At 51.1% G+C, this 141,454-nt stretch overlaps 1 protein-coding gene, 1 long non-coding RNA gene and 1 pseudogene across 3 annotated transcripts; 2 read left to right on the plus strand and 1 right to left on the minus strand.

Moving 5' to 3' along the window:
* Nucleotides 1–15,124: 15,124 nt before the first annotated feature.
* LOC128778234 (uncharacterized) lies at nt 15,125–22,232 on the minus strand. The gene is made up of 2 exons (XR_008423652.1): nt 20,611–22,232; nt 15,125–17,513 (listed from the first exon to the last, which is right to left on the minus strand). It is a non-coding gene; the product is annotated as an uncharacterized LOC128778234 (long non-coding RNA).
* A 141-nt stretch (nt 22,233–22,373) lies between these two features.
* On the plus strand, nt 22,374–69,075 carry TENT4A (terminal nucleotidyltransferase 4A). 2 transcript variants are annotated; one of them, XM_053906868.1, is made up of 13 exons: nt 22,374–23,131; nt 49,635–49,758; nt 50,313–50,359; nt 51,291–51,411; nt 53,687–53,794; nt 55,008–55,136; nt 57,556–57,769; nt 59,923–60,049; nt 61,043–61,143; nt 61,764–61,936; nt 62,363–62,521; nt 64,793–64,957; nt 66,794–69,075. In XM_053906868.1, exons 1-13 carry the CDS (start codon nt 22,413–22,415, stop codon nt 66,986–66,988), a joined length of 2,382 nt encoding a protein of 793 aa, XP_053762843.1. In that variant the 5' UTR covers nt 22,374–22,412; the 3' UTR covers nt 66,989–69,075. The 2 variants fall into 2 exon arrangements, with proteins under 2 accessions (XP_053762843.1, XP_053762844.1); XM_053906869.1 differs by having other exon boundaries at nt 66,797–69,075.
* Nucleotides 69,076–72,675: 3,600 nt separating this feature from the next.
* LOC128778508 (U4 spliceosomal RNA) lies at nt 72,676–72,860 on the plus strand (annotated as a pseudogene).
* The last annotated feature ends 68,594 nt before the right edge of the window (nt 72,861–141,454 follow it).

Genomic DNA, 141,454 nt, shown 5'->3' on the forward strand with positions numbered 1-141,454 from the left:
TGACCTGAGCCGAAGTCGGACACTTAACCAACTGAGCCACCAAGGCGCTCCTCACACCTAAGTCTTAACTGGAAGCCGTGCTAGTCACTTAGGTGGCTGTCTCCTGCCCAACACAGGCAGCTTTTTACAAGGACAGAAATAAAGAGAAGGCATCATGTTTCTGGGTCTCACTACCATTCTGGCCAGGGTACTAACTTCTGGTCAAAAGGGAGGCTTCTGTGCCTCCCTGTAGAGTAGCCACGGGCTACAGGATTGCAGCCCGAGCAATCGATTTGAAAGTGTTCCAGTAAGACCACACTCTCTGAAAAGGCCCTGGTATGAAAGTAAAAAGAGAAAGTACTCACCGGGTTTGCACTAAGACTCTGAGTCCCGATGAGAAGACAGACCCCATGTTGGGCACCAAAATATGATGTATTGTCAGTGAGCGGACAGTCAAGAAAGAATTCTTGAGATGTTTTTGGTGCAAAAAGGTGCTTTCGTTATAGCACAGGGACAGGACCCTGGGCAGGAAGAGCTGCCCGGGGATTGTGGGACTGACCGATTCTATACTTTTTAGTTAGTGGGGGTTAGGGATAGCATAAGTCTCTAAGGAATTTGTGTCTGCTGAAAGTGAGGTTTACAGGATCTTAGAGGGCTGGCTATTGTCAAGATAAGATTACCCTTTGTTATCTAGTAAAACATTAATCATAAGACCCTTTAGGGATGCCATGATCTGTCTGTCTCAGACGTGCATCAGTGAGCCACATGTAAGACGATTCTTTTTTTGTTACTTGTGTTCTCCTCCTCATTTATGTTCTACCAGTTCTGGAGACTGGAAGTCCAAGAACAAGGCGTTTCTCCTGAGGCTTCTCTCCTCGGTGTGCGGATGGCTGCCTTTGCACTGTGGCCACATGTGGTCTTTCCTTTGTGATGATATCCATGGTGTCTCTCTGTGCATCCAGGACACCAGTTCTGGGGGGCCTGGGTGGCTCAGTCAGTTACGCATCCGACTTTCACTCAGGTCATGATCTCCTCATTCATGCATTCGAGCCCCGCGTCGGGCTCTGTGCTGACAGCTCAGAGCCTGGAGCCTGCTTCCGATTCTGTGTCTCCCTCTCTCTGCCCCTCTCCCACTCATGCTCTTTCTCTCTCAAATAAAATGTTTAAAAATTAAAAAAATATAAGGACACCAGTTCTGTTTGGTTAGAGCCCACTACAATGGCCTCATTTTAACTGAATCCCCTCTTTAAAGGTCCTACTTCCAAAGACAGTCACATTCTGAGGTCCTGGGGTTAGGGTTCACATAGGAATTTGGAGGGACACCATTCAGCCCATAGCACTTCTTTAGATGTTGGGGAAATGAGGAGGGGCGTCTGTGACCGCCTCTCCAAGAAGGTGACACTAAGGTGAAGGTGGGACAGGTGAGGAGTCAGACACGGCAGGGGGTGGAGGGCCTTCCAGATGAAGGAAGTGGCCAGGGGCTCCGGGCATTGCCAGGAGGCCAAAGCGGCTGCAGTTGGGTACAGTGGGGTCCGAGGGACTAGATGGGCTGGGGGGAGACCTGGGTCAGATCTGTAGGACCCAGGAAGGGGTTGGGCTTGATAGAAATATAGGGACTATCTGGTATAGTTTTAACCCCAGAAGTTGCCTTTGCCTTCCTGGTAGCTGGCTGCTATTATATCTGACAGTGCTAGAGACCTGGAATGTTTTCTCGGTCGGGTAGTTTTTATAGAAATTCCTTTCTGTCCTCAAGACCAGCCTCTTATGCCCTCCCCCCATTACCCCCAAGGCCAGATCAGCCTGACAAGCGCTTCCAACTCCTTGGCCCAATTATTCCCACCAAATTAAATTTCTCGTGCGCAAAGGCCTCACTCTGTCTTTCTGGCCGTTCTGTCTCTTGCTGTCAGCCAGCGGGGTGTCAGGCCCGTGCCTTGATGGAGGGAGGAAGGCTGGTATGAGGGCTCGGGTGTTCCTGACGGTGGTTAGGGGTCAGAATCCCAGCGGACAGGAAGATGTTGGTATAAAGGTCCAGGGCCACACCCAAACCTCCTTTCTGGGCTGTCCTGTCCCCAGCTGCCCCGCCCAAGCCCTGGCGTGTATAAAGAGAAGAGCCAAGGTCAACCAACATTGCATTCCAATAGATGCCAGATCTCTTGTAGGATACCGGACATTTGTTTTTCTCAGGGAGTCCCAAATTTAAGCCGGACGCTGTTCCCTGCTGCTCTCACAAGGCCGTTCTGAAAAGCAGAAGTGTCTCAGGCATCCCGTGAGGTATTCCGGCGCAAGGTCAGTGAGGCTGAGTCCGTGAGCGGCAAAGCCCGCCCCGTAGAGCCGCCATCCAGCCTCCACAAAGCATTCGGCGAGACAGGATCAGAAAAACCAAGTTCGAGAGAATTGCCATCCCCTGTGGCCACACTTGAGAGGAGAGCGCACAGTCTGATGACTGGAGGCAAGAGATGAACAGTGTGGCCTTGACCTTTAAGTACCGTCCCCTGCGGCATCCCGCGGCACAGGTGAGCAGCGCAGGGCGAGTGAGGGCCACGCCTGGGGCAGGGGGGCGGATGGCTCACGGGGGCAGGGAAATACACCAGCAACACGGAGGCCACGCTGCCGTGGGCAAGAAGCGGGCCCTGGGCCCGGACAGCCCGAGGCTGGACTCCTGGGAAGAGTGGCCCACGAACCTCGCTTGCTTTCTTACCTGGGAACGGGGACGCTCTCATCGTGGAGTTGGAGGCCCTCGGGGATGCCGTTTTCCTTGCGGAAAACCGTTAGGACCACCTGCCTCACCCGATCACTTCCCTCTACTGTTGCCGTTTCCGCTTTATAAAAATCAGATGTTCCTGAGACGGAGCCGTTTCCCACCTCCCACACACAACCGCGCCCCAACACACACCCACACACCACACACTCCCTCGCACGCACACCGCACACTCGCTCACATGTATGCATTCCCACGCACACTCACTCGCACTACGCACACTCACACACATTCGCCCACATACACACACTCTTGCGCGGGAACCCACACCACAACAGGCTCGGAAAAGTGTCAGTCATTTCGCTAATGCACCAGCCTCTCAGGGACCCAACACGGGGCTGCCTGCATCGATGTTTATGAAATTTGACAACTGTCTGCTTCCGAGCCACGTTACCTTTTTTTCTTTTCTAGGAGAAGCCAGTGCCTGACCTTCTCCTCAAGTGTTTGAGACACCACATCTTTTCATCCACTAGATCTTACATCCACTGGGGTCTGTTTGGGTGTTCCCTGTTTTGCTTATTAGTGCCCCAAACACAAGAGTCGCAGAATACCCTATTGTTGGAGCGTATTCAACTACCCAATACACCCAATGGGTTGGAATCTGATCCTTTTACACTATTGTTTGATACCCGGAAGGACACGTTTCCTCTCATTAGTTTTCTTTCAAAATGTTTCTCGTTTAAAACATTTTTTAATGCTTTCAGACATTTTCCATTATTGCACGTCAGTTTTACTTTATCCCACTTGCAATTTTAGCCAGTGGAAGGGGGCTAAATGACCCATAGTACGCTTTGCTGAGGGATTTGTTCAAGTTTTCCTGGCTCGAAGCACCCGAGTGAGTTAGATGAGGATGTGCGCCTCTCGGCTGAGACGTAAAGCAAAAGCTGGAGCCTGGAAAGAAAGTTAGACGCAGGGCTGGCAGTGAGTGTAGGACTCTCGGAATGTAAATAATGCATTTGTTCTTAAAAGAGAGGATTGAGAATGCAAAAACCAGTGAAATTAAATGAGTGGATACAAGATGCCAGATCATATTTAAAATGTGCAAAAGTGGGTAGAAGATAGCGTTAAAATCAGCGTAGGGGGCATGTGTGCACTTGTGTGTACTTGGGGGGTTGGGTGAGATCCAGAAATGGATGATAAATCATAAAGTAACATGTAAACCTTCACTCTGAATTCGGGAAGGCTAGCTCATAAGCGTATATTAAAAGTAATCGATATAGTCATTGCCAGAATCAAAAGCCAGGATATAAAACTTTTAAAGACCAGAGCTTCTAAAGCACCTCCTCCAAACCAGCAAAAAAATAAATGAAACAAATAAAAACTAACAAATAAATAAACAAATAAGGGATATCAAGGAAGTGGAAGACAAATCCAAAGACCAAGAGAAATAAGTAATAGAATAAAAAAAATATAAATGGGGTAATACCCTAGAGTAAGAAAGAAAACTTCCAGAAAGTTCCTTAAGACAAAATACAAGCATGTGCTCTTTATGAGTCATGCCTACAAAAAAAGCCGATGTTCATAGGTTAGAAGTTGAAGGAAGTGTCTAACAGCAGAAGGAAGCCAACTCTGTTCTAATTTAAGATTCTCTTGGCTATTTTAGCATTTTGCATTTCCATATACATTATGGAATCAGCTTGCCAAGCTTCACGATGCTGGAATTTTGCTTAGGATTGGGTTCAACCCACAGATCAATCCAAGAGAGTTGGCATCCTTACAACGCTGGCTTTCCAATCTATGGAGATGGAATGTCCTCCGCTCACAGAATCCTCCTTTCTTTCTCCCAAGAATGCCTCGTACCTTTCAGTGTAAAGATCCTACACGTATTTAAAAAAAAGATTTTTTTTTTTACATTTATTTATTTTTGAGAGACAGAGAGAGACAGAGCGTGAGTAGGGAAGGGCAGAGGGAGAGGGAGACACAGAATCTGAAGCAGGCTCCAGGCTCTGAGCTGTCAGCACAGAGCCCGATATGGGGCTCGAACCCACGAACTGTGACATCATGACCTGAGCCAAAGTCGGACGCTCAACCGACTGAGCCACCCAGGCGCCCCAATCCTGCACGTATTTTGATAAATCTTTATTTGTAGGTATTTTATTTTTATACTATTGTAAACGACGCAGTTTTGAAATTTCATGTTCTCCTTGTTTACTGCTGATATTTAGAAATACAACTGATTTTTTTTTTTTTGGTGTATTGGCCTTGTGTTCAGTAACCTGAATTTCCAAATAGAAATTGTTTCTTTTTCCTTTTTCTTCATCAATTTTATTGAGGATAAGAATATGCTTTTTGCTTTTCCTCTATTGTAAATTTGCTTTCTATTTCATGAATCTCTGCCCTTGTTTTTATTCATTCCTTCTTATACATTGTAGATTTGCTATTCTTTTTCCAGTTTCTTGAGATGAAAGCTTAGATGGCTGACTTTTAGCCTGTCTTCTCTGTAATATATGAATTTCAGGCTGTGAAATTTGCTTTCAGCTTTAGCTTTCTAGTACAGTTTTAATATGTCATATCCTCATCATCACCTACTTCCAAATATTCTCTAATGTCTTTTCTGATTTTTCCTTTTACCTGTGGATTATTTAAAACTGTATAGTTTAATTTTCAAACAGTTGGAGATTTTCTAGTTTTTTTCTCCCGCTATGATACTTCCATTGTGGGAAGAATATTCTCTTTATTATTTTAATTTTTGAAAAGTTTTTGGAGGCTTGTTTTATTGCCCAGCCATGATCAATTCTGGCAAATGCTTCACATGCGATTTAAAAGAATGTGCATGTCGTGGGTTTAGAATGCAGGATTCTACATATATCAATTAAGCCAAATTTGCTATTTGTGTTATTCAAGTTTTGTTTTTTTTTCTTTTTATAACACATTTGAAAGTGTTAAAATCTACCATTATGATTGTGAATTCCTCTATCCTCTATATCTTGTCAATTTTGCTTTACATATATTTTGAAGCTCTGTTATTAGTTGCATAGATTAAGATTTGTGATATCTTCTTTGTAGACTGACCCCTTTATCATGTTCAGATGTTTATCTCTAGCAACTCTTGCCTTAGAGTTGACCCTGTCTGATGTCACTATACGTATATCAACTTTGTTTGCTTTACCTGCCATATCATTTTCCATCCTAGTACATTCAGCCTTTCTGTGTCTTGATATTTAGTCTGATTTTGTAAACAGCATACAGTTGGGTTTTAAAAGCTTTGAGTTGCAGACTTCATCTTTTCCACGGAATAGCTAGACTGTTTCTGTTTAATGTAGTTAGTGACGAGAGTTGTGTTAAACTTGCCTTTTATTCCATTCCCCTGCTTTAGGTTCTTTTTTTCTCTTTCACACCTTCTTTTGTGCTAATTAGATATTTGCATCATTTTATTTTCCCCACATTAATATTGGTTACACATTGGGGTGCCTCAGTGGCTCAGTCGATTAAGTGTCTGACTCTTGATTTTGGCTCAGGTCATGATCTCATGGTTCGTGGAATCAAGCCTTGTGTCGGGCTCTGTGCCGCTCTCTTTCTGCCCCTCCCCCATGCACATGCTCTCTTGTGCTCTCTTGCTCTCCCTCAAAAATAAATAAACATTTAAAATAATATACCAGTTACGCATTCTTGCAATACTCTTAAACTGGTTAGAGAACTTTGTATTTTAAAATCAGAGAAAAAAAAAATCTAGTTAAACAAGTATCAAAGCGTCCTCCAGAGCATGTTGGGAAAATATATCAAAACGAAAATACCAATGACAAACTATAACTCAGTGTATGTTGGTTTGTATTATATAAACTGAGTGCAGGCCTGATGAAACTACATTTCCCAGAACCCCCTTTTCTCTATGGTTCTGTTTAGAGTTGAAAGGAGAAATGCGCAAAATTTGGAAGGTGGGATTCCTAAGCCTTAGAGGCAGAAGTCATTAGACCTAACAGGTTGTCGTGGTTGGCTACAATGACAGGCAAACGCAGAGACGAGTGGCAGACCCCAGCTCTCTTCACTCCCCCCTGCTCTGGGTCCAAGGCATCCTCCTAACTGCTGGCCCTGCTAACCAACCCTGTCTGCAGGCCACCACCAGGCACCTGGTGTGGACCTGCACAGGTGGCGGTTACTCAGAGGCAGGCTCTCCCTTGAGGCAGAAGTTTCCGTAGGTTTCACCACAGACGCCACCCTCTGTGATCCCACTCTGGAGGCTAGACTTGCAAACTCCCTTATGTCCACCAGCTCTGGCACCTGAGGGGAGCTGGTGCGTAGCTTCTCTGATCCTCCCCTTCCCTTTCTAGACCTCTACTCAACTGAGCTCCGCCCGCGCCTGTAAGCCTTAATTCCTAGGAGAAGTTCCTTATTCTCTTGGTGCTAACAGTGGCTCTGTTCTTCTGATAGAACGCTGACTTACATACAAGACAAAAAGGATTGAATGGAGCACAGGAAGTCATTTTACACTGTTAGATTATACAGTTCAGAATGGATATATGACTTTAACGAATCTTCGATTACCAAACAACGGTGCCTAAAAACAAAAGGCGAAACTGTTCGGAAATGCAAACAAGAAATGGATAGAAATGCCGCTTCTTGCTCTCTCACGTTGAAAACACTGATGTTTTGCTAGAAAGACGCAAATAACTCAAGAGGATTTGATAAGAAATAGGAAACCAGGAAAGAGCTCTTGCAATTTTAGAAGTTATCAAAAATCTGTCTTCAATAATATTGTTGTAGCCACATAATTTTACAAATCATTATCATGAAATCTTTAGGGAACAAATGCCACTCTTTAAACTATATAAGCATCTCACAGATGCAAAAACTTTAATACAACACTAATGTATATCATCTAGTAGTCTATTCCAGTAATAACCCACCCAAAGTATGTCTTATTGCTGGAATATAAAAATAATTTTAACGTAAATGAAGCCATTCTATAATTCTTTTTTTTAAGGAGATGTTTATTCATTTTTGAGAGACAGAGAGCAAGTGTGAATGGAGGAGGGGGAAAGGGGAGGAGGACAGAGGAACCAAAGCAGGCTCTGCGTTGATAGCAATGAGCCTGATGTGGGGCTTGAACCCACGGACTGTGAGATCATAACCTGAGTTGAAGTCGGATGCTCAACCAACAGAGCCACCCAGGTGCTCCAGACATTCTATAATTCTTGAATGAATAAATAGGTCAAAGGGAAAAGGCTCTATGCTCTTTTGATAAATATAAGAAAGGTATTTGATAATATTCATTGCTAAAATTTAAAAAAAGCTTCTAGAACTAGGAATATAATGCTATTTTCTTAGTAATCTAATAACCTACAGGAAACTATCAATTAAAGTATATTTAGCAATTAAAAAATATGAGCACTCCCATTAAAATCAAGACTAAGGAAAACGCCTGCATCACTGGTGTGGTTCATCATTGATCTGAAATTTTAGAAAATGAAATAAGATGAGAAAAACATGAAGCCGCATATACTGCAAAGTAGTAAACGGTGTTGTCTGTCTTTACAGACAGATTGTCTACCTGAAGAGCCCAAGGGATTCAACCTATTAAAACTACTTTAATTAATCACAAACTCAAATGGAAGGGCCAGTTAGCAATCCAATGTACAGAAATCAATATCCTTCTGACATGCAACAATAAAGTCATCTATATATTTTTAATAAAAAGAATAAAGATAGTAGCAATAAACTTAAAAAGAATGCGCAGTCTCTGTGAAGTCGCTAATCGTATTCTACTAAGAGACATTAAATTCCCGAATAAGGGAAGAGAGAAAATTCTTCTGGGTTGGAAGACTTATATTTATTTTTATATATACCTAATATGATTTAATAGAACTAATTTATAGAATCTAAAAACATAATAGTTAATGTGTTTACATTTATAGAATTCTATTAGTTTTTTTTAACCTTGAAAAATTATTCCAAGATTTACCTAGAACAATAATACATTTACTGAAATTAACATGATAATTTGTTTCTTATAAAATAACATTCAATTTTGGAGGACGGGAGCTCCCCCTTCCTTACCAGACATTAAACATCTCAATTTACAATCTAATAATTAAAATGGCATTTTTCTGGTCAAGGAACAGACAAACTAATAATGATCAGAGCAGAGAGAAACTTCAGAAACACGCTCAAGCGTTTGTAAGAATTTAGTATGTCATTATCTCAATAATCATAGAAATAGTATATTGGATGGAATGACTAATTATTTGAAAAAAGTAAATTAGATTTCCTATCTCACATCATATAGGAAAATCAATTCAAAATGCACTGAAGATTTAAATGTAAAATACAAAGGCAGATGGTGGAAATATATGTATTTCACTGGGGGAGGAAATGCTAAGCATGACTCACAGAAAAAGTATCCCATAAATAGCTCTTCTCTTTGCTTTGGTTGATCATTAGCCTTCAAGTTTAGGCTTTGTTTTATTTTTTTTATTCTTTAAATTTTTTTAACGGAATCTCTACACCCAACGTGGGGCTCAAACCCGATGACCCCGATATCGAGAGCTGCATGTTCTACCAACTAAGCCAGGGAGGCACCCTGGACCACCATTCTTAAAATATTATGCTAACCCATCAAACTGTTGTTTTATGTTTCATGACCTACTAGTTGAAAACAGTGGACAGGCTTTTCTCTCAAATTATTCAATCATACAAGGAAAAAAAAAAAACCTCACAAATGTAGAACGTATTTTCCAGTGCTGGGCTTACATTTACTATAAATATTTTTTTTCTTCCCATGATATTATGCATCACATTTTAAACATCAGGAGACTGGGTCCTCAGCTGTCCCAGGTTGAATTTCAACTTTTCTACCTTTTAAAAACCAACCGTAGAGAATGTGCCTGTGTTGGCAATAATTGTTCACAGCTATTTTCGAATCTCGAATTCTGGAAATGCCTTTGCCTGGCTGGCATGTTTTGTTTGCTTTGGGCATTCTGCAAATAAGATGCTTTTGGAACAGCACTTTCTGTCTTCCCCCAAGATAATTTGAAAAACACTCCCATGGTTTGTCATCTCGTTGTTTGGACATGAGGTGGATTCATCTGTCCATCACCAATCAAGCCTTTATTAACTACTAATATAATCACAGCATTTATGCGTATATTTCCCAAGACACTTCAAGTTTCACTGACTTGTTCTTAGAAATCAGTGGTAAAGAACAAGGGCAAGGTTCCCCCATCTCCCTCCAGCAGCTGTGTGCCCTGTGGAAAGCATGTACTATGTTCTGTGTCTCTAAAATAGGCTGAGAGCATTGTCCTAAAAAGAGCCAGCTTCTTTGGAGGAGAAAAAAAAAAAAAAACTTCGCCAACTCAAACTGTATGATAAAATGTAGTGTTCCAATGAGAAAGCACGAATTCCATCACAAAAGGAACGGAAGTGAATTTTGGAAATATTGCTTGAGCCAAAGGTGAAGACTAAATAAATTGAATATTTCCCTTTACTGTAACTGACATTTTCTCTGAAAGTTTTAGCACCCAGATAATCCAACGGATTAGCGATTCTGTTGAGTTCATAAATATTACTTGACTAATTAAGCAACCCACTCCAGTCGTTTAGTTTTTACTTAATAAGTACTTCTTTTTCCAAACCAGTGTGAAAACCTCTCTCTTATCAAGGACTTGTAGACGGTGGCTGGTTCAGAGGCCGACAGGCACCCTGGGCCTGGAGGGGATACTCCTGAAATGTTCACAGATTCAGATACATTTTTGTCCTCAGACTCCTTTGTTCTGTCTTCCGTCCGGAGTGTTTGGAGGTGAACAGTATCCATCACCTGCTAGTTTGGGATTTTTTAAAGTTTTTTTTTTTTTTTTTTTTTAATTTTTAGTTAACATACAGTGCAGTATTGGTCTCAGGAATAGAATTGAGTGATTCATCACTTACAGACAACACCCAGTACTCATCCCAGCAAGTGCCCTCCTCAGTGCTCACCCCCCATCTAGCCCACCTCCCTCCGTCAACCCTCAGTTTGTTCTCCATCATTAAGAGTCTCTTGTGGTTTGTTTCCCTCTCTCTTCTTCCTCCTCCCCCTTCATATGTTTGCTTCTCAAGAGCTTCCAAAAGACCTACACCCAATCGCTGCTTGCCTGTGCGATGCAGGGGTCTCAGGACACCCCTGTCCCTCCGTGAATCATAGGGGAGGGTGCCAGAGGCTCTAAGTCGCCCATGCGTACCGGGCGCCTCCCGCCGGCAGGTGTGGGGCTGGGGCTGAAGGGCTCCGTCCGATTCCCAAGGAGGTCAGGTTGAAACTGAACACTCCTCCAATTCAAGGATGTACTTGAATGGACAACGGCAGAGAACGGCGTCCTGGCCTCTATCGTTTTCTTAAACGTTGGTATGTGCCCTTTCTCTGCTGGTGGGGAAACTCCTGCCTTTTTCACAAGTACTGATCTGTTAAGGAAGCACTGTAGCATCCCCGACTGACTCACAGCCTCGGAAATGCATTCCCCCGATCGCACACCGCGTTTTCTGGGGTGTTGCCCTGTGTTTCTTACAGACGGGGTCCATCTTCTGCCTCTCCCACCTGCCACGTGGCCCCCCTTTGCCAGGGCGGGGATCTGGCCAACGTCCTGCTGTGCCTCACATTCAGAAGGAAGGAGACATTACGATGAGCACTTTTTCTCAACCAACAGCCGATTGGTGGGCTGGAGACAGCCCAGTCATCGCCTCCATCTGTTTTTCTGGTGGCACGGAATTCACTGGAAAGCTCTCTGCCAGCACGTCTCTGTGTCCAGCCTCCAACTGTGCCTCTAAGGGGGCCCTGCGCCACCCCCCCCCCCCACTTCCTGGCTGGGCCCCGGAGGCCTCGCTGTCATGAGAAAAGAATCCACAGGTCCGCAAACTCGCTATTTTTAGGTCTTGGTGGACCTGAGCCAGTTTCCCGAGTGTAGTAATTATCCAAATATTTTATTGAATAGGGCCTTGAAAAATAACAACACACATCTTGAAGCTGCTCGGAAATTTAAACAGGTTTAAAATGCCATGCAGCTAATTCACAAAGACAAACGGCAGGCACCTTGGCCCTGCGCTCTGGGGCCGGCCGCACCCCGCTCCTGGGTTCACGCCACACCCCACCCCTCACAGGCCAGCAGTGCCCGGTTCGTGCCCAGGCACGCCTTTGCAGACCAGCTTCTCTTCTAAATGCAGCACTTGTGTGCCCCGCTGCCTCCGGGACCTGTCCTCAAACCTGACCTTTCCAAAAGGGAACGCCTCCTGCTCCCCGAAAGGCGCTGCATCTGGGGAGAAGACGACTTCTTCAACTGCTCAGGCCACCAAACTGGGTCCGATGCTTTGCCCTTCCCTCTGCCTCACTCCCCAGTTGAGCCTGATGACTCTCCCCTCAGACTCTCCCCTCAGACGCTCCGCTGAATCTGCCTCCTCTGACCAGTGCCCTTGCCTTTTCCCAAGGAACTTGTTCCCTGCCTCCAGACTGGCGCCCCTCCCCCCCCCCCCCCCCCCCACGCCAGCCCAGGTACCTTTTCACAGACACACAGATTGATCTGTTAGAGAACGTAAACCCCATTTCGACTGCCTGGCACAGACTCCCAGGTGGCTCCCACCTCTTGTCCTGGCCTGTGACGGAGGGGTGGCGTTATCTGTGGGTTTTGAGGCCCCTCTTATCTCTGGTTGTTAAATGTCAGCTACAGAAGCTCCTGAGTCAAACGGTGGTTTAGCAACGAGAGGTGCCTTCAGCCTACCCCCCTCCTCACCCCCAAGTCCCAGTTTGCACAACAGAACAAAACACTCACCCCAAGGGTTTGGCTGGGAACGGAGAACAGTTAGAGAAATAGAAAAATTAATGAGTTCATTAGGGTGGGGAGCAGTGAGCTGTTCCCTTCCATCAACGGGCAGTTGGGGCCTGCCCAAGAGCCGTGTGCCCTCGGCCCCATCTCCCCCTCATTAGAGGACAGACCGGCAGGAGACTAAATTGCAAGGGAAATTCCAGCTTCTCTAAGAATCTCGGAGGCATAACATCCTGAGCACAGGTCTGGCAGGTGCCGTGTACGGGTGACTCTGGCAAGCACCTGAGGTGCACTGATCCTTTTAACCTTCACACAATCCAAAGCTTAACTTACAACTATTGTCCCATTCTGCAGATGAGGAAACTGAGGCCACCGAGGTTCATGAGCTTGCCCGAGACCTCGCAGTCAGGAAACGGTACGGCCATTGCAAAGAGAACTCGTTCCACAGTCCCTGCTCCTAACCAAAGAGACAGATCTGAGTTTGGCAATGGGCTGTACGCCCTGACTCAAGTCCAAAAACAGAGGAATTTCGGCAAACTCCCTAAGCTGGACCATCGGGTTCACTTACCCACAACGGCGTCCCCGCACAGAGTCACAGCTCACGGCGCTTTGGGTTATGAAGACAAGGTTTGGACAAGGCTGCTGATGAGCTCAGTGCGAGAGGGACATGGCAGCCTGGGGGCGACTCAGCTGCAGGTGTCGGGATGGAGGAGGGCAGGGGATCTGGGGCATCACACGCTCCACGTACGTATAACAGTAAGTGCTTCTTGGAAAGAGTAAAGGCAGGGAGCAAGGAGCACAATGAAGTGAAGGGGCCTTCGGCACGGAAGAATGAAACGGTGAAAAACAAACATTCCTGCTCCACATTCAGGTTGTTTTTTTACTTCCCAGATTCATCTTCGTCTCTATCTATGTGTCTATATACGCATACTGGGAGACACTGGTGTAAGTGGAACATAGGTCACACAGTAAAACACGTGCCACATGTCAAGTGTCCTGTGGTGCTTTCAGAATGGACCCATTGCGTCACCCGCTGAGGCAGGGGCTCCTGCGTGCACCCCCAAGGCATCCACCCCAAGCCCCTTGGTGGGAACCCGGAGGCTCTCCGCTCCGCCACGTGGAATCAATTACGCGGCCCGATGATGATTTTACCCCTGAAACATTCTGTGGCAGTCAGGGCTGTCTGTTGGCCAGACCCGTTTCCTTTCTGCTCTGGGCTCCCCGCTCCACTCCATTTTCGAGACTCCCTCACAGGATATGGGGCCACGGCCCCGGTTCTGACAGCCGGGATGCGGGCAGGAGTTAAGGGTGGGCTCCCCAGGCCTGGGCCCTCAGCCTTCCGCAGGATCTCTCATGCTATTTCGTCCCTCTCCCGCTGGCACTGTGTCGAGGACCGCAAGGCCCCGGGAACGGCAGAACTTCTGGATGGAGGAGGCTGGGTCCCCGAGTGACTGCGTGGCGTGGGCCCCCCCCTGCCACAGCCGGGCCCCATCACAGACTCACACTGGGCTCGCATGCGAGTGAGAAGGAACTCGGCCGGCCTCGGGCAGGCCCTGAGATGTGAGCTTGTTTCCTCTGCCAACCGCGGCTGCTTGACCAATCTCTTCCCCTTGGCAATCCCTCCGAAGTTAATGCTGTGCCCGTCACTGCCTCTCTGCTTCTCTCCGAGTCTAGGAGACACCTCTCCTCCACCTCCAACCTCTGCCTCACAATGCCAGCCGCTAAGGCAGACTCAGCCTCTTAGGCCACAAGTCAGTCCATCGGCTCCTCAGTGTAAATCTTTCAATGGCACCTCCAGACACAGCCTTCCAGGGGCTCTGATGCGGCGAATGGACTTCCTGTGACTGTCGGGTCTACAGCACCGCCCACGGGGGCCCGGCCGCGGGACCGCTGGGCATTTCTGCCCTGGGGGCTGTTTCTGTCACCAGCCTCATCCTGGAACATCCTTCCATCTCTCTGCCTTCTACTTCCCTCGGCCAGCTTAACCCCTCCGCATCTTGTAGGATCAGTCTGGCAACGTCCACCGGGTGGTTTCCCACCCTCCACCCCCCCCCACCCCGCCCTGGCCAAGAACCTGCACACTGCGCACGTCACCATGTCTTCTGCACCAAGAACACTTAGGACAGAAACTCTGCCTTGGTTGTCTGCATGCCTGACACACAGAAGGGCCTCAACAGCTACTTCTCAGTCGTGACAATGAAAAATGTGTCCTGTTGGGACATCTGGGTGGCTCAGTTGGTTAAGCATCTAAATTTAAAAAAAAAAAAAATTTTTTTTTATTTTTGAGAAAGAGAAAGACAGGGTGTGAGTGGGGGAGGGGCAGGGAGAGAGGGAGACAGAGAATCAGAAGCAGGCTCCAGGCTCCGAGCTGTCAGCACAGAGCCTGAAGTAGGGCTTGAACTCACAGACTGTGAGATCATGACCTGAGCTGAAGTAGGACACCCAACCCCACTGAGCCACCCAGGCGCCCCAAGCATCCAGCTTCTGCTCAGGTCGTGATCTCATGGTTTGTGAGTTCAAGCCCCAGGTCGGGCTCTGTGCTGATAGTGCAGAGCCTGCTTGGGATTCTCCCTCTCTCTCTCTCTCTCTCTCTCTCTGTCCTTCCCCCATCATGCTTTCTCTCTCTCTCTCTCAAAATAAATAAACTTTAAAAAATGGGCTCCAAGTATTTACCACTAATTTAGTCTTTATTTTTTATCATTGAGATGTTTAAAATAGACACCATACATAATACATCATTTATCTTACACTCTGAGGGAACAGGACTTTCCACACCAACTGATACTACAGAGGACGTTCTGTGTTGACAAACTTCTAATATTCTCTACTCTATACCTACTTAATATTAATCCTGAAGCATTTTGAAATATGCATTTTCTACTTTCTCAAACCAATCTTTTAAAAATATGCTTTAATTTATGAGAATTAAAAACAATTCAATCTCCTTCATATTAGTTTAATAGATTGTGTGTATTTAAGGTACACAACATGGTGATCTGATACACACAGTAACACGATTACTACAGTGAAGCTAATTAACGTATCCACCTTCTCACATAGTTACTCCCCGCCTTTTCTTTCAGTGGGGCCCTTTGACACCTTCCCCCTCCTACAGAGCCCACCTTCTGTTGTGCCCACCACTGTCAGGGAGTGTCTTCTTGGTCCAAGAGAGTCAAGGCATAATTTGGGGCTCCCTGTTTCTAGATTCCCTAACAGACTATTTCCCCAATCCTTGCACATTCGATTATGTCATACTCCGCGTGACATGACAAAGTTAATTTTTATGGGGTCTAATTAGTACAACTTGCTCTGCCGAGCCCCCAACTCTAATCGTCCCTATTGGGCCTTTTTTGCAGGCAAGCCTCAGACTCCTCATCTGGAAAGACAGGAGACTGACCTGACCATTTTGCAGGGCATTGGTTTCTCAAATCCCGGGAGAGTGGCAGTCCTGGGATCCCATGCTGTTGAAAGGGGATGGTTCCTACTGCAGAGACAGAGGAGCAGGGCTTGGGGCAGTGCTCAGCAAAGGGGCTCATGCTCACATCACCAAAGACAGCACCAGATGCCGTAGGCCTCCAGGTGAGACACAGCATCACTTCTGCAGTTGTCTTGCCGATAAAAGACAGAACCCGAATTCGATCAAGACCTTAGATTCAACGGCCAGTTTACAAAAATACAGATGACAGGAAACGTGTTAAATGATACCACAGGGAGATATAATTGGCAAAATCCAGACTGTGGGAACAAACGAACCATTTGTTCTTCAACAACAGATTGTCCCCCTGCCCCCCCAAAAGATAGGAGAAACCATAGATTAAAAGCATTAGAAGACACAAATCAATGAATTGCAATTTATAGACCTCTTTTTTGAGATATCAATAACACATTTTATGATAACCAAAAATACTTATTATAGATCAGATGTTTGGTGATATTAAGTAAAACATCATTCATGCTTTGATATGATAATATCGTACTTATGTTTCAAAACGCGTATGGCTATAAGTTAGTGATGCATACTGAATTATTATTTTTTAATGTTTTTATTTCCGAGAGCGAGAGAACGAGAGCAAGCATGGGGGAGGGGCAGAGAGAGAGGGAGACAGGATCCAAGGTGGGCTGTGTGCTGACAGCAGTGAGCCCGATGTGGGGCTCGAACTCACAAGCCACGGGAACATGACCTGAGTCGAACCTGGACGCTCAACTGACTGAGCCACAAAGGCACCCCCCCCCCGCATACTGAATTATTTATGGGTGAGATGAAATATTATCTGGGATTGGCTTCAAAATAATTGGAGAAGGAGAAAGCAGGTGAGGACACTGGTGAACAAGTATGACCTTGACTTGGAGTTACTGAAGCTGGGTAAGGAGCACACGGGAGTTCAATACGTATGGGCTCTCCACTTGTTGTCGAAGTTTGCAACTTTCCTTAATTAAGGATAAGAGGATGATCATTTTGCCAAAAAATTCATTCCCAAGATTTCCTTTCACGAGCGACACTGGTGCTTGAAACTCAAAAATCTCAGCAGCCACCTGGGCAGGAACGTCGCTCTCCGAAGGAAGCCTGTCTCCGTGAACGCGCACGGCACTGCCCGGCCACCCCATCGTATCACGTGCTTTCTGGGGATCGGAGATTACTCACCAGCCAGACACAACTCGCCTCCTACTGTCCGCTTTCCATGCTGCGTTGGCACTTTCTGAACTGGCTGCTGCTTTAAGGTGCTGTCCGTAGCAAGTGGCAGTGAGATGTGTCCAGAAAATGGTACAAGTCACCAGAGAGCCTAGCGCTTCCGATGCCAGGGATCTGCAGGGGGCCCATGGTGGAGCTCGTTCTGCTGCCTGGTGGCACGGTCCAGGCTGTCTTTCCCTCGTTCGGCCTGGTTCCTGGGGTGGTGGTCACATCTCTCCTCTGGCCTCAAGGTGGCTGCAGCTGTCCCAGGCGTCCTCTGCGGGTGCAACCCTGTCCAGGGGTGAAGCAGGGAGTGTCCCCTGCTATGTCTCTTTTTATTCATCCAGAAGGCTTTCCCACGAGTGTAGTGTCCTGGCAGCCTTTTCCTCTAGAACGGAGGCGGGTATTGTGCTTACATTGGTGCTGGCAGAGAGGATGAGACCACCAGCAGTGACAGAGACCCTTCCCCCATGCCTGGCCATGAAAATACCTGAGCAGAATCAGGGCTCTGCCGGCTGGAGCAGAAAGGGGCAGTGGGGACAAGGGACTTGTGTGGGCAACCAGCAGCATCCACCTAGAGGTTGACATTTCAAGACAGGAGAATTCAGGCTCGCGGTGCCACAGCTGGTTTCTCAGGAGAATGGCCGTCTGGCACCTTGGGTGGCTCCCGCCTTCCCGCCAGCTGCAGAGGAGTGGCTTTACACCCCTTTACTCCAGGCAGGTGCTCTCTAGGACCCTACCGTCCCTACTGCTCCTGGCTCTCGTCATACCGGGGCCCTGATTATTCCCCTCCCAGCGTCCCATGCCCCTCACAATGTGACTGCAGCTTCTGCAGCTTCTTCCATCGAGAGGTGGAGGCTACACCCCCCCCTCCTTGAATCTTGTCAAGGCCTCGTCACTTGCTCGAGCTCACAGAATGATGAGGAAGGAAGTGAAGGCATGCCAGTTCGTAATTCGTGCATGTCTGCTTGCTTTCCTGAAACCCTGTTCAGCCACCCTGAGAACAAGCCGGGGCTAGCCTGCTGGATAATGAGAGATACATGCACCAGTTGACCCTGGTGTCCCAGCTGCCCGCCAGACAGCCAGACAGCCAACGGCCGGCCGTGTGAGTGTGGCCACTCTAGACCAGCCGGCTTCAGCTCACCTGGCCACGGACCGCAGCCTGGAAGCGATCTGTAAGCCAAGCTGAGCCGTGTCTGAAGCAGATCAGTAGAACCACACAGGTGATCTGCAGACTTCTGAGCCACACTACACCTTCATTTTAGGCCACTGTGTTTGGGAGTGGTCTATCTCCCAGCAGTAGCTGACTAATACACGCACACCCAGATTTTTTTTCAGCTATTTTTTATAACCTATTCAGTTCCTGTGAGCAATTGGGCTCGGGGACCCTGAATTAGGCAGAGTTTTCCCAACTTCACTGTGCTTGCGAATTGGCCAGGGAATTTACTTATACAGATTCCTGGACTTCACTCTTAGAAACTTTCCATAGATTGGGTGAGCTCCAGATATCTGCATTTTAACCAGCATATCTGATTCTGGCACAGGAAGTCCATGGTAATGTCTGCTTCGGAAACCATTTGTTCATGAGAATGAATCACTAAACCACAGTATAATCTCTAACATTACCTGTCCTTTAACATCAGGAGAGAGACAGAGAAAAGTTGAATTTGGCCACAGAAAAAAAAGCATGGCTTATCTGTGAAAACTGATAAGCAATGACCAAGACCTCCCCTACCCAGAGTCACAGGGGATGCAGCTGACTTAGTACCATTTCTTGTTTTACAGAAAGAAATCTATTGCTTCTCATTTATATAAAAACTCATGATCAGATACGTAAATAATGAAACCCTGGATTTAATGATAGGAAGTTAACTATGGCTGATGAACCAAAGTTAGAGGGATCAGCTGGAGACAAAATACAAGCATAGAGCAGACAGCCACGGGGAAAACAAACTGAGAACGTTGAAAAGGAGTAAACAACAATCTGTGGAAGAGATCCTGGAAGCCAGGAAAGGCTTTCATTCCTGTTGAGTTGGTCAACCGACCGTTGGCCATTTCACCAGCGTTCATCCAGGACCTACCATGTGCCAATCACAGTCCTCAAGTTTGCACACAGCAGGAAAAAGCACAGATAAACAGCCCTCTCCTTGTGGAGCCTTAGATTCTAATGGGGGGAAGGGACATAGATAATAAACAAGGTAAGTAAAATTCACGAGATGGCATAGTGGATTGAACTGTGCCCCTCACCCCGCCAAGATGAACTTCAAGTCCTAACCCTCCAGTAGAATGTTAGCCTTATTTGAAATAAGGTCTCCGCAGATGTAATCAAGGTAACATGAGGTCATTAGGGTGAGCCCTAATCCAGTACGAACGGCATCTAACAAGAGGAGACATAGACACAGAAAATGCCACGCAATGACGGAGGCAGAGCCCGGAGTGGGGCACCTATAAGCCAGAGAATGCCGAAGAAAAGAGCAGAAGCTAAGAGAAAGCCATGGAGCAGGTCCTCCCCTAGAGACCTCAGCGGCAGCCTGGCCTTGCTGCCTACATTGCGGGCATTTAGCCTCCAGAACCGTAGGGGAATAAATTTGTTGTTATAGGTCACCCAGTGTGTGGTATTTTGTCATGTTCGTGGCCCTGGGAAACCAATGGAGATGAATGCTAAGAGAAAAATAAAACAGGGAATGGACGGGGGGAGTGCTGAGGATCAGGTTTGTGACAGTGGGGAAGGAGAGAGCCAGGTGCGGACGTGGGGGAGGAGAATCCAGGTGGATGCAGCAAGTGCAAAAGTCCTGAGGCTCAAGTCTGTCTGCTAATGCTCGTGGCTTGGAGCAGGCTGGGTTAGGAGAAGAGCTGAAAGACTAAATGAGAGAAAAAGGGATGAGAACAAGACAAGGTAGGGACTTATAGGTCACAGTAAGCCTCAGTTCGAGAAAGAAAGCCACTGGAGGGTTTTGAGCAAGAGAGCGTCATAATCTTTTTTTTTTTTTCTTTTTAAACGATCACTCACAAGCTGCTCTGTGGAGAAAAATGCCAAAGAGGGCAAGAATGGAATGTGGAAAACTAGCAAGGAGGCACTGGCCTAAAATATGCTAGAAATAGCCGTGGCTTGAAGGGGCTACAGGTGAGAGCAGGGAGGGAGGAAGGGGTAGCTGTTGGATTTGGATATTTCTTGCAGGTAAACCGCGAAGAATTTGTTGGTTATGGAGAGAGGAAGCTGGGATGACTCCAAGAATTTTGGCCCTAGGCCCTGGAAGCAAGGGGTTCCAGAATAACGACTTGTTTCTCCAGTTTGTTTAACGCACACGTTCTAATCCTTGGTCGTGATTTCCACGTGTACAATATACACTGTCTGAAAAATGTCTGAACCAAAATAGTCATTTTTATTATTTATACCATTTGCCAAAACGCCTCCATAGGCAACCCACGGATTTTTCACCGTGTTAGGATGTTTGAAGTGTCAGCGCTTAGTAACGTGTACTCACCTATGGCAGAGGCCAGGCAGGAGAGCATGTTGAAAAGGCCTTGTTTCAATATGTTTCAAAGGAATGCAGCCCAAGCGCTGCACTTCCTCGAAGTTGCCCGGCCAGGGCTTGCATCCTCTGGGCGGGGACCAGATCTGGCGCAGGGGGTGTGGGGGGCTCTGGAAGGGCCATGGTGTCCGCGCTGGCTGGCCTCCAGTGGCTACACGCAGACTTACATAATGACACTCTGGCGTTTGCCTTGGACTTCACAAAACGTGTGGTTAGCGTCACATTCCAAACAATACCATTGTCACACCGGGCTTAGAGCATCCTCGGGCACCCGGGACTCGCACAGCGGACAGGACCTCTACGGAATCCTGCCAACCCAGGGCCGGCCTAGAGGCCAGACACCCAAGCACGCAGGCAGCACTGCCAAGTCGGCCTCGGGGAATCGCACCAGCGAGCTAGCTTGCAAGTTTTAACTTCATTTTCTTCATAGAAAATCATTTTTAAAAGGAAACAGAAAAGCCTTAAAAAAAAAAAAAAAACCCGCCAAGGAGAGTCCTGCTCCGGGGCGGCGACTTAGCAGGCAGTGCTGCCCAGGCCGCCGGCGAACACGTGGGCGGGCACGAGTGACCGCAGCGTGACCGGCTGCACACGGGCGCCTGAGGATGCACGGGACGGGACTCGGGGCATTTTTGTCCTTTCTCTAAAAGAGCGGCCTATCCGTGGTCCTTGCTGGCCTGGCCCACACGCACGGCCAGCGGGCAGCCCCAGGGCATGGCACGGGGCGGGATCCCCGACCCCGCCCGGCGGCGCGGAAACTTCCACCCAGCCGCGGCGGCGGAGGCGGCGGCGGCGGCGGCGGCGTCTCGTCCTTGCGCACGCGCAACGTGACCGGGCGGCTGCCGGGGACCCCGGCCACAGCGCGCATGTCTCCACGCCTCGGCCTTCTCGCGGCGGCGGGAGGTGGGGCCGGCAGACGTAGCCCTGCCAAAGGCGACGCAGCGACCTCCTCGTTTCTCCCTCGCTCACCGCAGCCAAGTCTAGTCTAGGGAGACCCACGCCACCGCCGCCACCGCCCCTTCAGCCCCTCCCAGTCGCGTCTCCTTCCGACGCGTTGCTCTCCCCACCCTCACGGAGGAGCGCCCTCGTGCGCAGGCGCGGTAACCAAGGCGGCGGTGTCTAGTGAGGATTTGAAATCAGCCGCGCGTGCGCACTGACGTCTCGGCCCCGACGAGGGAGGCCGCGCTTCCTCCCCGCCCCGCTCCCTCCCCGCCCCTCATTGGAGCGGAGGCGGCGGCGCCCCCTCCTTCCCCCGCGCCCTGTCGCCGCCGAGAGTGTCTTTTCGCCGCCGCCGCCACCGCTGCAGGAGCACGGAGCGAGCGGCGCGAGCGTGACCGAGGGCCCGGCGCACGGCGGCGGCCCTCCCGCGGGTCCCGGGCCGCGCGGCGCCTGGGCCCGCCCCCTCGGCCCGGCCGCCCGCCCCTCTCCGATGGCCTCTCCCCCCGGCCCGAGTGGAACGCCGCCGCCGCCGCGGCCCCCGCGCCCGCCCCGCGCCGCGTGAAGGGAGCCCGACAGGCCCGAGCCGCCCGCCGCGGCCTGCCCGGGCCCGCCCCGCGCCGCGCCGGGACCCCGACGGGAGACGCCGCCGCCGCCGCCGCGAGCCGGCCGGAACCGGGGCACAGGCCCGCGCGCCCGTCTTCCCGTCCGCCCGCGGCCCGTCCGTCCGTCCGTGCGCGGCGCGGCCGGGGCTCGGGGCGCGGCGGGGGCGGGGCCGCGGCGGGGCGGGCGGGCGCGCGGGCCCGCGGGGCGGCGCGTGGATGGATCCGCGCGTGGCCTGGATCCAGCCCGAGCAGAAGGGGCCGGCCAATGCCCTGTGGATGCAGATCTGGGAGACCTCGCAGGGCGTGGGCCGCGGCGGCTCGGGCTTCGCGTCCTACTTCTGCCTCAACTCGCCCGCGCTGGACACGGCGGCCGCGGCGGGGGCGGCGGGGCTGGGCGGCGGCGGCGGCCTGGCCGGGCCCGCGCTGCCCGCCGCGTCGCCCCCGTCGCCCGTGCCCGGCCCCACCGCACTGCCCCCCGCGTTGCTGACGGCGCTGGGGCCCGCGGCCGAGGGCGCCCGGCGCCTGCACAAGTCGCCGTCGCTGTCGTCGTCGTCGTCGTCCTCGTCCAACGCCGAGTCGGGCACCGAGAGCCCCGGCTGCTCGTCGTCGTCCTCGAGCAGCGCCTCGCTCGGCCGGGCGGGCGGCGGCCGCGGCGGCGGCGCCTTCTTCCACTTCGCCGACGGCCCGCCGAGCGCCCCGGGCGCGGCCAACGGGCACCCGGGGCCGCGCGGTCCCGCGCCCGCCGGCTCGCCGCCGCAGCACCAGTTCCACCCGGGCCGCCGGAAACGCGAGAACAAGGCCAGCACCTACGGCCTCAACTACCTGCTGTCGGGCAGCCGCGCGGCCGCGCTGAGCGGAGGGGGCGGCCCCGGGCCCCAGGCGCCGCGGCCCGGCACGCCGTGGAAGAGCCGCGCGTACAGCCCGGGCATCCAGGGGTGAGTGCGGAGCCGGCGGGGACCGGGGCTGGGGGGGAGGGGAGAGGAGGGCAGGGGGGCCCGCTTTGTCCGGAGGGTGGCTGTGGGAGGCCCGGGTTCCACTCTGTGCCCCGAGGTGTTTAGTTCTATTAACAATTAAATTCCTCTTGTAAACGAGGGCTCTGCTCGGGCCCTAAAACTGACAAGCGCGAGGAAGGGGCCCCCGAACCCGACTTGTGCAGAGGTTTTCCTTTTCAGCCTCTTGAGTGCCCCTGGAAGGGGGTACGGATACGTCTTTCGTCCTCTCCCCAACCCATGTTAGGTACCCTTGGTCAAAGCGGGGTGCGTGCAGATAGCTGTGGAGTTTTACGTCAGTTGCAGACGGTGTCAGCATTGCCAGGAACTTGAATCAAGTTGAAGGCAAATACTGGTTAAATACTAACTCCCCCCCCCCCCCCCCCCGAGAAAATCCTTTTGAGGGATGATTGGTTTCTTTGGTAGTGATACAATTTAACCAACAGTGAGTTTAGAAGTGACTTTTTTGGATAAGGACTTGCCTGTTGTGATTTAATTTTGCGCAGAAAATAACATAAAAGTTCTTTTGTAGTTTTTAAAAGCCAGTTAATAGCATTTGAGGGGAATAAAAACATTTGTAGCACATATTCTTTGGAAGATGCCATCTTTACTTGAAATATTTTCTTCTCAGCCTGGAGAGGAGGAGAAGTTCTAAGTTTAGTGCAATTACAGATGGCAAGGTCTGGTTAAAAACAAACAAACCAGCAAAAAACAAAAAACAGCGTGGGCCGGGGTGGGAGTGTGGGTTGAAGCAGTCCCAGGTGAGGCTGCTCAGGTGGGAACACCACTTACCCTGCTCCTTTGCCTTCCTGTGCTCTTCTGAGCACCTAGAAATGGAGTATTTGTACCTAAGTTTTATGTCAGTATTTCGAGACTTAACTCATCAACTTTCCTTGCACATCGCATCCTGATTTAAAAAGGCGCTCAGTCAAGGATCTTCTAGGCTGTTAGGGTATTCACAAATATTAGAGTTCTATAAATCTTGCAATTGCTAGATACTGAGGCTCCTTCTTAAGAAATTCTCTCTTTTCTTGCTTCTTTTTTAACATATCTGTTCATTCAAGTTGGAAGACACTTAAGCTGGTGCTCCTTTAAGGTCTGTGAGGTGCCCACGGTAAAAGCTCCATGCCCAGCAGCCTGTTTCACCTGGTTGGGGTTAGAAGTGTTACTTTCGTAAATTGGCCGAAGCCAGAGCATGCGCCTCAGCCCCGAGTAGGAGCCGTTGGGGAGCTGTCCAAGAAGAGGTGTCGCGCAGTGGGTTCTTGACGTTGGCCTTTGACCTGAGTTGGTGGGGTGGGGTTGGGGACAGGAGCCACAGGCTTCCAACCTGTGCTGTCGCTGGAACCGACCCCGTGCCTTAGCCCCAGGCAAGTAGGAAGACGCGTGTTTTTCACCGGGAGAGCATTTGGGGGCCCGGACAGTCCCAAGTCCCGCGTCTTCCTTCCGTGAGCTTCTAGCGCTGGTGGCACCAGGCCCTCCTGCAAATTTCTCAGGCCCCAGAACCCCTTTCCTCACCTCTCGGTTTCCAGTGAGCTGCAGTACGTACGTTGGTGTTGCTTTTCTTTACAAACGAGCCCACTGTGTACCGGGTTCTTTGCTAGGATCTGGGGGCAGGGTCGGCCTGGGAGACCCCCGTCTCTAGATCCTGACTCTGAAACCAGGCCCTCCGTGAGTGCCGCTGGCCAGCACACAGCAGTACGGTCTGTCCAGGCGTGCGGGTCCTCCTCCTCGTCTGTGTCCCCAGTGTTGTCTTCCAGTAGACCCTCTGCGCCTTCTTCTCTGTACCCTTTGCAGAGCGGCCCCTGGTCATCTGACAGGCACTTGCTGGCCTCTGGGCCTCTCCCAGGACTGCCAGTGGGATAATGGCCTCTGTCAGCAGCTTTGGTCGGCTCCCATCCGCGTAGAATCGGGTGATGGCACCTCCCGCGTCCTCAGCCTGAGCCCTCAGCATGCCTCCCAGGCCCTGCTGTCTGGGGGCCTGCTGACGGTCCTGCCCCTTCACCCCTGCTGGCCCTGTTGGACCTGTGCAGAGGCCACGTGTAGGGTTGAAGAGTAGGCCCTGGAGCCCCCGGGAACTCTGCATTCTGACTTACCTAAACGGGAGCCACTGCAGCAACGCATGTGGTCATGCTCCTGTTTTCTGTTTTGCTGGCCCCCCTTCCTTGCCTGCCTCTGTGGGTCGCGTGCCCCACTCTGGGTCTCCCCGCTTCCTGCCATCTGTGCCTGGAGCACGACCCTGTGGGATTGCCTGCCAGGCGCCTGGGAGGGCCAGTGCCCCTGCTTGCTCTGCTACTCTGCACGCTTCCAGCAGACCCCGTTTCAGGAGGGACAGAGGAGAGGAATGGCAAACCTCGGGAGCACTTGAGCTGTGCCTGCAGCGAGGTTTCTGCCGAGGCCCGCTGGGCCTACGCGACAGAACTTTTTGGCATCGAGAGGTAGCACTGGTCGAGAACTTGGCTCTGGGCACCGGCTTCCTCCAGGCAACGAGGAGGGTCACCACGACGTGGTTCTTCTGTAGCTTAGAAAGAGAGCCCTCAGCCCGGTCAGTAGCAAGGAGCCTTGGTGATGAGAAGCTGCTCAGGCTTCCTGTGAGTTCCCAGGACAGGCATTGCTGGAAAGATCGTGTCTGTGGCCCCGAGAACGGGTGAGCAGGAGCCCGGTGCTGAGAGAGCCAGAGTAGCATCAGCCAAGGCCATTCAGGCCTTTGTGTGGTAGCCCGTGTGGCAGGCAGCCTGCACTGCTCGTTCCTTTCTGGGGAGGGGGCTCTGCCCTTAGGAACCTGACCTGGTGGCCCAGCCCTGGGGGGGTTGCCAGTCTGCTTTCCTCCTGGAGTGAGGTGAGGAAAGAGAGTGGAGGAGGGCACGGGGATCAGTACAGGAACTTCCGAAGCGGGGAAGGCAAAACGCTGGTTCCGGAGCGCTCCGGATGGCTCTAGTTCGTGTTCTGCGTTTTGGCTGAACCGTCCAGCTTTTTGTTTTGGGAGCGGTGTGAGTTGTGCTCTCTACCCAGGCTTCTGACTCGGAGATGCAGGTGGGTGTGGACAGGCTCACGGGCCCTGCGCATCCCAGCCTCTGCCCCTGCCCCTTCCATTTCCCCATGCCCTCCCCTCCTCACCCCCGGCCCAGCAGTGCGTTGTTACTTTGCCCGGCTTGGTCCTGAATCCTTCAGAAACCTCCTTGAAGGCGAAGAGAAGGCCCGGGTGAGAGGGCGGGAGTGTGGACCGCAGAACTTGGCCGTGTCCTGACAGGTGCCCTGGGAAGTCCCGGGAAGAGCGCAGGGGAACGAGGCAAAGCCTCCGGCTCCTGGCAGGCACCGCCCAGGCTTCCCAAAGGCTTTGGCCCTCGGCAGGTCTTCTCTGGCGTGCCTCGCTCGGGCCACATCCTCTCTGCGGGGTCCTCGGCAATGTTTAATTTTTTGACATCTGTTCACTCAGAGAAAAACAGCTCTCGATCTGAAGTTGGTGAGGGACGGACACATGTCGCTCAGAGGACGTGGTCGCCACGCTGGCCTTGTTACTCCACGTGCTCTCTTCGCTCTGTTCTGAGAGCCAGCCTGGAGGCGCGCCCGGCATCCCTCGTCCCCCTCTGTGCTTGCAGCCTGACTTGGCATGCCGAAGGTAGTGCCCGGCACTCCCTCCCGCAGCATGGCCCTGCGGGGACCCGGTGGGAGGGCACAGGTGAGACCCGCGGGGCCGCCGCAGACCCTAGCGTGCCTTGCCCGCACACCCCGAGCGACGCATGGCAGAGCTTAGTGCAAGACCTTCCTCAGAAGGTGATGGGTGCGTGGGGGGCCTCAGTGGCTCAGTTGCTTAAGCATTTGATTTTGATTTGATTTTCTTGATTTTGGCTCAGGTCATGATCTCAGGGTTCCTGGGTTCGAGCCCCATGTCAGGCTGTGCGCTGACAGCGTGGAGCCTGCTTGGGATTGTCTCTTGCGCCCTCTGCCCCGCCCCCCCCCATAAATAAAGTTAACAAAAATTTTTAGAAAGTGATGGGGGTGCACATGGGCCTCCCTTCCTCATGCTTGTCCCCTGTGACCCCAAAAGTGTAGGGCCATAGATGGAAATAGGAGCGACCACATGGTGCACACGTTCCTGCTGCACCGGCCACATGAGATGAGCCCCCACCCCGGGATTCCTCCCCGCTTGGTAATAGCATCGCCTGGTCCAGCCCATCCTGCCGGCGGCTGTCACTGCACAGTGATGTCGGGAAGCTCGTGCAGGGTGCCGCTCTGGTGAGGTTGGACACACTTCCACCTGCTCCCTGATAAATGCCCACGGGCAGGGTGAGGACTGCGGACACGGGAGAGGGGCACCCAGGAGGAGGCGGAGGGCAGGACGGGCGCCCCAGAGAAGGATGGGGCAGTCCCGTGGGAAGATCGAGCTCACAAATGCTTCTGCAAAAACTGGCCTTGGTAACGCTCCTGCTGAGGACGTCTGAGTGGGGGAATGGGGACCCCGTGTTGCTGCTGTGAGCTTGTGACCAGAAAGCAATGACACAGTGCCGTTCGTGCCTTAGAAATAATGCGGCCTGGACTGAATGCCTTCGACGATGGTTTGTAAGTCAGTGTTTTAAAGTATCGGGTTCTCATAATTTTAAGATTTGTACTTCAAGGTTAGGCCTGAAACCTCCTTTTGGTTGCTATTTGATAGGAAATTTGGGTTCCTGTTTTAAAGAGAGTCCCACACCTCCGATGGAAGGAGGGATGATCGTTATCCTTGGGAAATGGGATTTTCCATACCTTGGTATACTCTGGTATTGTTTAGGATCTAGGTTTTGAGTTATGCAATAAAAGCGGGTTGTGAAAAATACAACAAACCGAAACACCCTGTGATGCAGAGGTTGGGAAACCGGATTTCGACGCTGCCGCCACAACACAGGCTAACAGGTGAGGGGTAACTGCCTCGTGCTAACTACGTCCATAGGACATTGTGTAGCCGCAGTGCCACCTGGAAGCTGCTGCTGGCTGTGGCTCTGGAGAGGCCCCTCCAGAAGGCTCTGGGCGGCCCGTCAGGGGGTTCTCTTTTCGTAAGGCTGCTGAGGGAGCGGGGCGGCCGAATAAAGGCAGACAGGTGATCTTGGCAACGGGGACAGTTGCCCCCCGTGCAGGTATACGTCTCAAGTGGGGTGGTCAGGGGCGCATCTTCCCTACGGTGTGGGATTTGCCCTGCAAAGTAAGTGTCTTATTTTAAGAATCCTGTGCGCAGTGTTGTTTTTTTTCCTGTGTAACAAATGACCACAGACTTAGCGGCTTACGCCAGTACTCGTTTGCTGTGCCTCAGACTCTGCGTGTCAGAGGTTGGGATGCCTGGGCCAGGTTCTTGCTCAGGCTCTCCCCAGGCTGAAGGCAGGCTGCTGTATTCTCAGCTGGAGCACAGGGACCTCTTGCAGACTTATTCCTGATACGGGCAGAATTCAGTTCCTTGCTGTTGTAGGACTGAGGTCCCCGATTCCTCACTAGCTGCCAGCTGGGGACCTATCTCAGCTCCTTGAAGCCATCTGCCTTCCTTGACGTGAGGTCCCTCCGTCTTCCAACTGGCAACAGTGCCTTGAACCTCTCTGGCCAGGTCTCTGCCCGCTGGAGGAAGCCCTATGCTTCAAGGGCTCGTGTGCTCAGATCAGGCCCACCTAGGCGATTGTCTCTTTTCAGGGCGTGTAATAATACAGTGGGACCACGGGAGTGATGGTGGTGTCGTCTTAGCCACAGGTTCTGGGGGTTGGGGCCCGGAATCTTCTGGAGGCCGACTGCCACGTGTGGAGGCGTGCTCCTGTAGGTAGACTTCCCTGCCTTAGGTGACAAGGAGGTTGTGGTTTTCTTTGCCAGCTCTTCTCTCCCTTGACTGGACTCCAGCCCATCATGATGACTCTGGTAGATTTCTGGTCCCTGTCCTCGGGCTTGGTTGTCACAACTGAACTCGGACAACCAGAGTGACTGGCTCTGAGTGCCTTTCCGTGCCTCTCTCACGTGAACTTCTCTTAAAATCTGTCATCAGAGAAAAGTGTGCATGGAAGCCGTGTGACTGAACGCACAAGAGCTGTAGTGACTGACGGACCATTCAGGAGGCATCCTGCGTGGGCCCGCTTAGAAAAGCTGTCCTTCCTGCGGTGGGGTTGGGGGGGGGGGGGTCAGGGGTGCTAGGTCATCCATCAAGCTGTCTCTGGAACTTCTAAATACATAGCGGTCCGTCTTTGCTTTGAGAAGACGCCACACCACTTAGACGGCGGCCCAAGTTCGTGGGGGTGACCCTGGCTTCAGAGCCCTGTGCCGCCTCCAGGCGGAGCATGAAAACCCCACACGGTGCTTCCCTGGTCCCTTCCTGCGATTCCCTCTGCTCTGACACTGCTGACCTCTGTCCTCCTGCAGCCCCGGGTCTCAGCCTGCCTTCCCAGTGCCAGTACCCGCTGGCAGCCACCGCCCAGTGAGCGCCTGGTGACTGAGGGAGGGAATGAATGGCAGGATCTGCCCGCTTAGGTGAACGGATGAGGAGGGGCAGGGCTGTATAGTTGAAGTCAAATGCTGAAGGTAACTCGTATGGTTTGTCTTAGAACTTTTGAAGATTTGATGGGCACCCTGAAGTTGTATTAATGCAGAACATTAAAATAAAATTGATTGCAGTTTATCTGCTCGTCATCCCAAAGAGCGTGGTTAAACCAGTTTAATACCTTGCAACGTAGAATACAAAGCAGAAAGCTTTAAAAAAAAATCCTGTATTTGAAAGGCATCCATTTAGATTTAGCCAGTTTCTCTTTGTTATTGTAAAATTAATACCTAACCCTGAAAAGTTAGGAAACACTAAGAGTATAAAGACAGCTTGCCCATCCTTCGGCCACCTGGCACGTGCCCGGTGATCAACGTAGGGGTCCTGAGCTCCTGAGGCCTGCTTCCCGTGTGTCGGTGGCCGGTGGCGAGGCAGGGCTGGGTCTCCAGGCTCAGCAGGCCTCTGCACAGGTTAGCCACTGACAGGGCAGCCTCGATGGCAGTGTCTCGGAGGTGCCCAGGTTCCCGTGCAAGGAATGTCTTTCACTGTTGGCGACGTGCCTTTTTATGGTGGGTCTGTGCTCGTTTTTAATTCCTAAACCAGCCGCTCCGTGGAACCGTTTAGGCTCCCCTGTGGTTTAAGACTGGAGTTCATTTCCCAAGTGATAACGTGTGGATGTAGGTAGTTTTTATCTTTCCACGTGTGATCCTCCTGTTTCTGCGATCCCGTGGATCCAAAGGAGTGGCTGGGATGCAGGAGTCCAAGGGAAACGCAGAATCACATCGTTTCCTTCTTGCTTTGAACCCTTTGGCGGGAGTCTGTCTCCCACCACCGAGGCGGGCCTGTGGCCTGGAGCTCAGTTAGCCTGCGTCCCGCACCCCAGGGCCTCGTTCCCAGGTCGGGTTTTGACCGCTGAGCCTCAGTTTCCCCATTTCTGAAGTGCAGTCTGCCACATCGCCCTGGCAGGACGGACCGAATAAAAGGGCCTTGGAAGAGCCATGTGAGCTGTCACGTGGAAGACGGGGACGGCCGCTCCTTCCCTCCCGTTTTCTTCTCTCTGAGGAAACGGAAACCAAAAATTAGGTGGTGCTTGTTGCCAACTGGACAGAAAACGCCTTTCGCTCCGGGTTTGAAAATACAAGTTCCCCGCTCCGGCCAAAGCTTTTCTCGGAGAAATTGCTGAAGCCTGAAGTTCCAAGTCCTCCGGGGCCCCTGCCGTGCTGTGAAGACGCTTCTCCCTTTGAAGGAATTCTTCTCCGAGTTTAAAAATTTAAACTGCGCCTAAGTAATGCGTTCTGCAGTTTTTAAATAAGCGTCTTTCCGGAGCTTTAAGGGCACCCCTGCTCTCTTAGGTCTGTCTCCGCATGTCACCTGTTTGAAGTCCTTGAGGGTTTTTTGTCCTGTGTGCGTGGCAGGAGTGGCTGTTGTGTTATTTCTGTGAGCTCCTTGCAGCTTCTAACTTCCGTTCTGGTGTGGTGGTGCACACAGCAGGAAGGGGCAGGGAACTTGCGACTCAGAGCAGACTGTCCGGCGGGATGTTCTGGGAAGATGGAGGAGTTCTGTGTCTGTGTGGTCCAGTACGGTAGCCACCAGCCACGCGTGACCCTCGAGCACTTGCGGTGTGGCTGATGCAACTGTGGGACTGAGTTTTAGTTGCATTTAATTTTAATGAAAACTTAGATAGCCTTGTGTTTGGACGGCACCGAACTAGGGTAACTTTAGATTCTTTATTCGAAACACGAAGTTCGATTCAGTAGCCGCTGCCTAAACGAGCCCAAACCTGAACAACAGCAAAAGCTGTGGTGCTCGGCCGGTCCCCACTGGGAAAGCTCTAGAAATCGCGTTTCGGAATTCCTAGCGTATATCCTCTTCAAAGGGCTGCTGTTTCGGTGGCACACGAAGCCTGGGCTCCGTCCGTGGCAGGGTACCACACGGAACGACTGCGTGTGGCTCAGAGCGTCCAGTCTGGCCCGTGGGCGGTGGTGTCAAACCCCGTCTGCCGGGCGCGTGCCGGAACCCGGACGGTCCCGTCTTCCCTGTCACGCAGCGGCCACGGAGGCTCCGTGGGGCTCGGCTCTCTGCGTGAGCCTCCTCCCTGTGTTCTGAGAGCAGGCCCAGGAAATGGGAAATACCACCCCTGCCTTGCAGACAGAAAACTAACGCCTAGACAGGCGAACACGATCGTTCCAGTGTCGACGTCAGGAGCTGCAAGCAACGCTGAATGACGGAGACGTCTTCGTCTTCGCGGGCGACGGTTCGCAGCTCACCCTGCAGATCTGGCTCCAACGCGTTTGCTTTCCTGAAGAGCAAGATGGCACGGGGGAGAGGGAGGGCGAGGTCCTCCCGTGAGGGCTGTGAGACACGGCAGATGATGACAAAGATGCTGTGGGGGAGGCTCAGGGACGGGGAGCCAGTCCCGCGGCCCTGGGAGCTGCGGTTCCTGCCTTCTGCAGACATTCCAGAACCGACCTGGAGGGAGCAGGACTCCTCCCATCTGGAGCTTCCTTACGAGCTGCCATCTAGGAAAAGTGGAGCCTGTGATGAGTTGCTGTTTTAGCTGAACACAACTGAAGGCCAAGAGCAGGACCCGTGAGCGTTTTTGGACTGCCTCCTCCTGGTTCTTCTTGATAAGAGCTCATTTTATTATTTATTTATTTATTTTTAACGTTTATTTATTTTTGAGACAGAGAGAGACAGAGCATGAACAGGGGAGGGGCAGAGAGAGAGGGAGACACAGAATCTGAAACGGGCTGCAGGCTCTGAGCGGTCAGCACAGAGCCCGACGTGGGGCTCGAACTCACGGACCGCGAGATCATGACCTGAGCCGAAGTCGGATGCTTAACCGACCAAGCCACCCAGGCGCCCCATGACAAGAGCTCATTTTAAAGAGAGAATAAGCTTTAGTAGATGAGGCACCTTGTCCAGGGTGCACCTAGAAAACCAGAAGAGCTGCAGCCCCATGGCGGGCCTGCTTGACCACAGAGCCCCCGGAACCTCCCCACTGCCCCTCCGGGAGCGGAACTGGTGTGCTCGGGTTAGGAGCAAGATGAGAGGACTTGGTGAATTGGCAGAGAAGGGAGCCATAGGGCAACGCAGTAAATTATCTTGGTTATAGACATCGTCTCTAAGTTTAAGCAGAGATTTCTAAAACTTGAAGGACAACTCTGAGTGATCCAAAATACAGAAGAGGATACCTTACATGGTTTGTGAAATGCAGACATCCCGAGGTCTTGCTATAAGTGAGCTCCTGGGGAAAAGCTGATGATGAGTCTGTCTAGAGAGTTTGTGGCTCTATCAGAGACCGACTCACAAGAGATGCAAGGTCTGCACACAAGCACAACATAAACAAGAGCATGGAACGGAGACCAGTTCCAGGTGAGAATTTGTCACAGGTTAAAGTTTGGAATGAACTGAAGCTTGCAAAATTGGTAAGAGTGAAAATGGCCTTTTAGGATTGTGTTTGGGTAAAGACGGGCAGAAGTGAGAAGCTTGTGGTTGGGGAAGATGGCTCACTGTTCTCCAGTCTTCCTTCACAGGCGAGCACTTCAGTCTTCCCTTTGCTCCCGTCTAGCCAGTGGCCTACAGCACCTGTCACTGTAATGATCATCACTGGCCCTGTTGCCTCTCAGCCCTTTGTGTAGCGGCTCCTGTGGCCCTCGGCCAGGAGAGGAGGGTGTGGCTCCGGGCAGGGCGGCCCCTGGCTCACACAGCTGGCAGGTGCCATGCTGGTTTTGGGTCCCAGACAGTCTGAGTCCACAGTGCATCGTGTCAACCACTAGACGTGCAGAGCAAAGAGGGAATCGTTCGAAGAGGTCCAGCAGTAGGAAGAAAATGATTACGTCAAATTCCGGTCTCTTGGCTTGCAGGTGGCAGCATGAAGTTCTGCCCAGGCTCTGAACGATGCAGCGACCCCGAAGGTGGGCCTCTGTGCCTTGATCGCCCCAGAAGGAGCCCGAAGTAGTTTCGGACAAACCAAGTGTGGGGTCCTGGTGCCGTCACCCGGCATTTCGAAGTGACTCCTGTAAGCGGCCAGTGATGCCACTGCCACATGTGATGCTGTGCCTCTTACAGTCTGTGTGCTGATTGCTTTTTTTTCTTTTTGATATTTTTTTATCGTGTATTTTTGAGAGAGACAGAGCACGAGTTGGGTAGGGGCAGAGAGAGAGAGAGAGAGAGAGACACACACAGAATCCGAAGCAGGCTCCAGGCTCTGAACTGTCAGCACAGAGCCCGGCACAGGGCTTGAACTCAGGGACCATGAGATCATGAGCTGAGCCGAAGTTGGATGCCCAACCGACTGAGCCACCCAGGTGCCCCTGTGCCCTAATCGCTTTAGAGAGCGTTTCCAAGAGTGCTTTCTGCTGATTTTTAAATAAGTGTATTATTTTATTTAATGGATTTGTGTGTGTGTGTGTGTGTGTTTTCTTAAAAAAAAGAAAGCTTAAAAATCATGACTTTCACCACCTGGAGAAAAGCAAAGTGCAGTTAGGTGACTGCCTTTGGGGACCTGTCTCTCTGAGCCCACGCACGGGTGGACACGTGGATTGACCAACAGAAATAGTTGCATTGCCATTCACGTCTCTTTAAATACTCTCACTACATTATCAATTCTGCCTGAAAGTGAAAGTAATGTTGAGCACCAGATAGGAATACTCGCTTCTGAGAGGCATTGTGAAGACTGAATCACGTCCCCCTTGAATTCCCACGTTGTCGAAGCTCCAAACCCCAGTGTGGTGGTATTTGGGGAAGGGGCCCTTGAGGGGGTGATGAGGTTGAGATGAGGTCACGAGGGTGGGGGTCTCACCCTGGGATTGGCGCCTGGGAGACAAGAGGCCAGAGAGCTCCGAGGCCCTGTCCGTGAGAAGGCAGCCGTGTGCGCCCCGGGAAAAGGGCTCTCGCCGGAACCTGCCCACGCCGGCGCCCTGATCTTGGACTTGCAGCCTCCAGGACTGTGAGAAATACATTTCTCTTGTTGAAATTGCCTGGTGTGTGGTGTCCTGTTACGGCAGCCTGAGCAGACTAAAAGAGCCCTTTTATACATCTTTACCTCCTGATTTGCATTACGTTATTTGTCATCATGAGTTAAGCGTTTGTATTTTGTTCTGTAATTATAATCGCTACCATTTACTGAGCCTTTACTGAGTGCCAGATCCTATTCTAAGTACTTCGTCTGGATTCATTAAATCTTCGTGACAGTGACGTGGGGGGGGTGGGGGGGGTGGGCACCGTGCGCATCCTCGTGTCTCACGTGGAACAGCGCAGGGCCCCGCGAGGTCTCCCAGCTGGAAAGCAGCAGGGCCTCTGACCCCAGGCCTTCTGGGTGCCTGGTGACTCTGCAGTGCTGCCTGGACACCGGAAACCACAGTTTACAATCGATTAGTCTTGGTTTTGTGTTTATGTCAACTCGGTGCTCACCACCAGGACTCTTACGGGGTTCCTGAAGATCTCCGAGTTCTCGGCGGGGTCGCTGTTTCCAGTGGGCCTCACCGAGGGTGCGGCTTCGCTGGCAGAGCCCTCAGGAGCCGTGCCTTCTCGCCTTCAGGTGCTGTCGTCGGCGTCGCAGGAGCAGACCCTGCTCCTCTGGCCGTGACCCTGGCCTCGCTCTGCTCCGGCCGGGGCACCCCTGGTCCTCGCACCGAGCTCCGCTGAGCACCGGGGGCCCCCGGCAGCCCTGGCGCGTACTCAGCAGCTCTGCACGCAGAAGCCTCTGGTGTCTCTCTGGTATGTGCCTGCGCTCAGGTCTCTACAGGGGAGCTCGCTGGGGCCACGTTCCCGGAGGCCCGCTGCGGGCCCCGGTGCCAGTCTCCCTGCCTCAACCTGGGCGTGTGTCTGGCTGTGGGTGCTGTCCGAGATCGGAGGCAGGCCGGACTCCCCCGTGGGTGAGGGTGGTTCGCGTCGGTCAGTTTGTCAGTCGCCTGTCCCAAGCCTTCCCCTCGCCTAGGCACGGTCCTCTGTGCAGCGGCTGTCCCAGCGTCGGTCGCACCCGCACAGCGGGCTCTGCCCTCACTTTAGGGAGACCGGCTGTGCCGCGAACGCCTCGTCCTCCTGTTAACGGGGTGTCTTTTCCCCCCGGAACCTTTTCCCCTCGGATGACTGCAGTCATTTCCTTCTACCCCGCGCTCGTCTTGTGGAACGAGGCTCCTGTTGCTTCGGCTCCCAGTCTGTGTGCTTAGCACTGACCACTCCCTCCCCTCACTCTGCTGTTTGTCAGCAGAAGTCGGGTAACCCCGACTTCCCGGGCACGTTCTTACCGAGGTTTCTTCTCTGTGGAACCAGGCACCAGAGCACACTTGTCCCGATCTCTGCTTGTGCCTGCTTCCCGACTGACTTCCTTGCTTCCGTGGCGTACTGGGTTCCTCTCTTTCCTTTGTGTTGTGTTTCATTTCGTTTCTTTTAGCTTTTCTTTTCGCTGTGTTCTGTTTCTTTTCTCTTTTCTCTTCCTCCCCCTCCTCCCCCCCCCCCCCCACAGGCCACCTTTGTGACCACGTGGCACAAGTGTGTTCCTGCTGTACCCTTCCCATCTCACTGAGCAGCTTCAGCTCAGGCTTGAAAGGCCGTGTCCGAGGCCGGCCTCTCCGGGACCTAGCAGCCCTGCGGGTCTAGAGGAGAGGCTTGGGGGACTGGGCGGGCACCCTTGTGGGGGCTGGAGTCTTCCTGAATGAGTCCGGCTTCTGCAGGCCTCTTGGGCCCTCTTCCTTCTGGCCACGGGGTGTCTTCACATGCCCGCAGTCTTGTTTGCTCGGGAGTCAGCCCAGGGGAGCTGCCCGTGTGTCCCGGGCTTGGGCTTCCTCCACTTCCCCAGGCCTCCCGAGTTCACCCTTGCCGTGGGGACCCTGCCGCACGTCCTTCTCCCGGAACGCTGTCCCCTGAGCTGCGGGGTCTGGCTGCTGCTGGCCCTGCGAGCCCAGCACCGGCCCCGGCCCCTCGGCACCCAGCCTCCGGCAGCACGGGCATGGCCGGGCTGTGCGTGTGGTTATTGCCTCCCCTCTCCGCGTCGCCCTCTCCGCTCTCCCAGACTTTGAGCAAGGGCCTTACTTACTTCGTCGTGCTGCCTACTCAGAGCCAGCAGCAGGGTAGTGCCTGCTGTCTCGCAGGTCTGCGGGAGGAACCTGGAGAGGGAGGACTTGCGTCTGCTTTCTGCCCTTCGTGTTGCCTTAAACCTTTGGATCCGTTAAGCCCTCCCCCTCCTCCTCTCCCCTCCCCAGCAATTTTCCAGTCCTGTTGTGCTTTTTCTTTTTTTTCTTTTTTTAATTTTTTTTAGTGTTTATTTTTGAGACAGACAGAGACAGAGCACGAGCGGGGGAGGGTCAGAGAGAGAGGGAGACACAGAATCTGAAACAGGCTCCAGACTCTGAGCTGTGAGCACAGAGCCCGACGCGGGGCTCGAACTCACGGACCGTGAGATCATGACCTGAGCCGAAGTAGGACGCTCAACCGACTGAGCCCCCCAGGCGCCCCTTGTTGTGCTTTTTCTTAAAAACGTTTTCAGTCCTCTTGGTGGGACCTTGGGAGGTTGCTGAGTGCTGAACCCTCTCCCGAGCCTTAAAGAGGCTGTGGTGTCCCGCGTGGGCCCCTGACAGTCGGTCCTGTAAACTGGGCGGGGGCAGTCGTGGCTGTCTGGACAGTATGCATACGGTAAGTGAGAGTCTCGGGAGCTTTTCTCCTTTGGGGAGCGGACGTTGAACTGTGACACACGTGGTACCGGACATGGGCAGGTCCCCGGGAGGCGAACGCGCCAGCGTGTGGGGTGGACGGGGCTCGCAGCCCTGGCGCGCTGGGCAGGTGATGAGCGCCTGCCGTGTGCCTGTCTGGGGGGCCGCTTGGAACCGGATGTAGGCCTTACCCAGTGCCTTTCCGGTCTTGGTGACAGGGAAGGTGACCTCACGTCCTCCGTCAGGGGCGTCGGGACGACTTGTCTCCTTAGAACAGCACCGGCAGCGAGACTGTGCGTGCCTCTGGTCCTGCTGAGTGGTCAAGGCCAGGCAAGCAGCCGGTGGAGGTGGAGGTGGAGGGTGGGGGTCCCAGATTCTGCAGGAAGCACACGGGAGGGCGGCTGAGTGGGAGGCTCCAGGGAGCGCTTTGCACAGCGGGAGCAGAGGCCGCCGGGTGCTGACCGGCCTCAGCTCTTTGTGCAGGAGCGCAGCCCCGGTGCGGTGTTGAACTGCCGAGCCTCCCGTCGGACGGGGTGATGCTGGTGGTTACCCGGGTCGCGCTCAGGAAACGTGTCCCGCGGTGCCTGCACAGAGCAAGCCGGTGGCACATGTCAGCTGATGATACGCGCGTGGCCGGGGAGTTGTGGGGTTTTTCTCGCGAGTCCACGTGTAGCCTTCGGACCTCCCTCCACGCGCAGCCCTGGGGCAGCAGTGCCTTTGATGAGCTGGCCCAGCAGAGCGGGCCTGTCAGCCGTGCCCGGTGTGGGGTGGCCAGAGAGCCTCGCACACGTCTCCTCTGGGTTCATCCTTCGGCACCTATGGAGGATTTTCTGGGATCGTGAGGGTAGTGTTTCCAGGAGCCCCGTCCTCGGGTGGGCGTTGCGGGGCGGGGGGTGAACGCTGCGGTCCGCGGTAGCTTCCCGAACCAGTGGCTTGGCTGGCTCCAGAACCAGAACGTTAGCGATGAAGGGGCCTCGGAGCTGAGCAGGCTAGCAGTCTCCTCGAGAGTCGCGGCGCTGGGCACGGCTCTCCCGTGGGCTGACAGGGCCGGAGGACGCGCCCTTGCTGGTGTGCCCGAGACGTAGGGGCAGGAGACCAGGGTCTTAGAGAAGACTTACCACAGGCACAGGGATGTCTGCCCTGGAACTTTCGGAGGTAGAGTGGTGTCAGTTCACGAAGCTGATGCAATGGTTTTTGGTGGGTTATGGTTATGAGAGCAGTGATGTACTTGTTGAAGAGACCTGGACAATAGGGAAGAGAAGTCACCCATGATTTTCCTGCTGACACTCAAGCGTGTTTCTCTGCTGTTTTTAGTACTACTTTAAATACATTGCACAGGTGTCATTTTGTATTCGTTCAAATCTAATTCGCGATCAGTGCTTCCTCGGTCATTGGAAAGCTCTTTTAAACAATTTAAAAACGTTATGTGGATGTATGTTATTCCCCGAGTAGAGTTATAGTCATGACTTTGCATTCTTTATAAAGGGACCCATGTTGCAGAAGTTTCTGCGCAGGTTTCTGTATGTCGGGTCACCTCCTGAGTGTGGCTTCCCAGCTTTGTGGCTAAATACTGAAGTTCAAACTACACAGCTCTGGGTCTGAGTCTCGGTTGCATGATCTTGGGCTGGTTACCACCTGCCTAACGAATAGTTTTCTCATTTGTAAAGAGAAGACAGTGTTTGCTTTCAGGACTGGGAGGCTCATGAAAATGCTGGTAACGTAGACAGTACTGTGTAGCATTCCGGAATATTAACGTTTTCAGACTCTTACTAATCTTCCTCAAACGATGATTGTCTTCATGGAGGGTCGGGATCTCTGGAAAGAGGACAGAACGTGTAGCTGTGTTCATTTCAAAAATGGTGCAGCAACTCGAGCTGGCAAACGGCTCGGGATCTGGGCTTTTAGATGCAGCCATACGGTTCCCCCTGAGCACCCTACAGGTGGCCACGGTGCTTGCTGATTGTGCCGTGGCTGCTGTGCAAGTCTTGGTGGCAATGGCCTGAGCCAGCGCAGGAGAAAGCCAGCGTATGTGGCTCAGCAGAGTGCCTTCTTGGCCTCTCCTTGCCCCACAGCAGCTCTCCTAGCTGTGAGCTAGTCCTTAGACTTGTAGGTCGTGGATCGCACTGTGGGCTCCGTAGGGCACCAGTGTCAGGAGACTGAGCCCTTTGGTCGTTTTTGCCTCTGATGAGTTGTGGACGTGCTAATAAGCAAACGGGTTTTCTCCAGCTGGTACCCGTGGCATGGGATAGGTTCTCGGGGGTAATAATACAAAATGGTTCTGAGTAGCACTAACCCCACCACTGGACTTTCTATTGACTCAGCTTGTGAAATGCTGGGTTAGATTCACTCTGGTCTGTAGGAAGCTCCTGGGTGCCTCACTAGAGTTCTCTTTCTAGAAGCCATGTCAGAATATCCTTTCTTCTCTAGCAGTGAGTTCAGGAGAAATGCGTTAAATTAAGTACTTTTGTCATGGATTAATTATAAGCTTCTGGTATCTGAGTTCTTGCTTTCTGTTGTGAGGGGAAGAGAAGACTGCTGTGGATCTGTGGTGTCTGAGTGGCCCCAGGGCCTTTGCTTGGCATGTGCAGTGTGCTTGGGTTTGCTTTGCTAAGGTAGAAGAAGTTCATTTCCTTTGCTGGCCTTCAGCTTAGGTTCTGAAAGGCCCTCAGACATCTGCCTGCACCACGACTCACTGTCGGCCGAACGATCCCAGGAGGGGTCTTGGACGGAAGGGGATAGAAAGCGCACTTTTATTGGGAGCTGAGTGTGCACGGGACCAGAGTTACAGCATTGATGATTCCAAAGCTGCAGCGCCCTTCTGACCTGGCTGTTTTGTGAATGCTAGCTGGGTTTAGCCTCTTCAACCTGGGTTGGCCGTGGCCTGCCCCACGGCAGCTGTGCCCTCCCAGCCCATCCTGCCTGCCCTCCCCCAGGGAGGTACCTCCTCTTCCTCTCTGTTGCTCTCGACCCCCTCCCTTTGTAGCAGCTTCCCAAGGGCCTCGCTCTTCCACTCACATGTTAAACCACGTGCAGGTCAGCTTTGTTCAAAGCCCTTCTGCGGAGAGACGGGTACACAGGTGGGTCTCTGGAGCGGGAGTGCTGGGGTGCAGGCCCTTCACGCAGGCTGACGGGAGCCTGGCATGGAGCTGCCGCATCAATGGCAGAAGTAGAGGAACGCCCTGGAAGCACTGGGTTCTGATCTGCAGTTCCGGTGGTTTCCTTCCACTTCTGAGCTTGTATTTTATTTTTTTTTATTTTATTTTATTTTTTATTTTATTTTTTATTTTATTTTATTTTATCTTATTTTATTTATTTTAATTTTATTTTATCTTATTTTATTTTATTTATTTTTAAAATTTTTTTAATGTTTATTTCTGAGACAGCAACAGAGCATGGTGGGGGAGGGGCAGAGAGAGAGAGGGAGACCCAGAATCCGAAGCGGGCTCCAGGCTCTGAGCTGTCAGCATACAGCCCGATGCGGGGCTCGAACCCACAGACTGTGAGATCATGACCTGAGCCAAAGTTGGTCACTCAACCGACTGAGCCACCCGGGCACCCCAGTGAGCTTGTATTTTAAAAAACAAATAAATTTTTGAAAGCCTTCTTCAAGGTTTTCTAAATACTTGGTGCAGATGTTAATTGCCTTGTAATATAATTAAAAATAAATAAAAATGATTCATAATTGGTTCATTAATCGTATCCGTAAATGGATAATTTAAAGAGGATCATTCACCCCCGAAAATAGAAATGATTCAGCCTTTCCCTCGTGGAAGTCTGCACTTGCCGTTGGCTTAGCAGCCCATTCTTTTCAGTTCGGATCTGAGTCAGCACCTCCCTCTCTGCCGTGTGTGCAGTGGGGTGGAGTCTGAGTCCTTCGTCCCCCTGCAGGTTCATCGGCGCGTGCTTTAAAATGGACAGACTCCAGAGGTTAACTCCAGATGGTTTCATCAAGGCAGTGGTTTTGGCACAAATGTCGACAGTGAACATGTGGAGTCAAGGGGAAGGAGCTCCAGTTTATGAGAAACCGCTGGCTTTTTAAGGCTTTTGAAAGGTTTTTTGTTTTGCTACAGTTTAAGTTCATGTATTTATTTTGAGAGAGAGCATTTGCTGGTGCGCAGTGGGGTGGGGGGTGGGGCAGAGAGTCCCACGCAGGCTCTGCGCTCAGCGCAGAGCCCGATGCAGGACTCAAGCCCAGGAGCTGTGGGATCGTGATCTGAGCCAAAATCAAGATTCAGACGCTCAACCGATGGAGCCGCTCAGGTGCTCTGACGCTGTTGGAAGGTTTTAAGAAGAGTTGGAGGAAGCGGGGGAGAGGAGGGAATAAGTTAGCAGTCGCACACAATTTCTGGTGTTTTCTATTGCATTTTCCTTTGTGATGGAAAGCGTGCTTCTCCCCCAGCATTTGGAATTGACCAGGTTCACGGGGCATATGGTGAAGGTGAACTGGAACGCGTGACTAACAGGACCGACAGGGACCATGGGGACCAGGGAGGGGTCTGGGAACCAGCGTTTAGGGTTTGAGACTTCAGTGAGCCAGGAACATCCACCCTGGTGGCCCTGTGGAGCACAGCTCGTATTTAGAGAGGCGGGTGCCGAAATCTGGGGGCTGCGTCCGAGGCCCTCTGCACGTTCGTTGGCATCCCTTTTCCCTTAAGGAGATGGTGACCAAACCCTCACCTCCGGCCATCGCTTTCCTTGGAAGAAACCGCGGGATTTGAAATCTAGGGGAACGGGCAAACCCACCTGTGCTTCCCGCCTCCCGGGCCAGCATCGTTACCTGTTCAGCACGTTTCCTTTGCCACTTTTCTTCCCGTGTGTCTTGCTTACAATACGTTTGATCATCTTCGCTTCTGGCCCCTGTGTCTTTGTGTCCGTTACCTGCTGCAGCACCCCTACCCGTCCTGCGTGGTGGGCACAGAGAAGCCACCTTTGGGTCACTTGGCAGAGGGTCCCGTGGCTGGGAGGGGGGTAAGAGCTGGCTCTGCCTGGGGCTGGGCACCAAGTCCCCCCCGGGGGAGGGGGGTGCTCGCCTTGCAGCACCTTCAGAACCAGCCAGCCCTCCTCGCTGGCTTCGATGCAGATTAGACGAAGTTGGGAACCATGTAAGCCCGCCAGCTCAGCTTCTAAAATCAGACGTCCTCCCACAGTGGTCGTCTGTGTTCATCAGTAGCCCCAGGAGCTGCTAAATCAGATGTTTGGGTTTGCTAACCAAATAGTACATTTCACCCTCCAAGATAGCTCACGGAGTTGGGTTTCATAAATATTTACAGCAACCATACACCAGGTGCTAAGATAGATACTGAAACATTACTGATCTTCATATTTGGTACTAAAAGCAGAATTTGCAAAACCTACTAGAAATTGAGCAGTCATTACCTTTTGAATGGGGTTGGACTCTTGGAAGAGAGCAAACTGTGGATGAGAAATGTCTTGTTTTTCAAAGAACTGTATTTTCTAATACCTAGTTTAAGAGTACGCTGGGAAATGGTGCTTCAGAAGTCGAGTACTTTCATGATTAAAACTGAAATTTACTGAAAACTCTGCCCTCACCATTCCCGTCTTTCTTAAAATACCAGAAAATGCATCGTTCAGGGCTCTCTGCAGCGAGTGCCACGTGCAAAGGTGAGATCTTCCACATGGGATCTCAGGGCGCCCCCGACCCGAATGGGCCGGGCGCCTCGCTGGAGCACCTGCGTTCCACCGCCCAGAGACGCACGCGCTGCTCGCGGCCTCCTTTCCCACCGCGCCTGCCCAAATTGGTGACCTGCTTCCGAGGAGGCTGCGACGCCACCACTGAGCAGTCAGAAGAGCAGTGTCACGGCCCCCAGCAGCGCGTACACCTGGCTTCTCTGCTTAGTAGGAAGTTTGCGCTGCGCAGAGGCTCCCGGGTTTGCGCACGGCTCTGAGGCTGGAGAGTGCGGCGGGGAAGGCGTCACGTTCCCGGGGGTCCTTGCTGTTACTCTTGTTGCCTCCCCGGGACTGGACGCCTTGTGGTCAGCTTCTAGTTCCCGCATTTCGTTGGGTCCTGATGCCATTGTATGCAAAACCCTGACCCATTTGAAGTTGTTTTCGTGGGTCAGAAATATAAACTTCATATAGACAACTTCCTGGAGAGATCAGCTGACCCGAAAAAGATGCACCATTGTGAAGTGTACCACGAAGGAAGAAAAGTGTTTAATTTTAAAATTGATCTGATGCCCGGGCATTGATTGAAAACTGCATCCCAGTTCCAGGCATGTTAGAACGTTGGGGGAAAAGAGTGCCTTCCAGTGAGACGGGAAGAATAGTCTGCCCAGTTCTGTAATTCGATCAGCGTCTTTGGAAAATGCGGTAATCAGGCACCATTGTTACTAACATCTTGTTAAGCTGTTAAACCACAGTTTTGTAAATGTAACAGTAAGTACGTGTCTAAATTCTATCAAGAGCTGCAATGTTTAGTTTTGACAGACATGACTCTCTCTTATCCACTGTTAGCCCTGAGATTTAAGAACATCTGTTTTGGAGAAAGTTTGCAAGAGAGAGTCCCAAGACCTGGTAGAGTTGCTTTGTCTTGTTTGTTTTTAATCGAGGTAGAGTGGGTGTGCAGTGTCAGTTTCAGGTACCCAACGCTGATGCGCCGGTCCCCCACCCTCTGCCACGTGCAGTTATTACGGTACCGTCGACTCTGGTCCCTGTGGTGTACTGTTCATTCATCTCCGTGACCAATTTTAGAGTTGGAAGTCTTCCTCTTTTCATCCTTTCCGCTTATCTGCCCATCCCCGCACCCCCCTCCCTTCTGGCAGCCCCCGGTCTGTTCTGTGTGTTTAGGAGTCCACTTCTGTTGTTTGTTTGCTTGCTTGTTTTATTTTTTAGGTTCTACATATAAGTGAAATCATATGCTATTTGTCTGTATCTGACTCACTTCACATAACATGCCCTTCAGGTCCGTCCTGTGGTCCCAGATGGCAAGACGTCGCTCTTTTCTGTGGCCGAGTAATATTCCGCCGTGCAGGCCCGCCACATGTTTGTCCATTGGTCTGTCAGGGACACTTGAGCTGCCTCCACATGTTGTCTGTACAGACGGCCACAGACACGCGAAGAGATGCCCAGATGCAAATCAAAACCATCACGAGATATCACGTGTCAGAGTGGCTGGTACCAAAAGCACAAGAAATAACCAGCGTTGGCACGAACGTGGAGGGAAGGGAACCCTGTGCACCATCGGAGGGAACGTCAGTTGGTGCAGCTACTGTGGAGAGCAGCGTGGGGGCTCCCTAAATACGTACAGAACTACCCTCTGATCCAGCAATCCGTCTGCCGGGTGTTTACCCAAAGGAAACGAAGATGGTGCTGGGAAAAGATCTGTGCCTCCCTGTGTTCTTTTGCAGCATTATTTGCCACAGTGCGTTTTTGTCAACTTGGGCTCTGGTTGCAGGGTTGTGTGCGCCTGGTGGGGCCCCGCAAGCGAGACTGATCCTTGGGTGGGGGGGTCGCTTCTGCCTTCGGGGGCTGCCAGGTCCTCCAAGGGTGAGAAGAGGGAGGATCTGGGGGGTGAGACAGAGCCCGTGCGTGCAGTTCTGGGAAAGCTCGACAAGTGTGCCCTAAGTGGGGCTGCCCCTGCCTGCCCCGTGTCTCATTTGGCCTGTCTTGGGGGGAGTCAGGAAGCGGCCGCCCGGGCCGCGCGAGAGGCCCGCTAGTTCGCGTGTGGCTGTTTAGATTTACGTTCAGGCAGATTAGAGCCCCGGGTCCGCGGTTGTGCACATGCGCCACTATGTCCCGGGTGCTCAGTGGCCCTCGCACAGCACGTGCCATCTCCACGGCCAGCTGTGTGGGGAGCAGGTACCCCTCCTTTCCCGGAGGCGGCCTTGGTACCTGCGCGCCCCTCGCCGGTCTGCTCTGGGAGACCTCTCCCGGAGTCCACTGCCTCGTGTGGGGCAGTGGGAGGCCTGACTCGATACCCTCTTTTTTTTTTTTCAGGGCATCTATATTCATCGTTAGAAAATGCACAAGGCAAAGAGAACTTAAAAATCACACTCTGGTCATCTAAAATGCAGTTGACTCTTTTGTGTTCATCTTTTAATTTGTATGATGAGCACGTTCTTGGAAAAAAAAAAAAAACAATCTGCATAGAAGTCTTGAGATTCGAAAGTGGACTGTTCTCACGCCAGCCCATCTGAGTCTCCTGGGTGGGAACGCCGTGAGTGTCAGCAGGTGGCCTTTTAGACCTTGTCCTGTGCTTAGTGCTGCACACAGGGAGGGGCCGGGCACTCAGACACAAGTGGGGCCGGGTCTGTTATCAGTCTTTGTACCAGCAGGCTGTCGGGCTGTCGTGGGATCTTCCTCACCGGGGCACTCACATCTTCTGTGTTCTTAATGAGTGGACAGCGTCTCCTGTGGGACCAGGTCTGACGGCCCCAGTCCTGCACTGAGCAGGCCCTGCAGATTCGGGGCCGGGGGGGGAGGGGTTCAGGGTCTCAGCACAGGTTTCCGGAAGTGGAATGACTGGGCTCAGCCTCTTGATAAATTGTCAGCTTACCCCAGAGCATGCCAGGGCCTGGTCTTTGTGCAGAGTCAGATTCGTCCTATTTCTGCCACGTGCAGTTGCCGGTCGCTTTTTGATTTGTTTACCGTCAGCATGTTTCTGGAGAGAAGTTCTTCCGTCTCTGTGTTGTGATTGTTGTCGTTTTGTATGAGAGCGTAGAAAGGCCGTCTTCCAGTCCAAGCTGGTGATGGTTCCCGGTGGGTTTTTCCTTCTCATGTTTGACTTTTTTCACTTAAAAAGTTCCACTCTGCATCTGTATTACATTTTCAAGTGTAGAACAAGGTGGGACTCTTACGCCGTTGTTTTTGGGCTCCTGTTCAGGATTCAGTTTGGCTACAGAGAACAGAAGTAATGGAGTGTTGGTGGTCCAGTCTAGATCATGGGGTTGGCCCACTGCATTCACCTGCCCTCCTTGTTCCATACCTGGGGCCTTTCTCGCAATCGATCACGTGGGCCTCTCTTCCCTTAAGAAACCTTCCCAGGAAGTCTCATTAAATAATCGTAGTGTCCTGGTGGTTTTGACATGCCCCCTCTGTGATCCGTTATAGAGGAGATTTTTCTATGATGGTCACAGCACAGAAATTTCCATGGAAGATTTGGAGACCGAATGCTGGTGGCTGACATTGAGCCCTAAGAGATCATGACTAATCGCAGACACGGAGACTTCAGTGTGGTTTCATGTAGATGTGTTGTCAGATGTGCGATGCCTTTGAGGTTTTGATGTGTGAGAAGAGTGAGGCTCCTCGCTTTTGCTGCTGTGTGGAAGTGATCGCGTGGACATAAATGACGATGGACGGAACTCTGAACCGCTTGGGAGAAGTGAGTGTGCCGGTGGGTTCGGGGTCGGGAGTGACAGACTGATAAGTTGACCTGTGGGGTGTGTGATGCCTGCAGTTGGGCCTGTGGCTGATAACACTTCGTTGTGAAAGTGAATTGTCGACAACATAAGACGCAGTTTCTTAAAGTGATGAAAACTACGCGTAACGTTAGGCGTGAATAAAATAATCCAAACTTGCATTTAGCCCTGTTTGGAATGTTAAGTTTGGGTGTATTTCATGGGGAATGTAGATGTTAAATGACAAGGTCCTAAGCGAAGCATTCATTTAGTCAGAGCTTGCTTTGATTCATCCCACACTGCAGTCAGATGCTCCCCAGGAACCGGCACTGTTCGGGCGCTGGAGGCCAGGCAGTGAGCGGGGAGGCCCTCGCCATGCCGTGGGAAGGACGGAGGGGGCAGTGAAGGCGGGGGGTGGGAGGGCAGAGGTGTGCTGCCCCCCTTGTCCTGTGTTTTTTGTTTTTTTCTTTTCATGTTTATTTTTGAGAAAGAGAGAGTGGGGGAGGGGCAGAGGGAATGAGGGAGAGAGGATCTGAGCGGGCTCCGAGCTGTCAGCACAGAGCCCGACTCGGGGCTCCATCTCATAGAACCATGAGATCACCACCTGAGCCAAAGTCTGACGCTTAACCGACTGAGCCACCCAGGCGCCCCTGTCCTGTGGTGTCTGTTGAGTTGCTCTGATGGCACAGTCCTTTTCGGGTTGGGGTTGGGCGGTCGTCCCCTCCCTGCTCGATTCCCCCACCCTCCTCACCCAGCCCTGGGCGCCTCCTCAGCTGAGGGAGGGCTCCACAAGGACCCTGCTGAGTAAGAGCAAGCAGCCGAGGGGGCTCTCGGGGTCTGCCCACATGTGGTGATGGCTACAGCTTCCTGTCTGTCTGGGCCCACGGTGTCGTCGCAGCCCAGAGCGCCGTGGTCCCCGCAGCCGCAGGAGTCGCACCGTGGCTCGCCGACCCTGCTCGCCTCCAGAAAGGGCCGGCGGGGGCTTCTCATCCAGTCCCTGCGTGCGCCGGGAGTGCCCTTCTTATTCCCAGAAGGCACAGCAGGAGTCCTCTTGCTGTCTGGTCTCTTGTCACAGCTGTTACCAGTTAGGCCCGACGTAAGTTAGGCCCGACGTAAGCCGCATTTCAGGTCGGTGCGTTGGCAGAGCATCTCCTCTTCTCGGCGGAACGCGACCCTGAGACCGGGAGGCCTCATGTTGTACCTGGAACCACTTCGAGCTCTGTGAACGTGGGCCTGCCTCCACCTCGTCGTTCGTCTCTCCTGAAATGTGGGCGGGGGTGGGAGGGGAGACGCCAGGCAGCCCCGTCTTCTGTCTCCAGCCGGTCAGTGCACCTGCGGTAAAGCGGACACGGTGTGACGCTTGCTGGTGGTGTCTGTGCAGATGACAGCGAGGGGTCCCTCCTGCTCCTTCCTTTTCTGGAGCCTTGAGGGTGATGAGGGCAGAGGCCTGGGACGTCGGGGGTTGAAAGTCTCACGTTGTCACTTGTGAGGTGTTGCATGCGGCTTAGAAGGAAGTTGACGGTCCTGGTGCCTTCTATCCTGCAGGTGCCGGCCTGCAGTGACGTTTTGGGAAAGTGGCACGCCCCGTTTGCCAGATGTTTTCATGGGTTAGGCGTGTGGGATGTGGATAGAATTCCAGATGCTAGCTTGGGTATTCCCCTTCTGCGACTTGGGTCGGTCAGCTGTTTAACTTTTCTAGATCTGTGTCTTTATAATTTTGCCTCCAAATTTCATACCTCTGTCATCAGAGGGGTCCTGAGAGGCCCTGGAGCCCATGTGCTCTTGTGCTGGCTCAGGCAGCAGCGTGCTTGGGTGGGATTTTCGTTTTTTGATTTCCTACGAAGCTGAACATGATAGGCCTGATTTTAAGCTCCAGTGGTGGCCTGAATCTAACTGGCCTACATCCAGTGCAGATGTACCCAGGGCAGAGGTGTGGGCAATGGCCGACTGCCAGCTAGAGCCCCCAGCGAGCTTTCAGCGGCCTCCAGGAGCCTGTCAACCGGCTGCTGAGTGTTAGGAACGGTCGCTGCACAGGGATTTCGGGGTGCCGGGGCAGAGCTCCAGGCGAGAGAGTGGAGGGCCGCCTTGACAAGGAGGGCTGATGGAAATCGTGAGGTGATGTGATGCCCCTTGCCTTTGTCACGTGACACTAACAGGTCCTGTTGAGAAGTGTCGCCTTCTGTCATGCGGACTGTTCTGCTAGCTGTCGCACTAACGTTATGTTATTATCAAGCAGATTCTATTTTGTCATTTCTTTGTTCACTGATCGGACTTAGAGAGGAAGTAGGTGAATTGGATTTGTTTTGCTTCCCAGGATTAGATCACCTGCCCCATAATTTAATCCCTGAAAGTGACCGAGGATGACCATCTCTCCCTCCTGCAGAAGGAGGCTTCCGTGTAGATCCTTGGCCCTGAAACCGAGCTCCATGAGCCAGGGCCTGCCACGGGATGGGCTTTTCCGGCCGCTACTTAAGGAGATCTTTGTTAGGGAGAGAGGGCCTCGCACTGGCACCGCACCCGCGTCTGCTTGTGGGCCTCTTGGTCGGCTGGCGCCTTTGGGGGGTGTACCCCCAAGTGTGGTGGCAAGGGCGAGGGGGCTCTTGTCCCCAGGGTGCGGTGGGATCGGAGGCCTGGATGCCAGGCCGGCCCCGCTCTGCGCTCTGTGGACGGGCTTCCCTCGGCTTCTGAACGCGGTCCCCGCGGGGATTGTTCTGGAGGGTCCTGCAGGGCCGAGAGGAAGCCTCTGTGTCCTGGCAGACTTCCCTAAGTCCGCCCGTGGTGGCCAGGCGTGCTGGGCCGCCGTCGCCCACAGCGTGTTCATTCCGTCCTGTGCCTGCTGAGGGGAGAAGAGCCGGGGTGCTCTGGGCCCAACGGCTATTCCAGAGTCCTGTTGATCGAACAGCAGAGTGGATGTGGTTGACTTTCAGAGCAATAACGCGTGTGTTTTCTCTTTTGTCCACCAGACTTCATGAGGAAATAATTGACTTTTATAACTTCATGTCCCCTTGTCCTGAAGAAGCAGCCATGAGACGGGAGGTGGTGAAACGGATCGAAACGGTGGTTAAGGACCTCTGGCCAGCAGCTGATGTGGGTGCCCTGTTCACTGTGCTTCTGTGTCAGGCCGGGGCCTGGGCTCTCCTTGCCCGGGGCCGTGCTTCCCCAGGGGCGGCCCTGGGGGGGTGGCAGGCATCACCCAGGAGTTTGTTAGAAATGCACGTTCCCAGGCCCCTGCCTTGCACCTTCCGGACTCCGAAATCCGACCCCTTGCCCTCACTCCACAAGCGTCCTGTGCCCACGGCACCCATCCTGTTGTTGGCCCCTCTCCTGATGGCCGGGCTGGTGGAGGGCGCGGCAGGGTGGGGGGGTCCCCGTGGGCACGGGCGGCCACTCCGTTCCCCTCCTCTTGGAAGATGACCTCCCACACGGTTGTCTTTCAACCTCTGCGCCCTGGGGTTGGAGGGTTTGAAAGCAGCTCTGAAAAGTCCTCTGCTCTGAGCACTTGTGGGAAAGGCCAGTAATTGTTTCATCTCTCAATTTTGAGTTTTAAAAAATTCTTCTGCGGGGGGGTGTGGGGGGGGGGGGGTGGAGGGCTGCCTGCTCGCACTGGCCTGTGCTGTAAGACGACCACTCTTTTCTTTCAGGTACAGATATTCGGCAGCTTTAGTACAGGCCTCTATCTTCCCACGAGGTGAGTACCAGGCTGCCCTGCACAGGCCGGCCCGACGGCCACTCATCTGGGGCGGGCGACATCTGAGTGCGCGGTCAGGGCTAAACGCAGGCTCCTCGTATTCAGATCCCAGGCTAGAAACGTAAGCTAGAGGAAGAGACGGCAGCACAGAGGGAACAGGGCAGGAAATAACATTTAATCTAGTGTTGTAATAACTGATTGCGTTTCCCCTCTTGCGCTTGATTTGGGGTGTCGCAGAGATGCTGGCCGTTAGGAACGTGAAGATGAGCGGGAGGGCCGTGGGAAGACAACGCGGTAGAGAAAACTCTGAAAGTTTTGGGTGTGTTTTTGAAAGCTGATCTGATGTTTCAGTGAAGATTCCAGCAGAATTCTATTCAAGCAGTATTTTGTATTTGTATTTAACTGAAAAGCAGCCAACGAGGTAGCCTCCTAAAGTTGTGCTTCAGTATTTCCTCGTCAAGAACTATCTGGATACCCAGATCAGTTTTATGTGCAGTGTTTCGTTAACAGCTTATTTTCTCCGAACCCACTGTTAACATTTGGAGACTAAACAGGGCTGTAATCCCAGGATTTGGGGATAGCCCTGGCAGGGCCCGGAGGGAACAGAACAGATCCCGGGTACCCAGGAGCCACAGGTCAGCCAGAGTGGGGCAGTGTAGGCAACAGTGTAGACGGAGGGCCAGGAAACCTCCGAGGAGCGTTTCACCCTCCTTACTTACCTGAGGATGCTGGGAGATTCTTCCCGCCTCTCGGCTCTCCGCCCACACGTTACCAGCAGCTCGCACACCGCGTTTTCTCTCTCCCTCAGAGGGATGTGCCCGGTGGGGGTGGGTGTGCCCCTCGAAGGAGTTGTGAGTGTGTGCCCCACGTGCGCGTGTTACTGCATAGTGATGTGAGCGGGTGGCTCACGGTCACGTGTTCTTCTGTCCAGCGACATCGACTTAGTGGTCTTTGGAAAATGGGAGCGCCCTCCTCTGCAGCTGTTGGAGCAGGCCCTGCGGAAGCACAACGTGGCTGAGCCGTGCTCCATCAAAGTCCTTGACAAAGCGACGGTAAGTGCGGGCGGCTCGGGCCCCTCAGCCCCGGTTGGCGCTTGGGCACACCTGCCAGCTGCGGTGACTGTCCTGTGTCTTGAGCTCACGCTGTTTACGGGCGTCACTGCGTAGGGTTCTGAAGAGTTCTCTACGTCCGGTGTACATGCACCCGTGTTCGAGTAGCTAGGACTACCAGCCGAGCACGATTCTCACGGCACGTCGTGAGAGCATCACACGGTACTTGGCGCTGAAGTGCCTGCTTGGGCCGGGGCCAACCTCCTTCCGGATGCGTAAGGAACCGACGTGTTCCTGTGCTGCCCAGTCTCGCTCCCGTAGCCCGGTGATTAAAACACGGCGTTTGTTACACAGAAGACAGTGACCGTTTGCCGGCTTCTAGTTAAGCAAGAACCTGCCCATTCCTTTCATCGTTCAGACGCGTACCTGTGGAGACCTTTTATCTCGGGGACAAGTTGGAAGATGCAGGTGCTCTGACGTGCACTCACCCAGGTTTACCCAAGTCCAAGTCCGGGGCACACACTGCTCGGGCCCTCGACTCTCACTGGCCCCTCGCGTGGTGCCTCTCAGAGCCCCCCCGCCCTGCCCTCTGGGGCTCTGCCGTTTGTCCTTGACGGGAACGAGATGGCGGTGGTCTCTGACCAGTGTCCGGGTTAGATGCAGAGGAGCGGAAGAAGGCCCTGCTTGCCCTTGGCTCGGAGCACGGGGCGGACAGACGGTCCGGTCCAGTCGGTGTCACAGGAGCTGCTGTGCACACCTCTCCCTCTGCTGCCAGGGGCCCGGTGTAGACTTCAGGGGAACCGAGCCACGCGGGTCCAGCACTGCTCGGTTCTCTAAGCCTGAGCTGACGCCGGGCCGCCTTTTCTGCTGGTGGCCTCACCTGCTTCTCGTCCCGGGCTCCGGAGGCCGGCCTGAGAGCGGTGTTTAAGAAGGAAGCTTGTCTGTATTGAGCGACCGAGAAATAAGTATTGTGGTATTGTCGCTAATCTCTAGAATCTGTGAGTGTAGGAGGGTGTGTGTGTGGGTTCGTGTGTAGGAGGGTGTGTGTGTGTGTGCGTGTGTAGGAGGGTGTGTGTGCGTGTGTAGGAGGGTGTGTGTGTGTGTGCGTGTGTAGGAGGGTGTGTGTGTGGGTGCGTGTGTGTAAGCCAGGCGAGCACTGGGAGGGGTTTTGGGAAAGTGTCCCGTGAGTGTAGACAAGGAGGTGCCGTGCCCAGCGGTGATGGGGAGCAGGGATTGTTCATGAGGAATTGACTGTGCTGTGGACGCGTGGGCTCCTTCTGAAACACTGGGAAGTTCTTTGGGAAAGCATTTTGTTTTTCTGCCCTCTTGGACCACACTCGCTGTAGCCGCCCATGCTTGCTGGCCTTGCTGGTCTCCAGGAGTCACGGTCACCGCCTGCTGGCCCATCCCTGTCACGTGTGTGGCCTTGGCAGTTTCCTGCCAGGTGCGTTTCAGGGCCCAGAAGAGGTGCGCACCCTGTCTCCAGACCTTTAATTAGACCAGTCGTTTTGGTGAGGGAAAGTGCTTTTTCGTTGCTTCCAGGCTGCCTTTTGTTCTGGAAGTACACAATTCATTTTCTGTGGGGGGTGGGGTGGGGAGGGCTGTGGTCAGTATGGCTGCTTGGGCAGCCCTCAGGAGGCAGGTTTTGAGCACCTTGCACGTCTTTATGATGAGAATGTTTCCAGTCTAGCTTCTTAACTCTGGGTTTTCAGGAAAGTGGTTTTTGTGTTTTGTTTTGCTTTTTTGTTTTGCTTTGGTTTTGTTTTTTAGTTAAATTGTCTTAGTGAAAACCCAAAGTAGGATTGTTTGGAGAAACATCAGCACGAAACATAATTTAAAAGCTGGCTTTGGAGTTCCTTTGAGTGTTTGCAGAAATTCTCGCAAACATAATTTGGGGACCTGGAGTGTCGCCCCATCACCAGGTGCCCCCGGGGGCGGGACAAGAACTTAGCCGGCTTCTCCTTGTGGAGCCCAAGCCTTCCCGCAGGTAGTGGCCATGACTGATGCTGAGTCCGGCCAGGAGGGCCGGGCAGAGGTGAGCACCGGCTGTTGTCGGGGGGTTTGGAGGAGGGTCTGGGACTCCAGGGACCCATGAGGTCAAGGTTCACACTGCAAAATCTCTTTTCTTCTTTAAAGCCCGGGACTCATGATCTCTCAGCTCTTTTGTGAGTTAGAAAAGAAAACCCCTCTGTACAAGTTCGGAAACATTTTGATATCAGACTGTGGTGAATGTTGGCCAGTAGAACCTAGTTGTTTTTTTACAATCCAATCTCTGCAGGTACCGATAATAAAGCTCACAGACCAGGAGACTGAAGTTAAAGTCGACATCAGCTTTAACATGGAGACTGGGGTCCGGGCAGCGGAGCTCATCAAGAATTACATGAAGGTGCTGTCGTCCGCGTTAGCGCTGTAAAAACGGGCCTTGTTACGTCAGCGTCTCACTTTAAACTCTGTGATGGTCTTCATGATAAAGGCAATACGGTTGAATTATTTATCTCCGATATTATTTCTAGAGATGCTTTGAAATTGTGTAGCTCTTTTGTAAGTTTTCACTTTCCACGCTGACCAGGAAGTAGAGTGTTATTTTAGAGAGCTTGGTGAAAATGTTCTTTCTCATTATTACAAACTGACCATCCCTGGAGCTCAGTGTGCCTGATTTGCAAGGGTAGTTTATCGGAAGTGGAAGACGTCCTGACATAGTTTGCTTACTTTGGATTGTCTCGGTGCCTGAGGGCGGGGTAGCCGACTTGTTCACTGAGCCCAACAGGTGTGGGGGTCCAGTGCGACGGGCGGTCTTTCCCTCCTGTTACAGGGAAAGAGGTGAAGCCCCTCACAGAGGCAACCCCAGTGTCACCGTCTGGACGCTGCCTCTTCCTGCAGGCCCAGGGACCCCGGTCCTTCAGTTTTTCCCTTTCCTCTGCCACAGCAGAACGTGAAAAACAGCAGCAGCTTCCACACTCTCCCCACCACCCCCACCCCTCACCCCCCTGCTTCTCCAGCCTCTGCATTTCCTTGTTCCCTTCACCCTGCTCTCCGTGGCCCTCTGCTCCTGTCCTCCCGACTCACGAGCTGCACACACACACACACACACCCCACTCGGTCCTCTCTGGGTGCCTCGGGTGTTGTTTCCGGGTTCTTCCTGGCTCACTGCCACATCCCTCCTCTCTGCCTCCTCGCCCCCCACCCTGCACCTGTCACAGGGCAAGCCGGGCCATGGGAAATCATTTGAAGGAATACACTCATTCTTCCCTGACCTCCTCTTTGGGGATTGTTCATGCAAGTGTCCCTACCTCATCCCTGCCCCTACCTCATCCCTGCAGAACCATAACCTGGGATGTGGCTCCTGGTGGGGGGCGGGGCATGTCTTAATAAGCCCCTCACATAATGAATTCTCAGGCCCCTAAAATTTGAGGATGACGGGCCCAGAGCCTTCCAAGTGGCAAGAGGATTAAGCTTTTTTCCTACTATGTGAAATTGGCTATGTGAAATCTTTAAAGGTATATTAACTAACCAATATTTTCTCTCTCTCTCTCTCTCTCTCTCTCTCTCCCTCTTTTTTTTTCTTTTCTTTTCTTTTTTTTTGTTTTTGGAATTTACAGAAATATTCATTGCTGCCTTACTTGATTTTAGTATTGAAACAGTTCCTCCTGCAGAGGGACCTGAATGAAGTTTTTACAGGTGGAATTAGCTCATACAGCCTAATTTTAATGGCCATTAGCTTTCTACAGGTGAGTGTGTGTTCTCTCTAGAGACGTTGACACTGAGACTTCGTAGGAGTAGATGCTTCCGTGATGTTCCAGAGCCCCTGCTCCACATGCTCCCACGGTCCTTGCTGCCCTTTACTCCTGTGTTCCCGTCCAGGAGAAATGAACCTCTGATTGTCGAGACAAAATTATTTTGATGAATGCTTCTTTCATTTTTCTCCTTTATAGGTTATTTTTTTAATTGATTGAGCTGCTACAGGGAGGGCAGGCTTGTCTGGTCAGAGCAGTCAGGCGTGCACCAGTCTGAACTCGAGAGCTCCGTACGTGTGGACGCTCTGGTGCCTCGATAGACCATAAAAAGCTGGTTTTCTTGGTTACTAACTGTGGCTTACTAAAAATTTGTCGCAGAAAAAAGTTGGGTACCATATACAATTGAAAAAGTTGCTGAAAAGAGAGTCTTTTTTCTCAGATCGACAAGACACAAATACTTTGTCTTGAATTTTATGTCGCCCTTGTTTTGTTGAGGACCGTGGAGCAGCCTGTCAGTAGAAAACCTCCCCGAGTGTTCAATGCTGGGACATTGATAAACTGTGCTTACGCTTGTTACCATGTAAGACAGTTTCTAAGTGAATGGAAACCTTGATGACCCCGTTTACGTTTTCTTGAAGGGTTCTCTGTTCGTCACACAAGCCTTGCGTGTGTATTTTAATGTGCCGGGCTACTCCTCCTCGTTTGCCGTTAAGTTTTGTACCTGTGATTGTGCTTGGGATTTTACATCCAAGGTTTGGCCCCTTTTTCTCCTTATTGTTCATACTGCTGGCTCAAGGCATGGTCACACCGCCTTTCATTAGTCTGACTCCTCTGACCCTGGGGCACGTCTCTGCCGGAGATGCGTTAAGAAGAACGAGACTGGGATTCCACACCTGTTTTCTTACGGTTTCTTACAGTTTGCTCCCAGCGCTTTGCCTCCACTTTGGCCTCCGTGATGCTGCCCTTGGACCCATTCTTCCCATTATTTTGAACTAAGTACAACGTACTATTCTGATTCCCTCCCGTTTTCCTGATTGGAACTATTTTCAGTCGCTTGTCGTCATGGCTACTGCCTGTTTTTATGGTGCCGGGCACTGGGCTCAGTGCCTCCTGGCACATTCCCCACGGGGTCCCGGGTGCAGTCCTGTGACCCCGCAGAAGGCCACACGCGGTGTGCGTGGGATTGCCACTGGCCTCGTGCCCCCTGCTGCCCGGTGCATCGCGCCGCGAACCTGGGCCCCTAGCAGGGTCTGAGTCCATTTCGCGGCCCACGGAGGTGAGAGCCCCAACCTTGCACTGGGTGGCGCTCAGGTACTTGATTTTGACTGGAGGGCAAGCAGGAAGGAAGAGAAGCGGGGGGGGGGGGGGGGGGGGGGGGGTCAGGAGCACAAATGCTGCCCTTGTGCCGTTGGCACGTGCAGGCACGTGCACACCCTCAGTTCTTGTGAGCCCCGGAAACACCTGTCGGTGCCAGGAGCTGTCTCTCCTCAGGGACCTGTGTGAGTTTCCAGGAACCGTGGCTTTCACCCGGACGTGGCCGTCATTCTCCAGGCCCGCCCCGGCCGGCGTGACGCCCCACGTGTCCCGCAGTGGCACCATGAGCACACGTGCCCACTGAGCCCTCGCAGCCTGGCCAGCAAGGCCGATGGAGTTTTCAATTAATCTGTTTTAATTAATTTAACTATGAATGGCCACTCATGGCTTGTGGCTGTCACTGTGGGCAGCGCAGGCCTGCCTCCCGAGCCTCTTAAAGCAGGAGGGTGTCCAGAGGCTGCATCCTAGGTTCAGAATAAGTCCGTCACCCGCTTACAGAAAATGGGGCACCAAACTGAGGCTGGCACTAATCCGTGTGACGAGCAGGGATGTAAATTTGGTGTAAATGTTATGACACAGTACTAATCACCTGTACACAGTTAAAATTAATCTTCGCACATTCTGGTTGTGTGTCACGCTGTGACTCTCTCCGGTCTGACACTGCCCTCTATGGGTTGTATTTTGGAATAACGCAGTTAAGGTTGGATGGAGTCTGTAACGTTGCATTCACCGGCCAGAGGACTCTACGTTGTGGAGAAGACGCTCTGCATATTTATCAGTATTTGCTAATCTGTGGTTAATCACATGTCTGCGTTAGTAGGAAGATGCTCTGTGGGTCACGAATTTCGGAGAATTAAACTGTAATAAAAAAACAGAGATGAGAAGGTTTTATTTCTTCTGAACTCTCTCTGTTGACGAAGGCTCTCCAGGCTCGGTTAGGGCCTGCTAACCTCTGCTGCTCGGAGCGTCCTCACAGAACTGGTGAGAGAGCAGGTGCCCCGGAGGGTGTTTCCTTGGAGAGACCAGTAGGTCTCCTGATTTCATGCAGTCTTTTCAGAAAGTGACTTGAATCCAAATTGTGGATATATTGCTTTTACAGTTGCATCCAAGAATTGATGCCCGGAGAGCTGATGAAAACCTTGGAATGCTTCTTGTAGAATTTTTTGAACTCTACGGAAGAAATTTTAATTACTTGAAAACTGGTATTAGAATAAAAGAAGGAGGTGCCTATATCGCCAAAGAAGAGATCATGAAAGCCATGACCAGTGGGTACAGACCATCGATGCTGTGCATTGAGGACCCTCTGCTGCCAGGTAAGGGCGCCTTGCTCCGAGTTAGCTGGTGTCTCCAGTGCACGCCGTGGCCGTGGCCATGGCCGTGGCTGGGGCAGGCGGGGCCGGGAGGGGGCGTGTCTACAGTCCCTGCAGCCAAGGGCAGTGCACTGGGTTCCAGGCGGGTTCCTACTGTGCTGACAGTTAAGCGGGATACCTTCGGAACTCTTTCGTTTAATGCTTCTAGTTCTTACAACGTTGGAGTTTTGTTTCCATTCCTTGATTAACCAGAAAGATGTAGAAAGTGAAAATTAAGAAAAGTGTATTTTTTCTGATTAGTAAAGTATAACATATCCACATATCCGTCGTAGACCATTCACTTCTGAGAAGCAGGTCACACAGAAAATGAAAGTGTGCCGCAATCCCCTTCCGTTTCGGCGTGTTATCCCTCCAGGTTTTTCCTACACGGATATTAACATTTATTATTGTAATCTTACTAATTAAGTGGCCCCCATAATGCACACAGCTTTACAACTCGTCGTTCTAGTTAACAGCACATCCCAGGCCCCTTTCCTCTGTGCGTAGGCGTGTTCTGCTCCAAGGATTGCTGCGCAGACGGTCCTGAGGCGGCCTCCTCTTTCTCCACTTTTATTCCCACGAGCGGATTTGATGGCGCTCATGTCCCCATTAGCGTAGGCACAGTCTTCTTAATCTTTGCTGGTCTAACAGAACCACGTAGTATAAATTTTCATTGAGTTTAGATTTCTTTTTCTTTCTTTTTTTTTTTAACATTTATTTATTTTTTGAGAGACATAGAGCACAAGTTGGGGAGGGGCAGAGAGAGAAGGAGACACAGAATCCGAAGCAGGCTCCAAGCTGTCAACACAGAACGTGACGTGGGGCTCAGACTCATGAACCGTGAGATCATGACCTGAGCCGACACTCATGACACCCACCCTACTGAGCCACCCAGGTGCTCCGAATTTAGATTTCTTTCGTGGTTTAGTGAAGTTGACCCAATTTTTATTTATCAATTCCACAAATGTTTATTGAGCGTCTATTAGGTCTTACTGTTGGTGATAAAATCAGTGACGGACAGGTGACAGAGAAGGTGGGGGGGCGGGATGTCAGCTCCAGGTACACTGCCCTTCACCTGAGTGGTTCTGGGAGATCCCGCGCGTGTGTTAGGGAAGCTTTCCTTGTCATCACGCTGTCCTTTATTTCTCCCCAGCTTGTCTCTCACATCTGTATTTGGCATTTCTTGTTCAGTTACTATATATTTTTTAATGTCCTCAAGTGTAACAGTTTTTTTGTTTTGTTTTGTTTCGGGGCTGCTGGAGTGTGAAATTTACTTCTTAACAGCCTCTTGAAAGGAAACGTGCTGACTGTTCTGTCGTTCATAAATGACGTGACTTAATGCCGTGCTTTTTCTGTAGTGATTCCCCAGCAGTGTAGGAACACGTTTCACGTCTGTTTGTCTGTGTCTAATCAGTTAAGTTGGAGGTGTTTCCAGTGTCTTCACTATCTGCTTAAATGTACTTAAAAGACGAAAGCCTGCGTTATCACTGGATTGTATTACCAAATCTGGAAAAGGAAAAATCCCAGTACTTAGAATGTCTCCTAAAAAAGTCCTGCTTACTTGGATTGTGAAGGATGCTGATTAAAATTCAAATGTCCTGTGACAAAAGTTCCTCGACTGTGGCTCACTTGGTGACTTCCCTGTTGGCTCCATGCGCCCCGCGCCCGGCCGGTCCTCACCGGGGGAGAGTCTGGGCCTGCGGCCTTCCGCCCCGAAGGGCGGCCTCCCGCGGGTCCTGGTGGCGCTGATGGGAGTGCTGTGTCTCGGGCCAGCCGCCCGCCTCGTGCACGCCTGGCCAGCACCACCGTGGTCGGTCACAGTCGCTGCCTTGACTCTCTGGTGTCTTTGCCACCTGGGGAGCTGCCTGACTTTTTCACGGACTGTCACTCTGTCTCTGAATGACATCGCACGGAGGTAGACCCGGATCGTAGCCCGCGAACGTCAGGAGATGGGCGCCAGTGACGGGCAGCGTGTTGGCAGGCGCCTGGCTCGGCCTTCCTGGTGCGTCCGGAAGTGGGGAGGGCCCGCTGCAGAGTGACTCACGGGAGAAGACGGGAAACATCTGGATCAAGGGCCGGATGTTGGGCAGGGTTTGACAGCTGCCTCTCTCTTTCAGGAAATGACGTGGGCCGCAGTTCCTATGGGGCCATGCAGGTGAAGCAGGTGTTTGACTATGCCTACATTGTTCTCAGTCATGCCGTGTCGCCCCTCGCGAGGTCCTATCCAAACAGAGACTCGGAAAGGTAACGCAAGTCCCCTGTCCCTGTCCTGGGCTCGTGGCCCCCGCGGTGTGGCGGCCACACGCCTCGGCCTCTGCGGAGCCGGCCCCGCCTGCCCCTGTCATTGCTTGATGTGCCCCCGCCTTGTAGCCCAGGAAGATGCTGATGAGGAAGGCCGGGCGGGAGTTCAGGGTGGCTCGGCACCGAAACTTTCTTGTTTGGGGACTTGGCGGTTTCTTCAGGGCGTTTGATTTTGGGGAAGTGATTTCTGGCTTTTTAAAACTTGGGAACGTGATGCGTTTCCTTGAGGCTGTCTTCAAAATGCAAATACTGAGTTCTGAGTGAGTGCATCTGGGCCTCTGGGCGCACAGGCCCCAGCCCTCCTCCCTGTGCGTGCTCTTTCTTGCCTCTCCATTTCAGAGGACTCTTACGGGTTGTGAGACGTGCCTGCAGCATAGCTGGGGGGGCGGATGGAGTGAAGGGGCGGTGGGAAGGAAGAACAATGAGGTGGTGGCCAGTGCTCGTGGAAACTGTGCCGGACGGGGAGTTTGAAGCCCGGCACTACCGGTGATTGGCTTGTCGAGGGTTTCGAGCCTCATTCCGCGCATGGTGCTCTCCGGCAGGGCTTTCGGCCCGGTGCTGGGTGCTGGGAGTCTCGGCCCTGGCTGCCTCCGCAGGGGATAACGCCATGTCAGACCTTTGTGAGTGCTGGGTGGGGGCGGGGGGCACTCCCCTGCTTAGACACCTCCTGGAAACTGTCTTTTGTAGGTAGCTGTAGGCCCCAGGACATCTGTACAAGCGAGCCCACCATTTCTATGCTATGATCTCAAAGCACATCTGGGTTCAAGCATCAGAATTCATATGTACTTTGTAAAATTATTTTAGCTTTCTTTCTACTATCTTTCACTTAGCAAAGGGATACGTTGTTAAAAATAGAGAATAGCCGGTCGCAAGGGCTTGTGGGCTCATAGTAGCTGCCGCCCTCCGCTGACCACCCCCCGCCGTGTCCTCCTGCAGCACTCTGGGAAGAATCATCAAGGTCACTCAGGAGGTGATCGACTACCGGAGGTGGATCAAGGAGAAGTGGGGCGGCAAGGCTCCCCCCGCGCCCGAGCCTGGTGAGACTTCCCTGCTCGCGTCTGTCACTCGTGCACTTTGGCACCTCGTGTGGCAGTGCCTCTCGGTCCCTCCGTGGTAACTGTCAGACTGAGAAAGTGCCTCGTCTTCTGTAGCGTAAGAGTTTGCAGCCATGAGATGTAGGCCCCTGGACACAGGACGTGTGCCACACGTGGACTGGTAGCGTCTCTTGTAGTAACTGCATTAAAAATGCGAAAAGAAACAGGTGAAATTCATTTTCACGTATTGTATTCAACTTCTGTTCAACACGCGACGTGTATAAAACATTTTTGAGAGGTTTTACTCCCGTGCTGCTGGGCCCGTGAGACCCCGCGTGCACACCGCACGCTCCCCAGACACGGGCTGCGTGTTCAGATTTCGTAAGGTTTACAGCCGGAAACCGTTCCCGTAGCCACCTTGTTCTAAGCACATTTGAAGGCGTCCCAGTGCTGAAACACACAGCTTTAAAAACTAAGAAAATTGAATAAAGTTAGGAATTGAATTGCTCGGTCTCGTTCGCACCGGGTCCGGGCCCAGCGGCACCTGTGGGCCCACGCCCCCCCCCCCCCCCCCCCCCCCCCCGTCCTCTCAGGGAGGTCACTCAGGCCTGTCTCCCCCGCAGACGACAGAATTAAGATAAAGGAGCGAATCAGCGCGTGTGACGGGGACCAGCCGCAGCGCCGGGACCCGGAGTCCGCCTACGGCCAGCGCCTGACCCTGTCTCTGCCCAGCCCCCAGCTGCTCTCGTCCGGCTCCTCCACCTCCTCCGTGTCCTCCCTGTCGGGAAGCGACATTGTGAGTGCGCCGGCCGGGAGACGTCTCTGGCCGGCCTTTGAAGTCTAGCAGCCCGGGGGTCCTCTCCCCTCCGTGCGTGTGTGGGTGGCGGGCACCCCAAGACCGCACCGACGGGTCCCCGCTCTGCCGCGGGCCTCTGCCGCCAGTCGGGGACCCCGGTCTCCGCGGGCCCCAGGAGCCGGCGTGCCGTCCACACGTCGTCGCTAGGGCGGACGCCCTCGAGTGGTTTTTTAAAGGCCGCCTGGAGACGAAACGTTGACGCGAGGGGTCTCCTGCGCAGCTCGAATGCTGTTCCGTCCGGAGACGACTGGAGGCCGCGTTGGGCAGCCTCGGGCTCCTGTGGCGGGGGGCCGGTGGGCACGTGGGCTCCCGACCTTCGCGTCAGCGCGCCCGTCTTCAGCTCCCCGCCGTTGTTCCTGCTTGCAGGATTCCGACACGCCGCCCTGCGCGACGCCCAGCGTCTACCAGTTCAGCCTGCAGGCGCCCACTCCCCTGCTGGCCAGCCTGCCCACCGCCTTGCCGATGACGAGCGGCAAACCCCAGCCCGCCACCTCCAGAACGCTGGTCGTGACAACTAACACTCAGGTACGTGGCCGGCCGGCGCCCGTCCTGGGGGCGGGCCCTGGGACCGGCCGATGCTGTTGAAGCGTAAACGACTCCTGAGCTCTGCGGCAGGCACGTTTCGGCCTCGCAGGACCCCTCGTCTTTCGCGGATCGACGGGGTGTGACTTGGGTCCTGTGGCAGAGCGCGTCCCCGAGGCCCACTCTGGGCAGGCGTGCACTGGGGGGACAGCTGGTCTCCCACCCTGACAGGGCTCTTGACGGGGTGCGGGCCGACCGTCTGTCTCAAGACGCCTCTGAGCCCCGCGTGCGACTGTTGTCGTTGGCGGGTCTGGTGCTGCCCCTGGGCAGGGAGGGGCCGTGGTCTCCGCGTCCTCTCCCAGTCTCCAAAAACTTCGACTCTTTCACGTCACTCATTAGGCAGTATTTATAGGGCTTTTTCTGTTAGAATATGTTTTCTGTTGTTGTTTTTTAATTTAGACAAAACTAGATGTCTGAAAGGTAATCTCAAAAAACACCAAATTTGGTGGCTCTTCCCAATTACACACAATTGAGTACGTGTGTGGAGAAACCCAACCGTGGATTTGCCTTTCAAGAAAGGTCATCTCTACAGTGCGGGTTATGAGGTGAGCGTAGAGGGACGTGGGCGCAAGCGTACGGGCTCATTGCTCTGTTGCTTGGAGCTTTGCCCCGGAGGGTGTCCTCACAGGACGCGCCCCAGACCGCAGGCCGAGGGCAGCGTGCTGTGACACGGGGTGGCGACGGTGGCAGGCGGTAGGGCCCCGCCACAACTCCCGGGAACTGCGTGGGGGTGTCATGCTGAGGCGGTTTCCTGTGCTATGAACATGGATTCTGGGGGCGCCTGGGGGGCTCAGTCGGTTAAACGTCCGACTTTTGATTTCGGCTCAGGTCACGATATCACGGTTCGTGAGTTGGAGCCCCACGTCGGCCTCCACGCTGTCCGCGTGGAGCCTGCTTGGGATTCTCTCTCCCTCCCTCTCTCTGGCCCTCCCCTGTTCGTACTCTCTCTCTCGGTAAATAAACTTAAAAAAAAATTAAAAACAAAGTATATTCTGCCATGAACTCTGGGTGTGGTAGTGGCCACGGTCTTCCTGGATCAGTCATCGGGTCTGACCTTGCCTGAGGCCCCCGGTCCCCCAAAGGCCAGTGCGGCCGCTGCGTGGTGGTCCAGCCAATGCCGACCGTGTGATTCTGGCAGGAAGTCCAGGAATGTTTGGGGGATAGGTCGAAGGCCGGGTGCTGGTGCCGTGGTCTGCTCTGTCACTCGTGCTGACAGTGAGTGAGCCTAAAGCTGCGGTCGTTCAGATTTTAAGCCACAGCTTGAGGCCCACTTCGTTTTCTTTCTGAACTTCAGACATTACTTCTAGCAGAGTAACTGAGTAAACCACTCCTGTCTGCAATATCTCGTGCGTGCCGTCTCCATGGAGGTGTCCCCCCGCTCGAGACGAAATGGGCACGTGGGGCTGGGGCATGAGTCTGTCAGACCCAGTGGGCTCTTCCCGGCGATGCCAGCTCCTGGGCGGAGCAGAGCCCCCACGGACGAGAGAGAGGGCCCGTGTGCGCTGCAGGCCCCCGTGGGAGCTCCGTTCGGTAGAGCGTAAGGAAGGGCCACTGCCTGTGTCCGGCGCCCTTGTCGCCCTGCGGCTGTGAGTGTCACAGCCTCAGAGTGCCATCCGGGACACCCCAGCACCTGTCCCGGCAACCTGTTCCAGGCGCTGTTCAGGGTGGGGGCTGCAGTCAGTCCCCAGGGGTCTGTGGGGCACACGGAGGATTCTAAGATGTGGGCAGTGCCTTTCTCAACGGTCCGAGAGAGTTCCCAGGGCACCCTGTGCAGAAACAGAAGCAGTCCAGGGGCCGGAGAGGACGGGGAGGGGCCAGCCTTCCCCAGCACCCCTCCACAGGCCAGCGCGCGGCCTCTGGGCCTGTGTTGGGGCGGGGACTCTGCTTCAGCTCTTTCCAGAGATGCGAGCGGTGGTTGTTACTCTGATGACTCGTTTGTTACATTGGCGTTTGGTCTTCCAGGAACAGCGAAGCTTTTATGACTTGGCTTCCCGGGCAGACTTCATACTGCAAATGCTGTTTCAGAATGTGAGGTATTCTTGCGGCAAAACAAAGTCTTGTCAGGTTATAGGAAAACACAAAGAACGTTCGTGAACCTGTTTGCCAAGTGCTGTTCCAAAGTAGCGCCCTCCCTTCTCGGGCTCAGCATGACAACTGGGACCGTGACCTCTGACCTTGGTGCCTCGCTGATGTCTCTGCTCCTTCTGTTCCTAGACCAGGTTCACGATACCTCCACCGACCCTCGGGGTGGCCCCTGTCGCTTGCAGACAGGTTGGCGTCGAAGGAGCTCCAGCGTTGAAAGCCGTTCACCACATGTCTTCCCCGGCCATTCCGTCCGCATCTCCCAACCCGCTCTCGAGTCCTCACCTGTATCACAAGGTAGGCCGCCCCCCTTGCTGGTGGTGCCCACCCACGCGGGTCTGTGACAGGCCGGGGCTCCATGCTCTCTCCGCCCGAGACAGGGCTCCACAGAGATGCTCTTTACTATTTATTTACTTTTATGATTCTTTTAAGTTTGGTTATTTTGAGAGACAGAGGGAGAACGAGTGGGGGGGGGAGGGGCAGAGAGAGAGGGAGACAGAATTCGAGGCAGGCTCCAGGCTCTGAGCTGTCAGCACAGAGTCCAGCGGTGGGGCTCGAACTCGTGAACCACCAGATCGTGACCTGCGCTCAAGTTGGATGTTTAACTGCCCCACAGAGACGTTCTTTAAGATGGAATTGTTTTCTGATAATCCATAACAAAATGCATGTTTGCTTTTGTTTGTAATGAAAGAAAAGTATTAAGATATTTTCAAGTGTAATATAGTTTTAAGCATCTCCCATAATTCTTTGATTGAACCTGTTAGCATAAAACTGAAGTTGGAAGGAAAGAAGGTTGGAAGTGGGGAATGTTTTGTTTTCATGTTCGTTTGTTAATTATATGCCAAATGCCTTGGATTTCAAGAAGCCAGTGGTACAATCCCGAACAAATGCTGGCGTGGCCCAGCGCAAGGTGTCGCCGTGTGATCTCACCCCCCTTCTTTGTGTGTGCGCCCTGGGGTGGAGAGGGGCCGGGGTGCGCTGGGAGGGCCCGCATCTGACCTGGTTTCACGGGGGTCCCTGCGACGCTCCTGTCCGTTCCCCTGTGGCTTCTCCAGATGCTGCACAGTGAGAAACTCGGGTGATGGGAAGACAGGTCATTATCAACTTCGTATGCTCTCAAAGCGCCGGAGTGTTTCCGAGAGCGGGCGTCTGCCCGTGGGAATGAGGGTGCGGTGTCCCCAAGCGAATGTCCCCTGTCTCTGAGGATACGGGGACACTCCCCTCGATTACTCCAGTCAGTTCCTCTGATGCTTATCTGATCGTATTTTGCCAGTGAATTTTTGATGCTTAAGGTCTGGCTCTTTGGAGCTAGGTCATTAAGTCCTGACTGGTTTTTCTGTTTGGGGCCGAGTAATAGACGTTCCTTCCTGGATTTACCCGTCCTGTCACGAGGGGTGTTCATGGCACCCCACGGGCATCATGCTGCCCTGCTAGAAACAGGGTGAAGGGACGACTTCGAGAAGGGAGGCACCTTCGTGAGCCGCACGTTGGCTTTGCTTCCCACTCCCTGCTGCTTGTTTGCTGCGACACTCCTGACCGCGGGCACGTTTCCTCCGCTCTGCTTTGCGTGGAGCTTCGGGTGTAGGAGCACCAAGCGCCGGCCACAGCGTGTCCAGCGTCACACCCCCCGGGGGCTCAAGCCCCCAGCCTGCTGGGGGGCACGGAGCTCGTGCACGTGTTCCAGAATTTCAGAGCCAAAGCGGAGGAAAAACACCCGGGGGCCCTTAGTTCTGTGGACACATAGGACCAGTTGGAAGTGTGCCGCTAACATCTTTGGGCGGGAATGTGTGTGGTTTGACCCGGGTGGGTCGCCAAGTGGGCGTGGGACTTCCCGCCTCACGTGCAGTGGCCGACGTGACCTGGAAGAGAGGCGACTTTCTCTCAGCTCCTCCACATTTAATGTCACGGGGACACTGTGTGTGCAGCGGGGACCAGACTGCTGCGTGGCTGCCGTGGGCAGCCTGTGTGCGCTGTCCCCGTGCATGGGCTGGGCCGGGTCTCCGGTGTGGGGGGGGGGAGGGGGGACGTGGCTCGGGGACGCTCCGTGGCAGCCGGGTGGGGGGCCTCCCGTGACCGTGGCACCCGGTGGCTCCGGGGCGGCCTGTGACCCTGCTGTCCCCTCTGTCTCTCCAGCAGCACAGTGGCATGAAACTGTCCATGAAAGGCTCGCACAGCCACGGCCAGGGCGGCACGTATGGCTCCGTGGGCAGCGGAGGCGTGCGGCCCCCCGTGGGCAACCGGGGCCACCACCAGTACAACCGCACCGGCTGGAGGAGGAAAAAACACACACACACGAGGGACAGCCTGCCTGTCAGTCTGAGCAGATAATGGCCCCGACGGCGCCTCCCGGCCCCCGCTCTCCGCAGACTCACGCCGGGCGGCCTCGCGCCCGGCCGGGAACTGAGACCAGCATCCAGCACGCGGGCCGGGCCCCTCGGGGCGCCCGCCGCCGCTCACTCTGCATGTTCCTCGTGTGGTGGTCGCGTCCATCTTCAAGAACAGCTCCCTGTGCTCATCTGTGAAGCCTTACTCGGCGCGGACGCTGTCCTCCGCCTGCCCAGGCGTCTCCCTCGGCGCCCAGGCGGGCCTGGACGGGGCCTGCAGGACGCGACGTCGGCCTCGGCGCTCCTCGGCAGCGGGTGCGGCTGTTTTCGGGGCGCGTCTGTCGGAGCGACAGAGGTCGACCCCGGTCTCGTGTCCTCCTCGGCGGGCGGGGCGGGGAGGCCGCCATCGTCTCACTGCCCTCACGCTTCGTGTCCCGTGTCAGAACTGTTTTTCTATGTAAATACTGAAAAGTTATGATTTGTGCAATAACTCAGATATTTTTATTTAATTCATATTTTCACATAAGTTATATTTAAGGGAGGAGGTTTTTTTTAAACAAGCTTAGGTCCTTTCCCGAGTCGCATTTTCTAAGTTGGGTTCATCGTGTCGGCTGGTTGTCTGATGAGCACCGTTACCAACACCGCGAGTGAGGGGCTCGGGGTTTGTTTTCGTGTTTTCCTTTTGGTCAGACGCGGGCGAGGCCTCTCGGCGCCCGGCGGGGGAGCCGAGTGGCCCCGGCGGTTCTCGGAAGCGGCTCGGCCCCCAAGCCCTCTGACCAGCTGCCCGCCGGCCCTGCCCTCCGGCCCGTCTGTTGTCTCGCTCTGACCACAGAGCTTAACGTTTTGGTTTTTGGTTCTTTTAAAGTAGACAACAAATCCAGCATTTAAAGTGCCAGAACTTTCTAAGGGGAGAAAGGGTTGTCACATTATAAAATCCTAAAAAAACAAATGTGAACTTTGAGATGCTTCCGTCAGTTTTAGTAACGTGGCCTGTAAGGACGGGTCTGGTGAATATCAGTACGGACAATGGTACCCAGTTTTAGGAATGTGGAGAAAGGAATTATGTTGATTCCATTGAGGAATCTGTATAGCAGTATGCCTTCGTTCTGTTAAGAGCAAACCTATGAGGAGTCCTTCAGCTGCTCAGTGCACCGTGGGGAGTATTTTTAACGTATTGCAGGACAGCACAGCCCAGGGGTGGGGCCGGGGGCGGCTGGCGCCCGACTGGAGAAGCCTACAGGCGTAGTACGCGGGCGCAGTCTGCCGCGACGGCCACTGTCCTTGGCCTTGTTCTCAACAAGAATATGTCCATCCTGCCTAACCCTGAGTTTTCGGAGCACCACAGTTGTCCTGGGTGTTGTTGGCTGCATCTCAGAGGCCGTCTGAGCCCCCAGTTCTAAAATGGGGGTTCCGGCCCTGCTGAACACTACAGGTAGGCTGGTCTTTGAAGTCCACTAGTGGAGAAGGTCGAGTCGCGAGACTTACTGCCATGACACCTGATCGATGTGCCGAGTGGGCGCTCTGGAGTGCGGCCTGGTGGTGGGGCCCCAGGGAGGGCGGCTCCGCATTGTTGCGGCCGGCCTCGGACCCAGGACTGGCTCACAGCGCCGTCGAGAGCTGGGGCTGTGGGCTGTCGGGGTGGGGGGGGGGGGGGCGGCGTTCCAGAACAGAGTAGCACATGTCCGCAGTTGTTGTTGATTGAAAGTTATCAAAAATATTTAAAGATATTTAAATTGTGAATCTATTGATAAAGAAATATTTATAAAAACTGATACGTAGGCCTGTACTAATCTCCGCACATTAGCAATATTGACTGTAACCCTACATCAAGGAGCCACCGCGGGGCGAGGGCCCCGGGGGGTGTGCATTTTAAAGCTCGATTCGTAGACACAGGCGCCACACCCCGTCCCCGTCATGGTGAACCGAATGAATTGGCCTGGCTACCACTGTGGTCACGCGCTACAGGTTGAACAAAACGATATCATGTTTCGATTTTTTTTTGTGTGTGGACAACAATGTGGAAGCTAAAATTGACATATTTTTATGTAAAGTTTTTCTATTCTTTGATTTTTAATAAACTTTGGAAACCAGGTGGTGTCTGTGTTTGAACGTTTGCTCTCCTTTCAAGAGGAGGGGGAGCTTCTCTAAGTTCATATCCCTGAAGTTTCTAAATAGAGCAGCGAAAAATTATTTTATCACTGGTTCAGGAAATCGGAATCCAGCTGACGTGCCAGGCTGTGCGCAGAAGAAATGGGGCCGAAAGGCAGTCTGCGCTCGCATTCCACGCCAGCCCGGCGGGTTCAGGAACGCCACTCAAACGACGCTATTGACGTGCCGTTTCTGACAAGGGGATGTGTGATACCACTGGGTGCTAATAAGACTTTCCAGTGAAACGCGTCCGTCTCCGTCTCTCGTAGGTCAAATTATATCACTCAAAAATAACACATTTGAGACAGCCAAACAGAATGTAACTTAAAATGTGACACATTTAGAACTTACGAGGAAGTATCTAAAAATTGTTACAGAGCAGCGAGTGTCAGCTGCAGCCCCCCCCCCCCCCCCCCGCCACCCCCCTGCGTGGAGTGCGCGTGCCAGAATCCTCAGCCACAGCCTGGTACAACCCTCGCTCATCCGCTCCTCCCTTCCACAGAGATTTCGAGGGTGCTCCAAGCAGGTGCACCTGAGTTCCAGCAAGGCTGCATAAAGCCCCAGAAAGCAACTGATGTGCCAGATGTCACTGTTGTGGCTGGAGGCAGAGTGACAGGTGTGTCTGCGAATAGGACCGACCAGGAGAGGGCTGGAGCTGGGTTAGGGTTAGGGTTAAGGAGCTGGCGCGCCGGTGGCGCTGTAAGAGGCCGGTGGCCCAGAGCAGGTGCAGAAGCGGAGGCTAGAGGGAGGTGAGCCGGGACGGTCGGGAAGTGGGAGGGCTTCTAAGTCACTGTGGCCGCTCATCGGAGAGCGGGCAGGAGGAGGACGTCGGGGTGGCCCAGGTGAGCAGGGGTGGCCGCGGGCAGCTACGGGCAGGTGGGATGGGACCGGCAAGGCCACCTGATGGACTGGGCAGGGTGGGAGGGCAGCGGCCCCACACCCCCTGTGGGTTTCTGCCCACGGTTCTCTGAAAGGCACGATCTGCGGGAGCCCCCGGCCTCCGGGAGAAGCCCGCTCAGTTGGTAGGTCACGCCTGTGAGCCCGGGGCCTCGGGGAGGGGGAGGGGGAGACTGCAGTTACCTGAAACGTAAGCACCCCCACCCCACCCCAGTTGGGGATACCTGCACCCACTGTCCTGTGACTCGGCTTCAGGTCGGCCACCTGCAGGTCACGACAGTGACTCCGTCCGCGGGACATCCCACGACTCCAAATTAGCTCCCTTGTGGCCACTGCTCCGTGACCGCCTCTTGGAGTTGCTGTGGGGCCTCGTGTCCTCGCTGTCTCTCTCCCAGGTTCCTGGCGTTCTCGTGTGCAGCGCGGGAGGTGGGACCTCCGTGATGCAGACAGACCAGCCCACGTGTGCACGGTTTTGTTGCCCTCGCCCTGTGATGATCTTCCTGAAACTTGGGAGAGGACAAGGGTGTGCTGTCGATATTTGCTAAGTGGCAGAGTCCAGGCCCGTGGCGGGGTAACTTACATGACCAGAGGAGGCTGCCCGAGAAAGGATGAAACACACAACAGCCCAAACACCCCACAGTTGGGGCTAATTCTTGTCAAGAATGGCTTGAAACTCGGTTTCCTCGCTGTGCTTCCACAGCTCCGTGGGGTGGGGCAGTTCAGAAGTCATTTGTCACGAGGCACCGTGGACAAAGCTGGCGGTTCCACGCACCTTTAGTCTCCCGGCTTCAGTGGGCCCCCGGCAAGGGCCAGCCCATGACTTACGAGGCCCTGGAGTGAATTGCGGGCAAGATCAATAAACACAACTTGGGTTCTTGCAGATGCTGCGCTCTCTGTCCGTGACCCCTGAACCCGGACATTTGAGGCACTGACAAGCGTTAACACGTCACACGAAGGTTCTCTTGTGGGTCATTTAAAGTTTTGGTAAGAAGCGGGTGGCTCGCAGATTTTAGTTCTTCCTGCCTGAATCTCCCGAAGTCCCGAGTGTCTCCACGGTGATAGGTGTGGACGGCTGTGGCCAAATCCAAGCCTACCCGGCAGCTGTGTGCTCGGCTCCAGGGGAATCACGAGAGGGTTGTGAAATCGGAAGGGCTCTGGAGCCCAGCCGGGGCAGCTCTGCCCTAGGTGAGGACACTGAACCCCGGCCCTGGGAGCGGGGTCTCGGGGCCACAAGGCAGACCTGAGGTGGGACCGAAGTGATGGCACATCCTGACGGCGGCGGGCGGGGGGCGGGGGGGCTCTTCACAAGCAGCGCGGCCACCCTTCTGGCCCTCTGGTGAGCTTAGAGCCGCTGCCCGGTTTGGGCAGCAAAACCTCCACTTCCATCATTGAGTCCCGTGAGCTTCCAGACTGTGGCCTGATCTGTGGCTCCCTGTGGACAGCTGGCCCGGACGGTGGAAATTCTCATCACGCAGCAACCAGTGATGAGAGCCGCCCGGCTTGATGTGTTTCGATGGTGAGGCTAAAGCCTCCTGGCTCGTGAAACGTGGAGGTTTGCCGTCGCCTTGGCCTTCGCGGTCGGCGTTTACGCTTACCGTGCGGGTCCTCGCCAAGGCGGGCTCTGGAAAAGCACGCTCCAAACCCAGCTGGTAGTTGTAGCTCCATCTTGACTCGCCCGGCTTCTGGCAGCTTCTGCCGTCTTCCTCTGTCCCTGGCGCCTCCTCCCCTCCCTCGGCCCTTCTCCCGGTACAGGCAGGTGTGGGACACCGGGGCCTCCGGCCAAGGCCACGCGGGTGGGCCTGACGCTGAGAGGAGGCTGACGTCGTGAGCACTTGGTGGGTCGGCATGGCCTGGACCATTCGTGGACGTGAGCTAATGACTTCAGGGGCCTGGCACGCCGTCACCACCACTGCCGCCAGGGCGCAGGGGTCCTTCCCACCTCCAGAGGAACAAACCGTGGCACAGAGAGGTTAAGCACCCTATGTGCCGCTTTTCGAGAAACTCAGATGGGCGGGGTCCACAGAGATCAAGGTATAATGAATGCTGCTGAACTCTGTCTGGAGTGCAGATCAAAGCAGTTGGGGTGTTCGGGGCTGGCCTCCCTCGCTCTTCGTGTCCTGGATTTTCAGCTCGTTGCAAAGTTTCAGAAGACCCCAGGGATAGGTCTGGTGCCGGGAGGGGGGTCCTGCCTGAGTTCGGGAGGCCCTGACACCCTCGGTCTCCACCTGTGTGTCCCATGTCTCTTGGAGTGCCGAGCGAACGTCGGCTGTCCTCGGGGGCAACCTCGTCCTCCATGATCTCTGTCCACCCTTTCTGGGACGGGCCCCTTCGCCCACGTCGCGTGGGTCCCTTCTCCCCCCAGAGCCACCTGAAGGGGTCCAGAAGGATTGTTTTTGTCTCTTCTGGTGTTCAGTCCTGGAATCATCACTGGCCAGTTGATCTTCTCTTCCTTTTGACATCTGCTATATCGTGGCAAGAAAGTGGCATTTCCTTTTCAATTTCATCTTCCTAATAGATCACGAGCCTTCTGGAGGTGGGGGGGGGGGTTGTGCACGCACCTGTGAGCATGTTGCTCCCAGGATCAGCACCCTGCTGGGCGCCACCCAGAAATTGCCTGAGATGCTCACTGGTTTATTATGGGGACGTAGCTTTGCGCAGTGGCAGTATCGTAGCCAATGAGGTTATCCGAGGCGCGATTGTTGCTAATTGAAAACTATTATGGGGACGTGGTCACGCTTCCCTTGCTTCCGTTATTACATACCAAAGAAAGTCTGGAACAAATAGACAGCAAAGCTTTAGTGAGCGAAAATTTTTTTCATGTTACCAAAAGCAGCAGCAAGTAGATTTAAGACTCAAGGTGCTTTTTTTTTTCTTTTAAGGAAAATTGGAATCCAGATATGAACCAGAATTTTTATTCTAATTTTTTTTAATGTTTATTTTTGAGAGAGACAGAGATAGAGCCTGAGCAGGGGAGGGGCAGAGAGAGAGGGAGACCCAGAATCCGAAGCAGGCTCCAGGCTCTGAGCTGTCAGCACAAGGGGCTCGAACTCACAGACCCTGAGATCGTGACCTGAGCCGAAGTCGGACGCCCAACCGACTGAGCCACTCAGGGGCCCCTGAACCAGGATTTTTAAAATACCAAGTCCTCCTTTTAGCTATGACCGGAGGGTGGAGTTCGGAGTTTCGATAGTGTGCCTGCTGCCGTCTGCCCTGGAAGAAGGAAAGCTGAAGCCAGGAGGGAGCCACGTAACGGCCGACGCTTTGTTTTGGCTGTATCGGGTTCCTGGATGGGCTGTGTCTGCCGACAGGTGTCCCCCACTGCCCGCTGCTGCCTGCTAGGGGGGCGAGGGGGTGTCAGGTAGGCATCGCGGTCTACCCCCCCTCCTGCCCCCTCCCCGCTGCCCCGACCTTCCAGAAGTTCTGGCTGCTGTCTCCCTGCAGGGAAGAGAGAGGGCGCCCTTGCCTCACTGGCAGGCTCCCTCAGCCCTGCAAACCTCCACACCCCTCCCTCCCTCCCTGGCCACAGGGCTCACTCACCCCTGGCCAGAGGGTCCCCTGAGGGTGGGTGGGTCCCCCCCCCCCCCCCCCCCACGTGGGCTGTGAAATAAGTTAATATTGGAAAGGAAACCATGTGCTGTGGTGAAAGACAAGTACGGGGAAATCAGGCTGCCGCTTTTTTTCCAGAACTGAAAAAGAAAAAAGATCTGCAAAATCCTAAGAGTGAGGAATATCTTCTGTGGACTCCAAATCCACTCTACCGCTCGAACCGGTAAACTCCACGCTGGAGGGCAGTGGGTTTTATGGCCACAGCTTCACAGATTCATTATGCCGCCCTTATATTTATTATAAAAATCTATAACTGATTTGTTATAAATACTGGAGAAATCACAAGAGTTATGAAGCCAATTCCCTTTTTGCTCCTTGTGCTACTGCTCTTCAAGGCCCTAAAAATGGGGCCTGTGGACTCGGATGTGGAGACCTTGGCGGGGAAGGGCTTCTCTTCCAACTGGAGGAAGGGATCCGGTGAGATTCCCTCAGGTTAGCAGTGCAGTCGTTGACTCACGTCCACAGACGGTTACATCCGGCGAGATCCAGGCATGGGGTCTTGTCCGGGCGGCTGGATTCAGAGAATCCAGAAGGAATCCAGAAGGAATCTGCCTGGCAGGGCCTCCCAGCGTGACCAGCAGGGACTTGGCTTGGAGCAGCGTGTTAACTCAGCAGGCCTGACTTGTTCACACCCTGCACACTGCAGAGACACGCGCGGTCCCTAACCGTTCCCAGAGGTCACCTCTAAGCCCCTGTGATGTCCTGCCCGACAAGAGCGTCTCTGTTTATCCGGGGCTCTGGGCCCTGACAGCTGTCAGGCTGGCAACGTGATTCACGGGGGCCGCGGGGCCCACTGCCTCGGTTTGACCTGCAGAGGGGCTGAAGCCTGAGAATTGAGGTCGGCCACGCACAAAATCCCTGGACCCAAGGCTCTGGGTGAGCTTCCCCGGCTGGCAGTGCTCCACGTGTGTGGCCACGCGTCCCTGCTGTGAGAATTCAGGGCCGTCCGCACAGCTCCCCGGAACGGGCCCTTGGAAGCTTGTGCACCGTCTGTCCTGGGCTCGCCCCTCGAGGCTTTGCTGGTTACGGCCCGTATCCTGCCGCCGTCATAAACCCCAGTATCTCATCATTTCCGAGTGCTCTGAGTCTTTCTAGCAAACCACGGAAACCGAGGGGGATTTGAGGACCCCAACAATACTCCGGGGGCTGCTATTCGCAGACGGGGCTTGAGGATGAGGGCAACAGAGGGGATTCAGCACGGAACACGTTCCTGCGTCGCGTTCCTGGTCCCGCTGCTGCTGGGGGGCAGGGCCAGGCTCCAGGGACGGGGGGTGACGGAGGGGATGTGCGGGGTCCCACTGTCCTCAAGAGCCATCCACGGGCTTCCTTTGTAGTGACGGGCACGCGCACAGGAACTTCCTGGGGGGGGGGGGGTCTCTCATTTGCGGTGCTGACAGCAGGTGACCAGGTGGGTGGGGTGCAGTTTGTGGACTCAGAGGTTGGGGTGCACGGCTCTTGCTCCTCATCTTGTGGAGAAAAAACTGGAGAGCAAGGTGGCCTCGTGCCCCCCTCACCTCCCCCTGCCTCACATCCCCCCGCCTCACCTCTCCCCCCGTCTCACCTCCCCCCTCCCCACCTGGGCCCCATCTCACTTCCCCCACCTCACCTGACCCCACTTCCCCTGGGCCCCACCTCAAGTCACCACATAGGTCACCCGCTCGGCTGCTGGCCTGAGTCCTGCCCCCAAGATGTTAGGTCAGTTTCCTGGGGCCACTGTAACAAAATATCACAGACCGGGCGGCCTAGACGACAGACCTTCATTGTCTCACGGTTCTGGAGGCCTGAAGTCCACGGTCAAGGGGTCAGTGGGCTATTTCCTTCTAAGGCGCCGGGGGAGAACGCATTCCAGGCTACTCCCCTAGTCTCTGAGGGTTTCCTGGCCATCTCTGGCACCCCTTGGCTTGTGGGCACATCACCCTGTCTGCCCGCACCTGCCCATGGCCTTCTCCCTGTGTGTGCGAGTCTGTGTCCACATTTCCCCTTTTTATAAGGACACCTGTCAGATGAGGGGCCTCCCCTGCTCCAGGGTGACGTCCTATCAGCTAGTTACATCCACAACAGCTCTATTTCCAAATAAGGTCATGGTCCAAGGTACTGGTTAGAGCTTCAGTGGGAGATTTTGGGGGGGATTTGGGGGGGCGGGTTCAGGCCCGCAGCAGCTGCCCGTGTCCTCATCCCCCGAGCCTGTGACGTTGCTGTGTGCAGCAAGGGAGATTTTGCAGATGTTGTCAATTAAGGAGCTTAAAATGGGGAGATTGGGGCGCCTGGGTGGCGCAGTCGGTTAAGTGTCCGACTTCAGCCAGGTCACGATCTCGCGGTCCGTGAGTTCGAGCCCCGCGTCAGGCTCTGGGCTGATGGCTCGGAGCCTGGAGCCTGTTTCCGATTCTGTGTCTCCCTCTCTCTCTGCCCCTCCCCCGTTCATGCTCTGTCTCTCTCTGTCCCAAAAATAAATAAAAAACGTTGAAAAAAAAATTAAAAAAAAGAAAAAAATAAAATGGGGAGACTGCCTGGGATGATGTGGGTGAGCCCTGACTATAATTACAAGTACCCTACGGGGTGGGGGGAGGTAGGGGGAGCTCTGACGACAGAGAAAGAGAAGCCAACGCAGTGATAGAAGCGGAGATCGGAGTGACGTGGCCACAGGCCAAGGAATGACAGCAGCCACGGGCAGCTGGAAGGGTCGAGGGGCAGGTGTGACCTCCGACCCCTCAGAAGGAGCCGGCCCTGCCTCAGCGCTAACCTGCGAACTGAGTTTGGACTTCCGGCCTGCAAAACCGTGTGGGGGAAGATCGGTGTCGTTTTGAGCCACCACGTCTGTGACCATCTTTTACGGCAGCTGCGGGCTGACACGTCACCCCTCGGGCTTCCCGAGGCGGGAGGAAGGGCCCTGGGCCCGGCACTTGTGCCCTTAAGTCCTTTTGCTCGCGCTCTTGGTTCACAGGGAGACGCAGGGGCCTCCCCGAGGAGTGAGAGAAAGTGCTGCCGTGCGCTTCCTTAAATTAGGTGAACGTTGCACCGTGTTGTGCCGGGCAGTGAGGCCAGAGCCCTGGGGACAAAAATCACTCACAGCTCCGAGCACCTAACTGGCCTGGCCTGCCGTCACAAGGAGGTCAACCCAGCACGCGTCCTCCTTTGGGAGGGCCGGGCTTCAGGCGGCTCTGAGATGACAGAAGGGACACGGCCCAGCTCCTGCCTCACTTCCAGGCCTCGGGGGGGGGGGGGGGGGGTCGTCCTCACACACTCAGATGTCCCACGTGGTGACATCTGCGACCCCTCTCAGCACGCGCACGGGGACAGACACCAGAGGGGCTCGGAGGGGAGTGAGCCTCTGGCCGCCACTCACACCGTCTCAGGAGGCGGTCCTGCTGCCCCCCGCAGCCTGGACAGGGAACGCGGGAATCACCCACGTGTCCAGAGTAGCTGTTCAAGCCGAGGTCTCGGAAATGCTTTTGCGTGGTGACAGGGCGCTTGCTACTGGTCACCACTCCTAACACGCGCTCCCCAAGAAACAGACCACGGCGCACGTCCCCTCCAAGGGCAGGACTCCGCTGTGGGGGGGTGCCATCTTGCTTTTCCTTCTGTTACTCTTGGTTGGTGCCCACGTGCGTGGGCAGGGGGCTCGGCATGGCAGGGTCAGGGTCAGGGTCAGGGTCCGGGATTGCTTGCACCGGGGACGGCTGCTGGAGGCTGAGCCCCACGTGACTTTGGCCCGCCTCACTTTGGTCAGTGCGCAGCCTGACCCTGGGGCCTATAGTCTCATGGGTACGTTCTGCTCCGCTGCCGTGGGCCCCGGATACTTGATGTTTGCGTGGGGTTTGGTGGGGTTTGTGGTGGGGGGTTCATAAGCCCCGTCCTGGGAGGGCCCCGGCTATCTGGGGGCGGCGTCTCCCTTTGCGGTGTTGGAGGTGAGCCGTGCCTGGTTCCCTGGCTGCTCCTGTGCCTCTGGCGCAGCTACGACATTAAGGCCTCCAGGGACAGCTGCCGGGGCTCTCAGAGCTTTTCCTCAGCCAGCCCGGGGACGGATGGGCACAGTCCCTGGTGTTCCCAAGGGTGGTGAAGGGAGGGAGCCCCAACTTGCTGAGAGGGCCAAGCATGGCGGTTTGCTGTGGCCATGAGAACTGGTGATGTGACTGGCCTGTGCCTACACTGGTCCGGGCAGGGCTGCGGAGATGCTGGCATCCACCCCACCCCCAGGCCCGGGGTCTCTCCGGAACAGCTGGGAGCTCTTGTCTTTGTCCACCTGGAAGCACTACTGAATCTCCAAGACCCATCCAATGTCACCTGCATGAAGCCCACCTGCCCCCGGCCTGACTCTTGCAGGCAGATTGATGACTTTAGAAGAACTGCACAGGGGGTGCCGGGGGGGCTCTGTCGGTTGGGCATCCGACTTCGGCTCAGGTCATGATCTCACGGTCCGTGGGTTCAAGCCCCGCGTCACGCTCTGTGCTGACAGCTTGGAGCCCGGAGCCTGCTTCACGTTCTGTGTCTCCCTCTCTCTCTGCCCTTCCCCTGCTCGCACTCTGTCTCTGTATCTCTCAAAAATAAATAAACGTTAGAAAATTTTTTTAAAAATTAAAAAAAAAAAGAATCGCATGCTTGTTTCCCAGCCCTACACCCTCCCCGCCCCAGGACAACATCCTGCTTCAGAGACTGCATCTGGGAAAGGCTCGAATGATGTAATTTGATGGAATGGGTGTTAATGGTCAGTGACGTGTATGGACGTGTGCACTCACCTATACGGGCGTGCATGCGTGTGTGTGCACACTTATACGCACATGTGTGTGCACACCTATGCGGGTGAGCATGTGGGGGGCAGGAAAACACACAGTCAAACTCAACGCAGAGCCCGTCAAATAATCACCCGGCGGCTTGTGATCGGGCCCTGTTGGTTCTATCTTCTTCTAATCGCGTTTTCTCCCTGAAACAATTTCAGCTAAATTTCTGTTTGACAGGATTTCAAGTGGAACCCACCTGACCTAGAAAATGACAGGAACGCTGATGATCTTTCCAACTTAACCTTTTCATCCTGACTTGACCTTTCCCTTCTTGACGTGAAGGAAGAGAGTAGGCCCCTGGCTGGTATTGATCGAAGGCGATTACACAGGCCCGGCTCTGGAGGACGAGCTCCTTGGTGGCTGAAAGGAGGCGGCCGTGTGTGGGCTCTCAGGCCCCTGAGAAGAGGCTGTCCAGCCAGAAGCACATACATACATACACACAACACACTAGAGGTCCACACGGGGCTCACTGTGCCCCAGGCACCGCTCTGAGCATTTGGCTCCTGCTGATGTGTTTAAATGCCCGTCACGCCCCAGGACATAGTGATGGTAATATCAGCAGGTTGGTGGGGAGGAGGAGGAGGTAGGAGACGTACGTGACCCCCCTTCCCCGAGACCCTCACCTGCAGCTCAGCGGCCTCTGCCCCCAGGCCTCCTGGCTTGCCTCTTCTGTCCCTTTAGCACAGCAGGTGCACAGGGCTGGGAGGGGTACTGTGGGCCCAGCCGGGGCTCCGTAAGCGCTGAAGCCCCAGGGCCTGAAAAGCCCAGACACACATGGCTGTCCTGCATAGAAACTCACCAGAGGCTGTCCTAGCGTCCCCAGGCCGCCCTAACAAAGTGCCACAAACTGGGAGGCCGTGGTCTTTCAGAAGTTTCCGGGGGAGCGCCCTGCCTGGACTCTTCCAGCCCGTCACAGCGGCTGGCAGTCCCTGGCGGGCCCTGACTTGTGGCCACCTCGCTGCGATCACTGCCTTCGTCTCCCCATGGCCGCCTTCCCTCTGCGTCCGTGTCTGTGTCCATTTCCCTCACCTTCTCAAGACACCGGTTTGGGGTTAGGGCCCCCCCTAATCCAGTTAAGACCTCCTTTTAATTTACCCAATGACATCCGCAAAGACCCTATTTCCAATCAACATCCTACGCTGAGGTTCCTGGTGGATGTGAATTTTTGGAGGACACAGTTCAGCCCCACACCCCAACCCACTGCTTTCTCTCCCCAGGCCTCGTCAGCTTGGCCACTGTGACAGATGCCACGGGCTGGGCGGCTTCCGTGGCAGACATTTACTGCTCACGGTTCTGGAGGCTGGAGGTCCACGATCGGGGTGCCAGCAGATTTGGTTCCTGGCTGGTGCCTGGCTGCCTTCTCACTGTCCTCATGGGGCTTTTCCTTGGTGCATGCCTGCGAAGGGAGAGATCGGTCTCCCTCTTCTACAGAAAGGACACTAATCCTCCACCCTCCACCAAAGGGGGCTGGACCTTTGGAGGGGGCTCCACCCTCCTCCAAACCTAACCACCTGCCACAGGCCCCACTCCTAATGCCATCCCACTGGAGGTTAGGGCTTTGACACAGGAGCTTTGGGGGACACAAACAGACAGCCGTAATGCTCCCTCCCTCCCTCCCTCCCTCCCTCCTTCAGATGAGGTAAGCAGATGAAGTTGGCGGACGTGGTCATGGTCCCAGCTTCTGTAGACGTTGCCTCCTCATGCCGGCGAAGAAGGGACCGCACAGCGGTGAGGGCTGACCGTGGGGAAGACACAGGGCGCTGTGGGGCAGCGAGGGGGAAGGGGGTCACGTCTTCAGCAGCGCATCCCTCTGGGCGCCAGTGGTGCTGAGGCTGTGACGTGTCATCGGCCTCGTGGGGAGCAGGACAATGGGCCTGCGTCTTCAGGGTAGGGCTCAAGCTCAGGGACCATTCCCCTGCCCCTGCGGGGGTCCGGTGCTCCTACTCTCTGAGAGGGAGTTCACAGTGGATGTCAGATGCAGCCTGGAGGCTGGCCTGGCGTTTGAGGGCAGACACTGAGGGCAAGGGTGAAGGGGCTCCTTTCCCATCTCCTCGGCAGCAGGTGGAGCCCTCACTCGGGCTCCTGCTTGGGAAGGGCTTGAGTTCTGGAGCCCGCCAGCCCGCTGGGGGTCCAGCGTGTCTCCTAGGTGAGGTCTCAGCCTGGGACCTTTCTCGTCTGTAAAATGGAGATAAAATAATATCTGCCTTGTGGGTTGTGGTGAGGATGGGAGGCAATTCCTGTGCAGAGTAAGTGTTCACTGTGGCTCTTTCTGCTGTTCCTACTTACCCACTGGGTCCCCTCACTCTTCTCCTGCTGATGTCTTTTTTTTTTTAATTATTTTTTTTAATGTTTATTTTTGAGAGAGAGAGAGAGAGAGAGAGACGGACTATGAGCGGGAGAGGGGCAGAGAGAGAGAGGGAGGCACAGAATCCGAAGGACGCTCCAGACTGTCAGCACAGAGCCGGACATGGGGCTCGAGCCCACGAACTGCGAGATCGTGACCTGAGCCGAAGTCGGATGCTCAACCAGCTGAGCCCCCCAGGCGCCCTTTCACCTGCTGACGTCTTATTCCTATTCATGGAATCATGCAGTGACGTCACCTTCTGTGTCTGCCCTATTTCACTGAGCAGAAGGGAGAAGTAATTCATTCCTTTTCCTGGTGGAGCGACACTGGACTGTGGATGTACATTTCATTCACCTCTTCATTGGCTGATGGATATTTGGGTCATGCCCACTTTTTTTTAGCCATTTCGAACAATGCTGCCGTGAACATTCACGTGCAAGTTTCTGTCTGGACATCAGCTTCCATTTCTCCTGTGTATACACCTGGGAGTGAAATGCTGCATCATATGATGACTCGGTGTGTAACTCACCGAGGAACGGCCAAGCTGCTTTCCAAACTGTCTTTACCATTTGACGTTCCCACCAGCGATGTGGGAGGGGCTGGCTCCCCCCCATCCTCACCGGTACTTGTGATTACTCGAATTTTCAATTCTAGCCACCCTGGGGGGTATGAAGCCGTATCCCATTGTGGTTTTGGTTTGCGCTTCCCTTATACGCAAATCCATAGACATAAAGCAGAGCAGTGGCTGCAGGTGGGGAGAGGGGGAGAATGTTTGGGAACTGGATGGTTGGGGTGTTTGCACAACAACACGGCCAGTATCAAAACCACTGAACTGTGCACTCGAAGATGGTGAATTTTATCTCGATGACAAAATGTCTTACTCCTCCTTTGAGGCACAGCTCTCACGCCATCACCCCCAAGAACCTTGGAGGGTCTCTCTCCTCCTTACTTACATCATTCGTGCCGCAACCCTCCTCTCATCGTGCTGTGGTGTGGACAACGGATTCTTCTCACGTGTAAATTTACTGCCAATGACTTAACTCTTCACTGCCGTCCACAGCACACAGCAGTTGGGAAGTTTCTTGAAGCACGATCCTTGGGTCACGAGTGTGGGAGCAGCTGGCTAGTTTGTGAGGTGGGTCCCCCTGCACCCAGTGGGTCCTTGCCACAACTCCTCCAAAAAGGATCGAGTACCTACCTAGAGGTAACGGAATTCGGGCTTCTTTGTAAGAAGAGTGCTGACGGAAACCAGTCACTTGCGACCATGTTGGATGCAAGATAGTGATGGGGGCCCCGGGGTGGATCAGGTTAAGCATCTGACTGTTGATCTAGCTCAGGTCAGGATCTTACGGTCCGTGAGATCGAGCCCCATGTCGGGCTCTGTGCTGACAGCTCGGAGCCTGGAGCCTGCTTGGGATTCTCGGTCTCCCTCTCTCTGTGCCCCTCCCCTGCTCGCTCTCTCACTCTCTCTCAAAAATAAATAAATAAACATTTGACAGAGAGAGAGAGAGAACAATGCTTGTTGGCTATAGAATAGAAGTTTCGGAAAAATGAAGCTGACGTGTCCAGTCGACAGGGGGCTTCGCTCCAGGAGTGTAGGACTGCTCGGGACTCCTGTACAGCGTGTGTAAACGCAGCATCACTTGTGAAATCCTCCCAGGAGTGTCCCTTTGTTTGCTTACTTGAGAGGTAAAGCTTTTCACAAACTAAAAGGTTGGCAAACGTTGAGTGGAGCACAGACACAGGAAATACCCATCTGACGGAATGGGGGTCCAGGAAGAAGCCGGAGCAAACGCCTGCGTGAAGCGCTGGGGGCAGGGGACTGGTGGCGGGGGGCTGGGCTGCAGCTTTCAAGGGCCCTGCCTTCAGTGCAGAGGGCGGGAGGTCTTTCTCCGCAGGTGCCGCCCCCCCACCCCTGGGTGGATCCTGGAGGGGAAAAAGCCACCTCCGCCGGGGCTGACTTGCCCCTCCCAAAGCCAGGAGGCAAGGGCGCCACCCAGTGGCCGGGGCGGTTCCGTGGCCGATCCTCCTGCGTTGAAAACTGGAAAACCCTGGATCCAACCTAAAGGCGCCTCCAGGGGGCAGTGGTGAGATAAGCTGAGATGCAGCCAACCCCGGAAATACTTCCCGGCCCTTAGAAACGAGGAAAAGTACCCAGGATGCGTTTAGTGCGTGCGTGTGTGTGTGTGTGTGTGTGTGTGTGTGTGTGACCCCCCAAAGCACAGAACAGAACGGGGTGGGCGCAGCCCACCATGGATGCCTCCCCCACCCCAGACAGTGGGCGTGGCTGGATGCTTTATTTTTTAAGTCATGTGAACGTATTCTTGTATTATTCCTGCAACAAAACCACACAGTGTCAAGGACAGCCATGCGCTTACATGCTTTCCCTCCGCGCCAAAAGGTTTTATTTATCTTGCTACCAACAGTATGTTTGTGTATGAAAAGTGAGCAGCCCCACCCCCCGTTGCCCTCAGGGAGTCACCGAAGCCCCTTCTTCCCTTCTTTCTAGAGCGCAGGCTGGGTCTGACTGCCCAGAGAGGCCTCCGCCTTCCCCCCAGAACGCACAGCAAAGGAGGGAGAGGGGTAGAGGAAGGGGACCGGGTGGGCGGGCAGCTCCGCACCTTCTGGAGTCCTCCCGCACGAGGGGACCTGCTCCCAGCTGCCGGGCAGGTGGCGCCCTCCATCTGCCCCTTGTCCCGAAGCTTCCACACCAGCCCCGGCAGCCCCATGGGTAGGAGCAGGGTGGCCGGGAGCGAAAACCACGAGGATGGATGGCCCCGCGACGCTGCTCTCATTTACCGGGGTCCAGTGTCTGCCCCCCAGCCCTGGCCCCAGCGGGCGGGGAGCAGACCCAGTCCGGGCACGCTCGCCTCGGGCCTGGCGACACGCTGGTGGCACCGGGGACCGACTTCCAGCGTTCTTCTCTTGGACCACATCTCCCCCGGTACCTGCGACCAGGCACCTGGGGGTGAAGGCACTTCAGGCTTGTGCACCTGCGCCCAGATGGGCGGGGCCAAGTGGGGGCGGGGCATGCACCTGTAACAGGAACCCATCCTGTCCCAGGGAGGGAGCCACTGAAGTCCTCTTTAACCGACTTTTCAAGCCTTTGCTGAGCACGTAAAGTGTTCTGTGCTGAGCACGTGAAGCATGAAGTGTTTTGTGATCAGAAGGGCTGGGCGAAACCAAAGTCATGTCAAGTGTGAAGTCACCGTGATCGACATTTGGAGAGTGCAAATGGGAAAGAATGCAGGCCGCAGACAAAGCTGCCCTGCTTTGTATCCTGTGTGACCTCAGCCAGGTTACTAAACCACTTTGTGCCACCTGCACTCCTTGTCTGTAAAGTGAGCACAGTACTTAGCCTCTGCGGATTTGGGTGAGGAGTTTCAGTCCATCCTTACAAAGCTCTGGGGTGCTTCCTGGCTCACAGGACAAGCCTGCTACCCCAGCAGAGGGAGATCTGGGGACAAGCCTGGAATGTCTCTCTTCTTGACAAAGGAGCTGACGGTGACCGTTTCCCTGTCACTCAACGTGTAGACAGGGTGCTGTGGCAAACCCCTTCCGTGCGTGATGCCGGTGGCCTAGGTTCGCCAGACGATGAGCCGGAAGAAGGGACCCAGGGTGCTGCTGCCTGGTGCGTGTGCCCCGGAGACACTGGCCTCTGTGGCCGTGTCCAGTCCCCTGTCATGGGTGCTGGTGATTCTCCTGAACGTGACTCCTGTCGCTCTGTTCCTGGAGTGTAACACGCGAGCCTGGCTCTCTGCCCTCCTGGGGATTTTGACGGCCACCTGGCCCCTTATTGTAAATCCCTCGCTGCCCAGTCCGGCTAGACGGGAGCATCACGCACGTCCCACACAGGTGACAGTCCGAAGACATCGCGGGAACCTTGGAGCATCGGTCGGGGTGGGGCTGAAGTTCCTACTTCTTATCCTTCCGGAGGGCAGGGGCCTGGCTTACGTGATCCTGGCCACATCATACCAGCCCGATGTCTGCCTTTTCGAATGTAAAGATCATTCTTTTGAGAATAAATGTAAAATGGATGTGCTTTCAGGTAGCTCGTGATGGAAAGGTCTGAGAAGTATTACACCACACCAACAAAAAGAAAGCGCAAAGAGACAGCATCCCCAAAAGCATACAAGAAGATAATAGAAGACAAAACCCACTGGTTACGACAGTGCACGTGAATTAATGAGCTAACGTGGGAAGGGAAGGCGATATGACGAAGAAACCACAACGGATTTGTAAAGGAACAGTCAGCACAGAAAAGCTGAAATCTCTCTAGAAATCGGATGAAACCCCGCCTTTCCTGAGACCCCATTCTCACCACCAATATGGCAAAGATACATAATCCCAACATCTCTGCACACATTTTCCTAACGGACCCTCACGTCTCCTACCCGTCAAAGTGCGAATCGGTGCCATCTTCTTGGAAGGCATTTTTAAAATACATTTTGGGGCAAAGTTTTGTTTAACCTTCAACACTAAAGTGTTTCTTGGAAGTAACCTTCAGAAACTTCCCGCCAGTTTTGTAGCCAAATTTCAAATATTTAGTTACAAATTTTATTCGTATTAATGAGTAACTGGCTGTAATGTAACTCACCCTGAACAGATCGGTGTCAGAGTCCAGTGGGGAGACAAAAGCCACGTGCTTATTGGAACAGGGAAACTCTCAGGCAACGAATTCTAACAAGCAGAAAGTGATGAGCCACTAAAAAGGACAAAAATTCGAAGGGCTATAGGAGCAGCAGAGACTGAGAGCAGGTACTGCCTCTGGGCCACGGGCTGTCTCGCTCCCACGGCAGTGTTGTGCCCACAGATTTTGATGGCTTCCTGTCTTACATTGAGGTCTTTCATCCATTTTGAGTTTCTTTTTGTGGATGGTGTAAGAAAGTGGTCCAGGTTCGTTCTTCTGCATGTCGCTGTCCAGTTTTCCCAGCACCACTTGCTGAAGGGACTGTCTTTATTCCACTGGATATTCTTTCCTGCCTTGTCAAAGATGAGTTGGCCATACATTTGTGGGTCCATCTCTGGGTTCTCTCTTCTGTTCCATTGATCTGAGTGTCTGTTTTTATGCCAGTACCATATTGTTTTGATGATTACAGCTTTGTAGTATAGCTTGAAGTCTGGGATTGTGATGCCTCCTCTTTGGTTTTCTCTTTCAAGATCGCTTTGGCTATTCAGGGTCTTTTCTGGTTCCATACAAATTTTAGGATTATTTGTTCTAGCTCTGTGAAGAATGCTGGTGTTATTTTGATAGGGATCGCATTGAATATGTAGATTGCTTTCGGTAGTATCGACGTTTTAACAATATTTGTTCTTCCTATCCAGGAGCATGGAATCTTTTTCCATTTTTTTGTGTCTTCAATTTCTTTCATAAGCTTTCTATAGTTTTCAGTGTATAGATTTTTCACCTCTTTGGTTAGATTTATTCCTAGGTATTTTATAGTTTTTGGTGCAATTGTAAATGGGATCGATTCCTTCATTTCTCTTTCTGTCGCTTCATTGTCGGTGTATAGGAATGCAACCAATTTCTGTGAATTGATTTTATATCCTGCAACTTTGCTGAATTCATGAATCAATTCTAGCAGTTTTTTGGTGGAATCTTTTGGGTTTTCCATATAGAGTATCATGTCATCTGCAAAGAGTGAAAGTTTGACCTCCTCCTGGCCTATTTGGATGTCTTTTATTTCTTTGTGTTGTCTGATTGCAGAGGCTAAGACTTCCAATACTATGTTGAATAACAGTGGCAGGAGTAGACATCCCTGTTACTATCAATGAGTTTTTCCCTATTGAGGACGATATTAGCATTGGGTCTTTTGTATATGGCTTTCATGATCTCAAGGTATGCTCCTCCTATCCCTACTTTCTTGAGGGTTTTTATCCAAAAAGGGTGCTGTATTTTGTCAAATGCTTTCTCTGCATCTATTGAGAGGATCATATGGTTCTTGTCCTTTATTTTATTGATATGATGAATCACATTGGTTGTTTTGAGGATATTGAACCAGCCCTGCATCCCAGGTATAAATCCCACTTGGTCGTGGTGAATAATTTTTTTTTAATGTATTGTTGGATCCGATTGGCTAATATCTTGTTGAGGATTTTTGCATCCATGTTCATCAGGGAAATTGGTCTACAGTTCTCCTTTTTAGTGGGGTCTCTGTCTGGTTTTGGAATCAAGGTAATGCTGGATTCATAGAATGAGTTTGGAAGTTTTCCTTCCATTTCTATGTTTTGGAACAGTTTCAAGAGAATAGGTGTTTAACTCTTCCTTAAATGTTTGGTAGAATTCCTCTGGAAAGCCATCTGGCCTGGGACTCTTGTGTTTTGGGAGATGTTTGATTACTAATTCTATTTCTTTACTGGTTATAGGTCTCTTCAAATTTTCTGTTTCTTCCTATTTCAGTTTTGGTAGTGAATTTGTTTCTAGGAATTTGTCCATTTCTTCCAGATTGCCCATTTTATTGGCATATAATTGCTCATAATATTCTCTTATTATTTTATTTCTGTTGTGTTGGTTGTGGTCTCTCCTCTTTCATTCTTGATTTTATTATTTGGGTCCTTTCCTTTTTCTTTTTGATCAAACTGTCTAGTGGTTTATCAGTTTTGTTAATTCTTTCAGAGAACCAGCTTCTGGTTTCATTGACCTGTTCTACTGTTTGTTTGTTTGTTTGCTTTTTTTTTCATTTTGATAGCATTAATTTCTGCTCTAATCTCTATTATTTCCTGTCTTCTGCTGGTTTTGGGTTTTATTTTTTTCCACTCCTTAAGGCATAAGGTTAGGTTGTGTATCTGAGATCTTTCTTCCTTCTTTAGGAAGGCCTGGATTGCTATATACTTTCCTCTTATGACCGCCTTTGCTGTGTCCCAGAGGTTTTGGGTTGTGGTGCTATCATTTTCATTGACTTCCATATACTTTTTAATTTCCTCTTTAACTGCTTGGTTAGCCCATTCATTCTTTAGTAGGATGTTATTCAGTCTCCAAGTATTTCTTACCTTTCCAAATTTTTTCGTGTGGTTGATTTTGAGTTTCATAGCGTTGTGGTCTGAAAATATGCACGGTATGATCTCGATCTTTTTGTACTTACTTAGGGCTGATTTGTGTCCCAGTATATGGTCTATTCTGGAGAACGTTGCATGTGCACTGGAGAAGAATGTATATTCTGCTGCTTTAGGATGAAATGTCCTGAATATATGTGTTAAGTCCATCTGGTCCAGTGTGTCATTCAAAGCCATTGTTTCCTTGTTGATTTTTTGATTAGATGATCTGTCCATTGCTGTGAGTGGGGTGTTGAAGTCTCCTACTATTATGGTATTACTATCGATGAGTTTCTTTATGTTTGTGATGAACTGATTTATATATTTGGGTGCTGCCACATTTGGCGCATAAATGTTTATAATTGTTAGGTCTTCTTGGTCTATAGACCCCTTGATTATGATATAATGCCCTTCTGCATCTCTTAATACAGTCTTTATTTTAAAGTCTAGATTGATATACGTATGGCTACTCCGGCTTTCTTTTGTTGACCATGATAGGTGGTTCTCCATCCCCTTATTTTCAATCTGAAGGTGTCTTTATGTCTAAAGTGGGTCTCTTGTAAACAGCATATAGATGGATCTTGTTTTCTTATCCATTCTGTTACCCTATGTCTTTTGGTTGGAACATTGAGTCCACTGACGTTTAGAGTGAGTACTGAAAGATATGAATTTATTGCCATTTTGATGCTTGTAGAGTTGGAGTTTCTGGTGGTGTTCTCTGGTCCTTTCTAGTCTTTCTTGCTTTTGGTATTTATTTATTTGTTTGTTTGTTTGTTTATTTATTTATTTATTTATTTATATTTCATCATTTTTCCCCTCAGAGAGTCCCCCTTAAAATTTCTTGCAGGGCTGGTTTAATGGTCACAAACTCCTTTAATTTTTTTTTGTCTGGGAAACTTTTTATCTCTCCTTCTATTTTGAATGACAGCCTTTCTGGATAGAGAATTCTTGGATGCATATTTTTCTGATTCAGCACATTGAATATATCCTGCCACTCCTTTTTGGCCTACCAAGTTTCTGTGGATAGGTCTGCTGCAAACCTGAACTGTCTTCCCTTGTAGGTTAAGGACTTTTTTTCCCTTGCTGCTTTCATGATTCTCTCCTTGCCTGAGTATTTTGTGAATTTAACTATGATATGCCTTGTTGATGGTTGGTTTTTGTTGAATCTAATGGGAGTCCTCTGTGTTCCTGGATTTTGATGTCTGTGTCTTTTCCCAGGTTAGGAAAGTTTTCTGCTATGATTTGCTCATGTAACCCTTCTACCCTTATTTCTCTCTCTTCCTCTTCTGGGACCCCTATGATTCTGGTTGTTCCTTTTTAAGGAGTCACTGATTTCTCTAATTCTTAAATTGTGCTCTTTTGCCTTAATTTCCCTCTTTTTTTCTGCTTCATTATTCTTCACAAGTTTGTCCTCTGTATTGCTGATTCTTTGTTCTGCCTCATCCATCCTTGCCACTGTGGCCTCCATTGGAGATAAGCTCAGTTATAGCATTTTTTTATTTTATTCTGACTAGCTTTTACTTCTTTTATCTCCCCAGAAAGGGACTCCAGTTAGTATTCTTATTATCATGATTCTAAATTCTGGTTCAGACATCTTGCTTGTATCTATGTTGGTTAAGTCCCTGGCTGTCATTTCTTCCTGCTCTTTATTGTGGGATGAATTCCTTTGTTTTGTCATTTTGAAAGGAGAAAAGGAATTAATGAGGTAAAAAAAAATTAAAATTAGAAACCATTAAAATTAAATAATTAAAAACAAACACACACACTCAAAATCGAATAAATGATGCTAGATCCTAGGTGTGTTTAAGTCTGGGTACTGAAAGGGGCTTGATAGATTAGAGAAAAAAGGGGGAAAAAAAGAAAAAGGAAATCATCTGAAAATTTGAAAAAATGAATACACTGAAGTCGACTAAAATGAAATGATGGAAGTAAAATAGAATTTGAAAAAATTTACACGAAAGTAAAAAAATATAGTAGAAAAAATTTTTGAAAATATTTTAATAAAAATTGAAAATAAAAATGAATGTTTTTCTGTATTCAAGAAAAAGAAAAGAAACAAAAAAGAGAATAAAGAAAAAAAAAAAGAAAGAGAATTGAATAGCTGGATTGGTGAACAGACTGAAATACAACTGAAATTGCTTCGTTTCCCCTAGAAGTCAGTCTATGTAGCTCTTTATAGTCTGTAAACTAAGCAGGCGGTGAGACTTCTGCTCTTGAAGAGCGAGGTTGGCCCAGTTGGGCGGGGCTCAGTGTAACGGCTCCGCTCTCCACCAGACGGCGCTGGTAGCCTCCTGGGGTGGAGTGTTGAAGTGCGGGTAGGTGCATATGCGCCTGCGCGGGAACGGTAAAAATGGCGTCGCCCAGCCACCCGGTCTGTTCTCCCGGGTCAGCAATCGCGCACCCGTCCTCCGTCTTCAGCTCTCCTCTGCTCCCCGCTGTTTCTCAGCCCATGACCAGGCCCCCAGCAGCACCTCTCTCCCAAGTTTTGTCTCAGACGCGGCTGTTTTCCCCGGCCCCTTACTCCCCAAGGACCGCGGCCTTGACCCGCTCCGCCCCTCTGCGGGAGGGTCTCCCCGAGCAATGGCAGAGGGTCGGCTGCACCCAGGAACGCCCGCGGGACCCTGCTGCTGCCGGTGCCCCGAGACTGCGGCCGGGTGCCAGCCCCCCCCAAAAAAGTTCGCGAGACAGCGTAGCAGCAGCTTTTCAGGGATGATGGAAAATCGCAACACACACCTGGCACCAGGCTTCACCCTCAACGACCTTGTTCCAGCACCAGCGAACGTGGCCGCCTTCCGGGGTCTGCCGGGACCGGGGGGCTTCAACAGTCTCCACCAACTGTCCTTCCGGCAGTGGAACCGCTTCTCCCCGTGTGGCCCGAGAACCTCCCGGACCCCACTCGGCTCCCGGGGACTCGCCCTTCCCACCAGAGCACCGCCAGGTAGGGAGCTGCGGAGTTGCAGCCCTTGCGCTCCCCTTGTTTACAGTCTTAATGGAATTTGAACCCTCGCCTTTCTCCCTTCCCCCTTTTTAGTTCAGTCCCTGCGGCTGTTTCCACTTTTCCACTTTCTCTCCAGCTGCTTTTGGAGGGAGTGCTTTTCCCGTATTCTCCCCCATCCCCCCAGTCTCTGTCCTCTCTCCGCTCACAGAAGCACCTTCTGGCTCCCCAAAGTCAGCTCTCCGTGCCGCGTACCTGCTGAATTCTGGGGTTCAGGTTGTGCAGATTGTTGTGTTAATCCTCAGATCTGTTTTCTAGGTGTGCAGGATGGTTTAGTGTTGGTCTGGCCGTATTTCACAGATGCGAGACACGCAAAAAACTTCCATGCTGTTTCGCCATCTTGGCTCCTCCCATGATCATTTATTTTTTGAGAAAGAGGGAGAGACAGAGAGAGAGGGACAGAATGTGAGCAGGGGAGGGGCAGAGAGAGAGAGGGAGACACAGAATCCAAAGCAGTTCCCAGGCTCTGAGCTGTCAGCCCAGGGCCTGACGAGGGGCTCGAACTCACGAACTGAGAGATCACGACCTGAGCCAAAGTCAGACGCTCAACCAGCTGAGCCACCCAGGCGCCCCTGCCTGTTTTTATAAATATGCTTGTACTGGAACGCAACCCTATTGCTTACATATTGTCTTGGGCTGTTTTCACGACACAGTGATGGAGTTGAGCGGTTGTGACAGATACTGTGTGGTGTTGCACCCCCAAAGGCTGAGACACAGGCTTTCAGAGGAAAACAAGTGCTACATTGGGAAATAAAGCCCGTTTTAATTTGCCCAGAAACACCTCCTGGTCTTTTCCACCTCAGCCCCTGCATTAGCTGAGGGCCCACTTTCCTGGCACCTGCAGAACTCTCGCTCCCCCTTGCTTCCCCACTCCTGGGTCTGCCAGGGGACTAGCCTAAGCACCGTGTCAGAACCAAGGCATCCAGTTGAGCGTGACTTAGGGTCACTGCAAGCTAGCACTGAAACCGATAAGCTCTGCAAATAACAATTCAAGCCCCTGTTCATAATTGAGGCTTAAAACGTCATGTGCGGTCTCAGGGCAGCATGGCCACAGGGAGGTGGCAGGGAGCAGGGATGGGGACTGCGTGTGGCACTGACTCAGTGCCCCCAACCCATGGCAGTCTAGTCTGGACAAGTGGATTTCGATGCCCCGGACTGGGGTAGCAAAGGCATGGCGACCCAGTGCAGCGCAGGCTGCCCAGGGAAAGTGAGGCACGAGGAAGAGGCTGTGCGGGCAGAGGCTGGGAGGTCTGATGTGGCCCAGAGTGCCGACCTCAGCGCTCCTGATTCCACCCTCTGGGCTAGTTCAGGGCCCCACCCGTCTCTCTCCACTGTGCCTGGCTCACAGATCAGCAGGTACCCTGTGCGTGCTTCCTGCACGCCTAGGTTCCAGGTTGACATGACCATCAGAGCGACCTGACAGTCAAGTCCACGACACCCTGAAATCAGCCCCCAGAAAGGGGAGCAAAATCAGCTGGACTGGGGAGGCTTTCTCCTGGCAGGCTCTTTTACAGGGGAGGAGAAGGTATTTCAGAGACTCTTCTGCCAGCAGACTCCCCTCACGTCTCCTTGGCCAGCATCGGTCACCTGCTTCCGGCTTGTCAGGGACGATCCCGCCTTCTCTGCCATGAAGGGACCTCTGCCTGGTGGCTGAACCAAACTGGGGGTCAGTTGCTGGGGAGGCAGGTGGGAATGGTTTGGGGCAGGCAAGGAACGGTGTGAGGGGACATGGAATCCCGCCCTGTGTCTGAAGCACAGGTCTCATCCTCACTAACTGTCGATGGAACAGATTCCCTGTCTGACCACAAACTTACCTGTGGGGTCGTTCGCACGTGGGGCATGCTTCCCTGTTGTCTGGTAGCCATAGAGACCCCAATTGGGGTGGGGAGGCGGGGAGGACAGGCAAACAACAATAAATAAGCAAGCGAGAGCTTCGGCTGAAGTGTCAGGAGGAGGGAGCCTGCAGGGGGCTGAGCTCGTGGGCAGGCCGGGAAAGCAGGTTGATTGCAGGCTTGCCCAATGCCAGGGAGACCCGCCACACTCAGCCCTGCGAGTGGAGGCGCCGAACACACCCGGCGTGTTGGACCCTGCTTGCGGTTTTGTGACTTTGACGAAGTGAGCACGCCTCCGTGGAGTGGGAATAACGGGTCCCAGCATTTACTGGACACGGAGGAAGCAGGGGCCGGAGGACTGAAGCGTTGCTGGAGACAGAAGCAGGGGGGCGGGCTGAGGGCAGCAGTCAGAGGAAGGATGCTTGCAAATGAGACGGACGGAGTGGGGAGGATAGAGAGGAGGTAGTGGCTTTCCCGGCAAGGCCCCGGCTGTGGGGGCTGGGGCGGGGCGGGGGGGAAAGCCTCACCCGGACCCTGACCACACAGTGCGTGTTGAGAGTGCCCAGCCTCCTTCCCTCTCTCCTGGAGGAGCTTCCATTGGTGAGCGCCCCTCTGTCTCTGCTCCCTCCTGGCTCGGACTCATCCCCGAGAGGAGGGGAGGCCTTGGGCATGCCTCAGCCCCTGGACTTGGCTTTCTCTCTCCTCGAGTTCTGCAGAGAAGGTCTCTCCTCCACTGCTCCTCTGTGGGGTGGGGGGTGGGGGGTACGTCCTGGAAGGGCGGGCGTGCATATCTGGGTTAAGTTCTGCTCAGGAGAGGCTCAGAGAGTTCCCGACGTCCTCTGCTGACGCACCTGCTTCCTCCAGCCTTCCCAGTGCTCAGGGTGGTGTTTTCATCGTCAGCCTGACTCCTGGCCCTCTCTCCCAGTTCAGTAGTCTCTTTCCAAATTGAGGGGGTAAACGTAGGTGCTGTTATGTCAAGTGACCCCCAACACCTTAGTGCTTCGTATGCGATGGGTGCTCATTGAAAGCCGGTTGGAGAAGGAAGGAATGAATGAGTTAAATAAGGCATTGTTAACTGAATCTTCAGTCTCTTAAAGTTCTAATGAAAGACGATGTAGAAAGCAGCGGAACATTCATGAAAATGCACCATCTTCGTAACCCAAAAGATCTGACTCCAAACCCACATGCTGCCACTAATCTCTGGGTAGTTTCTCAGTGGGGTCTAGACTTTGGTAACATTATCATCATAATTATTATTAGCCAATGGCTTTGCAAGAGTCTCAGTTACAAACCTGATGGCTGTGTCCCCAGTTCTGCGAGAGAACGTGGCTCCCGGTCGGGGGTGGGGGGGCCCATGCCCTATGAGGGTGCAAGTGTGTTGCTGGCGGCAGTCTTTGCGCAGGTAGGGAACACCCCGAGACGGTGTCTGAGGACAGCGCCAGCCCCTCCCTTCCCGGGAAGGGGCCCAGACGTCACCTAGCTGGGTTTCGGCGGAGGTGGTATATTTGGGTGGGAGCCGCCAGCTCGGGAATCTTGTGCATGGTGTGTGCGCACACCTGACCTGGAGCCCTGCCTCGAGCAAGAGAGACTTATGGATCTTCACCAAATTTGTGCTAAATTTCTTGCGGTGCCAGATCCATTTAGACTTTGAACTTTAAGAAAGCAGCTCCTTGGGTTATGTAAGGCACCGCGCTGGCTATGAGTCGCAAGGAAGTGCCAGGAACCCTCGTACCCAGAGCAGAGCTGCTTCGCTCCTGCTGCAGGGCAGCTGGTGTCGGGGGTGCAGGCGGGCTGCGCTGTGGGTGGTGCCTTCGCTGGGAGCCTGATGTGTGGATCCCCACACACTGGGCTCTGCCTCTTCCCCACCCCCCCACAAGCCCGACAGAATTACCCCTCCAGGGCCCGTTGCTTCAGGGCTCTGCGGGGGGCCGAGTAGATGGATGGAACGTGAACTTCAGGTGTCCATGCTCTGAGAGTCTGGCGTGGCCTTTCTCCACCCCTGGCCGTTCCCGACACTCGCCTGGGAGCTTGTGAAACTATTACGATGGGGCCTCGTTCCCAGAGATCAGGATTTAATTGGGTTGGGTTTGAGCCGGGATGTCCACGTTTTAAAGTTCTCTGAATTTTTGGTGTCCACCCAGGGATGGGCTCTGCGACCAAAGGGGTTGCTTCCCCAGATAACATTTATGGATTCACAGAAGTTTCAGTGTGTTGGCTTCTGAAACCGTAGGAAGGGTTTGACTTATACGATCTCTTCGATCTGCTGGTCCCAGGGTTTTGTGATCCTGTGTTCAAATGCTGTGGGATCCCTAATGGTGCTTGAGGCCACAGAAGCTTCCCAAAATAGCATTGTAATTTTGGCTGTGTTATACCTGCAGCTGGGAAGGGAGCAGGGTGCCTACAGGGAATTTCAAAATTCCTGATGAGCTCATTTATTTTTTATTTTATTTTATATTTTTTTAATTTTTTTTTTTAACATTTATTTATTTTTGAGACAGAGAGAGACAAAGCATGAATAGGGGAGGGGCAGAGAGAGAGGGAGACACAGAATCTGAAACAGGCTCCAGGCTCTGAGCTGTCAGCACAGAGCTCGTCGCGGGGCTCGAACTCATGGACCGTGAGATCATGACCTGAGCTGAAGTCAGACCTCAACTGACTGAACCACCCAGGCGCCCCTATTTTATTTTTATTTTTTAAATTTTATTATTATTATTTTTTATTTCCCCCACCATTGCATGTGCAGCCATGTGAATTTTCAGAGGCTGAACCCATCCATGCAACTAACCACCAGCCAGAGCAAGACACAGAGTTTGCCAGCCCCCTGGAATGCCTCCTTGTACTCCTTTTCAGGCACTACCCTCTGTCCCCCAAGAGTAACGCCTGTCTTGACCTCTGGCATCATTGATTGGCTTTGCCTCGTCTTGGACTTGGGGTCGGTGGCATCACACAGGATCTTCTCTTTTCCATTTGGCTTCTTCCACTCCACTGTGTCTTTGAAATTCATCCATAATGTTGTGGCTCAGGTTTTATTCATCCCTGTGTGCCGGGGACTGAATGTGTCCCCCCACCCCCGCTCCAAATTCATATGTTGAAGCCTAAACCCCCAATATGATAGTATCAGGAGGTAGGGCTTTGAGAGGCGATTAGGTTATAAGAGTGGAGCCCTCATAACTGGGAGCAGTGCCCTTATCAGCGGACGAAGGGACCAGAGCTCTCCCTCGGCTCTCCACCACGTGAGGACACAATGAGAAGTCAGCCATCTGCAAACCTGGAAGCAGGGCATCACCACCCCATCTGCTGGCACCTTGATCTCAGACCTCCAGCCTCCGGAGCTGTGAGAAACGCGTGCTTGTCGTTGAAGCCACCTGGTCTTTGCTGTCCTGTTACTGGCCTGAATGGATAAAGACGCCGTGTTATATTCCATCGTCCGAATACAGCAGAACACATTCTTCTTTCCTCTTGATGTACCCTTGGGCTGTTTCCAGTTTGGGGCTATTTTAAAGCTACCAGGAACATTCTTACATTCCTCTCTGATTTTTAGCAAGTGGTATTAACTTGGATCTGTGTCATCAAAACTTTGAAATGCTGTTGAGGCCGTTTAGGAGGAAGGGGACACAGGACATGTGCCTGCAAGAAATCTATTTGGTTTGGATGCAATGTACAGAATGCCACGATCCTGGCATTCAGATTTAACGGGGCTGTTGGATTCTAAAGACGTGCTTGGCCGCTGTTGTGCTACCTAGGAAATGGACAAATGCAATCTGTGCTGGGCAAGTTGTAAATGAGGCACTGCTCTGGCTTGTCCCCAACCCTCCTGGCTCGGGGGGTGAGTGGCAGGAGCCGTAAGTGATGTATAAAGATGGAATGGAGGCAGGAGATACTCACGTGTGTGGAGCTCACCTGAACGGTGGGTGTGCATCCTGAGGTACACCTGGGCCACCCCACAGAGCTCCTGCTCAAGCTGAACCTTGCCTTTTGGAAAAATAACACCAATGTTCACAGATGATTTCTGAGAACTATGTAATTAGAGCAAATGACTGTGTTTTCCAAAGTTCCTCCGGGTTCGTGGCTGCCCTGGGAAAAAATAAGTATTATATTCCGTTGACTTCATGGAGGTGAAGAGATGTTCTGCCTCATCTGGAAAATACCACATTCACGTTGATGTCTTCCTGGTTCTGGGGTACCTGTGTGGCTCCGTCATTGGGAGCGTCTGACTTCAGCTCAGGTCATGATCTCATGGTTTGTGGGTTCGAGCCCCAGGTCGGGCTCTGTGCTGACAGCTCAGAGCCTGGAGCCTGACTCAGATTCTGTGTCCCCCTCTCTCTGCCCCTCCCCTGCTCACGCTCTGTCTCTCAAAAATAAAAAAAATATTAAAGAAAGAAAACCAAGCGAATCTCTGATCCTTTAAGAAAATCTTATTGGTTCTTCAGTTCAGCCGCTCACTTGAACGATGTAACACTTTTTTTTTTCACCTACTAAACTAGTTAATCATGTAGCTGAGCATTTTTGCAAAGCAAGACTTCATAAGGGTTGTTTCACTTAAATTTAAAGGTCATGTAGGGTGTAGGGATGAACTTCAGTTCTGAACACAGGAAGAGACACGCAGCACAGTTTGGAAAAAGTAAGTTCCTAATGGGATTCGTGATATTCAGGGTATCTTGCTAACTTCTTCCTTTTTAAAAATACATTTTTAGATTAGTGAGTTATTTGAAGATTAAAAACCCTTGCAACAATCACCCACATTAAGAAATAGGATTTTGTCAGCCTCCCAGAAGAATCTCGTCTATCTTGGCCCTATTGCTAGTTTGAGTTATTAAAAATCATAAATCAGCTTAAATTGTATCAAATGTTGCTGTTTACATCCCTTGAATTAAAAATATGATTTTTTTCTCCTTAGTTTATTTTATGATAACATTATGAATTGGACTGATTGCTTTTTGAAAAAAAAATTTAATGTTTTTATTTATTTTTGAAAGAGACAGAGTGCAAGCAAGGGATGGGCAGAGAGAGAGGGAGACACAGAATCTGAGTCAGGCTCCAGGCTCTGAGCTGTCAGCACAGAGCCCGATTTGGGGCTCGAACTCATGAACCGGGAGATCATGGCCTGAGCCAAATCAAGACTGAGCCACAAAGGTGCCCCTATTTTTCTTCCTCATAAGTGCAATTTAATACTTTCTCCCCACCCCCAACTCCCCGCCCCTCTGCCCAGTTCCTGCAATGGAAACTTAAATAATTGATTTTTCAGCCTTTATTCTTCCTTTAATACTTGCATTTAATATCATAAATTTCCCATTATTTTCTGTGTCTATCATTTCTTTTGAGACATCAGATTTTTGTCTTAGTTTTGCTTATTTGAAGGCAAAGTATTATTTCTTTGGCTGCTTTTAAGGTTTTCTTTTTTTCCTTGATTTTCAGCAGCCTGACATTGAGGAGACGCATCCGTGGCATTCTGTTTATTTGTTTAGCTTGAAGTTTACTGCATTTCTCCAATGTGTGGGCTGATGTCTTTTGTCAGTTCAGATGGTTCTCGGTCATATCTCTCTGAATGTTCTTTCTCCTTCGTTCTCTCCCCTGTCTTTCTGGTAATCCCATTATATTAATTTAGCGCTTTTGAGTATATCACACGTGTCTCTTAATTTTTTAAAATATTTTTTCTTACATTTTAATCCCGATCTTTCAGTTTGGGTGCCTTCCAGGTCATGAATTCTGGAGATTTTCTGTGTCCCAACTGCCGTTAAAACTATTCATTGAATTCTTAATTTTGGATTTTGTGGCTTTAAATTCTGCAATACCTATTATTTTTAAAGCTAAATTCCAATTTTCAATTGCAATTTGCCATCATTTCATTCATACTGTCTCTTATTTCCTGTTTTCTTTTTTTTTTAAGTTTATTTTATTTTGAGACAGAGAGTGAGAGTGCACGTGTGTGAGCAGGGGAGGGGCAGAGACAGAAGGAGAGAGAGAATCCCAAGCAGGCTCTGCACAGTCAGTGCAGAGCCTGATGTAGGGCTCGAACTCACAAACTGTGAGATCATGACCTGAGCTGAAACCAAGAGCCTGACACTTAACTGACTGAGCCCCCCAGGCATCCCCTCTTCTGTTTTCTTGGGCATATTGCTCACGGTTATTTATTTATTTATTTATTTATTTATTTATTTATTTATTAACGTTTTATTTATTTTTGAGACAAGGAGAGACAGAGCATGAACAGGGGAGGGTCAGAGAGAGGGAGACACAGAATCTGAAACAGGCCCCAGGCTCTGAGCTGTCAGCACAGAGCCCGACGCGGGGCTCGAACTCACAGACCGCGAGATCATGACCTGAGCTGAAGTCGGCCGCGTAACCGACTGAGCCACCCAGGCGCCCCTGCTCACGGTTATTTTTAAGCAGTTGTCTACTATCTCCAGTATCTGGGTCATCTGAAAATTTAATTCTGTTGTTTTAAAAATTTTTAAACATTTTTTTAATGTTTCTTTATTTTTAAGAGACAGAGTGTGAGCAGAGGAGAGGTAGAGAAAGAGGGAGACACAGAATCCGAAGCAGGCTCCAGGCTCTGAACTGTTTGCACAGAGCCCGATGTGGGGCTCGAACCCATGAGCTGTGAGATCATGACCTGAGCTGAAGTTGGATGCTCAGCTGACTGAGCCACTGAGGTGCCTCTCATTCTGTTGTTGGTTTTTTTTTTTTTTAAATTATTTAGCATTTTGTATTCTCCTTTCACATGGCTAGTAATTATTTTTTGTACGCTAAATATTATATACAAAAGACTGTAAAGATTCCTATTGTGTTATCTTCCAGTAAAGAAAGTTCTCTGTCTTCCTCTGAGAAAGGGATGATTGAGAGAGGAGGCTGATTACCCAGATCCAATCAAGGACTGGGCTTTGGAGCTTCTGGGGAGGGGGTCAGGGGTTTGGAGAGCTGGACTGTATCACCCACAAACCCTCAGAACTGAGGAAGCAAAGGCTTCCCATGCTCTTAGTTGAGGCCCTGGGAGCAGAGGTAGGTTGACTCTAGTCAGAATTTGGCAAGTGTCCTGACGGAGTGAATGACTGTCTGGTGTTCCCCAGCCTCTAACTTTGTCCCTCTTGAGCACCAAAATCTTTGCCAATTTTTCTGCTTCCTGGCAGCAGTGTTTGCCAATGGCCAAGCCTCATTCTCAGCCTCCAGCTGAGCCCGAATCTGTCCAGTGCCCGGAGAGTAGCTGTGGGTCCTGGTGTCCCTTCACCACAGGCTTACATCTTGACCCTGTTTTCTTTTCGAGCTCCTTCCCTCAGAGGGTCTTTGCTTCCTAATTGCCTAGAGATGGATGGAATTTGACTCTCGGTTCCAGGAACTTTTAGCCTCACCCTTTAGGCCCTGCCTCCCCTGGCCCCCGAGCCACAGAAGCCCGCCATCGTTGTGTGGGAGAAACTAGGACCCCTCACCTGCAGAATGATTTGTCGCCGTAGCCCCCTCACCACCAGTGATGGGTGTTTCTGGATTCTCTTTTCCTGCCAGCACCCACTCCCTGGCCCAAGTCTGCTGACCGGGCTTGTATCTAGACCTGGAAGCTGTTTCCAGGGAGAAGTGGGCATTTGTCCTCCGTTTTCCTCTCTCTGTGATTTCAGTTCATTTAGTCCGTGTTAATGCTGCAGCTTTCCAATGCTTTAAAAATGATTTTTGTGATGTGTCCTTCCTTCCTTTTAGGATTCTGAGAGCCGGGGCAGGGTCTGTGACCTATGCATTCCTAAGTTAGCGGCACACGTTTTGACTTTCCCATCGTTTGGTGACTCTCCACAGTGTATAGTATTCCTTGGACTCCATACTTGTACTTGTAAAACTCTCGCATTAAACGCATTTTCAATGGTCATGGGCTGGGATTTGCTTTGTGAAGCTGGGTAGTCTTTAAAAGAATGGAACAAATGAAACTAACTTTATTAGAATTAGGACACGATTCTCCAGTTTTCAGACCCATATGGCTCAAATTCGGGCCACATTTCTTAAAGATTCTCGCCTTCATTGTAAAGTGATGGTGTGGCTGAAGTATCCCGTGAGGGTCAAGCCCTTTGATTCCTGCTACTTTCAGATTTGTTCCCTTTTAAAATTTTCCCTTTGAAGGCACGAATGTGGAGGAGGGATTTTACTGGGATCTGGGGTTTGGGGTGTAATTGATCGAGGTTGGGGGAGTTAAGTATCAGCCTAGGGAATATACAGAAAGAGCTAGATGCATATCTGCCCACACTTTTTGCTTTGACTCAGTCAGAGTTCATTTTCTTCCTCATGTTTCCTTCCTCAGGCTGGCTGGTCCTGGAACCACCAACACGTGCCAGTCTCGCGTGTCAAGTTAATTGGATATTTTTTCAATGATGCTTCAAGGAAGACTTGCTCTCACCATCTGAGTTACAGACGTTAAGCCACTGAATGCCTTATTTTGATTATTTCTGTAATCCAGGAGCACATGTAGACTCGTTTTGTCTTGTATTGTTTCCCCCTGTATGATTGTTGGTGAAGAGGGCAGACACTTTGAGGAAGAGGTTTTTAGCGTGGTAGAGAAGGAGCCAGATGGAGTGGGGCCTTATCTGATAGTGGAAGTGGCTTCCAGGTTGGGAACGAGGGGAGGTGGCTTCCAGGTTGGGAACGAGGGGAAGTGGCTTCCAGGTTGGGAACGAGGGGAAGTGGCTTCCAGGTTGGGAACGAGGGGAAGTGGCTTCCAGGTTGGGAACGAGGGGAAGTGGCTTCCAGGTTGGGAACGAGGGGAAGTGGCTTCCAGGTTGGGAATGAGGGGAGGTGGCTTCCAGGTTGGGAACGAGGGGAGGTGGCTTCCAGGTTGGAAATGAGGGGAAGTGGCTTCCAGGTTGGGAACGAGGGGTGCACCAATTCCCCCGAGGGAGCAGGAAAGTGTCAAGGATGTGTTCTGGTGGGGTGTGGTGCTGCCTGAAGGCAGAGCTGGCAATCTGGGGGTGTTCCCGTGTGCTGAGATCACACAGGCCGTCCAATTTAGTGGAAATTATTTCTCTACTTCTGTCTCTCACGCTTGTCTTGGGGCCACCGACCGTGCGTCCTAAAGTGTCCTGATTCCCTCCGCTGGAAGTGACTGCTCCCACTTTGTCACTCCAAAAGCACAGGGCAGGATTTATGTATCACAGTAGTTGTTATTGCACTCTAAGTCAAAATCTTACCAATCTTCTTGGTGGTATAGCTTGAGGTTGTCTTGAGAATGTGCCCTGGACTCAGATTTCCTGGGTGCACGTCCCTGCATCCGCTCACGGGCCGTATGCCCAGCAAGGTGACTCTTTCCATCTGTGAAATGGGCCAGAACGTGGTAACAACTTCCGTGAGTTTTGTGAGTTTTATGAAAGTCATTTAATTTAATTAACAGGTACACAGCACTTAGAACTCACTGAGGGCTCAATCGTGCTGCCTGCCACCTCGTTTCCTAGTTAACTGAATTAACACACACCAAGAATTTAGGATACACTACTCCTTGCAAGTGTTAGTTTTCTTAGTTGACAAGTCTTTGGTGATAGATGTTGTGCCTCACCTGTCGTGAAAGGCACACTGCATTGGCTGCTCCCACCCTGGGGTTGTAGTGAGGTCACTAAGCATTTTTAGTGGAAAGGCCTCCTGGTCCCCAGGGAAAAATATCACAGGAGCCTGTGATGGTTAGTCTTCCAGATGCACATAGGTCTCATCTTGAACTGTGAGGGTCAAGGTCTGAAAGTCTAAAAAGGGTATATGTGCTCACGTATAGGCTCGCCTGGTTAGACTCTGCCGGGAGATTTGCAAGAACTGTGACACCTAAGAAGGGGAGCCCAGAGGAAGGAAGGGAGAGGAGGGAGCTCGCAGTCACGGGGGGAATTGGAAACTCAGTGCACCGCCGTGACACCCGTGCTCAAAGTGGCCTCTGAAGCTGTTAGTGGGCATCACGGACTCCTATCTCACCTCTTGGAGGACAGGAAGCTGGGTTGATCCTCAAAATTTATTTGCTGAATAAATGAGTTCCATGAGGATAAAACATGAGTTCTGTGTGAGGAGAAAAGCACAAATTGTCATCTTAAGCCCGCAGGAGCCCGCCTTTCCCTGAATCCACCTACATCTGGGAACAAGGCTCATATGAGGCTTGCCCTCAGTTGAGGGTTTCCTGAGGCAGAAACTCAGACCCTTACAGCTCGGCCCCGAGGCCCTGACGGCCGCAGGACAGCTGTCCACAGGCCAAGGAGTTGAGTTATACAGTAGGGCGAACCCAGGCGTAGAGAACAGTGTGACTAGAGAAAAACATTCCTTATCTTGCAGTCCCAGGATGTGATATATTCATGGTTCGGGACATTTTAAACAAAGAAAGAATAATAAAAAAATATCTTTAGAAAAACAACTAAACTGGCAAATGTGTATGAATTATTTATAAGATGCGGGGCCTTTTTATATGCAAGAATTTATTAAGTAATATTTTATCCCAAGAAGGGCTATTTTTGGAACCAATGAAATTGTTCTAGAAAAATGCCTAAATCAGCGAGGAATAAAAACAACGCAAGAAAGCCAAGACTTTAATTATTGTGATTTAATTATATTTTGGGGGGAGGGAAACTGAATGCAAAGCCTATCTGCACTTTTAATCTTTCTACATTTGAAAAAATGGTACTTTAATTTCTTCTGTAATGAGACTAGAAGTCTCGAACTCTCTCATAGTCACTGGTCTCATCTTTCCTACAGACACGGCATCATATCGATACTGTGTATTTCAGGGCTGGCTAACAGAACTTTCTGTGATGCTGGAAATGTTCTCTGTCGATGCTGCCTGATGGGGTAGCGTGCACTCAAATAGGGCTGCTGATCACAGGAATTGTGGTAGTATGGTGGAGGAACGGACTTTAAAATTTCATTTCATTTTACTTAAATTTAAATAGCTGCATATGGCGAGTGGCTTTTGTATTAAACAGCGAGGATCTGCATTATTGATTCTGTATAATTTGGGGCATATTTTACCTTTTTTGTTGCTAATGATTACTTAATTATTTATTAAAGTTTATTAATTTTTTAAGAGAGAGAGATAGAGAGTGAGCAGGGGAGGGGCAGAGAGAGAGGGAGAGAGAGAGAATGCCAAGCAGGCTCCATACTGTCAGCCCAGAGCCCCATGTGGGGCTTGATCCCACGACCCCGAGATCATGACCTGAGCAGAAATCGAGAGTCAGTGGCTCAACCACCTGAGCCACCCAGGCGCCCCTGTTGCTGATGGTTTAATAAAGATAACAGCAAACTTTACCGCGGTATTTGATCAAGTTTATTTCTTACATCATCGTGTATAACTAGCAGCATCTCCTGGATTTGTCTCTTCTCTTATTTAAGTGCTTCATCTAGAAGCTTCATCAACTTGGATCTCTGGTAGCCACATTTCCAAGATTTTATAAACCTCATGATATTCTTCTATTATTCTTATTTCAGAAAGAGAGAAAGAAAGAGAGTAGGGGAGGGGCAGAAGGAGAGAGCATCTCAAGCAGGCTCCACGCTCAACACAGAGCCTGACTCAGGACTCGACCCCACGGCCCTGGGATCAGGGTCAAAATCAAGTGAGTCAAAATCAAGAGTGGGACGTTCAACTGACTGAGCCACCCAGGCGCCCCTAAGCCTCCTGATAGTCTTACCTGATTTAACAATCTAGGAGACTCAGTATTTTGAAAACACTCCATGGTTTTTTCTTGCATCCGTTGTTGCTAAAATCTGATGTTGATACAATTCTTTTTTTTTAATATTTAAAAAATTTTATTAGAGAGAGAGAGAGAGAGCGTGCACAAGTGGGGGAGGGGCAGAGGGAGACAGAGAGAGAGAATCTCAAACAGGCTCCACACTCAACACAGAACCTGACACGGGCTCAATCCCACAACCCTGAGGTCATGACCTGAGCCAAAATCAAAGAGTCAGACGCTCAACCAACTGAGCCATCCGGGCGCCCCAGTTGTATATGATATATTCTTTATTTCAGGAGGCTTTGAAGTTTGTCTTTTTATCTGATATTTTGAAATTTCATTAACATATATTTAATTTATTTTCTTCTTTGGTACTCCATGAAAACTTTCAATATGAACATTGCTTTATTTTTGTTTTCTAATTCTGGAGAATTTTTTTTTTTTTTGAACATTGCTTCAAACATTTACTCATCTCATTTTAATTACCAGCGCCCCCCCCTCCCCCACCGCCCTTCCCCCCAAGCCTCCTTGTGTGTGGATTTCTGTGCATTTTTTCTTTTCTCCATATCACTTTCAATTTTTCTGCATTTTCTAATTCTGTCATTTCCCCTTCCTGGGATTGGTATTCTTGCAATACTCTATCATCTAGTTGTTATTCTATTATTCCTCTGCTGCATCCATCCTGCTATTCTGCCTAGTCATTCCATTCTCTGTTTCAGCTATTCATACAAGATGTTTCTTCTGTTCTCTGATTTTTTTCTTTTTGTTTCGTATTGCTAACGTATTGCCTATTTATTTTCAAATGTCCATTGGTCTAGTTGTAAATGCTTCGTCTGATGTTTCTGCTTCTGGCAGAGTCTGTCATCCAATAAGCTTTTCTTGAGAAGATGGCGTGCCTACCAACAGTGTTGCCTCTTTTCTTCTTCGTCCTGAAATTGCCTTTCCCCCTGTGTTGCCCACCCCCCATCAGCCGAGAGTATGAGAAAGGTCCGACTTCACTGCCCTGGCCCAGGCGGGAGGTGATTGGAATTCACCAGCCCAGGGGCAGATGGACAGCTACTGCCGGAAGTCGGTCTGTCTCCACTCAGGTTGCCAACTCCTTGTAAGCACAGAGCACCTGGTCCCGAAGTTCCTCCTGTGGCCTCCAGACCATGGCCTAGAGCTGCCCCAGTTTTGGGGGTGGCTGCTGCTTCAACACAATGACTGACACATGCAAGCTGAACTCCCCTAAGTCCTTCCTCAACTCCCAGGCTGCCCCTGCCCCAGCCCCAATCCACTCTCCCCAGAGTTCAAAACAGCACTGTCCAACCTCCATTGCTTGGTGTTTTATTTCCAGGGCTCTCCAACTTAATCTTAGCCAAGTGAGCCTGGGGTCCTGCTAGTTCACATTTGGTTGAAAATTTCTAAGTTTTCTTCTACACAAAGAAAAAATGTAAGAAGTCCTTTAATTAGAGCCTCATTTGTTTGCATATAATTAAATGCTACAAAGAGCATATTCCCAGAAAGGTGAACATCGCTGGCTTCAACCAGAATCCAGCTTGATTCAAAGTTTGCCATAGTTTGGACAGAGTTTGAGATGTTTTACCGTGTATCTTTGAATGTTTATGATCAATAAAAACAAAATGGCATTTTGGCTTGTGACCATTCTCAAGGTGGTTTAGGTGGACCATTATGAAGTATGTCTTCCTTTCGGATAAAGTTGGTGGAGAAATGTCTCTTCCTGGGATGCTGACAGTTAAGCTTATGGAATTAATTTTGGAAGTAGATAGCTTGGGTATGGTTTAACTCCTGGTTGCTATTAAGTAAATAATGCTTGCATCTAGGAGATAATTGGCCAAACCTGAACTTTGCAGGGCAAGAAAAAAGATTATATTTCTATTTGTAAATTTACGCCTTGAGGACATGATGAAGAGCACAGATGAGCCGACTTCGGTGAGATCACCATTAACAGAAATTTATCACTTACTGAAGGTCATAATTTTTAAATTCTGGAAGATTTAAAAGCATGGAGAAAAATACACAGGCATAGTCATCCATGATTTAACAGATGTTAACATTTGGGTACTTTTCCTTCATGTTATTGTTTTTGGTTTTTTTGTTTTTAATTTTTTGAGGTATGATTGACATACGCTATTATGTTAGTTTCAGGTGTGTAACATAGTAACTCGACATTTGTAAACATTGTGAAATGGTCACCACAGTAAGTGTCAGTTACCATCTATCACCTTGCAAAGTTAACACAATGTTATTGACTATATTCCCCAGGCTGTATATTATGCTTTCATGTCTTATTTATTTTGTATTACATCTTGCACTTCTCTGTATTTAATGTGTTTCTAAAAAATGGACACAGAAAATTGTGAAAGTGATCATGATCGTGCATTTGGTGAAATTCTTCAGTGCTGCTGAGATGGACAAAATAATGGGAAGACAGGGAGTCAAAGACCTAGTACAGCAGAATTCTCGCACAGAGAGTCATGACCCCAAGGCTTTTTTTTTTTTCCAGGAAGCAACTTTATTCCTGCTGACACCACTCAGCTGGGTTCGTACCAGAAGAACTGAGCCCCGAATACCAAGTGGCATAGTTTTTTAAAATATATTTTCTACTTCTTTGTCTCCCGTATACGGTAACACACAAAATGCAGTCTGGTTAAGTGGTCTCATGTTACAAGGTCATGAGCATATAGCCAGGTTGCTTTGAGGTTTGTTTCCCCCCCACCCCCTTTCCTTAGGGAGGGGACCCTACCACACTAGTGTTTTGTCCATTTGTGGATGGAAGTGTGTCTGTCCACTCATATGGAGACTGGACTGGTCTCAGTTAATTACCTGAGAACATAACACATGCAACCTGGAAAAATTTTAACAGAGAATCAGATAATCCTTGTGTTCAAGGGGCTCTTAGATCACCTCGTCTGACACCAGAGTATACAGATGAGAAAACTGAGCCTCCGGTGAAACGAAGCTACTAACAGGGTCATATTGTTCTAGTAACACAAACCTGTTCCCTGAAAGCCGTCTTCTGAATAAACTGAGAACTATAGCTATGGGTCAGGAAAAGATTCTGAGAAGTGACGATTGCTTAAGAATGGGTTATAAATAGGAGCTTTGAAATGGTTTGTTTTCTAAATGACAACCTGGAAATTTCCCTGCTGCAGCCTTGCAAATGCACAAGCCAGAGTCTAAAATCAATCTTGGCTGGTGCCTCTCAATTTTCTCCATGCAACTTTTGTGGACTTAGGGACATTGGTTATTAAAGGTGACAGCACTGCCTCCAGCAAAAAGTGAGTGACATGGGGTCATCACGTGTTGTACACTCTCAGTTGAGAAAGTTAATTTTTTTTTTCCACTGGGGGACTTTCAGAGGATTCTTTACTTTGCCGATGCACAGTGCTTCTCAAACTCATTTAATCAGGGTACCCTTGCTTGGAGCGTGGTACCAGGCAGTGCCCCACAGAATCTAGGCTAAGAAACAGTGGCCTAAAGGTAAGAAGATGTCAGTGAAAGGCTTTAAATAAAAATGATCAAATTGTGTGTAAAGTGCTTTATAGGAAACGGAGCACTGAATCTTTGCAACAACCTTGCAAGGCAGAAACCAGATTACAGGAGAGGAACCGCACAGAGGTCCCATGGGACTTGTGAATGGTGCTTGCTACTAAGTGGCAGTTGAGCTCAGCTCCAGAAACCAACCTGCTAAGCCCTGGCCTCTGTGGGCTGTCATTGGCTCCCAGAACTGCCTCTCAACTTCTGGAATCAGAGCTCCTTTCTCTCCTGTCCTCACCCCTTTGTTACAAAGCTGTGGACCTTTGGCCTCTTTTTAATTCCTGCAGCAAATTATGCAGCCTCCACCACAGGGCCTTGGAACATGCTCTTCTCCTTCTCCCTTTGTTCCCTGTTAACACTAACTCAGCCTTTAGATTTCAGCTCAATGTCACTTTCTTGGAATGCCTTTCACCGTCCATCTGACTAAACTAGGTTCTTCTGTTGCCTACCACCGTGTAGCTTATCCCAGGTCTCATAAATATGTATATGAGATGTAAGTTGGGTCACTGATTGATGTCCTTCCCCTCCCTGTCAGCAGGAAGGTTTGCCATGCATGAGCTCGAATGGTGCTAAAGGCAGGGGCTCAGTTAATGTAGCAAAGACGAGTGTCTTCCTGCTGGTTAGTCCCTCAGCTCTCTGGTAGGACGGAGACCTGGACAACTTCCTTGATGGCTGATGCACTTGCTCTGTAACTTGTGATAGTTGAAACATTTTTTGTGTTTATTATGGTTTGTGGTCTTAAAGCCTGTTTCTCCAGAATGGAGAACACGCACACACAACTTTCTATTTCTGTTTTTATTTTTTATTATGATTTTAATGTTTATTTACTTTTGAGAGAGAAAGAGAGAGAGAACGAGCAGGGGAGGAGCAGAGAGAGAGAGAGGGAGACACAGAATCCGAAGCAGACTCCAGGCTCCGAGCTGTCAGCACAGAGCCCGATGCGGGGCTTGATCCCACCAACAGTGAGATCATGACCCGAGCCAAAGTCCAAGGTGCCCTCTCTGTTTTTAAATAACAAAAGCTGTGTCCCCAAGTACTAATTAAAGCAGTAGCTCTTTTTGACGTTTGTTGGTGGTGCTATTTTTAGATATGAATTTTGATTGTCTGGCTCCCATATGATAAGAAGAAAAACACTATCACTCTTCTGTTGACGCAGTGGACAAAATTTCCTTCTATCAACAACTTTCAAAAGTGGCAATCTGAATAGAATGAAATGGTTGTCACTTATTGTCAGCTTTATTTGGAATTACTGCATCCTAATCTAAGGATCACATTGTCCTACTTCCCTCTCTGAGAAGATAGGAGGGACCATTGCTGACCTGCCCGCACAGCCTGTGAGTGAGATAAGAAAAGCTGGTTGCAAAGCACTTTGCAGATGTCAGATGATACATAAATGCCGAATTGTTGAGTGCGACCATCCCTTCAACCCCCCAGTCCCCATTTTGAACCTTTTCTGGCAACGATCGTTTTAAGACGGGAGTTTTTCTTCATATGGTTTAGAGAAAGCTCAAAATCAAAATCTAGCTTACAAATGTCTTTTATATTTGAAAGCATCTTTACAGGGTAATAATATGGCTAGTTTTTCTAAGCTAAGCCAGAACAGCAAAGTTATAAAGTGTCCTCATTCTCTGGAAGTTTTGAGGTTTTTTTCTGTCATTTCTGCAGAGACGGTGTCTCTCGTTGCTAGCCTTTGAGCGACCCTGAGAATCTAATGGAAAAGCGCATTGATGATGCCTGCCCGTCTGAGGTCTGGACCCACCATCACTCATGTGCAGAGATCCGAGATTCCTAACTGGGGGTCCCCACGACTGCGGGAGCCATCACTGACCTGGGGGGAGTGGGGACGGGTATTTTGTGAACCCCACGCCCTGTGTGACGGCCGTCTTACTTTGAGACTTGCTCATCTTTCCTGTCTTGGAGCTTGGAAGCCTTGTGGCACCAATAAGCAGGTGTGTAGTGTATGAATCTTTGATCCTGGGCATCAGCAACAGTTACATTTAATCCCCACCTGTTTACCACCACCCTTGGCTGCCGGCCAAGCCCTGGCCATGTGCCCCTGGCTCAGAGACAATACATGATCTTCCTTAGCCATTGTCAGATGGTTGCTCCCGAGGACGTGGAACTCAGTACCGCCTTTGGAGAAATGAGAGTCCCTGGCTAGTGGATCCGTTGTAACTGGGTGAGGCTCTCCAACAACAGAGCTTCTGTCTGGTAGCAAGATCAACTCAAAAACCTTACAACTGCAAGAACCTCAGAACTGTGAGAACTTTTGGTTAGGTCTCAGGACGTTGAGCTCAACATTGGGCCTGCTCAGGGCACAGTCTGCAAAGAGCGATGTGGCTGAATTGTGCAACCCTAGCTGGCCTGGCTGTCTTAGTTAAGTCTCAGGTTTCTGGGGGCGCCTGGTGGCTCAATCGGTTAAGATCCGACTTCAGCTCAGGTCATGATCTCGCAGTTTGTGACTCTCAGCCCTGTGTTGGGCTCTACATTGACAGCTCAGAGCCTGAGCCTGCTTCCGATTCTGCGTCTCCCCCTCTCTCTGCCCCTCCCCTGCTCACACTCTGCCTCTCTCTCTCTCTCTCTCAAAAGTAAAGGTTTTAAAATAATAAAAAAAATTAGAGTCTGTGTCCCTGTGTCCCTAGGCATAGGTGTGCTGGCACCATTCACGGCCACTGTGAATATCTCGTTCCAACTCTGTATTCAGTGGCATCACATCAGTAGCTTCGAATCGGCCGTGGTGGCAGTGTTGTGTCGTGACCATCAGCAAATGCTACAAATTAGGTCCTTTTTCTCCTCGGGGGTGTCTGTGGTTAAACATGTGCCAGTACTCCTCTACGTCCATCTTCCAGTATGTGGAAGAGCCTGGTTTCACTACGGTGGCTGTAATTCACATGTGACGGCTTGAAATCTCTGGGAGGAAGCACTCGGTGATCATCAGTGTTATTAGAAGCACGTGCAGTAGGAGGCACTGTTGTGTGCAGGAAGCCTGGTCTGACGCTCAGAGGAGGCTGCTGTCACAGGCCGTTCTTTGTTCCCAGCGCCAACGCTATCAGGCCCATCCTGGTGACAGTTGGAGCAAATACTCTTTATCTTGTGTTTCGCAGCCCCTTTTCGGTGCCCAGACGACAATGTCCAAGCAAACGTGTTTTAGTACCTGATGAAAAGAGCGTTTTGCTAATAAGACTCACCGATCACCTTAGATGCCACCTTGCCCGTCACGGGAGCTGTGACACGTAATCTTGCCATCTAGGTCTGTGGCTGAGCGGCTGGCTCATGACCCAGCTGGCCCATGACCCAGCTGGCCCATAGATGCAACAGAACAGATGCCTCCTCTAGACACACGTTAGGATACAGGCACGTCTTGCAAATGAATTTACTCATAGGTACAGACCGTTCAGCTTTCCTGGACACCAGTTTAGTAATAACAATAATTTCCTTAAGAAGGAACCATCTAATGAGTCTTCAAAGCCTTTTATAACACACCCTTGACTGCATGAGCATTGTCTGCAGGTTTTTTTTTTTTTACAGCTTATTGAATTATAATTTACACAACACAATTCATGCACCATAAATGCACAGTTCAGTGGTGTTTTAGTAATACGCCCTTGTGCAGCCATCACCACAATCCAGTTTTAGGACACTTCCATCTCCCCCAAAAGTTCGGTGTATCCCACCCGCACTCCTGGCTGCAGCCAGCTAGGGCCCCTCGGTTTCCGTGTTTTTGTCTTCTCTAGCCACGTTCGCATAATCGGAATCATGCCATCTGAGCTCTATGTGTCTGACTCCTTTCACTCAGCATAATGCCGCGAGCTCCCTCCTTGTGTGAGGTGTGGCAGAGGTTTGTTTCCTTAGCTCTGAGCGGAACCCCAGTGTATGGACATACCTCACTGTGTTCATTTACTTCCTAGTGGACGTTAGACAGTTTCCGGCTGTTACGGATGCTGCCGCTGTGTGCATATGTCTGTGTCTTCATTGGGTAGATAGATACCTAGGGGTAGAGTGGCTGGGTTGTGTCGTATGTATAACTTTTAAGGAAGCTACTGAACTGTTTTCCTTACATTCCGCCTGGCAAGTGATGAGGGCTCCTTGTTCTCCACATCCTTGCTGCACTTCTTTCTAGTTTTAATCGTTTTGATTACAGTCTTTCTAATGGGAATATGTAGTATCTCATAATGGGAATATGAAGTCAATATGTTGACTTCCCTGGCGGCTAACGGTGTCCATGATCTTTGGTGAAATGTCTTTTCCAGTCTTTTGCCCATTTACAAAAAATTGGACCTCTTGTCTTATTACTGGGTTGTGATCGTTCTTTATATAGTCTGAGAAAAGTCCTTTATCACGTACGTCATTTGCAAATACTTTCTCTCCATTTGTAGCTTGTGTTTTTACTGTCTTACCTATATGTCCTGAAAAGTAAAAGTTTTAATTAATTAATTTATTTGAGAGAAAGAGAGAGAGAGAGAGAATCCCAGGCAGGCTTTGCACTGTCAACACAGAGCCCAGTGGGGGGCTCAAACCCACAAAACCGTGAGATCACGACGTGAGCCAAAACCAAGAGTCGGACGCTTAACCGACTGAGCCACCCAGGCGCCCCGGGCATACAGTCTTATCATCAGCTGTCACGTCAGCTGTAGGTTTTTGTATATGATAAAACCTTGGATGGCCAGTGACTTGTTCTGTGAATGTTGCACAAGATGAGCAAACATTGCTAACAAATTTTAAGTTGATATACGAGCGATGTCTTCTGGTAGGAGTAGTACACGACGCCGAATGCCCCATGGTCACACTGAGCCGATGGTTCTTGAAATTCGCTTTGATATTCGAGTGCTGTGGAGTACACGCGTGTTTCCAGAACGCATTGTGCTCGCAAACCAAGGTTCCCCTGAATTTCCTTTGTCAGATTGGGGAAACTCCCTTACATTCCTTGTCTTTGGAGAGTTTATATCACGGATGATGGAGTTGGTCAAACGATTTCCCAAAATCTACTGAGATGATCGTGTGGGTTTTGTTCTGTATCCTCCTTATGTGGTTTGTTACAGTCATAATTTTCAGACGCGGCACTATTCTCACCCTCCTGGAATAAACCCCACTTGGTCATGGTACGGAGCCCTTCTCATCTAGTGCCAAGTTTGGGTTGTTGCTATTTTCTTAAGGAGTTTTGCATCTGTGCTCATTTTCTTTCTGTTCAAGATACTTTCATTTCCCCGTGAGTGCTTCTTTGGTCTGTCGGAGACTTGGTGTGCTTTAATTTCCAACAATCTGGGGGCTTCCCACATCATTTTCTGTGTTGATTTCTAATTTCTAATTTCATTATATAGTTTCAATCTTTCAAAATTCCTATTCATGACCTAGAATATGGTCTATCCTGGAAATTAATTCATGTGTGTTCATACATGTGTTTTGGCATTGGATATACCAGAACATTCTAAATATGTCAGTTACATCAAGCTGGTTGATAGTGCTATTCAATTCTTCTATAATTCACTGAATTTTTGTGTAGATTTTTTTTTAATCAATTGTGGAGAGAAGTATTATGGTCTCCAATTTTATTTTGAATTGCTTATTTCTCCTTTTAATCTGACAGTTTTTCCTTTGTGTATTTTTGGGCTTTGTTATTAAGTGCAAAGGCACTTCTAGTCGTTAGGTATTCCTGATGGAGTCATCCTTGTATCTTCACGAAATATCCTTTTTTGGCTCTTTTAACATATCTCGTCTTGAAGTCCATTTTGTCTGATGTTCCCAAAATTCTCCAGCTCCCTTTAGTTACTGTTTTCATGATAAATATTTTGTTTTCATCTTTTTACTTTTAATCTACTTGCATCTTTAAATCTAACGTGTATCTCTTGTGGGCAGGAGATGGTTGGATCTTGCTTATCACGCCGACAACCTCTGCCTTTTGGTTGGAGAGTTTAATCCATTGAAATGGTTGCAGTTATGGCCAACGTTTTTTTCCTGTGTGTCTCACGGTGTTTCTGCCCCTCTGAGCCTTCTTCGCTGCCTTCCTTCATGTTAGACAAACGTGTGTACAATGCCCTTTCCGTTTCTCTGTTGTATCTGTAGACGTTTCTGTTGCTGTTGAGTTGCAGATGCTCTAGTCGTTTCTGATATGATCGCGAGCCTTTTCTGGGCGCTCCTTGCGTTACACCCAGTTGCTCCTCAGAGTCCCCTCTCCCAGCGCCGTCCCCCTTCACAGAAGGTTCTCTCCCCTCCCCTCTCTCTTTTGGAGCCACGAAGCTTGCAAGTGTCCACTGCCACATGGCCAGAGTGAGGGGGTGTCAGCTCGAGGGTGGCCTGAGCACCAGGCACGGTCCCGACGGGGACCAGCTGATCCTGACCCCACACGGTTCTGGCACTGGCCCGACACTGTCGCTTTCTTGGCTCCAGCAGGAGTAGAGGCCAGTCCTGTTTGTTACAAATCCGGGCCATTCTCACAGCTCCCTGACTGGGGTGAACCTTGGGTGTGGCCACTCTTCCAGCAGAAGCAGGTCCTGAGCCCTGGACTCTGACAACCGGGCTCCCACAACACTTTGATGCCTCTTGGGGGGCAGTTTTCCAGCTCTCTGATGTGCTGTCCCCATGGTATGGAGAGAAACAGGTTTCACGGCGTGCCGTTCATTTGTATTTGCCGCCACATCTGCTTCTGCCCATCTTAGCTGCTCTCTGCCCTCTCCCCTGCCCGGCCTGGCTGGATGCATCTGTGGGGCCCACACTCTGGAGCTGCAGACAAGAAGCAGGAATCAGTTCTTTATTTCCAAATACACTCCCTTCCTCGTGGGCTGTGTGTGTGTGTGTGTATGTGTGTGTGTGTGTGTGCATGCATGGGTGTGCACTGACAGAGTAATGGGCAGCTGTGCAGAAGCCGTCCTGGAAACAATGAACTCCCTGCTTCTTACTTTCTTCCTTCCCACTCCCTCCTTCCTCTCTCCCCTACTGTTTGTGCAGTCACCTTCCTGCACCTCATCTGGTTTATCGCGGTCCAGCTGGGATGGCTTCATCCCTGTCCGCACTGCCCAGCCGAGGCCACCAGGAGTGCACCTGTAGCTGATAGCGTGGATTTACTGCCCGTGAAGCAGAGGAGAACACTCGATGGGTGTCTCAGTTGCAGGGTGTTAGAACTGGACAGAAGATTTGGACTTTGGGTATGTGATTTGGGACAGGATCTAAAAAAGCAGGTGTTTGCTCCAGCCCGGAGGCCATCAGAGAGCAGGGAAAATTCCATGACGGGTTTCTCGCTACATCGTACGAATAGGGAGGGTAGACTGCAGCGGGGGGTAAAGCTGGAGTTGTGAAGAAGTAGCCGCCATTCACTGTGACTGAGAGAGGGGTGTTAGTGCCCGGTGGGCGGCACGGGGACCTTGTTTTTGTCTGAGCTTAGACAAAAATTATGAAGGGACATGCCCTGTCTCACTTCATCTTGGTCTCAGAGGACCCCTGTCTGAGATTGGGTCTCTGTCGCATCAGGTCTGATGGGAATGACGCGCCTGGTGGTGAATGCCAGGCTCCGTTCCAGACATCAGGCGATGCTTTTCTTTTCTCCTTTCTTACCCAGCTCCCTCCTCGCTGCACCCCGTGGTTAGTTAGAGATGTTTGTCCTTGACACTCATTTGTGTGTGTGTGTGCGCGTGTGCCCCCGTGTGCACGTACACGTGTCTGTGGGGATGACAAGCAGGGAGGAACTAGGACTCGTTTCGTGTCTCATGTAAACTACCAGAAGATCATGCTTCACATCTCCCCATCACATTTGAACTTGGTCATGCCGGTCGGCTCTGCACACAAGCGATTTCCTTCTGAGCCGTCCATCCTCACAAATCCTGCTTTCCTCCTTCGCTCATCACCCACCTTCCTTCTTCTGCCCTATTTTTCTGGCTCCCCTGTGGAATATCCCGGCCGTGTGGATTATTCTGTGGTTTCACTGCATCTCTTTTTAGCGTCCCTGGTCAGCTCCCAAAGTTACTTGAGAAGTCATCCGTGCTGGACAGTTATGTAAGCTCATAGCTCACCAGTTCTTCTGGAAGCCATTTAAAGTGCCCAGAAACGCACTAGAATTTAACCATCGCAGTACAGCTGAGATCCGAACTCCTGTGCCCGGGAGGTCCTGCAGGATGTACAAGGAAGCATCACTGGGAGGTGCTGTTTCTCCACTGAGCCTACAAGTGGCTGAGCGTCAGGCTCTCAGCCTCTTTTAATTCCTCTCCTCTGCGTTCATAACTGTGTAACGTTGCGTATGGTCCGTGAAGAATTACCACCAATTCTTGCCTGCTGGCTTATTACGGCCTGTTACTTCTCTACTCGGTCACACCTTGTCTGCCCCAAATGTCTGAGCTGATCTGTTTATCGTGGTACCTAGCTTAACACTATTCCTCCAGGACTTTATTTTGAAGGAAGCTGCCTCCTCCCTTCTCTTTTGTATTTACTGAACTAACACAGCAGTATACTACTGATGAAGGCTGCATTTTCTCCTGGATAGTGTACAAGTGGGGTGGAAATTCTGGGTTAGAGCTCCTCCTCAAAAATAGTAACCTTAAAATATTTTTGCAATATGTCATGTAGTGGTGCTCAGTGACTATCGACAGGATACCCACATTTCCCAGCCTCCCTTAGGTAGGGCCATGTGGTAAGTTCTGGACAGTGGTCCCAAATCATAAGCATCACCTCTGGACTTTTAAAGCACTTAAGAGCAGGTGCATGATCTCCGGTTCTCTGCCACTGATGCAGTGAGCTGGAAACCAAGGGACCCAGGTGCCGGCTGTAAGAATCAGTTCCCCTGGATCTCTGAGTCACCGAAGTCAGAGTCCCTAGAAAGTGGCTGAAATCACAGAGGGCTTTGTGAGAGAGACAAATGAACCTTTATACACAAAGCCACGGAGATTTCCAGATCCGTTTGCAACTGCCACATGACCTACCTTCTTCTGACTGATCTGCGAATCAGTCACGTGCTAGAGAGTTACTACAACCGCAGGAACTGATAAGTGAACTAATGCACAAACACAGGAGGTAACCAACAATTTAATGGCCTCTTAAAAAGCTCCAACTTCCTGGTGCTTAGGAAATGGAATTTGGGAAATTTCTGGGAATGGGCTTTGCAGGGAGAATCAAAGGCTAGCAGTTAGTCATGCTGTTTGATTTAATTGCAAATGCCTCCATTTTTGTTACCTTGATACAGATCCCAAGCATAATTAGAGTCTTCCTTTGGGGAGTGTGGGTGGCTCAGTCGGTTCAGCGTCCGACTTCGGCTCAGGTCATGATCTCGTGGCTTATGGGTTCGAGCCCCGCGTCGGGCTCTGTGCTGACAGCTCAGAGCCCAGAGCCTGCTTCAGATTCTGTGTCTCCCTCTCTCTCTGCCCCTCTCCCATTCACACTCTGTCTCTCTCTCTCTGTCTCAAAAATAAATAAACATTAAAAAATTAAAAAAAAATTTTTGTTCATAAGTACAAATAAAATTTATTCTCCTTAGATAAGAATAGTAAAACCAAAAAAAAAAAAAAAAGGGAAGCCTTTTTCATGAAAGTGTGAGAAAATTATTTCTTTAGGTGAAAATACCACGGGTGTGAGTAGCAGCAGAAGAGAAAGGAAAGTCTCTGTGTTTTCATGATTGTCATCATAACTCAGGACTTCCAAGAGCCTGGCGATGTGGGACTTAAAATGTGACAGTTCTCTTACTGGCCTCCAGAGGACGCCACTATCCCAGGAAAGCTTGATTGCTGAGTCTGGCAACCAGGCAGGCAGGCTTCAAAGACTGGCTGTCTGAACAGAGACAGTATAAAAAACTTGGGTTGTTGTTTTTACACTCTGGAAATTGTTTCTTCCGTGTAGCAGTTGTAAAAATTAAAGGTAGACAATGTAGGTTAAATTCTCCTCTAAATTTAGATATTTCATTCCTAAGAACACCCAAAGTGTTTTGAAAAAGTCCATATCAAACAAAACACACAGCAGAGAGTGGCTGTTATGACTTATGAAATAATTTGTATAGGAATTTATTTTAGTAAATGGTAAACTTCCTACTTTATTTAGCAGATTTGTAATAATTTCTTTATGCCAATATTTTGGAATATGGATTTATTTAGTAAAGTGAGGGATATGAGTGCAAGGCAAATCTGATTTCACTTGGTATCGACTTCCCTGGACTCTGATGACCATCTATTGCCATAACATGGAAGGAAGCCTTCTCTGGTGACTTCCCAGAGGCAAGTCTTGTTGACGCAAGTCTGGAAAACGTTCTTGCTCATCACGAAGCTCAACACTTTCTAGTTAATGGTTGCTGAACAATCATGTGCCGTACGATTTTTTGCTATTCAAAAATTTCTTCAAAAAATCGAGGTTATACAAACTATACACATGTAAGACGTGTGTGTGTGTGTGTGTGTGTGTGTGTGTGTGTGTGTGTGTGTTCCAAAACAAGCTTGGTTCTTCCTGTCAGGGGGAAACATTAAAAATGTGGCTTGGGGGAGAGGCACCTGGGGAGCTCAGTCGGTTGAGTGTCCAACTTCGACTCAGGTCATGATCTCACTGTTCGTGGGTTCCAGCCCCGTGTCAGGCTCTGTGCTGATAGCTCGGAGACTGGATCCTGCTTCGGATTCTGTGTCTCCCTCTCTCTGCCCCGCCCCTGCTTGTTTCTCTCTGTCTCTGTCTCTCTCTCAAAAATAAAGAAACATAAAAAAAATTTAAAAAATTGTGGTTTGGGGGTAAAGCAATCCTTCAGAAAGTTTCTAAGAACCTATGAACTGAGGAGATGAAGTGTCTACATCGCATCTTTTAGGTCCGGGAGTATTACTTGGAGCTTTTTGTTTTCATCTTTTTAGGACATCTCGTTAGGATTCAGACTGTTTCCTGAACAGAACTCAGGCGAACATGAAGCAGGATGTATTGGCAAGATTCAAATAATAGCAAGCCTCAAGGGGTCTGAGGTGAAACACGGGTCCGGACTTCCCCGATGCCCGGCCAGCCCAACTTCAGCCTGGTCATCAGGAAGGGGAAACTGATCGCGTTCAGCAGAGGTAAGCTCGTTTCAGTACGCAAAACACAGACGGCCCTGCTTGATGTGAAGGTGCCCCACGGCCCGCTTTCTGTGGCTCCGTGGCCAGGAGGCTCGGGGTCTGCTACAGGGCCGCACGGCCTGAGCTACACGGGAGGGTGCGTGCCGTTACGACCCTGGGTGTCAGGTGGGATCGGTGCTGCAGGCAGGCATGGCCTGTCCAAAGGTAAGGGTCTGGACAAAAGCCTGCACTTCCTGGAACGTGGGCGAGCATGGCCTCTGACAGCGTGGCAGCCTGGGGCCCAGACCCTACGTGATACAAACATAGCACAGCCGGCCGGCCAGCAGCACAGCCAAACGGCACCAGGGACACAGCGTGGTGATGGGAAGCGCACCGTAACATCTGCAAGACGACAATGATTCAGAGATCAGAGCAGTGAAAGGCTGAAAATCATTGAGGTTGGACACTCCACCCTTATTACCCCAGTCTGGCGGCCGGGAAATAATAAGATGTTAGTGTTGACCCAGGGAGATGAAAACATTCTTTAGGAAATCCAGCCACGTTTTTATTAGTAATTGCCCAATAAGCGCCTTACTCCAATTTTTAGACCTTTTTAGACCCTGATTTGGGGGCTCCCATATGTGACACAGCTGTCCTTGGCTTGGGGCATCACTGTCTCTGGGTTTTAGGTGGGCGTAGCTCACTCCTTGGCTGAGTCCTTTCTAGCATCTCTGCAAGTTCGTGCCCGTGTTCTCAGGGCTTTCTGGGTCACCACTGAAGATGCGGCTGTGTGTAAGCCGCTTCTTCCCCTGACCTGCCCTCGCCCCCGCCACTCCTAGACTGGCATGAAGGCACGCTGTCTTCCCTGGGAAATCCAACCAGACCAAGCCTACCTGGATCTCTGTGGGATTTCTCAAAAGTCCGGGAGGCCTGGGTGAAGGCTCGCCTCCAGGAGTGCAGCCTTCTCGTGCTCTGCTGTCTCTGTCTCGTGCTCTGTTGGGCAACTTCTTTCCTCCCCTTCCCTCTGCCGCATCGTCCAAGGCTCCCAGTCTGCCGGCTTCCGGCTTGGGTAGACCAACGGCCCATAGAGGAGAGGCTGGAAGAAGAAGCCTGGGTGTTGCCCTGCTGCCTCTCTTCAGGCAGTGTTTCCAGCAGGAGCTGCGCCCTGCTGTGACTCTCACCTTCGTCAGAGAGGCCTGCTGTGTCTCCAGCTTTCCATCCCACGGGCTCACCCGCGCACGGCTTCCGACTGGCCGTCTGGCCAGGGATGGCCGTCGCTGTCTGTTGCTGCTGTTTTCTGGGTTCTGTCCTGCATCACGTGTAACCAGCGCCCCTATTAATTCCCTGCCCCATGGTGATTTCCTGTTAATTCCCTCTGTAGTTGTCCCGCAGTGTGCCAGCTGTATCCCGGCCGGACCTGCAGGCCCACGGTGGCCCCCAGGAGCTCTTCCATTTTCTTCATCCTCACTGTGTGCCGTTAGTACCCTTCCGTCTTCCAGAAGTACACAGTCGCACCACAGAAGCCCCTGTCACTTTTCTCCTTCCAGGAAATCTAGTCCTGACAGTCCTGTCCCTGGGGGGGGAGCAGGGCTGCCGCGTTTCAGAGAGCACTCTCTCTATCTTGTTACAGCTGATTTGGCAACATTTTGTTTCACATAATCAAAACATCCCAAGACAGTCCTTGGTGGCTAATTACATTTAAAAAAATTAGTAGATTTTTATGCTTGGGTTTACAATCTGGAGGTTGACTTCAGGTGCAGTGTGTGGTCACTTTAGAGGTCTCTCTAAGGACAGTGAATTTTACCAGTCAAGTTTAAGAGCATACCAGGGATGGACCTTGGTGTTGGTGTTGGTCAAGCACATTTCACCTGCTTTTATTCTGCGTTCTTTTTGCAGGAATGCCAAAGTTTCCATTTACTGGATGTCCTGTGTTTATTTTCTGTGTCTACCTTTTTAATCAAATCTTTTATCATTTTATAGCACATTTTCCTTGCATTCAGGGATTTTATGAAGCTTGACTTAGTAGTGATTCCATTTCCTCCCCAGTTAATTCTACACTTCAAAATCTTTGTGCATATTGTTTCTATTTTATGTGTATAATGTAGCGTTACGTTTGGCCTAGTCTAACTGTGCTGTAACTTCTTTCCGGCACGGACACATCTCTTCCTTCTTGCTCTGGGCCTCATTAGCTCAGGTTCCATCCTGTGTTTTCCTGGGGTTCATCTGACCTTCTCCAGCCTCACCAGCTTTCCACGGTACTTCTACACTCAGACACAACTCCAGGCAATGTCTGTGTTTTTGAAAACCTTAAAACACGCATTTATGCTACATACTGTATGATTCCAGCCTTGTTGACACTGTGGAAAAGGCAGAACTGTGGAGACAGTCAAAAGATCAGTGGTCACAAGAGGAGAGAGGGAGGGATGAATCAGTGGAGCAGAGGATTTTAGGGCAGTGAAGATACTCTACGTGATGTCCTAGCGATGGATACGTGTCATTGACATTTGTCCAAACCCACAGAGTGTACAATACCGAGAGTGAACCCTGACATAAACCGAGTACTTTGGGTGATGATGGTGTGTCCACGCAGGTTCATCAACTGTTACAAATGTTCCACTCTGGTGGGGGGAGGTTGATAGTGGGGGAGGCTGTGCATGTGTGGGGGAGGGGGAGTCCAGAACTCACTGTACTTGTCATTCATTTTGCTGCAAACCTGAAACTATTCTAAACGACAAAGTTTGGGGCGCCTGGGCAGCTCTGTCGCTTAAGCGTCTGACTTCGGCTCAGGTCACGATCTCACGGTTTGTGGACTCGAGCCCCGTGTTGGGCTCTGGGGCTGCCAGCTGGGAGCCTGGAGCCTGCCTCTGATTCTGTGTCTCCCTCTCTTTCCGCCCCTCTCTTGCTCACACTCTGTCTCTCAAAAATAAATAAACATGAAAAAAATGTATTAAAAATATATTTATATATATGTAACAGTCGTCCATGTCATTAAAAAAAATAATATAGAGGCTCCAGAATAAAGCACAGACATTGTCTGTTTCTGGTAACACTCGAGAGTGTTCTTCCTAGAAGGAGTCACAACTACTAATCCTATCTGTGTCCTTCTAGATCCTTTCTGTGCCTTCACAGACATAAGCACGTGCACCACACATACGTGCACACACACACACACACACACACACACACACACACACACACAGAATGCAAAGTTATACTGCACTCACCATTTTCTTTTTAATTTTTTTTAACGTTTATTTATTTTTTGAGAGAGAGACAGAGCATGAGTGGGGTAAGGGCAGAGAGAGAGGGAGAGGCGGAATCTGAAGCAGGCTCCAGGCTCTGAGCTGTCAGCACAGAGCCCGACGCAGGGCTTGAACCCATGAACCACGAGATCATGACCTGAGCTGAAGTCGGATGCTCAACCAAGTGAGCCCCCCAGGCGCCCCCACACTTAGCATTCTGCAGCCCTTGACGACTGTTTCAGCTATCACTGTACCTTCAGAATATTTCCATGTCAGAACACACGGCCCGAACTCCTTCTTTTTCACTGGTTCATAATTTTACCCCTTTTCCTCTGGGGTCATTTTTTATTTTCTTGAGGGGTGAGTGATTTCCAACATGGATCCCAGATACTAATCTCTAGCCTGTCGCATATATTGCAAACATGGTCTCTTGTTTTTCCAATTTCCGTCTTGTTTGTTTTTTGGATCACATGTGTGTTTTAAGTTTCCATGTAGTCAATCTGTCAGTGTTTGCTTTATGACTTCTGAGTTTCATGGCTAGCTCAGAAAACCCTTCCCCACCATCAGATTATAAAATTGTTCTGATATTTTCTTTTCGTTATTTCACTTAGAATTTCTGTTTTGGTAATGGTATCTGTATTTAATTTGATTTTTCTTCTAAATGGATGGCCAGTGACGTTAGTACCATATCAAAGAGAGCATTTTTTTCTGCACTGATTTGAAATGTCACATTAGTGGTATTTCTAGATTTTCTGTTCAGTTTTATTGATATATTTTTCATTCTTTCACAGACACATTATTTTAATTTCTGTAATAAGACAGAATGTTTTGCTACCTGGCCTGACTAGTTTCCCTAATTATACATTTTATGTTAGAACTTCATTAGTTTATTATAGTTATTAATTAGTTGTTCTGGAACATTCATTTACTCTGATAAGTGAATACGAGAATCAGCATATCAGGTTCTAATAAAACGCAGCTGCAATTTTGATCAAGATTGCATTGAATTTGTAGACCAGTTTGGGGGAGAATTCACATTATTTCTGTGTCTATTCTGGTGTTATAGCTATCTATTCAGTTTTTAAAATATTCTGCAAAAATATTTTACTGCTCTTTTCTTTAAATATTCTGTGACTTTTACAGGTATTTACATAATGCTTGCATACTTCTTGTTAGATGCATCCCTAGGTTATGTCTTTTCTCTTTTTATTGTGACTGGGATCTTTTTCCCCATATACTTTCTAACCGCTTGTGACTAGTGCTAGAAAATTGCCTGAGGGTGATTCATGCTAGCAGCTGTAACAAATAGTCCCCGTGTTTTAACACCAGGACATTTTATTTCTTGTTGATGAGCAGTCTGATGGAAGCTGGGTCAGCCTCGCCTAAGCAGCGATGTGGTTCTTCTCATGCGATGCAAGGTTGGGGGCCCCTAGAGTCCGTTCCCTACGGTTCCTGCTTGTACAGTCGTTCAGATGTGTGAACTCATCCCCTTGTCAAAATTGCCTTCCCAGAGAAGCTACAGCCAGGACGTTCCCCTGACCTCTGTTCGTCTTCTCCACAACTGTGAGACACGTTGTCACGTGACCCTCCTTCCAAGCGATAAAAGGCAAGGGCTTACCACATACAGTGCCGCAAGATAATATCCATATATTCCTCCAGTCTTAAGTATCAATTTTCTTGCCATCCACCTGCTAAACTAATGTTACATATTTTAGGTTTCATTATTATAAAGTACAGTGTTTCAAGTTGCTATGTTTTTCTTAGTGTATTTAAGTGAGCTGATGTAAGAGCCTAAAAGTCTCAGTGTCTTCATCGGTGAAGCTGTGTTCCTTTTTCATGTCACAAGCCTAATGGGCGTGTTGTGTTTTAAAATGTATGTGGGCTTTTTAAATCATTTCTAGGAATTTGGGGCAAATGTGATGGGAGAGAGCTGAGTCTCGATCTGACACCTTGATACAATACTCTCCTGTGAATTGTTTTTTTATTGTGTTTAAAACGTGATGCCCAGGGGCGCCTGGGTGGCTCTGTCGGTTAAGCGGTTAAGCGTCTGACTCTGGCTCAGGTCATGATATGGCGGTTCGTGGGTTCGAGCCCGTGTCGGGCTCGGTGCTGACAGCTCAGAGCCTGTCTGTCACTCCTCTGCTCACACTCTCTGTCTCTCTCTCTCTCGAAATAAATAAACAAACATGAAAAAATAAATGAAATGAAATGAAATAAAATAAGATAAAATAAAATAAAATAAAATAAAATAAAATAAAATAAAATAAAATAAAATAAAATAAAATAAAATCGGATGCCCAGAGAGAGCCCCGTGCTCCTGGCCTCGCCAGCTTTCTGGTCCCTGGACGTGATCTGCCAGGAGCAGGAAGCAGACCAACGGCTCCCACCTCACTTGCCAACTGTGATCCTGGAGTAACTGCACCCGAATGCCCGTGCCCTCGGCATCCTGTGTCCCCGGCTTGAATGGGAATCCCGGGGAGACTTGAAATTATAAGCTTCCTCCTCCTCCTTCTATTCTGATTCCTCACAAACAACACTGCTCCAGGTGGAAGAACTAGACTGTTCTGTCTGTTTCCCAACGCGATTTTGTGGTGTGAGTTTTGTCCGGCTCGGACGTCGACCTCAGCCCACTTAGCTCTTCCAGCTTTTCTCGCTGGGGGCTTGGGCATCATGGCCGTGCCTTCCAGATGGAAGCGGTCCCCGACTCTGGGCACCTGTTGTCCCCTCCCCGGGGTGCCCTGTGCTCCTGCACTCCTCACTGCCATGCCTGTGCCCCGCCTCCAGGCTGTCCACCGTGCCTGCGCTGCCCCTGTCCCTTGGCAATGGGGCTCAGCATGGTTGTGTGAGTGCTTCCTTGTCTGTGGTTCCCTCTTTCTCATAGGAGGGCGTCTCTTCTAGACCATCTGGCTCTTCTGGGCTCAGCGGCTGCTTCTGCTGGTCCTCCTTCAGTCCACCCCACCCGCCCCACACACTGAGCTGTGGGGCTCTGTCCCCTCTGTCTTTGCTGGGCTGCTAACCATGACAGATGCTGAGGCCCTTGTTACGTGGGAAATGTTCCCAGAGAAGGAGGGGGGATGGGGAACTCATTCTCTTCCATTAACACTTCAGCTTAAATTAGTTCTCTCATGTGAATGACACAAAGTCATAAATTGGCACTCATCAACTCTGGGCACACAACGAGGCCCCCTTTATGCGGTGAGAGGGTTCGCTTAATTGAATTTTGCATATAATCGAAGGTTACTCCTTCCAGTGGCAAGCTCGAGAGGGATTTCAGGGTAGGGTTCTGTAAACAAGCAGAAACCATGGAGACAGAGGGGAGGGGAGGGGAGGAGTTAGAGGGCCAGTGCTCCAACGACCAGGTGGCCCAGGGAAGGAGAGGGATTCCAGAGTGAACCGAGGGGGTCTTGCTTGCTTCTGAATTTCATCTCCAAGGACCATTAGGAGGATGATGAATCGCTTTTGGATCTCACATCGATCTTGCAGGTGTTTTGTGAGAGAACTGTCCGCAGTTGGCCCTATATCATGTCAAAGCCTTAAAGCGTAATCAAACACAATTGCATTTGATAGAATCTTTCCAGGGCTACCTAAGATTCTTGCCTACAAGAGGAACTATCACCATATTACTACCAGGGAAGTGATTACTCTGACTTTGGTGGTGGTGACTGAACACGTGAGGCTAGATTTGGTAATTACTCTTTCCCTTCTGTGTCTTGTGGGAGCGCTTACCTTCGGGTCCCATGGGAATGGCCAGCCTCTTACAGCCTCAATTGCTAGATAATCCAAAATGCATACTGACTCTAGGAGGGTGATGACAAGCACGTCCCCGTTCCCTTGGTCCAGACCCCTGAAAGTTTACGGCGATAACAACAGCACGCCACAGAAAGCGCTGGGTAAAAACGCGTGCACGTTATATACTTGTGTATAAATGAGCAGAAGATAAACAGCTCGTTTTCATTACACGTGTTTCCTCTAGGGGATGTTTTGAAAATGGAGAAGCCAAAGATTGTTTTTATATGAGTAATGTCTATAAATAAAATTGGAGAGGTAAATAAAAACAATCTGCTAAGCACTGGGCCTGAAAAAAATGTAACAAATCCAAGGAACATTTTTATGGTTCTTAAAGAAAGTTTACATCTGATCATATTTCTTCCTGAGGTTTCATGAGTCTATGCAGAAGATGGAAGGGTTTAAAAACCCGAAATACTGGCCACATGGATGAAGACATAGGAAAGAAGGTCCTTTGCTGCCATCTTTTGTTTCCTCAAAAAAATTTATAATTTAACATTTCCCCTTCTGGTTTCCACCGGAAATCAGTCTTCCTTAGAAATTAGATGAGTGAGGACCGTAAGTTTGCCTGAATGTCTTTGTTTTTTGAAACTAGTGCCCTGTGGTGTTCTTACTTTCAAACTGTTCTCCGGAGGGTACCCTTCGGTTCTTTAGCCTGTGAAATTTTATCAGTTGGCAAAAACGGATAGAGGGACGTTAAGAACCAAGGTAAAAACGAATGAAATCGGAGGCAGCAGACTTTTCTGTACAGGGCTTGGCATTAGATGGCCTCTATCAGGGCTCAGCCTCAGCCTTGCTGTCATAGCATGTGTGTTAATTCACTCTGAGGGGGAACCCTTCACGATGGGCGTGGATATCAAATCATCACGTTGTGTACTTTAAATATCTTGCAATTTTGTCAATTACGCCTCAGTAGAGCTGAGCAAAAAGTTTAAAGAAAAGCAGCCATATGGGCACCTGGGTCGCTCTGTCGGTTAAGCATCTATCTGACTCTTGATTTCAGCTTAGGTCATGATCTCACAGTTCGTGGGATCGAGCTCCACATCGGGCTCTGCACTGACAGTGTGGAGCCTGCTTGGGATTCTCTCTCCCTCTGTCTCTGCCCCTCCCCTGATTGCACGCCCACACGCAGGCCTGCACACTCTCTCTCCCTCTATCTCAAAATAAATAAATAAACTTAAAAAAAGAAAGAAAAATAAGTAAATAAATAGTGTGGCTGTGTTCCAATAAAGCTTTATTTATGGGTACTGAAATTTCAATTTCATGTAATTTTACTTGTCACAAAATATGAAACAACATGGGACTTAAAAAAATTTTTTTTTCTAATGTTTATTTTTGAGAGAGAAAGAGACAGAATGCAAGTGGGTTAGGGACAGAAAGAGAGGGAGACAGCAGGCTCCACGCTCTGAGCTGTCAGCACAGAGCCCAATGCGGGGCTCAAACTCACGAGCTGTGAGATCATGACCTGAGCTGAAGTCGGACGCTCAACCAACTGAGCCACCCAGGCACCCCAACATTTGACTTTTTAAAACCATTTAAAAATGTAAGCTATTCTCAGCTCTCTGGTCATATTAAAACAGACGATGGGCTGGATTGGGCCCACGGGAGTTGTTGGCTGACTTTTGTATTGAATCGTATCCTTGGCTTAATTTACCTTTAAGTTTGTTCTAACAAGTGCATTTGGATTCTCAAAAATGGGGAGTAAATTCATCTATTTTATTGAATATTTTTATCTCTGATCACTGACTTCTGTGTCAGATGGAGATGAACTTGAGCGTGGCTCCTGGGCTCCTGACTGGGGCTGCCCGTCCCAGGCAGGCAAGGACCACGGACCAGCAGGCCAGAGGGTGGCAACCCTCAAAGGAGCTAAAAGTGAAGTAGAACTCCCTGTGTTTCTGGGACTATTTGGCATGTTTTCCCCCATCAGTCCAGATGACTGAACCGTAAGGAACGCAGAGAAAGGTCCTGACCTTGTCGCGGTGGAGATGGGGAGGCTCGCGGAGCCAGTTCAGGCCACACGCTCTGAGTGGCGGCACCTGCTTGTGTTCAGGGGACGGGTCCAGGCACTGTGCTGGTCCTGGGCTTTCCAGAGAGGGGACATGTACCTGCAACAGATCATCCTGGGGGAAGGACAGCAAGGTGACAGGGATCAGAGCAGACCCTTGTATGTAGCTGCTTCAGCGAAGAGTGAGCCCTGACTGATTCTGAGTAGAACTCTGCATTTTATAAAATTATTGGTCAGCACCACGAATGGGACTGTAAAATGCTTTGCTTCTCATCTAAGCAGACGACAAACAAAACTCAAAGGAATTTGCTTAAGATTCCCATGATGCTTAAGAAATTCTACTCGCTGCTAAATAACCGGGTCCTGTTTTCTCAGAGTTCTGCTTATTTGTTCCTTTGACATAAATGTCATAGACTAGCAGACTGTTGTTTCTGTTTCTTTCTTCTCCTCTCCCCTCCTTCTCTTCCTCTCCTCCTTGTCTTTTTCTTCCCTTTCTTCTCCTTGTCCTCCTCCTCCTTTGACCAGCATTTCTTCTGCACTATAAAATATAGATGCCAATATGGGGCTTTAGAGTTCCTCTAGTCAAAATCGTCATTTTGAGCTAGGGTGCTGGTGGCCAACAGCCGTCCCGACGTGACAGTGGGGTCCCTCCATCAGGAGAGAACTGTGGTGAGTCCTCGTCATCCAGAGCGTGGCCCAGTGCAGGAGGACAGGAGGAACACGCCTGGCTGCTCTTGAGTTCTTCTTGGACTTCTCGTTTTATGTTACACGGACTAAAGAATGGCTCTGCTACCTGCTTCTTGCGAGATAGAGACAAGACATGTAAAATCACCACCCGGAAGCCGATAAGGCGAATCACAACACTCGCGAGTTCTTTCCTTTATTCTGCACCGACAGGAACACACACATGTGCGCCTACACATTTTATGGATCCTTCTCTCCTCTCAGACAGGGCATAATCGAGGAGAACAGATTCATAATGTCTGTGTGCAATCAATCAGTCCAGTGGGCTTGTGATTCCCACCATTGTTTTAATTTATATACTTAGTGATCGCCCCAGCTAAGGACTTACACAGGGCTGACTGTGGGCCAGGAGCTATTCTAGGCTCCTTACCTGAATTAACTCGCTCCGTCCTCACAACCACCCAATGAGTTGGTGCGATTTCCATTCCCATTTTCTAGATGATGACCCTGAGGCAGAGAGGGGTTGAAGAATATTCTCGAGCTCACAGAGCTGGGAACTAGCAGAGCAATGACTTTCTGCTGCCCGATGAGCAGACGGGAAACGGAGGACACTGAGCCTGCACGTCCCCCGGGGTAGTCAGTGTGGCTTGGCAAAGCTCCGGGCATGCCTTCCCATCAGGTGACAGAACTGTTTGGGGCCGGGACAAGGGAGGTTAGCTTTTGCAGCAAGAAGCAGAATGGATGTCCTCAGGCCTGACAGGGACATTGTGGGAGCCCTGTCCTCCCTGGGCCAGCACAAGCAGGAGTGAGCCCTCTTCCTCGGAGGCAGCGCAGAGCAGGAGGCCCAGGCTATCAGGGGCTGATCTGGCTCAGCCTTCTCAGACCAGCCTGACTGCAAACAGACGAGCTACAGAATCCATCCAGAGGCCACCAGGGATATTCCCTCCGCCAGCTCATGGAGAGGCGATCTGGGGATCATATTTACTGTAACGATGAGTGCATTAAGCCCTCATTTGACTTCTAGAAATATGCACGTGCTGTGGGCGGCTTTAGAATCACTGATGTGGAATGAGAACCCACAAACATACGTCAGGTACAGTGACATCCCCACCCTGGGATTCCTTTGGCTGGAGCCAGGCTTCCCTATGGAAGGGTGGGCCCTGTGTTAATCCGTGGCTTTGGGGCGGCAGGCCCTGGGAGGCAGCCTCCTAATCCCAGCCAAATGGAGTGTTGTTTTCGTTAAAATACAGTAATTACAAATAACAGGAAAGCCTTTCTATTTATAGATGGTTTTATAGGCCCTCTTAAAAAAAATACAAAAAACCCTGAGTTTGGTTCTAATTATTTGGCAATGGTTCTTCTAGGTCCCACGTGAGTTTTATTTTTAGTGGTGCAGAACCACATCTAAAGGCGTTCAGCTGTAATAATAGAAGGGGGCCACAGACAGCCTTTGTGAAACACCAGGCTCCTTATTTTGAAGAGAGCGGCTGCAAGCAGAAAGAAGCTTAGTTTTAGTCGTGCTGCTAATTCTCTTGGAGATCACTGTTGTCCGTCAGTCTGATATGTGATTGAAGATACTTTTTGTATACGGAGTGTTTTGTCGGTGCTTGTGCTGGTCCTCGCAAGAAATGGGAGGGAAGTTTTGTCTTCACGTTTTTGTCTCATGGATGGGGAAACTGAGTCACGGCAGGCTAGGATGGAAATCGACGCTGCGTTGAGGGTTGTTGGTATCAGTGTCTGCCCACCGTGGGCGGCTGCAGGGTCAGTCGCAACTGACGGAGACCGGAAACACTGGGCCTTGTTGGCATTTCCTGCTGTGTTTTCCTTATAGCCTAGAACCTCCTGGACGTTAGAGGACTCTTGGATATTTCATTCATCAGAGGGGACGCAGGTTAGCTTGGGTTTGGTTTTGGTGGTGACCCTGCGGGAGAGCAGAGTAGGGATCTTTCCTTTCGTAGTGTTGTGTCTGTGCATATGCTAAATAAACGGATGTCCCCTCTTTAGGGAAGTCACTCGGGGTCAGCAACCCATTTCCCTGGCAATACAAATAGAGGAATAGGGTGTAAGGAGAGGGCAAAAAGGAGAGGCATTTTTTATCGTGTTTTTTTTTTTTTTTTCTGGTAAAACACTGGATAAGACAATGGTTTCAGGGGCCCCTGGGTGGCTCAGTCGGTTAAGCATCTGACTTCAGCTCAGGTCATGATCTCACAGTTCATGGGTTTGAGCCCCAACTTGGACTCTGTGCTGACAGCTCAGAGCCCGGAGCCTGCTTCAGATTCTGGGTCTCCCTCTCTCTCTGCCCCTCCCCTGCTTGTGCTCTGTCTCTCTCTCTCTCTCTCTCTCAAAAATGATAGATACAAAAAGAAAAAAAGACAACGGTCAACGTGGTTTAGTGTGGGGTAGTAGAAAAAATGGTCCCAAGATGAAAATGGAGTTCAAAGTGTAGCCCGCGGTGACCTGCTGGATTCGCTCGTGTGGCCACGGGCTCGTTCACCTCGTGACGGTGACATAGCTGTAAGAGAGGAGAAGAAAGCTGTTTGTGGTCAGTGTCTTCAATATGAGAGGTGCTAACCAGAGCCCCGGAGAGAGTTTGGGGGAAACATCCTCTTATTTCCTCTCCTCTTCCGAGAAAGGATTTAGCGAATGTGCTTCCCAAAGGTGCCTCTTTGTCCCTCTTCTCAGCATCCCCCTTGTATCAGTCGGCGTCCTCCCGAGACACAGAACCAACAGGGTGTGTGTGTGTGTGGAGAGAGAAAGAGATTTATTTATTCATATATTTTAATGAATTGGATCACACAAGTTGGGATTCCCTAGAACTTAGGGAAAAGTTGCAGCTCAACATGTCAAGTCCATGGGCTGTTTGCAGGCAGAATCCCTTTCTTGCTGGGAGAGGTAAGCCTTGTTCCATTTGTGCCTTCAACTGACTGGGGGTGGCCCACCCACATTATGAAGGGCAATCTGCCCTACCCCAAGCCCACCGATTTAAATACTAATCTCATCCAAAAAACACCCTCATAGAAACATCCAGGATAATGGTTGGCTAAATGTCTGGGCATCTTGGCCCAGCCCACGTTAACACATACATTTAATCATCACATCCTTGGTTGGAAGCACAGAACAAGTTCAAGGACACTGAGGCAGAGACATTGCTCACCCACGTGTCCTGTAGGCGTGGCAATCACACCCCCCTCCCCCACCCCAGGTATTGTGTTGAGTACATACAGGCCGAGAAATAAAATTATAGTAGCCACATCATTCACTCTGAGAGACATTTTACTAAAATCAGGCTGATCGAAGCACGTCTCTGGGCTTTTTGCTGGAATCGGATGGGAAGTGGTGGCTGTGAATCTAGCAGCTGGAATGTCAGAAGCATCCTTACCAGTAGTTGGACATTGTTGTATTGTAGTGAGAGTCATCGAGACCAAAACACAGAGCTGAGTGGAGACAGCAGATCTTCGAGGGAGAAAGAGCGCCCTGACAATGTTGTTTATCCTCTGGATTCAGCTACGCTGAAAATTTATCCTAGACTCCTCACGTAGGTAGGATGATGTGTCCCTTTGCGGCTTGGGCTAGTTGATGTCGGGTTCTGTCACTTGCCAGGAGCCCCGATATTTATGGGCATTCTGGGGACATTGTTGATGCTGGGTTCTGTCACTTGCCAGGAGCCCTGATATTTATGGGCATTCCAGGGACGTTGGCACATAGCTCTTTCTAGTGTCGGCTGCAGCCACCGTGGGGGTACCAAGAGTCGGGAGAAGATGAAATCAATTCCAAGCAAAAGCAGCTTCAAACATGGAGAAGAGGAGAAGGGATCTTTTACATTTCTTCCCATTTGGTTGTTTCTCCTCTTCGATGAGTCAAGTTTGTCCGTCAGTGTCACTCAATTTCCTTTATTATACTGGGGAGGGGGATTTAATCAGCACATCTTGGCTTTTGCACGGATGGCACCTGTCAGGCACTGGTACAGCTGCTGTATGTTTGCAAAGACCTGTTATAAGTCACTTAAAACATCTTATTTCTATTTGGACCTGATTCTCCAAATTTGTACAGAACATTGCCTTCTGAGACGGTCTTTGCTTTGACCACACTATGTCCAAGACCGCTCGAGACAGACAGAGGTGCGTCAACGTTATCATGTGATGGGGATGCGTCAGGATGTGGCCTTGAGTGTGTTTAGTGAGCTCCTGGAACTCTCTGAACTCCTCACCTGCTGCTTTTCCAATAACTCGTCCCTCGGCTGTTCTAGTGCTGGAAAATTTTCTTTAAAAGGATGTTGTAAAATCCTGTCCACAAATTACCAAACAAGCCCCGGACGCATTGCTTTCTCTGAGCATTAGCACCTGTAGCTAACATTTTACTCGTGACAGGATACGAGGTCTCAAATTCAATTTCCCGGTGCTCAGACGTAAGAGCCTGATGACGCAGGGACCATCAGGTGAGACCTAAGAAGCTTTTGGCCATGGGCAATTCTCTATATGACGGGTTGAAAAGAATGGCCTGAACGAGATGTCACATAGAGAAAGCGAATGCACGTGGGGCAGGATGGGGGCTCTTGCTGTCATCTGGTTGGTGTGGCCTGAGGAGGAAGCGCGGGGCTGGCTGAAGTCAGGGTGGGTTGGGGATTGCTCGTGTGAGTGAGTCCGGGCAGCAGTGCTCGCACACCACACCTCTGCCCCAGCCCTGGAGCTGCTCATGGGGGGTGGGGTGCGGTCCAGACACAAGCTGGAGCCCAACATCTGAGTAGAAAAGAAATCTGCCCAATTTCATGGCTGTGGGCAGAGATGTGGCTCAGCTGCCCGTGTGGGGCCATTCGAGAACTGTGGATGCATTCCGATAAAAATAAAGACATTCTGTCTCTACCCTCCATTCCTTCCCCCGTACCAACCAGTAGTCGTGGGCACACCTAGGTTCGTATATTTTCTTTGGGGAGAACTTGCCCCGGTGGTGCGTATGTGCTGAAATCCTGCAGGTATGGGAAGGGTCGGCTTCGTTAGATTTCCCCCTCGTTATTCCGCATCCGAGCCACAGAGTACGAACACGGTGTGGGATACGGGGATGTGCTGGAAGCCAGCGGGGCCATCTTGAGGTGCGGAACCTTGGAGAACTTGTTTGACCTTTCTGAGCCTAGATCGTCTCACTGTAAAATGGGGACAAAAATACCACCCCGTGTCTGGACATTCCTCTTCTGGACACTCCTGTTGGTAACAGCATTATTCACATAGACAAGAGGCTGAAGCAACCCAAGTGTCTGTCCATAGATGAGCAGATGAAAATATGAGTTCTAACTATATAACCTTAAAATGGAAGCAAATTCTTTTTTAAAAAAAACTTTATTTTGAAAGAGAGAGAAAGAGCGAGTGGGGAGAGGGGGCAGAGAAAGAGGGAGAGAGAGAATCCCAAGCAGACTCTGCACTGTCAGCCCGGAGCCTGATGTGAGGTTCGAACTCACAAGCTGTGAGGTCACAACCTGAGTGGAAGTTGGATGCTTAACTGACTGAGCCACCCAGGCGCCCCGAAATGGAAGGAAGTTCTGACACCTGCTACAAGCTGGATGAATCTTGAGACTATTGTGCTAGAACTAAGCCAGTCACAAAAAGGCAAATGCTGTATGAATCCACTTATATGAGGTACCCGGGGGAGTCAAATTCATAGAGACAGAAAGTAGACCAGTGGCTTCCAGGGTCTGTGGGGAGGGGCACAAGGAGTTAGACTTTCACAGGGACAGAGTCTCAGCGGGGGGAGGTGAAAGCGTTTTGGACATTGGTTGCACCACAATGTAAATATATGTAAATATACTGAAAACTACTTTATTAGTTAAAAATGATTAAGATGGTAAATCCCATGTTACATAAGTTTTACCACAATTAAAAATATCACCTGGGTGACTCGGTTGAGCATCTGACTTCGGCTCAGGTCATGATCTCATAGTTTGTGAGTTCGAGCCCCACGTTGGATCATGGCTGTCAGCACAGAGCCTTCTTTGGATCCTCTGTCCCCATTCCCCCACCTCTCTCCCTGCTCACATGCTCTCTCAAAAAAATAAAATAAACATTAAAAAAAATATATATATATATATACCTTAAAAAAAGTTGTAGGGGTACCTGGGTGGCTCAGTGGGTTAAGCATCTGACTTAGCTCACGTCATGATCTCGTGGTTTATGGGTTTGAGCCCCACGTCGGGCTCTGTGCTGACAGCTTGGAGCCTGGATTCTGCTTCAGATTTTGTGTCTCCCTCCCTCTCTCTCTGCCTCTCCCCCTCTCGGGCTCTGTGTCTGTCTCTCAATCTCTCTGTCTCTCTCTTTCCCTCTCTCTCTGTCTCCCTCTCCTCAAAATAAATAAACATTAAAAATATATATGTATATACTAAGACCAGAGGGATGCTAGGGATCAGAGGAGAAGCAAAGGGCCTGCCAACCTTGCGTGAGGACCAGAGAGGGTTGGCGCGGACTGCTGTCTCCTGCCCGTGATGTAAATGAAGCCCAGTAAGTCTGGTCTCTGTGAACTTGAAATGGTAATGGTCTCAAGTGGATGGAGGTGGGCAATCCATTCTTCCAAGCAAATACTTAATGAGAACAACTGTGTGCCAAACCCTGGAGCGTCAGGCAGGGTCCGGTAAGGGGACAGACAACAGTTTGAACTGGAAACTTTTAATGCAAAAATATTAACCAAGGGCGCCAGGGTGGTTCAACCGACCGAGCGTCCGACTTCAGCTCAGGTCACGATCTCACGGTTCGTGGGAGGGAGTCCCGCGTCAGACTCCACGCTGACAGCACAGAGCCTGCTGGGGATTCTGCCCCTCCCCTGCCCTCTCTCTCTCTCTCTCTCTCTCTCTCTCTCTCTCAAAATAAATAAACTTACAAATATATATGAACCAGCAACAGGGGATTGACTATTTGCAGGTGAGATAACCTGTCAGACACAGGGCAGGGCGTCCAGCGCCCGAGGAAGGAACACGTTTGGAAGAAGGTCCCTCTGCCCAAGGTGCTGACCTTGTTGTGGGGGTGTGACTGAGGCTCGCTGGTGGGGAAACGTTTTCGGGGGGCGGGGGGGCTGCAGTGTGGACAGCAAGCAGGAGGCCATGTGCCGGGTGCAGAAGAGGTTCGCGAGGAAGCCGCTGTGGGATGCTCAGTGTGTGGGGGGGTTGGCGTCATGAAGGGTCCCTCGTGCCACGGTCAGGACAAGAAGGGCTCGCCAGGACCGGGAAGGCCGCCCGCGGAAGCCCACCTGAATCCGGAGAGCCCCTTCTGGCTCCTGCAGTGGCCCTCCGGCGCCCTCTGCTGACGAAGCTGGTCAACAAGGGGTGTTCGCAGGGTCCCAAGCGGGCAGGGAGGTGTGGATTTGGGGTGATGAGGAAATAAGTTAACCCCGTGCCGCAGCGGGTCTAGGGCTGGGGTAGGTGCGGTCGTGAATAATTCTCGCGTTCAGACCAGAAGCCCCGGCCCACAAGGGGCTTGCATTCTCACTGGGGAGGGGTGTGGGGTACACGTTAGTGCAACACGCACGTGTGGGTGTTGCTAAGAGCGGAAGAGAAAGGAGTGGAGGAGGGGCAGGAGTCGGGGTGGGCAGAGTTCCCACGCGGATCCTGTCGGGGCCAGAGAAGGACTCACTGAAACCAACTCCTGGCAGAAGTGGGGGAGAAGCTCGTGCAAAGGCCCTCCGTGGACACACTACTGTGTTCTGAAGGAAGACAGGAAGCTAGTGTGACAAGTGTGTAGCAAACACAGGAGAGTCGAGGTCATGGGGCAGGAGAGTGTGTGACCATGTGTGTGTGAGCGTGCGCGTGCGTATATGTGTGTGTTAATGCATGTGTGTGTGGTTGTGCCCGTGTGAATGAGCACATGCATGTGGCCGCTCTCTCCTGAACTTGGCTGTGGGACCTAGAGGGCTCCGGCTGGACATTGACATTTGATTCTGGCGCCCGTCATTTCAAAGCAAACCCTCCCACTTCTGGGCTGAGCTGTTCCCTGGACAAGAGCATCTCTGCCTCCGAACTGGAGGAATAAACTCAGGCCAACCAACACCTCTGCGCTCTCAGAAAACAGTTCCCATCCTTGCACCAAATCCACCAGGAAGGTGTCAAAGGCCAGAGAATGACGTCTGCAGAAGCATTTGTCCTGTCCTGGTATGAGGTCCTGTCCTGGGCGGACGCCTGGAGGTAGGGTCTCTATATGCTGCGTTTCGACGGAGCGAGTACCCTGAGCAGATGCCTTGGCAAAGACGAAGGGGAGAGATGAGAGGGTTCCTTGGGTGGTGGGGCTTTGAGGGCCCACTCAAACGCACGGCGTAGGTGCATATACCCCTTCTGTGCAAACCGACCGTGTGCTCACCCCCATTCCGCTGTGTCCACACTTCCTCCAGGCTCAGCCCTCTGAGTCGGCATGTGAGTGGTCAGGACCATCGTGTCCCTGCGGTTCAAGTTGTCGGACGCCGTCCAGCTAAAGAGGTGACTGTCGGCCATGCGGGCTGTCTTCCTCACCCAGGACCCTCACCATTTGCCAGAAGCGTTGCATCATCTCAGAGCGTGGGGCTAGCTCTCATTCAAATGTAACTGTAAATTGCTTTCCCAGGCCCGATACAAACAACCTGTTAGCACCTGCTATTTTGTGTTATGTGTGCGTCTTTCCTCAGCATTAGCAGAGATCCTTGAAAATTGGCAGCACTTAGATTTATGTTTTTTAACATTTTTTAAAAGTTTAAAAGAGGGGCGCCTGGGTGGCTCAGTCGGTTAAGTGTCCGACTTCGGCTCAGGTCACGATCTCGCGGTCCGCGAGTTCGAGCTCCGCGTCAGGCTCCGGGCTGACGGCTCAGAGCCTGGAGCCTGCTTCCGATTCTGTGTCTCCCTCTCTCTCTGCCCCTCCCCCGTTCATGCTCTGTCTCTCTCTGTCTCAAAAATAAATGTTAAAAAAAAATTAAAAAAAAAATAAAAGTTTAAAAGAGAGAGAGAGAATCCCAAGCAGGGTCTGAACTGTCAGCACGGAGCTCGATGCAGAGCTTGAATCCTCAAACTATGAGATCATGACCCGAACCGAAATCAAGAATCGTGTGCTTAACCGATTGAGTCACCAAGGCTCCCCTTAAATTTATATTAAAAACAAAATGACTCAGAAAGCTTGTTAATGTCTTAAGACATAGTGAAGTGACACTTACTCCTGCCTGGAGGAGGGTTCCAAACTCCGGACGTGGGATCTCAAGTACCTGCCTCCCCTGGCCTCCCGGAGCACCCAAGTGACTTCCCACATCTTGTTCTGGGTGGTTCTTGTAGCAGACCAGGTCCTTTCTGTGATAACGAGTTTTCCTTGTGTGAGGGCCTCTGGGACTCGTTTGAATGAGCAACAGATGAGCTCAGCTCCAGGAGTTCACGTGGTCACCAGCACAGGTGCCCACGGGGTGGAATATGGTCCCATGTTGCAGGGGCCTCTCCGGAGTGGTGCCGGGTCTCTCTGACTTCAGCTCCGTGCAGGCTGCCTCAGAGGGTGGACTGAGAGATGAGCATCGTGACTTTCCTGCCTCATGAAGGTTTGTTGTGTGAAGATTCTCAGTCACTGAGGCCAAGCACTATTATTAATTAGAGCTGATAAAAGCATTAAGGAAATATTTCATCCCTTTGTTCTGGAAGCTGGAGATTTTCATAGCTTGACATTTGTGCACCAAACCAGTCTTTGTTGGTTTAGCCTGGCTGCTGTTGGTAATTATTTTTTAATTTTTTTAAAAGCGTATTTATAATTGAGAGACAGAGCATGAGCAGGGGAGGGGCAGAGAGGGGAGGAGACACAGAATCCGAAGTAGGCTCCAGGCTCCGAGCTGTCAGCACAGAGCCCCACGTGGGGCTCGAACCCACCAACCATGAGATCATGACCTGAGCCAAAGTCAGACACTTAACCAACTGAGCCACCCAGGCGCCCCTGCCATTGGTGATTATTAAAGGCACTGCTTGCTGGCCCCCAGTGATCCAGGCTTCCACCCTGAAAGTTCTTCACAGATTTGTTTTAGGACCATCTCTGGCTACTTTTCAGTGGCTTAAAATGAACACAAACACTCCTGCAAAATTACTGTTCAGAAAGACTTTACTGAAAATGTGTCCCCAACTGTTCATTTCTCTTAGGAATAAGGGGTCAGAATTAGTAGTAAACATAGAAAGTTCTTAGATAACTTTTCCTATTAAATCTGTCCTGTAGGGGCACCTGGGTGGCTCAGTCGATTAAGTGTCTGACTTTGGCTCAGGTCATGATCTCATGGTTCGAGCCCCGCGTCGCGCTCTGTGCTGACAGCTCGGAGCCTGGAGCCTGCTTCGGATTCTGTGTCTCCCTCTGTCTCTGCCCCTCCCCTGCTTGTGTTCTCTTTCTCAAAAATAAATAAACATTTTAGAAAATTTATCCTCTATTGGCAGATTTTTATTTTCCTCCCTTAAAACAATTGCCTTTTACAGTATTACACCAAACGATCAGCTTTTGAAAGTTAGTTTTCATTATCAAATAATTTTCCTGATGGTTTTGGGAGTCAGATTTTTTTCATAAAGAAGCTTTGATGAACATGCTCATGAGTCCCCGCTGTGGTTATTTGGTGAATTTGTAGCTAGATCTGTATCCTTACCCCTCAAGAAAGCATTTGTGTGGCTTGCATTTGGTGTGTGTGCTTTAAGCCGGGGAAAGTCGGTGGAGCTGGTGGCTGACAGAGGAATTCAGAGCATGTTCACATCCACGGGCATTTGGGTGAGGCAGGAAGTAGAGGTGGCAATGAATTTTAATAAAGGTTCCTGGAAGTACGTTCTTCCTTGACATTGGCTGTGACTTTGGGCTCTTGCTCATGGATGCAGGGACACTTTGGGCTGAACAGCTCCAAGATGCAGCCTTCAGGCGTGACTGGACTAAGATTTTGGGTCTCTCCCCCCTACCCCTGTCCATCGCACTACCCTCCTCCACCCCACCCAGGACTTAAGAAAGAGAAACCCTTCCCCCACCTCATTGCTTCATAGCCTTGGCCACTGAGATATAAAACCCTCCTTTTGTCTCTGCTTGATGTTTTTGTCACTGGAGCTCAAGTGCTGTAATGTCTCATGGAATCATTGTAAATGATTCTTATGGGATATTTCATGCTCTTCACCAGACGGGTTGGCCAGAATGGAAGAGACCCACCAGCCCGCTGCCCCACATGCGTCTCCACAGATGCTGACCTTCCTTTAACCTTTCCTTTTTTGGGGTTCCCAAATCAGTCATAGTAAAACACAGGTCCAGCCATTTCCAACAACTGAGACATTCCATTAGGATGAGATGCCAAAATTATGTCATTAATTCCAGGTGAATATGTTTCCTCGGTGCACCGAATGGAGGGGGTAGCTAGGGAAGACCATGGTTCTTCTTAGTATCCCAGGGTTTTCTTGTTTCTTTGTTTTAAGTCTGTCTTCCCCCCCCGAATTTGTTACATACATTTTATTTTTATCCTTTTTAGATTTATTGGGTGAATTTGTAGCCAAACCTGTATCTTTAACCCATAAGTCAGCATTCGTGTCTCAGATGCAACGTTACTGCTCATCAAAGGCTAATCCTTACTCTCCTTCTCCACTTCCTCCCTGCTAATCAAACCTCGATCTGTAATCAATGAAGATCATTGATCTTGAGGAAGGTGGATCCCAGGAGATGGATCATTACTGGCCTAAGCCAGGTATTGTGATCCCATTCTTCTTTGCCAAGTGCCTGTGGGCCTGTGACCTAGTTGTGGCCACAGGACTTGTGCTGGGTCTTGTATTGGTTATCTATGGTGTGTAACAAACTACCCAAAACCACGGTGGCTCAATGGATGGTGAATAGTTATTTTCTTAGAGTTTCTGTGAGTGAGGAACTTAAGAGTGGTTTCCTTGGGTGGTTCTGGCTTGGGATCTCTTACGAGGTTTCGGTCAAAATGTGGCCAGGGCTGTGGTCGTCTGGAGACTTGACTGGGGCCAGAGGGTCCGCTTCCAAGGTGATCCGTTCTCTTGGTCGGCAAGCTGGTGCGGACTGTCGGCTGGGGGCTGCCCTCAGTTCTTTCCTACGTGGGCTTCTCCAACACGGCCACTTTGTCAGCCAGCCAGGGAGAGCCAGTAAGAGAGCTGTCTAAAGATGGAAGTTAAAACTCCAATGCACTTTCTGTGACACAGACACAGAAGTGATACCTGCCATGTTGTGTTGGTTAGAAACAAGTCGAAGGTCCTGGCCGCACTGGGGACAGGGGTCATACTCAGCCATGAATACTAAGAGGCAGGGTCATTGGGGTGGCCACACTGCCATGCCGTGCTCTGTTCATTTAAAGTGAGCACTAAATCTGGCCCACAGTCAAGGGGAGTGGGATAAGGCTCCACACTTTGAAGGGAGAAGTGTTGGCTTGTGGGCATATTTTCTTTTTTTTTTTTTTTAAGTTTATTTATTTTTGAGAGAGAGAGAGAATGCATGAGCAGAGGAGGGGCAGAGAGAGAGGGAAAGAGACAATCCCAAGCAGGATCCACACCATTAACACAGAGCCCGATGCCAGGCTTGAACCCACGAACTGTGAGATCGTGACCTGAGCCAAAACTAAGAGTTAGATGCTTAACAGACTGAGCCACCCAGGAGCCCCATGGGCTTATTTTCAAAACTTTGCTTTCCCGATAGAAGCAGCATATGTGGTTCTTCCCCTTTACCCTCTCCTTGGCTGCCACACTGGCAAGAAGACAGGAGCCGCAGCCCCCAGCCAGCATCTGTGAGGCCCTGGGAGGATGGCCAAGGCCAGTGAGCCAAGGGTGGAGACATACAGAGGTGAAAGGGGCCTGGGTCACTGACAGTGCTGAGGGCACCTGAACCCACAGGGGCAACTAGCCGGCTCTGGATTTCTAATCGCCAGGTACTAACAAACCTGTGGGTCTTTTTAAAAATACTGTTCATTTTGAAATTGTTTAAGAATCTCAAGAAGTTGCAAAGATAGTACAGCAATTTCCCATGTATT

Source organism: Panthera pardus, unplaced genomic scaffold (assembly GCF_024362965.1).
Source record: "Panthera pardus isolate Hobbes unplaced genomic scaffold, ASM2436296v1 HiC_scaffold_2, whole genome shotgun sequence".
NCBI classification, from domain to species: domain Eukaryota; kingdom Metazoa; phylum Chordata; class Mammalia; order Carnivora; family Felidae; genus Panthera; species Panthera pardus.

Coding starts and splice junctions, on each gene's coding strand:
- TENT4A (XM_053906868.1), top strand. CDS start 22,413: ATGGATCCGCGCGTGGCCTGGATCCAGCCCGAGCAGAAGGGGCCGGCC. Junction 51,412..53,686: donor AAGTCCTTGACAAAGCGACG/GTAAGTGCGGGC, acceptor CAATCTCTGCAG/GTACCGATAATAAAGCTCAC. Junction 61,144..61,763: donor TCCCCCCGCGCCCGAGCCTG/GTGAGACTTCCC, acceptor TCTCCCCCGCAG/ACGACAGAATTAAGATAAAG.